The 144179-nt window shown below is 34.8% G+C and overlaps 7 protein-coding genes and 2 non-coding genes across 12 annotated transcripts; 4 read left to right on the forward strand and 5 right to left on the reverse strand.

Annotated features, from left to right (window-relative positions):
* Positions 1-3739: 3739 nt before the first annotated feature.
* LOC130934550 (probable protein phosphatase 2C 25) lies at positions 3740-4897 on the reverse strand. The gene is made up of 4 exons (XM_057864109.1): positions 4851-4897; positions 4503-4750; positions 4152-4417; positions 3740-3961 (listed from the first exon to the last, which is right to left on the reverse strand). The coding sequence occupies exons 1-4, from the start codon at positions 4895-4897 to the stop codon at positions 3740-3742; spliced, it is 783 nt and encodes a 260-aa protein (XP_057720092.1).
* Positions 4898-6339: 1442 nt separating this feature from the next.
* LOC130934551 (probable protein phosphatase 2C 43) lies at positions 6340-9516 on the reverse strand. Its single transcript, XM_057864110.1, has 4 exons — positions 9293-9516; positions 8815-9018; positions 6461-6654; positions 6340-6347 (listed from the first exon to the last, which is right to left on the reverse strand). Exons 1-4 carry the CDS (start codon positions 9514-9516, stop codon positions 6340-6342), a joined length of 630 nt encoding a protein of 209 aa, XP_057720093.1.
* Positions 9517-32926: 23410 nt separating this feature from the next.
* LOC130934553 (glutathione S-transferase T3-like) lies at positions 32927-34360 on the forward strand. Its single transcript, XM_057864111.1, has one exon. The coding sequence runs from the start codon at positions 32927-32929 to the stop codon at positions 34358-34360; it is 1434 nt and encodes a 477-aa protein (XP_057720094.1).
* Positions 34361-34740: 380 nt separating this feature from the next.
* On the forward strand, positions 34741-35349 carry LOC130934554 (uncharacterized). Its single transcript, XM_057864112.1, has one exon. It carries the CDS (start codon positions 34741-34743, stop codon positions 35347-35349), a length of 609 nt encoding a protein of 202 aa, XP_057720095.1.
* Positions 35350-35388: 39 nt separating this feature from the next.
* LOC130934555 (uncharacterized) lies at positions 35389-36060 on the forward strand. Its single transcript, XM_057864113.1, has one exon. It carries the CDS (start codon positions 35389-35391, stop codon positions 36058-36060), a length of 672 nt encoding a protein of 223 aa, XP_057720096.1.
* A 2514-nt stretch (positions 36061-38574) lies between these two features.
* On the reverse strand, positions 38575-48728 carry LOC130932683 (uncharacterized). 2 transcript variants are annotated; one of them, XM_057862076.1, is made up of 7 exons: positions 48367-48728; positions 46885-46945; positions 44287-46041; positions 43918-44169; positions 43291-43371; positions 41224-41817; positions 38575-38807 (listed from the first exon to the last, which is right to left on the reverse strand). In XM_057862076.1, the coding sequence occupies exons 3-7, from the start codon at positions 45559-45561 to the stop codon at positions 38754-38756; spliced, it is 2256 nt and encodes a 751-aa protein (XP_057718059.1). In that variant the 5' UTR covers positions 45562-46041; positions 46885-46945; positions 48367-48728; the 3' UTR covers positions 38575-38753. The 2 variants fall into 2 exon arrangements, with proteins under 2 accessions (XP_057718059.1, XP_057718057.1); XM_057862074.1 differs by having other exon boundaries at positions 46813-46945.
* A 28543-nt stretch (positions 48729-77271) lies between these two features.
* On the reverse strand, positions 77272-88662 carry LOC130934544 (uncharacterized protein At2g33490-like). Of its 3 annotated transcripts, XR_009067762.1 has the most exons (12): positions 88203-88662; positions 87478-87550; positions 86761-86835; positions 86587-86648; positions 86417-86485; positions 81959-81987; positions 81621-81828; positions 81277-81501; positions 81004-81060; positions 79505-80504; positions 78571-79422; positions 77272-77812 (listed from the first exon to the last, which is right to left on the reverse strand). XR_009067762.1 is itself a non-coding variant. In XM_057864104.1 (11 exons), exons 1-11 carry the CDS (start codon positions 88314-88316, stop codon positions 77793-77795), a joined length of 1923 nt encoding a protein of 640 aa, XP_057720087.1. In that variant the 5' UTR covers positions 88317-88661; the 3' UTR covers positions 77329-77792. The 3 variants fall into 3 exon arrangements, 2 of the variants coding, with proteins under 2 accessions (XP_057720087.1, XP_057720086.1); XM_057864104.1 differs by lacking the exon at positions 78571-79422 and having other exon boundaries at positions 77329-77803; positions 88203-88661; XM_057864103.1 differs by lacking the exon at positions 78571-79422 and having other exon boundaries at positions 77331-77812; positions 88203-88661.
* A 27751-nt stretch (positions 88663-116413) lies between these two features.
* On the forward strand, positions 116414-116521 carry LOC130937499 (small nucleolar RNA R71). The gene has a single exon (XR_009068718.1). It is a non-coding gene; the product is annotated as a small nucleolar RNA R71 (small nucleolar RNA).
* A 6007-nt stretch (positions 116522-122528) lies between these two features.
* LOC130937069 (small nucleolar RNA R71) lies at positions 122529-122636 on the reverse strand. The gene has a single exon (XR_009068304.1). It is a non-coding gene; the product is annotated as a small nucleolar RNA R71 (small nucleolar RNA).
* Between the last annotated feature and the right edge of the window lie 21543 nt (positions 122637-144179).

A 144179-nucleotide genomic window follows, 5' to 3' on the forward strand; every position in this document is an offset into this window, starting at 1 on the left:
ACAAACACCTTTATATATATATATATACTTTCCATTCTTATTTTATTTTTATTTTAATATAAAGTATATTTATTTTTCTGTAATTTTTTACAAAAGTATATTAGTATTTAATTTATTTAATTTCATTCTTGATGTTTTTATTTTTATCAAAATTACTCTAAAATTAACTCTATCTAAAACGTTAAAAAAATTAAAAATATTTAAGAATAATTTTAATATAAATAAAAATATTAGAAATAAAATTAAATAAATTAAAAATATTAAAAATAAATTGAACAAAATTAAACATAAAAAATATTTAAAAAAAATTACAAACAGTCTCTACCTTTTATTTTAACTTAATATATAATAACATTACTATATATTGCTACAGAACAAAAGTATCTAATTTCACATGTTTTTAATTTTCATACAATATTAATATTATAGTGATATGCAAGGACATTTGATCAGAAGAAGAGAGCGAATAAGGGAGGGAGGGAGGGAGAGAATATCAGAAGGACATGTGAATTGTGATGGCATCTAGCATATAGTACTCACAATCACACTCACACTCACACTCACACTAAGCTTCATTCTTCTTTAGATTTTCTTTTTTCTTCTTTTATCCTCTCCCACTTTCCCTACTACTAAGTTATATAATTAAATAATAAATTTTTTTCACTAACTAATAAAATATCTAAAAATTCAAATGCTAAGAAAAATAATCATTATAGAAGATAATGTAGAATTACAAGTGTTCATATTACGCAGCAGAAGTAATAAAGTAATTCTATTGATCTATTTTGTACTTAAAACTTTATTGAAATAAGATGGGATAGATGCCAATACTTGAATACTCTAGTAAATGAAAACTTTCTCCTTCGATAGTATGAAGGTATTATGTGTATTCACACCGAAACTGATCCTTGTTGTCAACTCCTTGACCAATGAATTTAACTAAGAAATTTATTGCAACTCCTTGCACCAATAATTTTTCATTAAGAATTGGAATATTTGTGTATGTGAAGGTAAAAGAGAAAAACGTGTGTTTTCTTTCTTTTATCATATATATGAGATTGGTGACTGATTTGTGAATCAAATTACAACTTAATTTGAAACAAAATCAGTTAGGATCTTATCCATATTTAAAACTCATCATAGAATAAATAATTAATTATTTAATATTCTCAATTATAATATTATTATATTCATGGTGCTAGCAAAGAATATAATAATACTCCATTTGAATTAATATAATTATTTATTTGATCTAATCAAAATAATAATTAAATGATTATTTACCAAGGATTAGAACACTCGTTAGTGTGTGACCCCGTAGGTTCAATACTAAGCGGATAATATATTAGTCATACTAAATTTACTAATCAAGGTTGGCGTCTAGCAACGCTCCTTGACGACCCGATAGTATGAAGTAATAATATTTTTTACTAAGAACCCAATATGAACAAAAATACAACTCCTTCCATCTTTTCAACTCTTTGCTAACTTTTAGAGTACGGTTTGATTGTCAAACTCCAACTTGTTACCATTATTATAATGAATTATGAATGACTTAAGAAACTCATTTCTTAATTCATTCAAAACCCTTGGCCAAGGCATTATTTATTTCATTCATTATAATCGTAGAGCTCAAACTCATTACCATATTTGATGGATTCTATTTTGACTAATCATTAATTCTACAAGTATTTAAATCATACCCAATGTCTATTCAACTAACACCGTAGGGTGTTAGGTGTACGGAATCAAAGTATAACAAATACATTGTTAATTACTATGATAGTCCCAGGTCAAAGAAAAATTCTAATATTATGTTCATCATAAGAATATCCTATTGACAAATAGACGATAATTATAACCATTAGAAATTCTTAGAGTGAGTCAGTTCAATGATTCTATACATACCATTTAAATATATAATTTAATAAATGAGATCTATTAATCTTCATCAAATAAAGACGATATATATATATATATATATATATATATATATATATATATATATATATATATATATATCGTAATTAAAAGTATTAAAAAAAACTATATCTCATTATTACGATCCCTATCGTAATTATTCGTTTCTAATTTTAATTAAGGATACTATTATAAATTAAAAAAAAATTATTCTTATAAATAATAATAATAATAATAATAATAATAATAATAATAATAATAATAATAATAATAATAATAATAATTCATGATAGTATTTTGTTGGACATACACACTTGTCAAATTCTTTTGATCCAAGTGTCTTAGTGAATGGGTCTGCTGCATTATCCTTCCCAGCAACCTTTTGAATTTCAACGTCTCTAGGTTCAACTATCTCTCTTATCAAATGATACCTTCTCAAGATATGCTTAGATTTTTGATGTGATCTTAGCTCTTTTGCTTGTGCAATGGCTCCATTATTGTCGCACAGTAATGGAAGTGGTTCTTTAATTGAAGGAACCACACTAAGCTCGTTTATGAACTTCTTCATCCACACAGCTTCTTTAGTACCCTTCTTGACTCTTGACATAGTATGCGTCTTTCCTTTCCTTGCAAAAATGCATGTCACGGGTCTCACTTCCTGGACTCCCTGCAATCATTATATTTAATTTTTTTCCTTTTAAGTTAAATATAAATATATAAATAATCATATTTGTGCGTTAATGTTAGCTATCTTAGTAAATAAATGATAATATTAACATTATGTATATGATTGTTAGCTTTACATGCATATATATGTTTATAACATTAGCTAGTTTACATAATAATAATAATAATAATAATAATAATAATAATAATAATAATAATAATTTGGTGGTGAATAATAATTAGTATTATATTTGTTATGACATAATTGGATTTATTTTATAGATTTACTAATTGTATTTATTAGTAGAATACGTAATTGGAATTTAGTTTGTTAGTTGAAATTCTTGATAACAACTGATTTTGGATTTCTTGGTAGTTTTTATTTAGTGTTAGTGTCATAATGAATTAATTAAACAATGTTAATAAATAAATTAATAGAGGTTAGTTTGTGGATGATTTGATTAATTGTTTTAAATTATATGCAAATATAAATTAGAAGGTTTAATGTATAAACTATACTTATAATAGAGTAGATAGCAATTTGAACAAATTATTGTCATAATCTAAATAATTAAATTATTAAAGATAATTATTAATTAGGGTATTTGTCAAAATATAATTAACCGTTATGTTAGATATCGAAATTCATATTTCGCAGCTAGTTATAATTAAAATCAAGCAATTCATGTATCAAGTATATATGTTGTGATAAAAGTGAAGTTCTTTCTCCTAATTAACTCACAATTTGAAGGCAAACATTAAAATAGTTTGATTTAAACTGGGGAAGAAATAACAATTCCATAAGCAAAGTTTAGACAGTAGAAATAAGAACCAACAAGATAAAAAATGAAAAGTGAAAACCCCTCTCCACCCTCCTAAGGCAGTAACTCATCTACAACTGCAAACTTTAAATTTTGATTGGCTTCACTAAATGCTCGTACAAATACTTTTGGTATTGCCTCGTTCCTCCAAACTAATTTTTTAGAATTTAGAAAAACTACTACGACTGTCATATCATCGTGGACCACATTTTGATTATATGTATTATTTCAAAGATTGATGTATGCGTAACGATTAATTCTCGTTGCCACCTTTTGTGCCTCCTGCATCTGTATACGTGCAATCCCTTCTTTCGGATGAGTTTGGACGATTTTCATCGCCTCTTCATTAGAAAAAAGTCCCAAAGGCCATTTGAAGCAATTATGACAAATTTTGCTGGCCTGCTAAGGAGTCTACCTGTCTGTGTTGGGCTTTGCACTTCAGCAGTAAGGTAAGGCCTACTCGTTGGTCCTGGAATATGAAAACGCACTAAATCGGGGGCTTGAACTGCACAATCATCATACTTGAGATAATTATCCTCTAAACATTTAGTGACCTGAAATGATATGAATAAGATACAAGAAAATAAAATTGCAACTAAAAAATAAAACAATGCTACACGACTATATGTTATTATTTCCTATTTATGATACCGTTATCTTAACTTTGCCTTTGACCAAAAAGACTCCAGAATCCGTAGTAAATGCATGCGCCTAAGGATGTTGGCGTTGAAAATGAAATCTTACAGGTTCATCTTGAAGATTATCAACATCGTTAACTTGGTCCGTAACAAATGTGCTACCATACTTACGTCCAAGAACGTATTTTTTGTCACCAAGATTTCTAACATAAAGTAGGTCCTTGTATATTAAAACAATCAAGTAACATGATCCAACAGTGGCAAACTTTTGGGTTATATCCTCCCTTGAAAGCGCTATAATTTGGTTCTCCATGGCATCTACTGCTTGAGTCATCTTCTCTTCGTCGACAATTCGCTCCCTTAAAATGTTATCTGCTCAGAAAATAAAATCACCCCAAAAAAAAGATAGAAAACACAAGAAAAGCTACCAAACGAAATTAAATAATCACTTATTTACCAGTTAAATGATAAAAAAGATTCTCATAAGCATGCGAAGCTACCTTGGAACCATTGTGGCCATCATAAATCCCTACGAAAGTTTCTTTGGAGCCAAGCTCTAGATGACTGAACTCAAGTTGGCGTCTAGGTCGAGCTCTCACACAAGCATAGGAGTACGACCCATCGAAATGTCGTTCCAACTTTCTACTCCATATAGGCAGGTCGTTCCGCTCCGTGAAAATGTTTTCGACTCTGTTGCATAACTTTCTGATGAATATTTCGAAGGGAGCAGGTATTTTCAGGAGAGTATGAGAATGAGAGTGTGGTTTGAAGCTGAGAGAGAATGAGAGTAAATATAGGAAAGCACCTTTTAGAGTCGGAGATTGGATATTGCCTTCTTGAATCTTGACGCATATTGCGTCTTTTCTTTCCTTGCAAAAATGCATGTCACGTGTCTCACTCCCTGGACTCCCTGCAATCATTATATTTAATTTTTTTCGTTTCAAGTTAAATATAAATATAAAAATAATAATATTTGAGCGTTAATGTTAGCTATCTTAGTAAATAAATGATAATATTAAAATTATGTAGATGATTGTTAGCTTTACATGCATATATATGTTTCTAACGTTAGCTAGTTTACATAATAATAATAATAATAATAATAATAATAATAATAATAATAATAATAATAATAATAATTTGGTGGTGAATAATAATTAGTATTATATTTGTTATGGCATAATTGGATTTATTTTAAAGATTTACTAATTGTATTTAGTAGTAAAATACGTAATTGGAATTTAGTTTGTTGGTTGAAATTCTTGATAACAATTGATTTTGGATTTCTTGGTAGTTTTTATTTAGTGTTAGTGTCATAATGCATTAATTAAACAATGTTAATAAATAAATTAGTAGAGGTTAGTTTGTGGATGATTTGATTAATTGTTTTAAATTATATGCAAATATAAATTAGAATTTTTGGTTTAATGTATAAACCATACTTATAATAGAATAGATAGCAATTTGAACAAATTATTGTCATAATCTATATAATTAAATTATCAGAGATAATTATTAATTAGGGACTTTGTTAAAATATAATTAACTGTTACATTAGATACCGAAATTCATATTTCGCTGTTAGTTATAATTAAAATCAAGCAATTCATGAATCAAGTATAGATGTTGTGATAAAAGTGAAGTTTTCTCTCCTAATTAACTCACAATTTGAAGGCAAACATTAAAATAGTTTGATTTAAACTGGGACAGAAATAGCAATTCCATAAGAAAAGTTTAGACAATAGAAATAAGAACCAACATAGATAAAAAATGAAAAGTGAAAACCCCTTTTCACTCTCTTAAGGCATTAACTCATCTACAACTGCGAACCTTGAATTTTGATTGACTTTGCTGAATGCTCGCACAGATACCTTTGGTATTGCCTCGTTCCTCCTGACTAATTTTTTAGAATTTTGAAAAACTACTACGACTGTCATTTCATCGTCAACCTCATTTCGATTATTTGTATTGTTTCGAAGATTGATGTATGTGTAACGATTAATTCTCGCTGCCACCTTTTGTGCCTCTCCTGGATTAGTATACGTGCAATCCCTTCTTTCGGATGAGTTTGGATGATTCTCGTCGTTTCTACATTGGACAAAAAGTCCCAAAGGCCATTTGATGCAATTATAAAAAATTTTGCTGGGCTGCTAAGGAGTCTTCCTGTTAGTGTTGGGCTTTGCATTTCAACAGTAAGGTAAGGCGTACTCGTTGGTCCTAGAATATGAAAACGCACTAAATCGGGATCTTGAACTGCACAATCATCATTCTTGAGATATGCATCCCCTAAAAATTTAGTAACCTGAAATGATATGAATAAGATACAAGAAAATAAAATTGCAACTAAAAAATAAAACAATGCTACACGAGTATATGTTATTATTTCAAATTTATGATACTGTTACCTTAACTTACCTTTGACCAAAATGACTCCGGAATCATCCGCAATAAATGCCTGCACCTCAGGATGTTGGTGTTGAAAATGAAATCTTGCAGGTTCATCTTGTAGATTATCAACATCATTAAGTTTGTCCGTAACAAATGTGCTACCATACTTACGTCCAAGAAGGCATTTTCCGTCACCAACATTTCTAACATAAAGTCGATCCCTGTATATTAAAACAATCAAACAACATGATCCAACAGTGGCAAACTTTTGGGTTATATCCTCCCTTGAAAGCGTTATAATTTGGTTCTCCATGGCATCAATTGCTTGAGAAATCTTCTCTTCATCGATTTTTTGCTTCCTTAAAATGTTATCTGTTCATAAAATTAAATCACCCTAAAAACAAGATAGAAAACACAAGAACAACAACGAAATGAAAATAAATAATCACTTATTTTCCAATTAAATGATCAAAAAGGTTCGCATAAGCATACAAAGCCACCTCGGGACCATTGAGGCAATCATAAATCCCTACGAAAGTTACTCTGGAGCCAAGCTCTACATGATTGAACTCAAGTTGGGGTCCAGGTCGAGTTCTCACGCAAGCATAGGAGTACGACCCACCGAAATGTCGTTCCAACTCTCTACTCCATATAAGCGGGTCGTTCCGCTCCGTGAAAATGTCTTCGACTCTGTTGCATAACTTTCTGATGAACATTTCGAAGGGAGCAGGTTTTTTAAGGAGAGTATGAGAATGAGAGTGTGGTTTGAAGCTGAGAGAGAATGAGAGTGAATATATGGAAGCACCTTTTAGGACCGGGGATTGGATATTGTCTTCTTGAATCTTGACACAGTATGCGTCTTTTTTTACTTGCAAAAATGCATGTCACGTGTCTCACTCCCTAGACTCCCTGCAATCATTATAATTAATTTTTTTTCCTTTCAAGTTAAATATAATAATAAAAATAATAATATTTGGGCGTTAATGTTAGCTATCTTAGTAAATAAATGATAATATTAACATTATGTAGATGATTGTTAGCTTTACATGCATATATATATATATATATATATATATATATATATATATATATATATATATATATGATAATATTTATAACGTTAGCTAGTTTACATAATAATAATAATAATAATAATAATAATAATAATATATAGATTTACTAATTGTATTTATTAGTAGAATACGTAATTGGAATTTAGTTTGTTAGTTGAAATTCTTGATAACAACTGATTTTGGATTTCTTGGTAGTTTTTATTTAGTGTTAGTGTCACAATGAATTAATTAAACAATGTTAATAAATAAATTAGTAGAGCTTAGTTTGTGGATGATTTGATTAATTGTTTTAAATTATATCAAATATAAATTAGAATTTTTGGTTTAATGTATAAACCTTACTTATAATAGAATAGATAGAAATTTAAACAAATTATTGTCATAATCTATATAATTAAATTAATAGAGATAATTATTAATTAGGGTCTTTGTTAAGATATAATTAACTGTTACATTAGATACCGAAATTCATATTTCGCTGCTAGTTATAATTAAAATCAAGCAATTCATGAATCAAGTATATATGTTGTGATAAAAGTGAAGTTTTTTCTCCTAATTAACTCACAATTTGAAGGCAAACATTAAAACAGCTTGATTTAAACTGAGAAGGAAATAGCAATTACATAAGCAAAGTTTAGACAGTAAAAATAAGAACCAACATAGATAACAAATGAAAAGTGAAAACCCCTTTCCACTCTCTTAAGGCATTAACTCATCTACAACTGGGAACCTTGAATTTTGATTGACTTCACTGAATGCTCACACAGATTCCTTTAGTATTGCCTCGTTCCTCCTGACTAATTTTTTAGAATTTAGAAAAACTACTACAACTGTCATATCACCGTCGACCTCATTTCGATTATTTATATTGTTTCGAAGATTGATGTATGCGTAACGATTAATTCTCGCTGCCACCTTTTGTGCCTCTCCTGGATCAGTATACGTGCAATCCCCTCATTCGGATGAGTTTGGATGATTATTGTCGCTTCTTCATTGGACAAAAAGTCCCAAAGGCCATCATTTGATGCGATTATGACAAATTTTGCTGGCCTGCTAAGGAGTCTACCTGTCTGTGTTAAGCTTTGCACTTAAGTAGTAAGCTAAGGCCTACTCGTTGGTCCTGGAATATGAAAACGCACTAAATTGGGATCTTGAACTGCACAATTATCATTCTTGAGATATGCATCTTCTAAAGATTTAGTGACCTGAAATGATATGAATAAGATACAAGAAAATAAAATTGCAAATAAAAAATAAAACAATGCTACGCGAATATATGTTATTATTTCTAATTTATGATACTTTTACCTTAACTTGCCTTTGACCAAAAAGACTCCGGAATCATCCGCAGTAAATGCATGCGCCTCAGGATGTTGGCGTTGAAAATGAAATCTTGCAGGTTCATCTTGAAGATTATCAACATTGTTAAGTTTGTCCGTAACAAATGCGCTACCATATTTACGTCTAAGAACGCATTTTCCGTCACCAACATTTCTAACATAATGTCGGTCCCTGTATATTAAAACAATCAAACAACATGATCCAACAGTGGCAAACTTTTGGGTTATATCCTCTCTTGAAAGCGTTATAATTTGGTTCTCCATGGCATCTACTGCTTGAGGAATCTTCTCTTCATCGTTTTTTTGCTTCCTTAAAATGTTATCTGCTCATAAAATTAAATCACCCTAAAAATAAGAGAGAAAACACAAGAACAACAATGAAATGAAAATAAATAATCACTTATTATTTTCCAATTAAATGATCAAAAAGGTTCGCATAAGCATACGAAGCCACCTCGGGACCATTGTGGCAATCATAAATCCCTATGAAAGTTACTCTGGAGCCAAGCTCTACATGATTGAACTCAAGTTGAGGTCCAGGTTGAGTTCTCACGCAAGCATAGCAGTACGACCCACCGAAATATTGTTCTAACTCTCTACTCCATATAAGCGGGTTGTTCCGCTCCGTGAAAATGTCTTCGACTCTATTGCATAACTTTCTGATGAACATTTCGAAGGGAGCAGGTTTTTTAAGGAGAGTATGAGAATGAGAGTGTGGTTTGAAGCTGAGAGAGAATGAGAGTAAATATAGGGAGGCACCTTTTAGGGCCAGAGATTGGATATTGCCTTCTTGAATCTTGACACAGTATGTGTCTTTTCTTTCCTTGCAAAAATGCATGTCACGTGTCTCACTCCCTGGACTCCCTGCAATCATTATATTTAATTTTTTTTCCTTTCAAGTTAAATATTAATATATAATTAATAATATTTGTGCGTTAATGTTAGCTATCTTAGTAAATAAATGATATTATTAATATTATGTAGATGATTGTTAGATTTACATGCATATATATGTTTATAACATTTGCTAGTTTACATTATAATAATAATAATAATAATAATAATAATAATAATAATAATAATAATAATAATAATAATAATAATAATAATTTGGTGGTGAATAATAATTAGTATTATATTTGTTATGACATAATTGGATTTATTTTATAGATTTACTAATTGTATTTATTAGTAGAATACGTAATTGGAATTTAGTTTGTTAGTTGAAATTCTTGATAACAACTGATTTAGAATTTCTTGGTAGTTTTTATTTAGTGTTAGTGTCATAATGAATTAATTAAACAACGTTAATAAATAAATTAATAGAGGTTAGTTTGTGGATGGATTGAATAATTGTTTTGAATTATATGCTAATATAAATTAGAATTTTTGGTTTAATGTATAAACTATACTTATAATAGAATAGATAGCAATTTGAACAAATTATTGTCATAATCTAAATAATTAAATTATTAGAGATAATTATTAATTAGGGTCTTTGTTAAAATATAATTAACTGTTACGTTAGATACCAAAATTCATATTTTGCTGCTAGTTATAATTAAAATCAAACAATTCATGAATAAAGTATATGTGTTGTGATAAAAGTGAAGTTCTTTCTCCTAATTAACTCACAATTTGAAGGCAAACATTAAAACAGTTTGATTTAAACTGAGAAGGAAATAGCAATTACATAAGCAAAGTTTAGACAGTAAAAATAAGGACCAATAAGATAAAAAATGAAAAGTGAAAATCTCTCTCCACCTTCTTAAGGCATTAACTCATCTACAGCTGCGAACTTTAAATTTTGATTGGCTTCACTGAATGCTTGCTCAGATATCTTTGGTATTGTCTCGTTCCTCCGGATTAATTTTTTATAATTTAAAAAACTACTACGACTGTCATATCATCGTGGACCTCATTTCGATTATTTGTATTGTTTCGAAGATTGATGTATGCGTAGCGATTAATTTTCGCTGCCACCTTTTGTTCCTCATGCATCAGTATACGTGCAATCCCCATTTTTGGATGAGTTTGGACGATTTTGGTCGCTTCTTCATTGGACAAAAATTCCCAAAGGCCATTTGAAGCAATTATGACAAATTTTGCTGGCCTGCTAAGGAGTTTACCTATCTGTGTTGGGATTTGCACTTTAGCAGTAAGGTAAGGCCTATTCGTTGGTCCTGGAATATGAAAACGCACTAAATCGGGAGCTTGAAATACACAATCATCATACTTGAGATACGCATCCCCTAAAGATTTAGTGATCTGAAATGATATGAATAAGATACAAGAAAATAAAATTGCAACTAAAAAATAAAACAATGCTACACGACTATATGTTATTATTTCCTATTTATGATACTGTTACCTTAACTTTGCCTTTGACCAAAAAGACTCCAAAATCATCCGCAGTAAATGCATGCGCCTTAGGATGTTAGCGTTGAAAATGAAATCTTGCAGGTTCATTTTGAAGATTATCAATATCGTTAACTTGGTCAGTAACAGATTTGCTACCATACTTACGTCCAAGAACACATTTTTCGTCACCAAGATTTCTAACATAAAGTAAGTCCTTGTATATTAAAACAATCAAGTAACACGATCCAACAGTGACAAACTTTTGGGTTATATCCTCCCTTGAAAGCGTTATAATTTGGTTCTCCATGGTATCTATTGCTTGAGTTATCTTTTTTTCATCGACTATTCACTCCATTCAAATGTTATCTATTCATAAAATAAAATCACCCCAAAAACAAGATAGAAAACACAAGAACAGTAACCAAACAAAATTAAATAATCACTTATTTACCAATTAAATGATAAAAAAGATTCTCATAAGCATGCAAAGCCACCTCGGGACCATTGTGGCCATCATAAATCCCTACGAAAGTTGCTCTGGAGCCAAGCTCTAGATGACTGAACTCAAGTTTGCGTCTAGGTCGAGCTCTCACGCAATCATATGAGTACGATCCACCGAAATGTCGTTCCAACTCTCTACTCCATATAGGCGGGTCGTTTCACTCCGTGAAAATGTCTTCGACTTTGTTGCATAACTTGCTGATGAACATTTCGAAAGGATAAGGTTTTCTTAGGAGAGTATGAGAATGAGAGTGTGGTTTGAAGCTGGGAGAGAATGAGAGTAAAAATAGGAAGATACCTTTTAGGGCCGGAGATTGGATATTGCCTTCTTGAATCTTGACACAGATTGTGTCTTTTCTTTTCTTGCAAAAATACATGTCACGTGTCTCACTCCCTGAACTCCCTGCAATCATTATATTTAATTTTTTTCCTTCCAAGTTAAATATAAATATAAAAATAATAATATTTGGACGTTAACGTTAGCTATCTTAGTAAATAAATGATAATATTAAAATTATTTAGATGATTGTTAGCTTTACATGCATATATATATATATATATATATATATATATATAACCTTAGCTAGTTTACATAATAATAATAATAATTTGGTGGTGAATAATAATTAGTATTGTATTTGTTATGACATAATTAGATTTATTTTATAGATTTACTAATTGTATTTATTAGTAGAATACGTAATTGGAATTTAGTTTGTTAGTTGAAATTTTTGATAACAACTGATTTTGGATTTCTTGGTAGTTTTTATTGTTAGTGTCATAATAAATTAATTAAACAATGTTAATAATTAAATTAGTAGAGGTTAGTTTGTGGATGATTTGATTAATTATTTTAAATTATTTGCAAATATAAATTAGAATTTTTGGTTTAATGTATAAACTATACTTATAATAGAATAAATAGCAATTTGAACAAATTATTGTCATAATCTATATAATTAAATTATTAGAGATAATTATTAATTAGGGTCTTTGTTAAAATATAATTAACTGTTACGTTAGATACCGAAATTCATATTTCGCTGCTAGTTATAATTAAAATCCAGCAATTCATGAATCAAGTATATATGTTGTTATAAAAGTGAAGTTTTTTCTCCTAATTAACTCACAATTTGAAGGCAAACATTAAAATAGTTTGATTTAAACTGGGAAAGAAATAGCAATACCATAAGCAAAGCTTAGACAGTAGAAATAAGAACCAACAAGATAAAAAATGAAAAGTGAAAACCCCTTTTAGAGGTGGTAACGGGTAGGGTAGGGTAGGGTTTGAAGCCAACCCTAACCTTACCCGCGGGTTGAGATTTTTATATAAACTCAACCCTACCCTACTCGCGGGTTGAGAAGATCCCAATCCTAACCCTACCTGCTCTCAACCCGCAGGTAATCGACACTACCCGCGGGTTATAAAAAAGATGCAAATTATTATATAATTTCATGATAATTTAAAATAGAATTGACTTTTATGTAAAAAAAAAAATATTAAATTATCAATTAATTATTTTTTTTTAGTGGCTAATGATCTTTTACATTTAGTGAGAGGTCTTTGGTTCAACATCCACTTGAAACATATTTTTATATAAATATATAACATATACATATATAGAGTGCGGGTTGGTCAGGTAGGGTTGAGGCTCAACCCGCACCCTACCCGACCCGCACGAGAATCCAACCCGCACCATACCCTACCCGCTACGGATCGGGTTGGGTACCCGCAGTAGGGTACATGTTGCCACCTCTAACCTCTTTCCACTCTCTTAAGGCATTAAGTCATCTACAGCTACGAACCTTGAATTTTGATTGACTTCACTGAATGCTCGCACAGATATCTTTGGTATTGCCTCGTTCCTCCTGACTAATTTTTTAGAATTTAGAAAAACTACTACGATTGTCATATCATTGTCGACCTCATTTCGATTATTTGTAGTGTTTCGAAGATTGATATATGCGTAACGATTAATTCTCGCTGCCACCTTTTTTGCCTCTCCTGGATTAGTATACGTGCAATCCCCTCTTTCGGATGAGTTTGGATGATTATTGTCGCTTCTTCATTGGACAAAAAGTCCCAAAGGCCATTTGATGCAATTATGACAAGTTTTGCTGGCCTGTTAAGGAGTCTACCTGTCTATGTTGGGCTTTGCACTTCAGCAATAAGGTAAGGCCTACGCGTTGGTCTTGGAATATGAAAACGCACTAAATCGGGAGTTTGAACTGTACAATAATCATTCTTGAGATATGCATCCCCAAAAGATTTAGTGACCTGAAATGATATGAATAAGATACAAGAAAATAAAATTGCAACTAAAAAATAAAATAATGCTACACGAATATATGTTATTATTTTCAATTTATGATATTGTTACCTTAACTTGCCTTTGACCAAAAAGACTCCAGAATCATCCGCAGTAAATGCATGCGCCTCAGGATGTTGGCATTGAAAATGAAATCTTGCAGGTTCATCTTGAAGATTATCAACATCGTTAACTTGGTCCGTAACAAATGTGCTACCATATTTACATCCAAGAATGCAATTCCGTCACCAACATTTCTAACATAAAGTAGGTCCCTGTATATTAAAACAATCAAGCAACATGATCCAACAGTGGCAAACTTTTGGGTTATATCCTCCCTTGAAAGCGCTATAATTTGGTTCTCCATGGCATCTACTGCTTGAGAAATCTTCTCTTCATCGATTATTCACTTCCTTAAAATGTTATCTGCTCATAAAATAAATCACACCAAAAACAAGATAGAAAACACAAGAACAGCAACCAAATGAAAATAAATAATCACTTATTTTCCAATTAAATGATCAAAAAGGTTCTTATAAGCATACGAAGCCACCTCGAGACCATTGTGGCCATCATAAATCCCTACTAAAGTTACTCTGGAGCCAAGCTCTACATGACTGAACTCAAGTTTGGGTCCAGGTCGAGTTCTCACGTAAGCATAGGAGTACGACCCACCAAAATGTCGTTCCAACTCTCTACTCCATATAAGCGGGTCGTTCCGCTCCGTGAAAATGTCTTCGACTCTGTTGCATAACTTTCTGATGAACATTTCGAAGGGAGCAGGTTTTTTAAGGAGAGTATGAGAATGAGAGTGTGGTTTGAAGCTGAGAGAGAATGAGAGTAAATATAGGGAATCACCTTTTTGGGCCGCAGATTGGATATTGCCTTCTTGAATCTTGACACAGTATGCATCTTTTCTTTCCTTGCAAAAGTGCATGTCACGTGTCTCACTCCCTGGACTACCTGCAATCATTATATTTAATTTTTTTCTTTTCAAGTTAAATATAAATATATAATTAATAATATTTGTGCGTTAATGTTAGCTATCTTAGTAAATAAATGATAATATTAACATTATGTAGATGATTGTTAGATTTACATGCATATATATGTTTATAACGTTAGCTAGTTTACATTATAATAATAATAATAATTTGGTGGTGAATAATAATTAGTATTATATTTGTTATGACATAATTAGATTTATTTTATAGATTTACTAATTGTATTTATTAGTAGAATACGTAATTGGAATTTAGTTTGTTAGTTGAAATTCTTGATAACAACTGATTTTGGATTTCTAGGTAGTTTTTATTTAGTGTTAGTGTCATAATGAATTAATTAAACAATGTTAATAAATAAATTAGTAGAGGTTAGTTTGTGGATGATTTGATTAATTGTTTTAAATTATAAGCAAATATAAATTACAATTTTTGGTTTAATGTATAAATTATACTTATAATAGAATAGATAGCAATTTGAACAAATTATTGTAATAATCTAAAAATTAAATTATTAGAGATAATTGTTAATTAGGGTCTTTGTTAAAATATAATTAACCGTTACGTTAGATACCGAAATTCATATTTCGCTTCTAGTTATAATTAAAATCAAGCAATTCATGAATTAAGTATATATGTTGTGATAAAAGTGAAGTTCTTTCTCCTAATTAACTCACAATTTAAAGGCAAACATTAAAATTGTTTGATTTAAACTGGGAAAGAAATAGCTATTCTATAAGCAAAGTTTAGACAGTAGAAATAAGAACCAACAAGATAAAAAATGAAAAGTGAAAACCCCATTCGACTCTCTTAAGGCATTAACTCATCTACAGCTGCGATCGTTGAATTTTGATTGACTTCACTGAATGCTCGTAGAGATACCTTTGGTATTGCCACGTTCCTCCTGACTAATTTTTTAGAATTTAGAAAAACTACTACGACTATCAAATCATCATGGACCTCATTTCGATTATTTGTATTGTTTCGAAGATTGATGTATGCGTAACGATTAATTCTCGCTTCCACCTTTTGTGCCTCTTGGATCAGTATACGTGCAATCCCCTCTTTCAGATGAGTTTAGACGATTATCGTCGCTTCTTCATTGGACAAAAAGTCCCAAAGGTCATTTGAACCTATTATGACAAATTTTGCCGGCCTGCTTAGGAGTCTACCTGTATGTATTGGGCTTTGTACTTCTGTAAGGCCTACTCGTTCGTCCTGAAATTTGAAAACGCATTAAATCGGGAGCTTGAACTGCACAATCATCATACTTGAGATATGCATCCCCTAAAGATTTAGTGATCTGAAACGATATGAATAAGATACAAGAAAATAAAATTGCAACTAAAAAATAAAATAATGCTACACAAATATATGTTATTATTTCCTATTTCTGATACTGTTACCTTAACTTGCCTTTGACTAAAAAGACTCCGAAATCATCCGCAGTAAATGCATGCGCCTCAGGATGTTGGCGTTGAAAATGAAATCATGCAGTTTCATCTTAATGATTACCAACATCGTTAACTTTGTCCGTAACAAATGTGCTACCATACTTACGTCCAAGAACTTATTTTCCATCACCAACATTTCTAACATAAAGTAGGTCCTTGTATATTAAAACAATCAAGCAACATGATCCAACAGTGGCAAACTTTTGGGTTATATCCTCCCTTGAAAGCGCTATAATTTGGTTCTCCATGGCATCTACTACTTGAGTCATCTTCTCTTCATCGATTATTCGCTCCCTTAAAATGTTATCTACTCATAAAATAAAATTATCCCAAAAACAAGATAGAAAACAAAAGAACAGCAACCAAATGAAAATAAATAATCACTTATTTTCCAATTAAATGATCAAAAAGGTTCTCATAAGCATACGAAGCCACCTCGGGACCATTGTGGCCAGCATAAATTCCTACGAAAGTTACTCTAGAGCCAAGCTCTACATGACTGAACTCAAGTTGGGGTCCAGGTCGAGCTTTCATGCAAGCATAGGAGTACGACCCACCGAAATGTCGTTCCAACTCTCTACTCTATATAAGCGGGTCGTTCCGCTCCGTGAAAATGTCTTCGACTCTGTTGCATAACTTTTTGATGAACATTTCAAAGGGAGCAGGTTTTTTAAAGAGAGTATGAGAATGAGAGTGTGGTTTGAAGCTAAGAGAGAATGAAAGTAAATATAGGAAAGCACATTTTTGGGCCGAGGATTGGATATTGCCTTCTTAAATCTAGACACAGTATGCGTCTTTTCTTTCCTCACAAAAATGCATGTCATGTGTCTCACTTCCTGAACTCCCTGCAATCATTATATTTAATTTTTTTCCTTTCAAGTTAAATATAAATATATAAATAATAATATTTGTGCGTTAATGTTAGCTATCTTAGTAAATAAATGATAATATTAACATTATGTATATGATTGTTAGCTTTACATACATATGTATGTTTATAATGTTAGCTAGTTAACATAATAATAATAATAATAATAATAATAATAATAATAATAATAATTTGGTGGTGAATAATAATTAGTGTTATATTTGTTACGAGATTATTGCATTTATTTTATAAATTTACTAATTGTATTTATTAGTAGAATATATAATTGGAATTTAGTTTGTTAGTTGAAATTCTTGATAACAACTGATTTTGGATTTCTTGGTAGTTTTTATTTAGTGTTAGTATCATAATGAATTAATTAAACAATGTTAATAAGTAAATTAGTAGAGGTTAGTTTGTGGATGATTTGATTAATTGTTTTAAATTATAAGCAAATATAAATTAGAATTTTTGGATTAATGTATAAATTATACTTATAATAGAATAGATAGCAATTTGAACAAATTATTATCATAATCTAAATAATTAAATTATTAGAGATAATTATTAATTAGTGTCTTTGTTAAAATATAATTAACCGTTATGTTAGATACCGAAATTCATATTTCACTGTTAGTTATAATTAAAATCAAGCAATTCATGAATCAAGCATATCTGTTGTGATAAAAGTGAAGTTCTTTCTCCTAATTAACTCACAATTTGAAGGAAAACATTAAAATAGTTTGATTTAAACTGGGAAGGAAATAACAATTCCATAAGCAAAGTTTAGACAGTAGAAATTAGAACCAACAAGAAAAATATTTGAAAAGTGAAAACACCTCTCCACCTTCTTAAGGCATTAACTCATCTACAACTGCGAACCTTGAATTTTGATTGGCTTCACTGAATGCTCGCACAGATACTTTTAGCATTGCCTCGTTCCTCCTGACTAATTTTTTAGAATTTAGAAAAACTATTACGACTGTCATATCATCGTGGACCTCATTTCGATTATTTGTATTGTCTCGAAGATTGATGTATACGTAACGATTAATTTTCGCTGTCACCTTTTGTGCCTCCTAGATCAGTATACGTGCAATCTCCTTTTTCGGATGAGTTTGGACGATTCTCATCGCTTCTTCATTGGACAAAAAGTCCCAAAAGCCATTTGAAGCAATTATGACAAATTTTGCTGGCCTGCTAAGGAGTCTACATGTTTGTGTTGGGCTTTGCACTTCAGCAGTAAGGTAAGGCCTACTCGTTGGTCCTGGAATATGAAAACGCACTAAATCGAGAGCTTGAACTGCACAATCATCATACTTGAGATATGCATCCCCTAAAGATTTAGTGACTTGAAATGATATGAATAAGATACAAGAAAATAAAATTACAACTAAAAAATAAAACAATGCTACACGACTATATGTTATTATTTCCTATTTATGATACTGTTACCTTAATTTTGCCTTTGACCAAAAAGACTCCTGAATCATCCGCAGTAAATGCATGCGCCTCAGGATGTTGGCGTTGAAAATGAAATCTTACAAGTTCATTAACTTGGTTTGTAACAAATGTGCTACCATACTTACGTCCAAGAACTCATTTTCCGTCACCAAGATTTCTAACATAAAGTAGGTCCCTGTATATTAAAACAATCAAGTAACATGATCCAAAAATGGCAAACTTTTGGGTTATATCCTCCCTTGAAAGCGCTATAATTTGGTTCTCCATGGCATCTACTGCTTGAGTCATCTTCTCTTCATCGATTATTCGCTCCCTTAAAATGTTATCTGCTCATAAAATAAAATCACCCCCAAAACAAGATAGAAAACAAAAGAACAGCAACCAAATGAAAATAAATAATCACTTATTTTTCAATTAAATGATCAAAAAGGTTTTCATAAGCATGTGAAGCCATCTCGGGTCCATTGTGGCCATCATAAATCCCTACGAAAGTTGCTCTAGAGCCAAGCTCTACATGACTGAACTCAAGTTGGAGTCCAGGTCGAGCTCTCATGCAAGCATAGGAGTACGACCCACCGAAATGTCGTTCCAACTCTCTACTCCATATAAGCGGGTCGTTCCGCTCCTTGAAAATGTCTTCGACTCTGTTGAATAACTTTCTGATGAACATTTCGAAAGGAGCAGGTTTTTTCAGGAGAGTATGAGAATGAGAGTGTGGTTTGAAGCTGAGAGAGAATGAGAGTAAATATAGGGAAGCACCTTTTAGAGTTGGGAATTGGATATTACCTTCTTGAATCCTGACACAGTATGCGTGCTTTCTTTTCTTGCAAAAATGCATGTCACGTGTCTCACTCCCTGGACTCCCTGCAATCATTATATTTAATTTTTTTCCTTTCAAGTTAAATATAAATATAAAAATAATAATATTTATGTGTTAATGTTAGCTATCTTAGTAAATAAATGATAATATTAACATTATGTAGATGATTGTTAGCTTTACATGCATATATATGTATATAACGTTAGCTAGTTTACATTATTATGATAATAATAATAATAATGAGGATAGTTTGTATGTGGTTAGGTGCTTTATTTACTGAGAGGATGATTGCATTTGATATTGGGGGACTATGCAATATGCAATGTGCATGCTAATCTTTGTGAATTGCTCCCATGAAAACACTTGTATTGGCTGTGTGCCTAAAAGGTGAGGTAATACGGCTTCAAGTATCTCTTTTCATTTTTTCTGTCTAACGTATTGCCTCGCTGTCAGAGTGTGAGCGACAAACAAATATTCACTACACACTACCAGTCCACCACTCCACCACTCCCACTCCCACTCTCTCTGCAATGCTAACGCCTAACTGCATTACTCTCTTTTCACACCTTACACAGAGATGCCTCAATGCAACTTCTTTGTCCTTATATGCTCATTACTAATTACATCGTCCCTCTTCTATTCCATTCTTCATCTAATTCCCATTCTGCCCCTCTTTATTCATGCACTGCGATTCATGATAAATCAAATTCGACTCTAGTTTCAACTTTCAACTTGACACACTTGAGAGTTTTTATATATATAGATCTGAATTAATACGTTATTTATTATAGCAGTTAAATTAAGTTCACCAATTAATATAAAGGGATAGCTAGCTATGTGTTACTCATAAGTTCAGTTTCATCTAATATATATAAAATTAAATTGATTATTGTTGTTGTTGTAGTTCAGTTTCAACTATGTATGTTAGTTCAATTAAGGACTTCATATTTGAGTAATTAGCTATATGTTTGAGTTTCCAAAATAATACTATATTAGTATAGCTTTTGAAAGAGTTTTGTTTTATTTGTAGTATAGGATATATATATGTAGGATCAATGCATAACGAAGTTGAAATAATATTACAAAAGAAAAGAAAAAGTGGCTTTTTATTCCTCTACTTGTTTAATTTTGATTTGTGAGTCTCAATTCAAAAGCTGTGGATATGTATCATATGTGGGAATGTGCTCTCCTTTCTCCCTTCCTCCACGTTTTTTTTGTATTGGTACGTAGCAAAACAAACACCTCTTTTTAGTGACATAATTCCCTTCAATTATATGTTATATATTATACATACTTTCCATTCTTACTTTATTTTTATTTTAAGATAAAGTATATTTATTTTTCTGTGATTTTTTACAAAAATATATTAGTATTTAATTTATTTTTATTCTTGATGTTTTTATTTTTATCAAAATTACTTTAAACATTAACTCCATCTAAAACGTTAAAAAAATTAAATGAATTAAAAACATTAAAAATAAATTAAACAAAACTAAACATAACAAATATTTTAAAAAAATTACAACCAGTCTCTACTTTTTATTTTAACTTAATATATAATAACATTACTATATATTACTATAATAACATTATTATATATTGGAGGTTTTTGGAGAATATTCTCATTGTTTTTGGTTTTTCTATCATCATTGTTAATTTGATTATGAATTGTGTCTGTGCATCATCTTTTTCTATTATGTGAAATGGAAATAGATCGGATAGTTTTGCTTTTAGAAGGGGGCTTAGACAGGGCGATCCAATGTCTCCTTACTTATTTGTGCTTTGTATGGAAAGACTTGCTTGCTATATATCTCATAAGATGGTGGAGAATGTGTAAAAACCAGTTTTTGTCACTAGGGGTGGTCCAAAATTTTCTCATTTGATGTTTGCAGATGATCTCTTACTTTTCTGTCAGGCTACAAAGAGTTAGGTCCAAATAGGTCATGCATTCTCTTAACATTTTTTGCAAGGCATCTGGCATGAAAGTGAATATTGAAAAGTCTAAAGCTTTTTGTTCTAAAAATGTGACTGCTCATAAAAGAGATATTTTTACTAGTATTTCTTCAATACGTTTTGCTTTGGACTTAGGAAGATATCTTGGAGTTAACCTTAATTATTCCCGTATCAGTAGGGCTTCTTCATTCGGTGATTGAAAAGGTGAGGAGAAGATTAGCTAACTAGAAAGGAAGGCTTCTAAATAAAGCAGGGAGACTTTACCTGATCAATTATGTTGCAGCATCCATTCCTGTCTATCATATGCAGGTATATTTTTTTCCAAATTGGGTTTGTGATAAATTGTCTTCTATGATGAGGCAGTTCCTTTGGAAGGGTCAAGTTGATAGTAGAGGTCTTTCTCTTGTTAATTGGAGGACCGTGATCACTCCAAAGAAATTTAGTGGCCTGGGTGTTAGAGATCCTGCATGTGTTAATATATCTTTACTTGGTAAATTGATTTGGCAACTTTTTCATTGTCAGGACAAGCCTTGGGTTGCTCTATTGAGGGCGAAGTATCTGAGAAATGAGGGAGTTTTAGATGGTCTTGTCCCTTGTAACGCTTCTCATGTTTGGAAGAGTATCTCAAAGGCTTTTGGTGCTCTTAAGGATGTCTTCTCTTGGTGCGTTGGATTACTTGATCAATCTTTTTTGTTTGACAGTTGGAGTATTGAGGGCCCAATTGCTCAAGATGTCCCTTTTGTACATATATCTGACTCTTATTTAACTATTAGAGACGTTTGGAAAGATGGTCAATGGAATATCCATGATATTTTCTCTATCATTCCAGAAGATGTCAAACAGCGTTTGAATACTTATAATCCGGATTTGAATGCTGGAGAAAGTTCGGGTTGGTCGTGGAGTGTGGCATCTTCTAGACTCTACTCAGCTAGGAGTGGGTACAGTTGGCTAGCCAAAAGAAAGTTTGACTGGAATGAGCATGATAATTGGTTGTGGGTATGGCGACTGCATATTCCTGAGAAGTACAAGTTCTTGATTTGGCTCAGCCTTCATAATGCTATTCCTACGGCAGAGTTTCGTTTGGGTCGTGGTTTAGCTTTTTCTAGCACATGTCATCAGTGTCAGAATGGTTCTGAATTCATTCTTCATTGTCTTCGGGAGTGCCCTAGTGTCAAGGAGGTCTGGAACCTTTTAGACCTATATTCAGATAACTCGGATTTATGTGATTGGCTCTACAGAGGTGCAAGGAGTGGAGATGTTTTTCTTTTCTTTTTGACCATCTGGTGGATTTGGAGAAGCAAGAATCATGACTTATTTAATATAGATGATTCTTGGAGTGCTAGTAAAGTGGTGAGTTTGATTCGTAGTTCAGTAAGGGAGTTTCACACTATTTTTGCTACGCATCAATCTTTGTCTCCTCCTTCGCTTTGTTTGCATTGGGTTCCACCTCCAGTTCATTCTATTAAATTGAATTGTGATGTTAGTTGTTTTGCTCCTTTTGGCTATGCTGATTTTGGTTGTATAATTCACAATTCTGATGGATGTTGGTTGAAAGGTTGCACTGGGAAAGTCGAAGTCTGCAGTATTCTTTTTGCTGAATTGTATGCAATTTGGAGAGGTTTACTTCTTGCTTAGGAGAGTGGATTTCGTGAGGTTATTTGTGAAACAGACTGTTTAGAAACTTTTTTCTTGGTAAACTAAAGAATGCTTGGTAAGGATATTCTGGAATGGGATTTGGCAAAGCATATACAGGAGGTTATGAATTGGAATTGGAGAGTCTATGTTCTTTTAATTGAGAAGAATGCAAATAGTGTTACAGATTGTATAGCTAAAGCAGCTATTTTTGGCGCAGACATTCACTCGGAGCCAACCATGGAGTGAGTTTCAACATCTAATAGATTTAGAAATGAATCTAACCAATTAATTTAGTTTTGTCTCTATTTTTTTCTTTCTTTTTTATTTAGTCACAAAAAAATATTGCTACAGAACAAAAGTATCTAATTTCACATGTTTTTAATTTTCATACAATATTAATATTATAGTGATATACAAGGACATTTGATCACAAGGAGAGAGAGAATAAGGGAGGGAGAGAGAGAAAGATGTGAATTGTGATGGCATCTAGCATATAGCACTCACACTCACACTCACACTACTACTTAGCTTCATTCTTCTTCAGGTTTTCTTTTCTCTTCTCTTATCCTCTCCCACTTTTCCTACTACTAAGTTATATATTTAAATAATAATTTTTTTTCACTAACTAATAAAATATCTAAAAATTCAAATGCTAACAAAAATAATAATTATAGAAGATAAAAATGACAAAAGCTCAAAAATGGCTCTTAATAACTGAAATGTCTATGGTTGAAATCCCAAGCCTCAAGTTGGTTTTGATGTAAGATAAAATGGGTGTTGTTTTGCAATTTTTATTTTTGATATTGGATTTATAAGGGTATTTTTTTAAATAATGGACGACAAAAATATTAATTTTAAATATGACACTGATTAATTAAAAATGCATAACCTATAGCCTCTAATTTTTGTTTTTAAAAAAATACAAAAATCAAACCTTTTAATTTTAATTCTTCCCACAATTTTAAAAACACAGAAAATTAAAATATTGAAATATATCACTAGTCTTACTTTCGTACACAAAGGAAATTGCTGTTATTTTGGCGTACGTGCTTCATTAATTTCATCATGTTCGATGGCTTTCCTTAGTGGGATTGTTCTATGTTGTTAATAAAAACGACGTCATGTTGCAGTGTTTACCACTTTAGTCATATGATGAAATATATATCTGGAATTATTTTTGGTGAAAAGACCAATAAGGCACACAACATAACAATTAATTCGTGTTAATTATTAATTAATGTTTGTTATATTGTCTCATAGACTCGTACTATAATTAATGTTAAAATTTCTTCAATAATGATGAATTACTTTGAATTCAAAAGTAATTAATTTGAAGTCATTACTATCAACTATGTAATGAAATTGAATTTCGTATATAACAATCTTTTATCTTAGCATCTCCTCTTCCTCTTCGTATATACTAAACATGAGATTTTATCCAAGTTATTTGAGGTGAGATGTCATATTCTCATCACTTTTTTTTCCTTCAAAATACTCATTCTTATCTCATTAATTCATATCCCTCATATTCCTTAATTACTTATTTTAATCCAACAACTTTAATTCTTATTTTTTTAGTTTAACAAATCTACAGTTATTACAAGAATTTACAATTGTGGGCACTAATTTATGGAATAAATTATTAGAAATAATAATAGAAGGCACATGCAAAGAAAAAAAATTAAACAAATATACTAAACATGACGTGTATGGGTTTTTGTAGACAGTACACAATTTAATTATTTCTGCTAAAAAAAATTCTTCGATATATGTACAAATTAACAATTTTGCAAAATTAAGTTTTTTTTTTTTTTGAAATTAAAATTAAGTTGTTATTGTGCAAACACTCAGACAGTACTTCACTTGGGCTTATCTGAACAAATTAAAAAAACTGCAACTATAAAACATTTTTTATTAATTAATAAATAAAATCTTAAACAAATTTTTTCTTATAAAATATCTGATTTTTTATTTTTGTTCCTGTAAAAAATTGATTTTAATTTTGATCGAATAAAATTCTAAAGTTGTATATTTTAATTTTCAGCATTAGTTTACTCTATTACATATTGATGTGGATTAAAAACTTATTTAAGTTAATTAAATTTTATTCCTTTCGTGAAACTGAAAAAAAATGAGATAAATATCAAATCGGTATTTGAAAGATTCTAACACTGATAATATGGTATTTGATTTTTGTTATTCATAATATAACTTCTAAAAGATTTTAAAATTTGACAAAATCACCCAACTATGAAAGGATGACGTCACAATAAACAAAAAATACTGATGTAGTCATCGACAGAGAATTCCGATGATAGTAGAGAGTTCCGATAATGGTTTTTGGTGTACTTTGCCATAGTGAAAAGAGACGTAGTAACAAGGTGCTGTCATAGTGGAACGGACGCTTCTTCTTACCATGGCATAAGGGACACAATGATAAAATACTACCATAGCAGAAGGTGACGAAGTGTTGTCATAGTAGAAGACAATGGCAGAACTTGAATGAAATTTTTGGAGGAGTAAAAAAAATTTAGCAAAAAAATTATACAATAAAATTTATATTAAAATAAAATATATAAATATAATTATTTTTAAAATTTGTTATTAATATATAAGATTGCATATAATTGAAGTTAACTAAAAAAACTAAATTTGATTCTGATTAACGAAAAATTTAGTTGAAGTTAGTAAACTAAACTAATTTTAAATAATAAAATTAACTATTAATCGATTATGAAATTAATAAATTGATTTTAAAAATAAAAATTAATTTTAAAAAATAACTGAGTTTTGTATAAAAAAATCGATTTTTTATATAGAAGTATTTTTTTACCTAAAAACTATTTTTTTCTTATTAAAAAGCAGGTTTTTTAAAATGATACAAAATCAATTATAATTTATAAGTTAATTTTTGACATTTTTAACAATTAATTTTATTTTGGATAGTATCTATCTCTCAAAAATCTTAATACTATTTATTTTTATTGTTATTTTTATTACAATCAAATATAATATATTAAAACAAAATAAAATTTTAACTTTCCAGCAAATAAAATATTCAAATTCATTAATGTAAACAATATTAATACTTCAATGACATTTAAGTAACAATGTTGATTTAAAATTAAAATAATATTTTTTATTAATAACTGATATTTTTACTAGCTATGTTTCTATTGGTCTAAAATTAAAATAATACATGAAATAAAAATGTATTAGAAAATCACAGAGAGTTTTTTTATTTCAATTTCAACATACAAAAATAAGTGAACGGTGAAGGATTTCAACACACAAAAATAAATAATAGTGAAGGTGAGTATTGAACACGAATAAATAAGACGGAAAAATATCAATTTAACTAAATGAATTAACTTTATTTTCTTTAGACAAAAACTACTAATTTTTTTACAAAATCTTTGGGGGCCATGGCCCCCATTATCTTCATAAAGCTCCGCCTCTAGCGGAGGGGACATTTCTTCTTCTTCTTCTTTTTTGTCATGGCGGAAGAGCACGCGGAAGGACGCATCGACATGTTGAAGAAGAAGAAGCGGCAAATCCCGAGAACGTGGCGAGGTACTGCCATGGCGGAAAAGGACGCAAAAGGAAACGCAGAGTGTTAAAGAAGAAAAAGCAGCAAACACGAAGAACATGGCGAGTTGCAGTAGCGTGCCATGACCGTCTTCTTCTTTAGTTGCCATGGCAGAATCGGATGCAACGACATGTTGAAGAGGAAAAAGCAATGAATACGAAGAAGAAAACGAAGAAGAAGAAGAAGGAGGAGGTTGCCGGAGATCTGTGTCATGATCAGAGCTCTCTTCCAATGACCACATTAGCATTTTTCGTTCACTGTGACATCGTCATTTCATAGTTGGGTGATTTTGTTAAATTTTAAAATCTTTCAAGAGTTATTTTGTTAATAACAAAAGGCAGATATTATTTTGTCAGCACCAGAATCTTTCAGATACCAATTTAGTATTTACCTTTAAAAAAAACATGAAGTAGGTTATACGATGTAAGAGTGTTCATGAGTCGGGCCAATTTAAGTAAACCCAGATCCAACTCTAAAAGGACAACAAGACAATTCTAATCCAATCCAAAAAAATTGGGTTAAATTGGATTGATCTGATGGAACATTAATACATATAAATTTATAAATTTTATATATTAAAATAATAAAATTTTATTTAAAAAAAATAAATTTAATAAATATTATATCATATTTATATCAAAATAAATTATTTTAAAATAAAAATAATACTTATAATATAAAAAATATTAATTGAATTATAAAAAATAATATAACATTATTAATTAACTCGAATATATATACTTTTAATTATACAAAGCAATTTTGGGTTGGGCCCGATAATCCAAAACAAAATTCAAATTCGACCCAAAAATAACATTAAATAAAAAAAAAGAAATTCAAGACTAATAAAATATGTCTCGAATTCGGATTGGGCCTCAAACCAGGACAGATCTTTAACACCCCTAATACGACGTACAAAACATAGTATTTATACGGGGTCGATTCTTTCTTGCTGTCACCAAATTAAAGTTCTAAATCGGAGTAGTCTCTACACCTTCCATATTTTTTCTATTCTTATTTATTATTTCCTTTTTTAAGTTTGTATAAAAGGGAAATGGGCCAAAAAATTTAAATATGGATACCAAAATCAAGAATCTACTCATAGCAGCCCATAGAGTCCATGCAGGTTGCGAAAATCTTTTTTATATTTTATAGGTTAAGAAGAATAATTTATGTTTTTTTATTTGTTTTACATTTCACAGTTTAGAAAAGCATTTTTTTTCAATATTTCACGGGTAATAAAAGTTTTTTTTAATAGTTTGCAGGATGTGAATTTTTTTAAGATTTTAAAAATAAAAAATTGAATATAAAAACAAATTAAACGCTGATGCTTCCCTCAAGTCCCTCTGTCGCTGTTAAAAAGGTAGTTTTGAAAAAAAGAGGTGGTGGGCTTATAAGGTGAAAGGAAGAAGAAATGGAAGTTAGTGTGAGTTTACAAATATATTATAATGCTGAGATTTGTATGTAAAAAGTTCAGTTTCTTTTATTATTTTCTACACTAGAAAATTTGTAAAACTACAAAGTGGTCTTCATTAAAATATACAAATTCAAATTTTAAAGAAGGTGAGCAGTGTTTTATGCATGCACCTGGATATAATATGTAGTGGATAATTGTTGCGGACTTGGGTCTTGGGATGGCGGCCCAATAAGGAGCCAGTCTTCAGGTCCACCTTGCCCTGCTCGGTCTAGGATGCTGAATCAATTTTGAGTCCACGAGAATCTCCCTCACACATTAAATTCTGGATACGCATCGTATCTTTTCGATTTAAGAAGATCCAATAAAAAACACATATATGGGGGAGTCTCCAACTCTTCTAAGATATGCGACAGATAACCCTAAACTTAACATCTTAGATCTATTCTGACTTGAACGTCAGAGTGTCTTTGTATGTCGTCTATAGGGATCTGCTGATGAAAGAAGCCAATGGCTTCCGGGCCGATGGACAACCAGAATCCATTGGAAATCTTCGACGAGTACAACCTCCCATAGAATCTTTCGCCGATCCGGGCCTAGGTAACAAGTGTGGTCTATACAGTAGTGACACCAAGTCACTAGCCACGAAATAGCCCGAATTCAAATTCGGAGACCGACTCATGCTCCTTCGAGGGGACGAGATCCGATAATTCTTGGATTATCTAGGAACCATAGTTATCATAACCGGACCAGACCGATCGGTTCGTTTGAAAAATCAATAAACTGGTGGTCTGACCTGTTCGATTGGTGATTTGGACCGGCCTTACAGTTGACTTGATTAACGATGGTCAAATTCATTAAAAACCGTCTGGTTCGTATTTGGAACCGCTGTTGACCCGCATGGGTCCACCATGCACCCGCGTGCCGTCGAACCACCGTAGGAGCTCCACCTGTCAGCTTCAAATTAAACCCAAAATCTTAGCTATAGCGTTCGAACAAGGGACATTGTAAATGTAGCACCCCGTCCCTTACCACCAGGGACGGATCCAGAAATGCTATCATGGGAGACGAAAAACATATATAATATTAAGAAAATATACAAATAAATTATAATGTAAGATGCATCGCAAAAATACACTGATAGAGAATATATATTTAAAGTACAAAAAATATGTGTACTTTTTACTAACGAAGTAGTACACGTCGATTCTTCTAATCATAAAATTCATCGATAATAGAATCTGTGTCAAAATTTTCAACAATCTTCTTCTCAATGTAAATCAAAAGAAAATTAGCAAGAAATTCATCTTCCATTTTGTTTCTGAATCTATTCACAATATTCATAGTTGAAAAAGATCTCTCAATTGTAGCAGTTAAAATAGGGAGAGTTAATACCAATCAAACGATCAATCAAAGGATACGTTAAATACTTTTCTGTCTTTGTTAATCCTTGACATTACTCCAAAATTGTGCATAAATTAGTTAATTCAACATGATTAGGAACATCAAGTTCATAATGTTGAGCTTGCATTCTAATGTAAAAACTTTCTTGGTCACTGAAATCATTTGGATAAAACCGTTCTACTAGTTTACATACTTTGTTGACACTAAAGAACTTATAATTATCTCTGGGATCTAAAGTTGAACTTAAAGTAAGCAATTCCACCATATTATCATTGAATCTTCCATTAAGCTCTTACAATTGTGTATCAATTACAGCTAGAAATAAATTAACACGATAATGATGCTCCACTGAAATTTAGTCAGCAAATTTTGCAAGTTCGGCCTCTTCTAGGAATATGCAATGCATTCATATCAGGAACTTCAACTTCATGTTTTTCACAAAATAATATAACTTCTTTTATGAAAGCCTCCCAACTTGATTCTCTCATTCTTTGGATTAAAGTATTGGTAGTAGAAACTAGGGTTAAAACATTCAATATGTCTTAATTTTTTCATTACAAAGCTTGACAAAGATCATGACTAACTTCCAAAATATTTCTCATCAAATACAAAACAAAAACAAATTCAAAGGATATGATAGCATCATAAACAGCACTAGCATCACCAAGAGTGAAGAAATTACCTTTTTCAGTGCTTTTTTCAAGAACTTCATAAGTAGCATCAAACATGCATAGCAAGCTATGTACAAAATTCAAATGAGACCCCTATCTAGTATTTTCAACTCTTTGTAAAGTACCAATTTGATTAAGTCCACTACCTGTCACAATTTGATCATTGAAAATTAAGTTTACAACATTATTTGCTTGAGCAACCCTTAACTGATTATGACGTTTAGGAGAAACAATCACAACATCACAATTAATGTAAGTTTTGAAAAGAATTGATGAACACAGTAAACTTCTTTTGCTGCAGAAACAAGTGCTAATTGTAATCGATGAGCAAGACAATGATTGTAATAAGCAAAAGGGCAATCTTTCAAAAATAGAGCTTGCAATCAATTCCATTCACCACGCATATTACTAGCTCTATCATACCCTTGTCCCATAAGATTTTGAACATCAAGATTATGACGAGAAAGAACCGATGAAATTTATATTTTCATGTTAAAGAATACATATTAGAAACATGTACAAGATCAAAAAAATCTTTTTTGAACACAACCGTGCTCGTCTACAAATCTCAAAACCACGGACATTTGTTCTCACTTTGACTCATCTCTTGCTTCATCAATAATTATACAAAATTTGAAATCAGCAATTTCTTCTCGAATTGTTGCTTGTACTTTTCTTGTAAAGATATGCAATAATATATCTTTTTGAACACCAGAAGATATATATTGAGCATTTTTAGGAGCATTTTTAAGAACAACATTATTAACATTCTAATTACAGGAAGCTAAAAGCTTAATTAACTCAATAAAATTTTTCCGATTCAAAGATTCAGGACTTTCACCATCGCCTCTAAATGCATATGCTTGAAATGCAAGCCATCGAATAGCATCAATAGATGTCTTCAACCTTAAGCGGTTATTTGCAATAATTTCATCACTATGCATATCAAGAATTTTGTCTATATGCTTAGATTGAGCCATTAAATCATCATAATATTTCACACATAAATTATGGGAAGAATTAGAAATAGAACCCTCGTGATATACAAATGCACAATTCACCCCATTGTTTACTGTCTTCCAATTACTAAATCTTAACTCTGAAAATACATTTTTTTCATCATTGCAAGCACCATAATGTTTACAAAAAAAGTAGCAAGACAAACAATAAACATCTTTTTCTGGTGAATATTCTAAACAACTTGAAAATTTCTTAAATCAAGAAGATTGAAAATATCGACGGTGATTGTTATTACCAGAAGCTGGATAGCTAATATTTGTTGGTTGGTATGGTCCAACTATTATGTATGCTCTACGAATCTTATCACGTTCATTGACATTATACTGCCAAATTGGACGCCCCTTTCTTGGATCCCTTTCTAGTAAAGAGATATCAACATCTCTTTCTAATCTTGGAACGTTGGCTTCATGTTGATGTTTATTTTGTGTAAGATTAGAGAGCTCACTTACTTGAATTTCTTGAAAAATAAGATTAGAGGATTGACTTGTTTGAATTCCTAATATTATCAATAATTTTTCTTTTGAAAGTTGCATCAATTTTATTTTACTTTCTCATCATAAAATGTTCTAGTTTCTTTTTACCTAAAAAAAAAAGAACTCAAATAATTATATACTCACATAAATAACAAAGTCTAAATATTTTTTATTAATTAAACATTAATAATAATATTATTTTTATTAAGTCACTATCAATTTTATTAAAAAAAGAAATTAAAAAATAAGAGAGAGTGAATCCTAAAGAAGAGTCATCTATTTGTCTATGTGAGCACAAAAACAAAAACAAAATTGTATTATTTTATAGTAAAAAAAATATGATTTGTTAATTAATAATTTTATACAATTATATAAAAGAAGTAAAAAGAAGGATAAGTAATGAGTATCTTTGCTTTAATTGATATGATTGAAGACTTGTGACAGTAACTCAGTAAGAGCAACTCCAACGGTTCAAAAATTTTGAACCTCATTTACTGTGTGTCAGTAAAAAGGGAGGATCTATCATTGGAGCAAATAAATAATGAGTTCCTTCACAAATTTCGGAGCAAGAGAAGCCCTGCTCAGAGGAACTCTGTCTCTCTAAAAAAAATAATATTTTATTAATAAAATTAATACTTTATATATATATGTATTGAACCGTTACATATAGTATATTTCATATACATCATACATATTAACATTATATATATATATATATATATATATATATATATATATATATATATATATATATATACTTTATATAATTAATTAGTTATTATAATTATTAATAAATTAAATATGATTTAATTATTTAATATAATTATAATTATATTAAATAATTAAATCATATTTAATTTATTAATAATTATAATAATTAATTAATTAAATGATTAAATTTTTATTTAATTAATAATTTATATTATTATATTAAATTAGCCGTTGCAAAATTAGTCGTTGTAAAATTAATTGTTGGAAACTAACCGTTACTATGTTACTGTTATTATTAATAAATTAATATTTTGTTACTCTATATATACCACTTAGATACACTTCTATTCTCACACTTTCTACTACTCTTCCTCATCTTCTTCCAAGTTTACAGAATCAAAGTTCTGCTACTATTATTTTTTGTTCGAAAAAATGGATCCAAACCAACTCAACTCTTTCTTCAATTACTTACAAAACTTTCCTCAAATTCCAAATACCCAACAATCTCAAACCTCAAACTCTCAAGTTCCAAATCAAAATTTCATACTACCAAATACATTTCAAAATCCAAATCCACAAAATCTCTCTAATTTCAATTTTCAAACTCCTTATAATAATCAATTTTCTATATTCCAACCACAAAATCAAAATTCACAAACACCCCATTTACCATTTTCATCCATATTTAACCCTTCTATCGGAAATGTTACTCTAACTTCCTTGCCGTTTCCAACTCAATTTAGTGCATCAAGACATAACTCATCTGGTGTTGGTGGCTCTTCTAACCCATCCTCTCAGACTCCTATACAATCTAGTCCAAATTCGCAATATTCAGATTTTGCCAACCCTCATGAATTAGATGCTATCGACTTCAATGATGATATTGAAGATCGGAGGCAAGATAGTATTCAACACTGGCATTGGAAAGAGGATGAGATGCTGATCAGTGCATGGTTAAATGTTTCAACTGACCCTATAGTTGGTACCGATCAAAAGGGGGAAACATTTTGGAGTCGAATTCATAGCTATTGTGTAGAATTTTGCTCCGACATGACAAGGGGAGTAGTTGCATGTAAGAAACGATGGTATAAAATCAACAAGGCTGTTGCACAATTTGCTGGTTGCTACGATCAAGCTAGTCGAAACATAAGGAGTGGTTCGAACGCTGATGATATAAAGGAGTTGGCTTATAAACTTTATTCCACAAATTATGGTCAAAAATTCACTTTTGAAAGGCATTGGAACATGCTTCGGTTGGAGCAAAAATGGAGAAGCCAACTACCTACACAGAGTGGCGGCTCAAAGAGAACCAAGGTTAGTGCAACTGGAGCATACTCATCCTCATCAAACCCAGAAACACCGTTGGCTGACAAACCCGGTGTGGACTCTCCCGTTCGCCCACAAGGATCAAAGAAGAGCAAGCGAAAAGGTAAGGGAAAAGCACAGATGTCTGAAGATTTTAGCGAAAGAAAATCATCAGTTGTCAAAAAATTATCTCTCATGGAAGATATTAAGAATGTTAGAGAAAAGGAACTAATGGATAGGGAAAAAGAAAGAGAAGAGGAGAAGGAACATAGAGCAAAGATTATGGCAATCAAAGAGAAGGAGTTACAAATTCAAACGGCAATGAAAGAACAAGAATTACAAGCTCAAGCAGCAATGAAAGAAAAAGAATTACAAACTCAGAGGTATATTAAAGAAATGGAGATAAAAGCAAAAGAAAGAGAAATGGAAAGGATGGCCAAGGAAAGGGAAAGGGAGATAGATATGCAAATACTTAATGCTGACACGTCTACAATGAGTGAAAAACGACGAGCTCTTCATGAGATTGCATGTGAGAAAATAATCGCCAAGTGGTTTACTTAATGGTTTCTTGTATTCATAGAGTTATGTAGTATGTTCTTATTTTTATTGTGTATTACTGGTTTATGATGTAGTTTGTTTTATTTATTTCTGATGTAAGTTTTTAAATTAGTCAATATTATTGTGCCCTTATTGTTCATGAAAGTGACCGTTGCAAAACTAGCCGTTAACTAGCCATTGCAAAACTAGCCGTTGCAAAACTAGCTGTTAACTAGCCGTTGCAAAATTAGCCGTTAACTAGCCGTTGCAAAACTAGCCGTTAACTAGCCGTTAGGGTACTTATTGCAGACACACTTATAAATATCAACTATCAATGACTCTGCAACTCCACTTCAACTCTTGTTTCTCACCTCGAAAGAGAACTAAAAATTACATTTCTAAATATGGCTAGAAATTTTGATAATATGTTTAATGAGGATTTGTATGGCAAAAGAAGGCGGCAAGATAACACAGTCATAGATAATTGGATCGATGAGTGTTTACTCCAAGATTCAGAAGAAGAAGATATCGATAGAAGCTTTATCCCAATTACTCGTAGATGGATCAACAGAGATCGAGAAGCAGGACATGATCGCCTTTATCAAGATTACTTTGCAGATGAACCGGTGTATAATGCTGACATTTTCCGACGGAGATTTCGAATGAGAAGACAGGTGTTCCTTTGGATAGTAGATGCTCTCTCAAATGTCTATCCGTATTTCCAACAGAGGGTTGATGCAACTGGAAGAAGAGGCTTGTCACCACTCCAGAAATGTACTGCTGCGATATGGATGTTAGCATATGGCGTAGGAGCTGATGCTGTTGATGATTATGTGCGCATAGGCGAGAGCACTACAATTGAATGCTTAAAAAAATTTGTTGAATGTGTCATTTCGGTGTTCGAGGATGAATACTTGCGAAAACCCAAACCAAATGACGTACAACACCTGCTACAAATGGCGGAGGGTCGTGGCTTCCCTGGCATGTTGGGTAGCATTGACTGCATGCATTGACAATGGAAAAATTGTCCAAAGGCGTGGAAAGGTATGTACATGAGTGGTTATCGTGGGGTTGCAACCATAGTACTTGAGGTTGTAGCATCTTCAGACCTTTGGATATGGCATGCATTCTTTGGAGTTTCTGGTTCAAATAACGATATCAACGTGTTAGATCGTTCTCCAGTATTCGATGATATTCTAAATGACCGTGCTCCGGAGGTAAATTTCACTATTAATGGTAATAATTATACTATGGGATACTATTTAGCAGATGGTATTTATCCTGAATGGGCCACATTTGTCAAATCAATCTCAAAGCCACAAGGGGAGAAACGCAAGTTATTTGCACAATACCAAGAAGGGCAAAGAAAAGATGTGGAGCGAGCATTCGGAGTGTTGCAAGCACGCTTTGCAATTATACGTGGTTCAACTCGTTTTTGGAAAAAGAAGAAGCTTGCCAACATAATGAGAGCTTGTATTATATTGTATAATATGATTCTTGAGGATGAAAGAGACACTTATGCAGAAAATTTTGCTCAGGACTTGGAGTATGATGATGTCGAAAATGGCTTATCACAACCTCAGCTGGGAGAAGAAGATTTCGCACTATACAATCAATTTCTCCAAAAAAATGCCCAACTTCGAAATAGGCAGCAGCATAGACAATTGAAAGAGGACTTGATTGAACACATATGGCAATTTCACAATGCTTGTCATCAACTATAAAGCTTAATTATGTTTTTCTTTGTATTAAGTAATTTTACAAATAGTGTAACCCCGAATTATATATTATGTATTATTATTATATATGAATTTATTTAATATTAATATCTTTTAATAGTTAATTATTTATAAATTTATAAATTTAAATTACATTATTCAAAAAAATTAATTAAATAAATTTTAAGTATTTTAATTAATTAATTAAGTGGGATTATAATAGGGACTAAAGTTAGTTCCTCCTAATGGAGAAGAGAGAGATATTGTGAGTTCTTATTTACTGTTTATGACACAAAAGCTGATGTGGAGTTACTTTTTATGACAGGTGAGCTATAAACAGAAATTGAGATGAATTCCCTAATGGAGATGGTCTAAGATGAGGGCATGAGGCTATGGTTCCAAAAGAATACGAAAGATCCAAAGAAACAAGAAACATGAAGAAAGAGAATGTAATCTTTAGGAATTTAAAAATTTTAAAGATCATTATATTTATTTGGGTTGGACACTTGGGTTTCTTACTACTATTATTAAATATGTGGTCATTTGCTTTTCTTTAACTGTAATTATTGTCAAGATAAAATAGTGTAAAAAATTGAAAAAAATATATTTACTAATTAAGGGATAATAATTTATTTTTCAATAGAATAAATTATTTATTGAATAACAAAAATTGTTATAATTTTTTTTCATACAAACTAATACTCAATGATGATATTCCGATAATGTTACCAAAGAATATTAATCAATCTAATAGTTTTTATAATGGCTTAAGTCTATAAATTTAAAAACATAGAAACCATGTCATAAAACGTAAAATTTTAATAGATAACATTAGTCACATTGTTTTGATTTCAAGAATGAGTATGATACCAATAAATAAATCTGTTTCAGATAAATTTTAACAAAGATAAGTTTCCATAAATATTACTATTAATGAGAAATTATTCTACTTTAAAGATAAATACTATTTTTTTATGGTATTTTCTAACTATGCAAGGCGAGAACTAATCCACCACAGATTGAAGTTCCATTTATTAAAGGTCTACTGCTAATCAATGAATTGCTACATATACAAAATGAGATTTAAATTCATAATATTTACTTAAACAAACGAATGAGATAACTACTCAATTAATTCAAATTAGTTAAAGACAAATACTAATTGTTTTTAATGTTTTTAACATTGAAAATGATTAAATTTTAATTTTAATTATAACTTTGTAAAATATTTTTTAAATAAAAAACTTCATATATTTTTATGTATTATCTCATACATGATATACACTAGTAATAATAAAAATGAGTGGAATTCGTTAGGAGAACAGAGAGAGACGTGGTGAACGAACAAAAATGTAGTAGCAGCCCATCAAGACTTGGAATTGTACGGTTTTTACAATACAGAACATCAACTTGAACAAGAGAAAAACTTCAACTAAAAAACTCACTAGCACTCCTCAGGGGTGGCTCAGTACAAGTTTCACTGAAATAATTACAAATTTGATGCTGAAAGCTCAGCATTGTTTTTCAAAATTCTGGCATTAAACATAGTGAAGCAGACGATTTCTGTTATCTTTCTACTCATGTTACAATTACTCATCAACTAAGTAAATACTCGTTGAACTTATTAATAAAGATTTAAAAATAAGAAAGCTTATCTTGGCAATACAAAATAGTTAAGCTTCCAATTTATTAGTTAAGCAATAATTTGAAAATGTATCCTTAATCAGCAGTATCATTAACAACTATGTCCAATGAAAACACTGCAACTCCCAAATCTTGATTCTTGAGGGAGTACTTCTGTTTTTTGGAAGTTCTATTTTCTAGTGAGGATTGGGCTTAGACTTCTGACCATAACCCCACAAGCTACGTGTAAACTCATTTAGCTAAAATATTTACTTGGATAGTTGGAATTCAAGATATCCAGTAAGTATTTGTGATAATAAAGCAACTCTACAGATTGCTTCAAACCTATTTGGTGATTGATGAAAGAATAAAACACAATTAGCTAACACTTCAGACAGTCAACTAATGTAATCCCAGCAGCTAAATTTACACACTAACAGGTCAATTGCCTTATAAAAAATAAACTGTAGCTTTACTTGATAATGGAATGAGTTGAGCCAAATTTCATACTATATTAACACTTTTTTTTGTTAACATATATAAACACGTTTAACCTCATCACAATCCATGGACAGTTTTCATGCACTTATATCGATTATTGGTGGGTAATGAGTCACTACAATTCCCATTTTAATGTTTGATTCCAGCCCATAAAATAATTCAGAGTTAGCAAAGTTCCATGAAGCATTTTTCAACATCCACCAACTTCTCATCACATCACAACTGCAAATTAGGCGCCGAGGCTTGGAACCATTGGCAGAATCTGCTGCCTCACAAGGAGCTGCACAAGGGTTCAAATCCTGAGTAAGCTCAGGAAGTTATAGAACCCATAGTAATAGTGGGGGGTGTGTGTGTTGTGTAAAAGACAAAAAAAACTGCCTTAAATTAGGCCAGCAATTGAAAATGGTTAACCCATTGAATTATTGAAATGGTCAATTATTTACAAGAGAAAAGAGGGTTAGTGCCATTTTCCCCCTTTTACAAAGGACATGATTCATGTAAAGACATGTAACTATGTACATACAAGTGGGTCAACAAGAAGCAACAAGCTTTTTGAGAGGGTAAACTATAATTTTTCAGTTGATGTCAAAATATCTTGGATCTTCAGGAAAATGGTATTCCACGTTTAACTGCCAAATGAACCGCAACAAACTGTTAGACTAAGGGCAAACCCAAAATAAATGCACCTATAGTGCATATTATTAGACTCATATATAGAACACAAATCAACCACATCAGACAAACATTAGCCAATAGATCAGCTACCTTACTCATTCTACCTGGGAGAAACCAGAGCTTACATGTAACAATTTGTTTAATATCTATTATATATTACTAATTTTACAACCAAAATGTATCACACGTTACTCTCTCATTACAATTGAAATCAAATCTTCTCCACAAAATTAGAGAGTTTTCCCCTCCTCTCTCTCTCTCTCCCTTTCTCTATTTCTCTCATTCCTTTACTAACTCTATCTCTCTTATATATCATTATCAATGACTAATTACGAATTTGACAATCAAAATGTACATGACATTCTCTACTTGCATTCAAATTAAATTAAAATTGAAATATAGCTATATTATATATTATATTTATATATTCCTAACTGATTTAATAACTAAAATGTGTCACATAACACTCTCTTGTTAAAATTTAGAGAAAATACCACCTTCTTACACTCTTATCTACCTCTCTTTTTTTCTATTTCTCTCTATACTTCTCACTCTATATATCATTTATAATGTATATTTTATATTAGTAATTTGACAAATCAAAATATGGCACCAAAATTTTTTTATTATAATTAAAATAAAATTTTTCCTTAACTTCCAAACTTAACAAACTCACTCTCTCATTCTTCTTCTTTATCTTTCTCTTTTCTCTCATTCTCTATTTTTCTCTACTTTTCTATTCTACAAAAATTAAAATTATCAATATAATATAATTGAAATAAAAAATATTATTATACACATTTTTTTATTTACTTTTAAATTTTTACAAATTATCTTTCTAATTTATATTTTCACTTCTTTTCTTTCAAATATTTATTACATATAATTTAGAGAAAATAATAATGTTGTGATTAAAAAGTTAGAATCAAGATTTAATTATTTTAAAAAATAAATAAATTTGAGTTAATTTTATAACTATCAATATAAATTTTTTTATGCTAATATATATATATATATATATATATATATATATATATATTATTTTTAAATAACATGCATAAAAATTAACTATTTCTATTTGTGCAAAAGACTTAACATCTAATCAAATATAAAAGAATACCCATTAAATTATATTCTTCCAAATTTTAGATAACGAATGTTAAAATTAATTATTAGTAAAAAATTAAACTCTTTCATATGAAAATAATAACTAAAATATTTATTATTTAATTTTTTTTATCTACAGAGACCCTAGTCTTCTTAGTCGACGGAGACTTGTGTCCTTTATGACCTTTTTGTAAAAGTAGTTTAATGCTATAAATTTTTTGTACTATAATCTATAATGTCAGAACTAACGTAGTTTTAAAATATTTATATTCCCGTAATAACTAGTTTTACATAAAAAGCAAACACATTGAAAAGGAATATATTGTCAAGACAAAATTGGATTATTGCTACAGAAAATCCTTGTACATAACTAGCGGGACACTATTATTGAGGTAGTTATATGCCTCAGAGAATGAGTGGGTTATAAATAGAAATGAGAGGGAAAGGGAAAAGGAATGAAGGAGAATAGGCAGTTTAGAGTTATGGCGAGAAGAGGGAAACGTGAAGAAATAAAACTTTATCTCGTTGGTACTCCATCTGATTTGATGGATGCGGCAGCCCAATTAATTGAAAAAAAAATCAGAAGGATTTTGAAGTGGGAAATTGAGGAAGAACATCTGATGAAAACAAATGGATATAGAGATAATCTACATGAAGAAACTATAGTATGAAACAGGAGAATAAGCACTGTTAGGAACCCAAGCAATCATAGTGCAGTGAGTAGCAAATGGAAAAATGGACGAGACCAATAAAGAATAGAGGGGTGATGAATATTTGTAACTGACTTTGCCTAGTTGGAACTGAAGCGAGGTAGTTAAAACAATATAAGGGACTTTCTATCTTGAAGGCTCAGCAAGATTGTATATAGATTTGATCAAATATTATCACACTCAAGGGAGTTGATCAATACCGGTTCCCACAAATACTCACAATTTGACACATACATCCATCGTTCAAAGCTTGAGTAGTCACATGATTAGCAACGGAATGACTCGTGACTCCTAAGCCAACTATTTGTGTAATTCGAAGTTTCAGTTTCAGTTTATGTCATATGTGCATTGAACTCCTACATACCACTACCTCGTCATAGAATAAATACCCCTAAAAGAGAAAGACAAACCAAAAGCAAGAATAACTACAAACCTAAAAATGTAATCTAATAATTTTCCATGCAATATGAAGCCGCCATATTGCTTTTGACAGATTTAGTATGATGTGCCACAGAAAGGTATGCAGTGTGTGAAAGCCAAAGTTAGAACATACCTTGCCCTCATCAGCATCCGAATGACGTTGAGGGAACACAACTCTGACATCATTATATAAGTAGAATCTCCGCTCCCCCTCCATATCCAATCCAGCTTTTTCTGGAATAGAATTACATCTGCCTTTTGGAACTGTTTTACTAGTCCTTTTAGAAAATGGGCATATAAAACGGAGGTGAAGAGCATAACGTAATGGACGGGCACTATTAGAATTCTCATTGACCTTTGCACAGGAATTCAGTGATTTCCCTGATTCGTCACATGTTTTGTCCCACCATTCCTTACTTTCAGTTTTTTTCCCACATTTGCCTATCATTTCCGACATGATCTGGTTTGGTGTTTGCTTTTGCTTGGAAGAATACTCATTCTTTATTAAATCTTTCAAGCTAGAGCTCTTTCTGTTGCTTTGGTTTGTAGATTTTAGTTTATTTACAAGATCAACTGCATCATCGTGCTTTACTTCTCCATTGCATGAGATGTCACAATGCTTTTGTTCTTGTGGCACCGTTCTATTATCCAAACCTGCTAAACCTTGTTTCAACTGGGGGGAAGTGGAGCTTGATGACTCAAGGGTAACCTTCTGGCGCAAGAATGTCTACTCATAGAAATCACAAACATCAGAAATTGATGAACGGGAAAACTTAACATAATAATATGCACAAGAGCAAGCATCCTTTGGAAATATTCATCAATATGAGCAGGGGAAAAAGAAATCAGTTCATCACACGCTCTTATAAATTAGACTGCAGTTTAATTGTTCTATGCTAAGTTCATATTTATAGGAAATACAAATTGAGAACACCATTAATGCACATGGAATATGGTAGCAAGGATAATTGCATGAAACACTAACATGTGTAAGACATTCGTCACATGTTTAATCAAACTATATTTTTTCATCTTGGATACATTTTAGATACGGCATGGGCACAATCTGAACATGAAACTCTAAAATGATCTTGGATAGAGTCAATTAGTAGTTGAAGATTAATAGTATTTCTGTCAATGATCTCGATAGAAAATAAATCTAGTCAAATACCCATCCAATTTGCAAAGTCCTATCTCATACTCAGATAATTAAGACCATTGTCTCTGTTTCCAAACTGAATCCTAGGCAGATTTAGTTATCAGTCATTTCCTTTACTTCTCCATGTATTTCTACATGCCTAGTTCTACCGAGATCAACTGATAGGCGTTCTCAGAAAAATAGCTAAATATTGTAAATTTGACACCCATTAATATTTGAACAATTTGGTACGTTTCTCTATTGATACAATGTACCAATATATTTAGATGTGGCAAAAGGACAAATTGACATCTCTCCGCATCTTACGAACATTGCTTAACACTTATAAGAAACACACCCTGGTAAACAAACATGGATCTTAGAACCAAGCACGTATTATCCCATCAGTAATGTCTAATAAGTGAATAAATATTGTGCTCATAAAACTTTGCGTGGCTTCAGACCTGAGAAGGTCTGATCTATAATAGGGATGCCATGTAAAACTTCCTACTTCAAATGGATTTAATACTCTCTGTACATCAAACAACACCTATTGTTTCTTTTAAAGGAAATTATACCCATTGCCCAAACCGCCAAAGTAATAGGAAACCAACACACCTTGCCATTTTCAATCTCTACATTTTCCTATCAAGGAGATTAATTCCAATTATGTTGGTACAATAATTATGGCTTAGTAGTATTTTCTACTTTGCCTTTTCAAGACTTAATTTCCATTTGGCTACGCGGTCTTGTTTTAATGCTTGTTTGATATTTCAGTGATGCTAAGACCATTTAATGAGTCTAGTGAATGATTCGCAATTAAATCTTATTAGTGGTTTTCGTTCTCTCCGTCCCAAAAAGAATATCTTTAAAATATGACCAGACTGAGGCAATCAACCCATAGCATATCAAGGTGATGTAGTTTTGCAGGTTACTCCTCTACCCACCTCGCAGTGCTCAAGCAGGTATGATGGAGTTCAGAGCAAAAATTTAGCAAAATTAGAACAATTAGGCACTAGGAGCAAAATATCAACATTAAATTGAGATTGTGGTAAATCTTACTTTGGTACCAGCTGGCATGTCACTCAAATCATAGTTGCAAAAGAAAGTGTGAAGGGGAGTCTTTTCTGGATTGCTTAGCACCTGAATAGAACAATTGAATATTCAAATATAAGGCTAAGCCTATTACAGTGGGGAAAAAGGCCAAGTCGACACATAAGTCAACTTTATACTGGACATATAAACAATATTACACTATGAGACGAGAAGCACAGCTGCAGCACTACTTATATGTTTAATAGAAAGAGGATTTGGGGAGTAAACTCCAAAATCCAAATACATCTATCGTTTAAAATTTCTTTCACACCAACATAGCATTAAAGAAGATATGCTTATATAAACTAAACAAGTCACATTTTAGAGAATACAATAAAAGAAAGCTGTAAATTTTCATCAACTCAGATGATCATAGGTGTATTTTCTTGACACCTACTTCTTGCACCACCAAAATCACACGAAGATATCAGCCACACAATTGTGGCACATAATCTTTTATTTCATTTTCCACTAAAGGTGTCGTAATATCAGTGCATTATAAGATGATGACTCAAACAGGTGAATTGAATCCACTCAGATCCAAGAGTTAAAAGTTAAATATGCTAAACAAATAAGTGCATCAATAATCAATACCAGTTGTATCCGTCCTTTCATTGGAATACGTAAACGGCTTTTGACAAGTTGTGAATCATCATTGCTAAGTCCTCGTTTCAACAGTTGGCCTCTAAACATGTTTGATGAAGAATTTTGTGCAAGATCTATTGATGCATAATACAATAGATAGCAATCACCATCAACACTAGTAACAGAAAATGGAAGCTTCTGTGATTTAGGAGAAAAGTTTCCACCGGTAATACTTAGCACAGCAAGAAAACCATCGATTCTCTACAAATATATAAAGAGAAACAAGCAATCAAAAGTCAGTGGCTTTACACTTTTCAATATAAAGTTCAGCATCACGGATAAGTTCACTTCAGTATAGTAATTAGCATATATACAAACCTTACTAAGATTTCCAGATAAGAAGCGGCCAGATAAAAGAGACTCCTCAAATGAACCGACCAAAGACCTCCTGACTGAGAGACCACTCAAACTTCTAGTGAACCTCATGGAGTGTGACCGAGGGGCTGATTCACGAGATAATTTCCAACCCATGTCAGCAACATCATCCAGAGAAGAAGGACAGAAATCTTTGCACAAGAAGCCGACATCTTCAAAAGATTTGGATGCAATTCCGAAATCATCGTCTTTCTGATTTAACGTAACACACGAGATAGAATTGTCATTTGAGCGCTCTAAACTCTTTAAATTTGAGTCACAATTCTTGACCTGCTCTATCAAACTCCTAGATTCACCAGTAACTTTTATTCTTTCAAATAATTTAGGACCCAGAGGAGACAAAGAAAGAGGAGAACTCAAGTTTTTAGGAGATACGGAAATTAAGCCACTTTGTGGCCTGACCTGGCTTAATTCGCTAAAGTGATCAATTCCAACAGTAGGGGAACTACCCTGGGATAGAAGCCCTTGACATTCATGCAACGGATCGTCAATTATCAAATTGGATTGTGCACTCCGTTGCATTGGTTTTTGCTCCAAACAAGTTGTGAAGGACCAAGAAAGCCTTGTATGATTGATACTACTTCCAATATTCGCCTTCTTATAGTCTTGTGCAACAGAATTTCTGACACTTTCATTCTTGACAAAAGAGCCAGTCGTGTCATTTCTGGAGCCAATGTCAAGAAGGTCACCTTTGAAATGACTTGGGGAGAGCATACTGCTAAGTGGGGATAAAAGTCGCTTCCGCACCAACGAATTTGCAGTTTCACTGTCATTGGGTTCAACATCAGCAAAAGTAGAATTAAGATTCGTAGCTGGAACTTCAGCCAACCCATCTGTTAGAGAACTTGTTCGACCTGATTCAAAACCAACCACCCTAGAAGCAGGAATATGAACACTTCGTCCACTTTTGGATGAGAATTGAGTTCTATCCGACGAACCAATCTTCAAACTATGCACATTAGAAGTGACTTCCATGGCTCCCCTATAAAATGTGTTATCAGGGACATTTGAACTCTCTACAGAGGAATTCTTCGGGAAATGATCAAATGAAGATCCAAGAGTGTATGCAGCCAATCCACTAGTGTTTATACTGTTCATGCTGCTCATAGTCGTACCAGAAGGGCTTGCTTCAGAAAACTGTGGCATGCTACTTAAACTTGCACCTGAAGGTGCAACGTTTTCAGCAGTTCCACACAGAGGTATTTGTGGCAAGCCCATCTGAACTACCTAACTCGGCAATGTGGATGCTGATCTGCTCAGATGAATAGCTCGATTGAAACAACCAATGTGATCCCTCTTGTTTTAAACGATCATCATTTCACCATTTGCCCATTTTACCACACAGTCACGGTAACACCAACTATCTTCAACTACCAAGGGCAATCCTAGCTTTCCAAACCTACCAGTTTGTCTAATCAACCATTTTATGCTACCCTATTAGTAACTACAATGCAACTCCTATCATTCTAATCAAGTACTTCTAAACCTATAGGAAGTTCCTAAACATTATGTATCCATCCGAGGCATCCACATGGGAGACAACAAAGCTGACATTTCCTTCACAGGGCAGACACAAAAAATCAAGGACGTGAGTCTATGCATCCAAGATCTATAACAGGAACAAATCTCTCGACCGCCATACTGATAACAAATGAAACCCAAACAATTCATGGCGGGCAACAAATTTAGTGCAGATGCCTGAAACAACAGTATACACCAATCAGTTCCCAGTGTTCTCAAAGCCACAAGAAGCACATAAAAACAATGCACATGAATATTACATATCTATCGAATCTCACATCATTATAATTGGAACACAAATTATCAAACTTGGGAAAAGAATGAACCAAACTCTCATTGATCAACAATCTGATGTAAAAGAAAGTGAGCAATCAAAGTGGTAAAACATAGAGCAAGTACCCTCAAAAACCATTGGTCTCAGACAAAATCCCTCTTCTTAGCTTTTGAGTTTGTCATCTACCACAAGCAACGGCGTAATTTTTTATTTTAATTTTTATTATTTGTCCACTTATCTATTTATTGTTTGTTCAACGGAACAAGAAAAAGAAGTTCAGAAATAAAAATAAGATTGACAACCTCATAAACCAAAAATAAGAAATAAAAAATTTCAAACCAAGTCCAACAAGATGCAAGATTGATGATGATCAGAATCAGAATCATCAACACAATAATAAAAAAAATATAAAAGAACTCATAAAACACTCCAAAGAAGGCTGGTAACATAAGAAGAATCTGGAAGATAAATCACATCAATAACCCGCATTTCTAAGACTATAGACCAATCAAGAATAAAAATATTAAAAAAGAAAAAAGCAAATTGGAAGAATAAAAGAGGGGATTAAATAAAAAAAGGGTTCTAGAAATTAAAATTTTGGTTGATTTTATTATATATATTTGAGGGATTTGGGTTCTTGGCATTGCATGTGAGAAGTCCTATTATCCTATTACCCTAGCACGTCTTAGGTCCAACACATAGGGAAACAGTTGAACACTTGGACTGCTTTGTTGAGTGGCACGTACCCCTCTGCCAGCTTCTAAATGGCATTATATCTTGAAACTATCCTCTTTCATGAGTGATAACCTGCACCAAACCAGTTTGGTAATTAGAGTTTGTCAACTATCAATATCCAAATTTGGAATTTAAATACCAAACAATTCAACTGAGTGTTCTTAATGCTACAAGACTACAACACTTGGCTAGAATTTCATAGTTTGGCAAGGAGGAGCCTAAAGAGTTAAAAATCAGCAATGACATTGATGGAAGGATATTGTTGTAGCTTTGGAGGACTCTGAGTAAGTTTTTTATCAAGATTTTTATCCAACTAATCATATTCAATTTGAGTTTTATAAGTGACTAGTATTTGTTTACTTATAAGGCAGACAATAGACTAATTGATCCATATTTGGAGATTTTGCTGATCAAATATTGCCTCACTTTGACAAAGCTGGTAGTGATCGTCTTATTGTAGTGCTGCAATTGTTCAAAGCCAGATAATACAATAATGAGGTGCTAAAATGGCACTTCTATTTGATTATATGTTCTTATGCCTCAACAAATATTATAGAATTGAAAAAAGTTCTTTGTTCAGGCAAGGTCAGCATATATAGTAGTTATTATGCCTCAAAGCTCTTTTCAATCAGGATATATATCTGAGGTGAATGAACTCAAGAATAGGCTACTTATGAGTGAAAGTGAAACTCCTTCTCAAAGTTGGGTTAAGTTTGGGAGTACTTTTTGGGAATTCTCAAAATAGTGCACAATGTTATTCTACGCATACACCCTGACTGCTGCAAGACTGCAAGTTACTCCAATTGTTTGCTTTTTATCTTTTTTGGATTTCAAGGGGAAAAGGTGAAAAGCATATAACTAAGTCAAAAATTAATAAGAGTTCATACGTCAAGATAAGAACCATTGAGGTACCTCCCGACAACCAGACCGATTCCTAGAACTCAACATTCCGAGCTTCACCTCTCTGGTATACTTAGTACCAATCCCAAACTTACAAACCACCAGGGCATCAATCACTTTTTTTTTTTTACTCTACTTCACCTCTTCATGGAAGAATTACACCTTGAGTAATATGAATGACAACATGATAAAGAAATAACATTCTTTTCAATTTTCATCTTTGCTTATAAATCTCACTCATTAAGTTGATAAAAATTTCATCAGTTCTGTTTATCTATTTAATTGTCCCAGCATATGAAGACAATTACACAACAGCTATGATCGATATGCCATAACTTGCAGGAATAAGACATACAGTAAATAAACATAATTCCCTGGATGTAAAATTGGGGGTTGCATCCAAATGGCTAACTTAAACCCCAAATCTTCAACCTATCGCTATGCACCCAGTCCTTATGTTAGAATAGATTAATTAAAAAAAACAAAGCTAAGTTGATGCTTCAACTCTTCAGATTATGATCGATCTGCTGCATTTGTTAAGTAGCAAAATTGTTAATCAAAGGGGAAAAAAAGGCAGAAGCATTGTGCAATACCTTGCAGCAAGAATACCACAGGCTAGGGCAGAATCAGAACAGAAGATCGTCGGCAATAGGCGAAGAAGAGTAGCAGAGCGGCGGCGATAGAAGCAGAAGAAGAGTAGAACGGCGGAAGAAGTGAGCAGCAGAGAGAGAGGCGGCGGTGGAGGTGAAAAGAGAAGAGAGAAAAGAAATAAGAATTTGGAGATGAATTAGAATTGGCGTGTGTTGTGCATAGGGTTTGGTTTCTGTATTGATTTTTTGGGCTTGCAAGGAAAGTGTGGCGTGTTAGGTGGTGTTAGTGTGTGAGGGAAGAAGACCCATGTGTAATGTGTATGTGTATGTGTGTGCCCACAGTAGCCTCATTCTCTGCCCCATGTTTCTGTTTATAATACCCAAATACAATGCACCATCATCTCCACCACCACCGCAAGACTTTTTGCTTTGCCTTAATTAAATCAGATTTGTTTAATATTACTATCATAACTAAATCCAAGATTCTTAAATCGGAATGGGTCCTTGAACCGATAGAGTTAAATGTTTAAAATTTTAAAATTTCAACTCAAATTCAATTAGATATAATAAATAGAACAAATTACTTAAATAAATTATTTGAAAACTAAATTTATCATATTATAACTTTTTAATAAAGTAGATGAAATTACAATTTTTTTATTAGTTTAATTGCACAACCAAACATTTTTGTATTCAAGTCCAACCAAACAGGTTTAATAAAAAAATATTCTCATTAATGAGTTACACGCGCCGAAAATTTCCAAACGTTACCAATTCAATTCGCGCTAAAATATAAAAAACGTTCCTTCTTCCAACTCGAAACTGCAATAAAGAAATTTCAAATTTCTATCAAAATTTCTCAAAAATCGTTTAAATTCTCTGCAAAAACTACTGCAGAATCGGGTGGAGCATTTGAATTCATTAACAAAAAACACACAAAAATAATAACAAAGATTCCGCAAGGTACTAAAAAAACTATTGTTATTATGTTCAGTTAATTTCTCGCAAATCTCGTGTTTCTTCTAGTTTGATTTAAGGTTTAGTTGATCGAGTTCGTTCATTTAGTAGAATGAATTTTTCTGATTCCATTTTTTCTTATTTTTTTCCGTAACTAGGGCATCGAATGAAACTATGTTGTTAATTTATTGGTTCTGATAAATAATTCAATTCATCTCTTAGTTTAATTGAGTTCATTTGTATGCAGAAATGAATTAAAATGTATTTTTTTACTGATTGAATGTTTATGAAATATTATTCAAATTCGGTTTATTTGTAAATTGAGTTAGGTTCACTTAAGCATTGACCAAATATGTTATTCCTTAAGAAATTTAAGTTCATTTCTTAGTTTAATTTACGTTCATTTGGTTTGATTTCGCTTGAATTTGGTGAACTTGTTCATGTGGTGTTGTTTGGTTAGTTTTTTGTTCAAATCTAAACCAAATTCGATTTATTTGTGAATTAACTGAGGTTCACTTGATGCTGCAGTTAAATTAATGAATTTAATGTATTTTTCTTGCTGAATGACTCTTTATGACTTTTTGTTCAAATATGAACCAAATTCAGTTCATTTATGCATTGAGTGAGGTTTACTTGATGCTATTGTTAAGTATTGACCTAATTTGTTATTCCTTAAGAAATTTAGGTTTATTTCTTAGTTTAATTTACGTTCATTTGGTTTGATTTCGCTTGAATTTGCTGAACTTGTTCATTTAAGGTTGTTTCGTTAATTTTTGTTCAAATTTGAACCAAATTCGGTTCATTTGTGAATTGAGTAAAGTTCACCTATTAAGTATTGACCAAATTTTTTGTTCCTTACAACAAAAATGAAAAAGATGACCATCTAATAAAAGAAAAAATCGCATTATAATGTAAGCATATACACATTAAATCAACTCTATTTTTGTATTATAAATATATCATAACATAATATTTCAAATTCTTGCAGAAAATTCATAATTTGAGATGCTCAACAAGATCAATAGCTAGGATGTTCACCGAATTGAGTGTAGAAAAAAAACTATTGTTGAAGAAATGGGATTCGGTACACTAGGACATATCCCAGAATTGAATGTCTCTCACAAGCTCTTGAAGGAATTAATTCATTGCTTTGATCTCCATCATGGATGCTTGGACACTCGCTATGGCAAAATTTACATAACCCCTGTCAAGATAAGAGATGCGTTGGGCATAAATTTTGGCGGTATTATACTTTGCATCTTTTACATTTGTATTTTTTCTTTTTGATCTTTTTTATATTTTTATATTAATTTGTTTATATTAAAATATTTCGGTTCATTCATTCGGTATTGACAAAAAATTTCATTCCTTAAGTAATTTCGATTCATTCCTTAGTTTATTTCAGGTTCATTTGGATACAGAAAATGAATTGAGCCTTTTTGACTGATTTGTTTATAATAAAATATTGTAGGAGATTATTTTCCTGAAAAAGTTGAATACAGCAATTTGAATGAGCAGTAGAAGGAGATTGTTGACAGCTTCAAAGGTGCGACTTTGACATCTTTGACAAAATATGTAATTGATATGAGTATTGAAGGAGGGGAGAACTTGCTGAAATTCAAGACGTCTATCGTCGTCTTCGTCCAGAAATGCTTCTTGTTGCCGACAACAGTAAGCATAGTCTCTCCGATCCATAAGCCTCCTGCCCTTCATGTGGATATAGTCCGACAATGGAATTAGGCGTCTCATGTGCTGAGGTTCCTAATCAAGGGGATCAAAGCATAGAGAGCAGAAACCAAACTTTCAGTTAATGGCTACGTCTTTGTGTTAATGTTAATCTATTTCCATGAAACAAAGTTTCCTGATCCAGAAGCAGATGACACTCCCGGGCCACCATGGGTGGCGTACTGAACGCGGAGGAGACTAGTGGACCAGATTGCCTTTGAAACAAATAATAAAATGGTAAATAAAAAAAAATCATTTCCCTTCAAATTTCGGTTTAGATGCTTCTAATTTATTGTGCTAACTAAATAAGTTTCTATTTTAGGGAATGGTGAAAAGAGCGAAATTGAGGGAGGGAGAGATAGAAGAAAAGAAAGGGGAATGAAGGAAAAGAAGAAGAAAGAAAAAAAACTTGTCATCTTGCATTTGTCTTCGGAAGAAGAAACTTTTTCTGAATCTGAGTATACTTCTCACCATCACTTATCGAAAATTATCTATTTATTTAAAAGTTTTATATTGTTATTTTAACAAAAAATTTTTATATGTGTTGCAAAGAAAAAGAAGAAATCGAGAAAACACCACCAAAGAAGAGAAAACAACCACAAATAGTAGCGAAAAAACAAAGCAAAAAAAGGAAGATTATTCAGATGGATTCGGAAAGCAAAACTGAATCTGAAGACGAGTAAGATTCAGAAGTGAATATTTTTTTGTTATAAATATATATTTTGTTTTTATTGATTGAGTCTTTTTTACTGCTTGTTCAAATCTGAAATAATTTTGGTTTATTTGTGAATTAATTAAGGTTCACCTAATGATGTGCATAAGTATTGACAATTTCGGTTCATATATAGGTTTATTTGAGGTTTATTTGGTTTAGTTTCACTTGGATTTGTTGAAAATATTCATGTGTGCTTGTTAGGTTAGTTATATACCTATGCTTCAATTGACCGCTTAATTCTCTCCTTGTTTTCGAACATGGATTGTATGTTCAAATCATATAATAATTTCGGTTCATTTATTTTTTAATTAAGGTTCATCCTGATTTTAAAATCAAAATTTTTTGTATGATTTGTCAGAAGTGAAGAAGTGGAGGAGAAACAAAAAGAAAAAAGAATGAAGAGAAAAAATGACGATGCTGAAAAAACAAATATTGCTCCAGATGACCATGATTCGACGGACGCGCAATATGATTTATCGTAGACGTAAAATTCAGTTTCTTATATAAAGTTCTTATTCTTTATCTACTAACTTTTCCTAAAACCTCATGTAATTTCTTTAGTTTTACTGAATAATATTTATTTTTCTGCCTAAACTGCCGACAGTAAATTTGGGAAGTGAAAGTAAACCTTTGTTACAAACACATACGAGCTTGTCACGGTCTGTAAATGCATCAAACAATACCAAGTAATTCCTCTTAACATTTATTTACTTTTTCTGCTTTTATTTAGAATATCTTGGTTGATGATTTTAATTTCATATCTTTTTTATTAGAAAAAATATCCCTGATTCCCTGGTTACAATTTTTAGAAGGAAAAATGACATCAAAAAAGGAAAAACTGTGTTTACAAAATCTAACTATGTAAGTTGAAATACTTATGTTAGTATTTTAAATTTAGGTAATAATTTTTGTTTAATTATTGACACGAAATTTTTCTTTAATTATCAGTAGCCCAACTCCTGATCCTCAAGAACAAATCCTTGTGGTTCGAGAAGAAATTTAGTCTCAATCTCTGGATATGTAAGATTTCTTAGTTTATTTGTATGTGTTTTTTTTATGATTGAGTCTTTATGATTGTTTGTTGAAATGTGAAATAATTTCGGTTCATTACTTAATTTAATTGAGATTCATTTGAATCTAGAGAAAATGAATTTGATGTGTTTTAGTTGATGATTGAGTCTTCATCACTGCTTGTTCAAATGTGAAGTAATTTCGGTTCATTACTTAATTTAATTGAGATTCATTATCCAGAAAATGATTGATGTTTGCTTGTTCAAATCTCAACTAATTTCGCTTCATTTCTTAAATTAATTGATGTTCATTTGAGTCCAATTTACTATCCTATTCTAATCAATATATTTCACTTAGTGCAGATTTCCAATTTATTTTTCTATTCTAAACATTCAACATTTACTCATTTCTTGTTTACCTTCATCAGAGTTCCTATTGAAATTGCTCTTCCAAGTTCCCTTATGGAAGAGATAAAACAACAAAAAACATCTGCTCTCACAAATGCTCTAGCCGCTTCAGCTTCTCCGTCAGGTCCGAGCTGTAGGCAACGATGTCTCCCACGCGTGCAAGAAGCTCATTGTACCTCTTCTCAGACTGCTGAGCTTGTTGGTGAAGCTCCTATGTGAGCTTCTGCATCTCCTCCCTCAAGTCGACAACTTCCTCGAGATCAGCAGGGCTGGTGGTAGAAGTAGAGGCAGATGAAGCCGCCAATGCTGAGTTGTGGAGGCCACTGGCAAAGAACGATCCCAACCTGAAGATGTGATTCTTGTAGAGCTCAGAGGTGGTCTCGTGCCAAACCCTATCAAGATCTACCACCAAGGCTTTGGAGTCGGAGTCGGAGTCGTCCCACTAGGCGACTGATATTGCTGGGTCGCAGCCTCCAATCTCTGCTTGTAGTCCTCCTGTGTAACAACGTTATGATTAGGATGATAGTTAATTAACTTTAAACTAAATAAATTTCAAAATTAGAATTAATTGAAACTCACATAATGAGTCGCAGATCGCTCAATAGCAAATCTCTCCTTATTGGTATACTTGAAGATCTCCGCCAATGTCACCTTACGATCCAACGACTTAGACTACACATATTAAAACCAACTAATATAATAAATCAAGTAAAAATTAATTCAAGTAGTAATTAACAAAGATTAGCAAATAAATTACATACCAGCCTGCTCTTCGTCTTCATGGAAATCTCCGACCCACCAATACACTTCAACGATCTCAGCGAAGCCCTGTTAGCTCTGTTCGTCAAACGACAGTGCTTGAACCTCTCATCAGTACTAAAATAGACATCTAGTTCCTTCTTAAGATCTGGACGGAGCCAAATTATTAGGTGGTCGTGCTCTCGGCAGTTGTCCTGCATCATTGCTGAAGTTGCTTAGCTACCCGGTGGTCGTAGATCTTTCTGATCAAGATATCATGTTTCTTATCCCAGATAAATTTCACTTGCATAAAGTAATTCAACAACATTATTTAGTCAAAATAAAATACAGTTAAAATACAGTTAATTCAACAACATTGGGTTCTTACTGCCCACTTCTGAAACCATCGCTCTCTGGTCTTAGCAAGAATCTTCGTGTAGCTAGGCCATGGATTGTCGTACATGGACTTAATCATATTGGAAATCTCTTGTGTACATGCATTATTGTTTAGTTCAAACCTATCAATGAAAATCTTAAGATTAGCAATCATATAAAAATACATAAAACTTAACAAATTCAAAATAGATTACAGATAAAAGACATTAAAATAGTATGTACTCACGCTTGCATGCCATCGGGCCAAATTCTTATTCATATGACGAGCGGTGGTGGAAGGGCATCTGGTTAGGACGCATTAGAGGAATCACTCACCGCAGACTCTTTCGCTGGAGCTGTAGGGTGCGTAGCAGAAGGAACCACGTAATTTGGATTCGAGACCATGATGAACTGTTGGTCTGATGAACCTGCCTGTGATGTCATAGGGATCGACGGGGTAGTTGGGGTAGAAGATAATGATTGAGCAGTCCCTGGGGATTTGGTAGAAACCCTCCCTCTATCACGACTACAAGACCCACTCGTTCTACTTCTGCTACCTATTGTCATGTCTGCAAAAGAATATATTATTAACACTAATCAATATATATATACAACACAAATCCTTCAATATTTTTATATTATTTAAAAAAATTGACATAACCTCCTCTAAAATTAGACATATATCCACCTTTACGGTTTTCACAAATCCAACTTATCTCAATGCACAACATAAGTCAAAACTCAATTAAATTTATAACATTTTCAGCAGAATATATTGACTTGTTTATATATTAAAAAGGCAACATTTTTGTTTGAGTTATGCTCAGAAATTTCAACAAATAATTGTTATACATGTTCATCCAATCATCATGAGATTTATTTTGTAATAATGACTTCATAATATATTGCTTCATATTTATTTATAATAGTTTCATAATTCCTATGCATTCATATAGATTAATATAATGAATATTCAATTAGAATTAATCTCTTACATTCTCATTCATTCATAGAAGTTATTACATTACATAAATTGCAAGACACAAGTACTAGCACACAGACAACATATGATGATTTAGGTACAATGTATAATTAATACAATTTGTATAATATTAATTTTATATCTTCAAATATCATAAGCAAGTAAATTAAACTTAATAGCTGAAATAATGTTTGATATAGTCACATAGAAAATGCTAATTATTAATTATTTAGGCTTTAACAAGGGAATTTATTTTTAATGGCCTAAACCTACCCAATGCTAAACTTGAAGTCTCCACTCTAATTAACATTCCATTCTTCTAAGGCATGCAATTAGCATATGATAAGAAAATTCTAAATCCTAAATCCTAGATTAACTTAATCCTAAATCCTAAATTAGCATATGATAACCAAATCCTAAATCCTAAATTAAAAATTAACTTAATCCTAAATTCTAACTTAGCATATGATTACCAAATCTTAAATCCTAAATTAACATATAACTAAATCCTAAATCAACTTAAACAAAGAAAAAGAGTGACCATGGAACCTGAGCTTTGAATAGAGGAAGAACTCAGGGGAGGGAGATGCAATGACAGCGACAGCTGTTGTTGGTGGAGCGTCACGACAGTGCTGGACAGCGACGGTGAGACACGAACAGAGAGAGAAAGGAGTCGTGGCTAATGGAGGAGAGAAGAGGAACAAGCTGGTTTCGATGAGAACGAGTGAAAGCAGCGACAGAAGAGGGTTAGAGAGAGAGAGAGTGGGAAAAGAGAGGTTAAAGAGAGAGGAGATTTCAAAATGAAGGGGAGAGGGTTCGCGCTTTGAATTTTAGGGCTCGTTACCATCGGATTTACCGGCGGATAAATCCAACGATAATGCATTGCTGCTCATCAAAATGCAGCATTCCACTAATTGGCGGTAAACCTCACGCTATATTTTGCACCTATTTTCTCAATTTTCCCGTGAGTGGTTACTGACGACATTACCGTCGGAAACGAAAATTCATTGGTAGTAATTTGACCTGACGATTCCACACCAAAACCGTCAATAAATCTGTCGTTAAAGCCAATGCTAATTCTGACGGTATTCAACGAATTACTTGTAGTAAAAATATAAAATTGAAAAAAAAAGAATGTTCTTATTTATATACTCTAAGATTCTAGTGATGAAGAGATAAAAAAAGACAGTATGATTATGCGAGTCAACAAGAGTCCTCGGATTTGATGGTTAGGATTTGGGATTCATAAAGAAGACTTGGGATACTATAGGAGAAGAGTTCACACAGATGGTCAAAAATTTTTTCATAGAGAGGAGGATATCGAAAGAGGTAAATACCACATGGGTGGCATTAACAGTAAAATCGGGAGGTTAGAGAGAAATAAAAGATCTGAGGTCGATTAACATGATGAGTAATGTATATAAGGTAATAACAAAAGTGTTGGTGGTTAGGATGAGACCATTTATGGGGGGATTAGTGGGAGAAGTGCAGATAGCTTTTGTTCAGCAGCGATAATTTTGGATAGTGCTCTAATAGCTTATTGTTGCATGGCTAAAAAAGACAAAGGAAGCAGAGGGTGGTTGTAAAGCTTAATTTTCAAAAAGGTGTATGACTCAGTAAGGTGGAAGTTCTTTAATCATGTACTGGATATAATGGATTTTGGGGTAGTATGGAGGAGGTGGATACAAGGCTTGTTTGTAATGGCGACAATGTCAGTTTTGATAAATGGATTCCCTACCAAACCATTTAATATGAAGAGGGGTGAAGAGGGGCCTATTCGATATATCCATTCCTATTTATGTTAGTTGCGGAAGTATTAAATAAGCTTATTAACTGTGCGTATGAGGCACAAATGGTAAAAGGACTTGAGGAGAGAAAAAAAAGTGTCGTTAACTCATCTATAATCTACAGACAACATGATTCTGTTTTATCCACCAAATCTGAAGTTGCTGCAAAGTTATAAGAGGATTTTAAAATATTTTGGCATGATGTCTGGATTGGAGATATATTTCAACAAATCATTTTATCATCCCAGTGAACTGTGAGGAACAAGCAATTTTGAGAATGAAAGAAGCAATGAGGTGCAAGGTAGGAAATCTACCTATTTCCTACCTTGGTATTCCGCTTTGGGCAAGCCCAAGGAGGGTAAGCACATGGGAGCCGCTACTAGATAAGATTGAAAGAAAGTTGAGTAATTGAAAAGTAAGTCTCCTATCTTTGATAGGGAGGATATTTGTAATTAAGTCTGTAATTAATAGCCTACCTATGTACTTCTTGGATTTGTTTAAGATGCCGAAGGAAGTGGAGAAGAAGATAATATCAATGCAATCTAAATGCTTTTGGGGGATTAAGGGTGATAAGAAACTAGTGTTGACAATCAAATAGAGCATGATATAAAAGCCAAGAGAGCATGATGGCTAGGGCGTTGGAGATATAGCAATGACAAATGCAGCATTGTTGTTTAAATGGTGGTGGAGATTCGATGACGAGAATGAGCTCTTGTGAAAAAAGGTGGTGGATTCATGTTATGATGTTGAGATGAATTCACATGTGGTTGAGCTTGAATATAAAAGTAGGGCTGCACACGGATCAGATCGGATATAGCCTAAAATTCTCTCCGATCCGCACTACACTCATCAGATCGGATACGATATCTGCAATTTTTCATGCCGGATTCGATCCGATCCACAAGTATGCAGATCGGATCGGATATCGGGTATATCCGCATAATTAAAAAAAATATTTTCAAATTTCATTTGGTTGTTTTTACAAAAAAAAAAATCATTTTTCACTTGTTTAGGCATATTTAATTCTAAAATATTATCAACAAAATTTCTCTTGAATAACAAAAAAATAATGACACAATATTTAAGTTTAATTATTCTAAGTCGAAGTACAACATAAAAAATAAAAAACAAGATATCATAAAATTCATAAAACAACACCACTAAAATTCATATCACATTAGGGTTTATTTTCTTAAACTATGCTATTTATATGTGATGTGCGGATATGCGAATTTGCTGATCAGATCTACGGATATCACTGCCAAATCCACAATCTGATCCTACCATAGTGCGGAACGGATCCGATCCAATCCGATGGCTCTGCGGATCGGATAATATCTGTAAAATTCGAATCGGATGCAGATAATTACCGCGGATATGCAGATATTATCCGATCTATGTGCAGCCCTATGTAAAAGTGCGACATGATCATAGAAGGATATTGTTAACATTGCAAATAAAAGTGATTTTTTTTTTGAAATAAATGGAGAAGGATGGAATATGTGTGTGGGTGATGGTAAGAGGGCCAAATTCTGGAAGGATGTACGGGTAGGAGATAAAGTATTATAAGCAAGATATCCTAGACTGTCTAGTCTATCAAATCTAAAAAATCATTGAATCTATGATTGTGGTGTGTGGATGGAACATCTTGGGTTTAGAACCTCTAATGACAAAAGAAATTTTTTGAGAGAGAAAAAATACAATTAATAGAGTTATAATATTTGTTGGAAAGTGTGTCTCTATAATATTTGTTGGAAAGTTATAGATATTGCTTGGCACGAACATTTGGAGAGGATGGAAAATATACAACAAAAAATTTTATGACCATTTTTATGAAAAAGACATATGGAGAGCCAACAATGAAAATGATTTTGATAATGTTTGGTAAGGTATTGTTCCACCAAAAGTAGAAATGCTAGCATGGTTTATGATCTTGGGATCGCTAAACACCAAAGATGTGCTCATGAGAAGGAGAATCATAAATCAAGGTGAAGAGATTTGTGTACAATGTGGTGACAAATCAAAAACGGTGAATCACCTCTTCTTACATTATAAGTATGTATCTAAACTGTAATGATGACTCTATGTTAGAGAAAAGTGTGTTGGGTGGGATCTAAGGATATTAGAACTTTGTTTAAGGGTTGGATGAATCAATGTGTGTCTGAAATGAAAAAAACATGACCGGATAATTTACTTCTTTGGTATTATATAGATTGTTTGGATATGTGAAAATTGGGTGATTTTTGAAAATAAGTTAATTCCTTGGAATTTCTCTTAGAAACAGGTTCGGAATCTAATTTTACAATGGAGTGTGAGAAAGGAAAAGGATAATTACATAGAGTTGTTAATACTGATGTTGGAGAGAAAAAAAGTAGGTGTGATGGCAATGTGTGATGTATAAAATAGAGATAAATATGTATATCGTGGAAAGATATGTAACAAATTCTACAAGTGAACTTGAATGCTTCATAGGCAATATTGCAATTGAAAAAAACAAGAGGGAAAGCTTTACTTAAAGGCAACAATAAGCGGTTCAATTCTTGATTGGGGAGTTTGATACGAAGAGAGGAAGATATAAAACTGATTGTGGACTATAAAAGAATAGTGGACTGAATTAATGGTAAAGGATGAAACAAGTTGGGAGCAAAGGTTCCTAAAGAACAAGACAAAATACATGGAATATTTATTTCATAATATTGAAGTTATTTACAGGGTGAACAAAAATTTCAAATACAAAAACAAATAAGAACAATTGGCATCAAATAGGAATGATTATTGGGATTTATAGAATTTTGAATAATTATATTTGTAGTTAAATTGTAAGGAGTTATTTGTGTTTATGTAGAATAGGTGTCTTATATACGTTGTTAGATGTAGCTGAATTTGTTAGCCTTCTTATATAGTCACAGGTTTTGTTTGAGGTTGTCTTTAAGATGATCGATATCCTTGAAGACAATGTCGAAGAAAATTATCAATTGTGCATAAGCTTCTTCAAGAACTTTTTTCCCTATTTGGGTCGAGCTTGTAACACAACTGATAAAAAATGATTTCATTACTCAAAACGGATGTCAACTACCCATTGGATTAGAGGTACTACATATTTCACCATTTATACCAACATCTTTATCCTCAATTTCATCACCATTAGATTCAACAATTGCATAATTATTTTAAATTTCTCTTCTTCACTTTCTCTACAACTTTCTTCTGAATTTGTATTTGTCTTAAGTCCTACCTCAACTAAACATATAACTCATTGACTAATATAGTTCTTACAATTCGTCAATAAATCTAAAATATTTCTGGTATACTATTATTATCATTTATTAGTTAAAATCCGTAAAAAAAAATACACGAGAATAGAGAGTCAGATTATGCTTAGATATTTTTTTGAAATTTATAAAGTATAAATACTTATCAAGTCTTTGGATTTATATGTAGCGAAATATATTAGCAAATAGTTTAAGAGATTCGTTATTTGTCGATTAAAACAACTTCTAATATTATTGAGTAAAACAAAATTTTCTGAGGTATAAGAGTTGTTTTAATGAACAACTAATGATATCTTTAAAAAAAATTTTTGAGATATCCAAATTTACGTGAAAGAATTCTGAGGTCTTAATAGGCTTCAGATTAACTTGAAAGTATTTTTGAGATATCTAACAATTTTGAATGGAAATCTCTTAATAAAAAATAAACATAATGCTCAAAATAAAGAGATAAGGGAGATCAAATGCCCACGTCCATTTCTCAAGTAAAATTCGTCAGATCAGTTAAGTATATTACTGTTGGATTTTTCACAATCAAACAAAGAATTATAACCCTAAGTTTATTTTTTCGCTTCCTATTCATCATTCCAAGTCCCAGCAGTCATATTGTCATTCTTTTATCGCTCTTTTTCAATATCTAATCCCTCCCTCTCTACCTCTGCCCTCAATCCTTACTTCAATCTCTCTCTCTCCCCCTCGCTTAACCCTCAAAGCTTCAGTCTAATACTCTCGCAGGCTCTCTCCAACTGTCTTCACTAAAGTGAGCAATAGCCTCCACTATCAACCATAGTTCTCATGCCTTAATATTTAAAGTAGTATAAATTTTTTGCAGGTTCATAGTTGTCGCAACTCGTTTAGCCATCAACCTCAATCGTCGTTGTAATGGCCCATTTTTTGACAAAACAAAACTTTTCCAAAAATTCAGGAAAGCAAGCACCTCACCATGTCATTAGTTCCTAAACTAGAGGAGATTATGCTTTTGAGCCACTTTGACTAGGAATTTTGAAATTCTGATTTTCGCGGTTAGAGTCGTTTCAACGAGCTGGACCCGAATCTTGAGAGAACAAAAATAGTAATATTATTATACCTGTTTTAGTTAAACTGGAGATGAGTTTAATAATATAATAACTGGGCTCAAAACCTACCCGACATGGATTAATGCCAACACTCTTCGATGAACTTAGCTATGCTAATATATCATCATAGATCTCTTATTTTAAAGTTAATCATGTTACTAGTATCATTTATGCTAATAGCTCATATATTTACTTTAGGAGTATAATTACTAGTGATTTAATACATCTAGCTTTAGTCATTATCTCCTTAGTGATATTTTATTAATTAAGTCGGGTGACTAACCACCCTCGGGATTTGACCATTATTGATTTCAGCCACCTCCTATTTGTTTTCCTTTCTTCTTATATGATCTTGAGAGCCACCTCCTGCTTCATTTCTTTTTCTTCGTACATGACATCGAGAAGAAGAATGAGAGAGAAAAATTGAAAATGCCATAACCTTTAAGTTTGTAAGGTTCGGTTCTTTGGTTCTAGAACTCCAACAAAGATTCTAAACCCATTAAAATATTTGTCTTTTTTTTCTCTTCACAACCATAGAAATTGTGATAAAGATTCGGTTACCATGCATATTTTGGGTTGAAAGTTGTCTCTGATTTGAAACTAGGAAGGAGGCAAACTAGAAATTACCGAGAGAAAATCGATTTTTGTAAGCTAAAACAAAGAGGTAAGATTTGGTGAATTAATTATGAATTGAGTGTGTTTTGATGCTTGGTTGATGGTTGATTGTCTAAGGTTTGAAACTGAATGTTTACGTGACATTTTTGACGTATTTTGGTGGTTAAAGTGTGGATGGCGCCCTCTCTTTGGAAATCTTTGGGTGCTGGGCGCCCTTCTTGTGAAACTTCATGGGCGTTGTGCCCTCCCTTTGAGACTCCTTGGGTGCTGGGCGCCCAACCATGCAAATTTCATGGGCGTTTGGTGCCCTGTTATTTAAAAACCTGGTCGCTAGGTGCCAAGTGTTGGGCACCAGGCACCTGTATTTTGCTACAAAATTCATGCTTCAGAGGCACTGATTGTGGGTTGATTCGCTTTGTAGACATACTTAGCCAGAGTGTTGTTCCTGTAAGGAAAAGTCGCTTATAGAGGTATGACGTGCATACTCAGCTAGAGTGTTGTTCTTGTAAGGCAAAGTCGCTTATAGAAGTATTGCTATAATGTGTGTAATTCTACTTAGTTCTGAAAATGCCATATCTGGCCAGGTGCGCTAGGTTATGTTGAGAGCGGATAGAATCTAACACATGAGCTCATGACTTGTACTAGGACTAGACATGCATCATACTTGTTTGCACATATTTTTTTGTTATGTATTCTATCTGAATGTATGTGTGTTTTTCTGTGTTTGTCTTATGTGTGATGTTTTTTGTACTTTCTGTTTGTCTATTGTTTTTTGTACTTTATTGTTTTCCATATTCTCTGCTTATATATTGTTTGTATGATAAACAACAAAGCAATAATGAACTTAACTACCAACTCCGACCTTACTAAGAACTCCCAAGTTCTTACCCCCTTATTCCTCCGTTTAGATGGAGACGAAAGTCTCTTTTATGAGTTGGAGTATCCGTACGTTTTTTAGGACCCGACTTTTGGAAGTTACTATCTTTTTGGCGGGAACCTCGTGTTCGATTATACGTACTATGTGACAGACCCTTCTCACACCCACTGGATAGTCCGAACTTTGACTAGGACATGCCTTATGATTTTTCTCTTTCTTGGCTACATCCTAACGGCCACGATCATCTTTTTCCCGGTCCACTAATCCATGCTCAGCTTCTACATCAGGCGGTTTTTGAGCCTGATGCAGGCAAGGGTTACATCCCAAATCCACCTCCAGACGTCATCATACCTCCGGTTCGTCAGGCACCTCCTTCTCCAACCGAGCAATTGTAGACACAGTTCAGCCCACTAAGTGAAGCGTTAGCTCCGGTGTACGCCAATGGTCCTATATTGGGTGGGAGTAGAAGTTCATCCGATGGAGCATCTATACTAGAGGAGTCAGAAGAGGAGGATCTTGAGGAAGAGAAATTACCATCTTCTGGGAGTGGTTCATCCGTAGACGGGCCACACGAGGATCTACTGAATGACGATGTTTGAGTTCAGTTAGGGAGACAACAGATAATATTTTGGTGACATTTTAGTTTAGTACTTTTCAGTTTACTCTCTCCCTTTTGTTAGTGTACAGAGAGAATAAGAGAGTCTAGAAATGCTTGGCTAGCCCAGCTTAATGGCTTTTTGTATGGGTTAGGGCTTGGAGATGTCATATGTTCATATATGTATATAGTTACCTTATAGAATATATACTGATAGGTCTGTAAATATTGTACTAATATATGATGATATGTGAATGTTCTGTTAATATTTCATGCTTATGATGTTAACTACTCCTGTATACTTGCAATAATAAATTGGTAAATGTTTTCAAAAATTTTACCCCATAAAAACGACAACATTTTTACCCCCATAAAATCGTTGGGTTGCTAATCTCCCTAAAAATAGGGTGAAATAGAATTTTCATATCATTTATTTTGGTAAGGTAAGCCAACCCTTATTGACATGGTTTGAAACCGTATAAAATCATTCCTATTATAACTCCTATAAATTATCTCCGTTTTCCCTTTCTTTTAATTAGAACTATTAGTGTATTATTTTATTATTTTCACTCAAAAACTTAGATATGGTACGAAAAGTATTAATATATATTTAAAATCCGTTGACACAGATTTAATAAGTTGGAATTCAAGATTTTTAGCCTAAAGAATGGTTAATAATAATGTTCATGCCTAGATCCATAAAGCCAAGTCTAACATTAAGAGCCCAATGATAAAATAGGTCTTCCCTAACCTAGGAAGCAAAATCTGAATTAGAGTTTGCAAACTAGATTTTATATAAAATTCATTTTACGAATTTCATTTTGATAAAAAGTGAGTTAATTTTAACGTGATTTATGTTTGATAATTTTATATTAAAATGGATTATAATAAAATGAATATTGTTTGGATTATATTATTCAAAATTACGTTTAGAGAAAAATTATTAAAAAAAACATGAATTTATATCATTCAAATTTTTATTATTTTAACACTTTTTAACTATAATTACTTTTGAAAAGAATTTAAATTTATGTATTGAAAATTAGTACTCTTTTATTATAATTTGTTAGTACTCTTCTTTAGTATTTTTTTTGTATTTAATTATATCTTTTTAATAAAATTTATATTATAAAAATTAATAATAATAAATAAAATATATACTAATTTAAGAATACATAGTAAAAAATATACAAAGTCAAATAAAAAAATAAAGTTATATAAAAAAATATGTATTAATAAAAATAATTAAAAAAAGACATAAACAATGAATACTAAAAATTCTATTAAAAAAATACAATGATATACATAAGTGAACATAAAAAAATTCTAAAATAAAATATTCATACTATTAATAAAATAAATAAATAAATAATTGATAAAAATTAAAACTTAACAAAGAGTACTAATAATAATATTAAAAAAAATATTTGTTTATAAAGCATAGTTATAAAAAAAATATTCAAGAACTTTGATGATTGTTTTGATATATTTTATTGTAGTTGAGATTGAATGGCAAAATTGATAGAATGTCAATTAATTTTTTAATTTATGAAGTGAATGTAAAAGCTAAACGTAAAAGTTATATAATTTTTTAGCAGTAATTTCTTACATAATAAAAGATAATTTTTTATTTTGATTAGATAAAGATCACATTACTGATGACCTAATTTATTATTGTGTTCTATAAATATCTCCCAACACTTTAGATATGAATCATCCAATTTATATTAAATCTGTTTAAATTCTTGCTGAAAAAATATTAAAATTCCTAATAAGTACTTTCAACTGTCATTCTAACGGTAAAAGGTTGTTTGGATTTATAAAAAATGAAGAGAAAGAAAATGGAAAAAAAAAATAAAAAAAAGTGAGTTTTTTGTTGTTTGAATAAAAAGAAAAAATTGGATGAAAAAAAAATATAAGGTAAGTTCCATAAAAAAATTTTCTCTCCATGGATGAGATAAAAATAGAAAGAAAATGGATAAAAGTTAGTCAAATTATAAATTTATTCTTTAATTAATAAAGAAAACAAAATATTTAAAGGTATTAATGTAATTTTATATTATTATAATTTTTTTTCTTCTCACTTTTCTTTTTATCCAAACAAAAGAAATTTTTTTTTATTTTCTTTCTATTTATTTTCTCTTCATCCAAATAATACACAAATAACTTCATTTTTCTTTCTATTTTCTTTCTTCTCATTTTCTTTCCTCTTATTTTCTTTCCTTCCATTTTCTTTTTTATATCCAAACAAAACCTAAAAGAACTTTAAACTCATTTACTATCACCTCTAACCTCATTTCACCACTCTATTTACACACAATTCATTTCAGGTACACCTAAATACAAACGATTTTAATTTTATATATTCTATTTTTTCCTCTTAAAAACGCTTTTTTGTCTCTAAAAATTTGTAACAAACTAACAATTTTACCCGGCTCTATATTTTCAAAAATCAGTCAACGGAAAAATTTACAACTTTGAGGCCACATTCAAATTCTTAAGGCTGCATCCTGCATATACACACGAAAGAATTAAAACAAAATATTCAGTTCTTTAACAATTAAACAATTATCTTAGAACTCTCTTTTTCTTTGTGAGACATTTTTCAGCCTTCATCATGAATATTTATCTTTCTGCCATTAACTCGTGCTGTCCTTTCTAGCTAGAATTTGAAATTAAAAAATAGCAATTCTCTAATTCTCTTGCTGATTTTTCAATTTATATCTCTTTTTAATATAACCTTTATTCTTCAATCTTCATTAAATATTGAGCGACTCTTTTGTTGTGCGCGAATATTTCAGGCACTTAGGCACCGATATCAAGAGACTAAAAATAAAAGAATGAAGTGTTCCAATCCCATATGGCCAAACATTTAGTAATAATAAATATAGCTATGGGACAGTATATCTTAATGTTGAAAAAGACATGGAAGTTGGGACACTAACATCTCAGCTTTGTTAATTTGAATTGGACTTTCATTCATCAACTTGTTTTAATTGGATTTTTCTTCTGCCTGCTTTTCTCAATTTACCTTTTAACCAGATAGAATTTTATATTTGAATAGCCTTTTAAAAAAAATATCATACTCTTGGATTGATTTTTAAAAAAAAATATTTATTTTTTATTTAAAAAAATAACCGACAAAATTCTTTTATAGTTAGATTTTTTTAAAAAAATTTTAAAAATTAAAAATGTCTTTTATTTTTATTTTTTTAAATTAAATATTATTAAATTTTAAAAAAATAAATAATTTATTTTCTTAATAAAAATATTTTTTAAAATTAAAATATCTAAATAAATTTAAAATTAAATAAAAATAATTTAATTTAATTTTTTTTTTATTAAAAAGACAATCCAAACTCACTCTAAATATTCCCTTATTCAATAATTGATATACCATTATGTTGTTTTTAGGAAAGTTTTTCATTTGAGGGAATATTTGCGAGATTATCTGGAAAACAGTAATACTCTTGTCATCAATTTTAAGTTAACAAGAATAAAATCATTGGTAAATTTTGTTTTATCATTTACTCACATTCATATGAATATACCACGAACCATGGATTAAGAATTTTATTAGTCTCCGAGCTATTATTAGGTAGAAAGTTATATTCATGCGAATAGAATTTTATTTAAAAGAGACGTACAGAACATGGTAGACGGTTTTATTTAATAAATAAATAAAATGAAAGAAGAAAGAAAGATAAAAGAAGAACCTGGTAGAGTGTGAGAAGTGTTGTGACCAAGATAGGATAAGAATTTATTTATGGATAATTTAATTTTTATGTTGAAAAGAACTAGTTTTTAGGATGAAGTAAAATAAATCAATGTTCTAAAAACCGGTTCGAACTGCTCCGTCGAACCGGTTGAACCGCGAACCGATGAGGATTATGGTTCGATTTTATGTCAAAATCGGAAAAAATAAAAATCGTTATTGAACCACTGAACCGACCGATAATCGGTCAGTCGAACCGAACCAGAACCCGACCGGTTTTTTACTTTGCACAAAAACACTCAAAACGCATCGTTCAGCATTCAGTAACCCCCTCCCCAACTCTTATGTTACCAACCCTAACCCACTCCAAATCTCCAATGGCGCAGCAGCACACCCTCCCTCGTCCCTCCCATCACCCTAGAGCTAGTCGTTCTTCTCAACGCCGGCGAGCTTAGTCCCTCCTTTTCGCGCAGCTACAGTCCCGCCGGCGCTAGCTCTGTTCCACCGCAGTCTCTGTCCCGTTCGAAGGTGTTCCTTGTCTCGGTGTCTCCCTCTTTCGTGCTCTGTTCAAGGCTTCTAGCTTCGAAGGTGCTCTCTTGCGCCGCTGTCGCGCTCACATAGAGGAAGAATCATTGCAAGCGCCGCCGTTTCCTCCTCCTCTCGGTCAAGCCGTCATCCACTTTTCAGCTGCGCCGCTGTCTATTTCTCAGTCGTCCTACTCGCCGCGGTCCTTGTCGTCCGCGACACTCAGTCACGCCACGTCTTCCATCTTAGGGTTTGTAGCTTTCTTCTTTTATTTTCTGTGTTTTGGTAATTTCTGATGTGTGAAATTTATTTCTCTGTTTGGTTTTGCTATGCTGCTGTTTTGTGTGTGTTGTGATTTTATTATTTTAATTTACTGATTATTGATTATTGAATGTGTTGTGATTATTGATTAGCTTTGGTTCTTCTAAGCTGCTGTTTTGTGTGTGGTGTTGCTGATAATGATACCTCGGTCAGTAAAGATGAATTATCGCATGATGCTGATCAATATGGATTATCTTGGTTTAATGTTGCAGAATCGAAATTATGTGTTGTTTTACTAAGATTTTGAGGACCACGCTCTAATAATTGACCTTGCATATTAGTACCTGAGCTTAAATTTAGAGTTGCTGAAATTTGGGTTGGCATGGTTAGAAATTAGAATTACCTGTAACTTAGTTTTGTGTTTTCAGCTTTGTTCAATGGCAAAGTAGACAAGTGTAGGGTCAAGTTTTGTGATTTACATGTGCTTTGATTGTGGCTGTTTTGATGATTTATTTAGTAACACGATGAAGGGGCATTAAAATGTCAAGTTTAGCTTTTGGTTATTATGAAATCCTTTTGCTTTTCTGATTTGTTTTGAGTTTCTTCAAGTGAATATAATTTTACTGTGAGTCTGCAAGTTTGAGTCTCCTCTTGATTAGAAATTTGTGATATGTTAGGTGGCAGGTTAGATTTAGGTGGCGATAGCTTTGAGCCAGTAGCTATGGAAGAACGAGATTTCTAAACTTCTAGTTTGTGTTAAATGATGTGGATTGTACAGCTGCTATTTCGAGGAACCTTCATCCTTTTTTTTTATGACGAAACCTTCATTCTTTTTCTTTGTTGCTTGGATAAATTTAAACCAGAGTTGGAAATGGTTTGATGTTTTTTGGATATAATTGCTTTATTGATTAATATCATCAAAGCAAACATTTATAGGATGAAAAAAAAATTTTGGTTTCTCTTATAGTAGTAAACTACTAAACTTTGAAAGCAAAATATTTAAGTTTGTACTGTCTAAAGATCTTAAGATTGTGGTTGATAACATTTCATGTAGTTTTTTAATTTAGAAGATATTTTAAAGTTTATATTAGACTATAATTATGTTTTGAAGTGTATTTATAATTTATTTATTATTTTAATATAAAACGATTTTTTCAGTTGGACCACGGTTGGACCGGTTGAACCACTAAACCAGTGAACCAGTAACTAAAACGGTTCGATGACCGGTTCGGTTTTCAGAACCTTGAAATAAATATAGTTTGAAAAGTAAATTTTTTGTAAGCCTATAAAAATATGATCTCAAATAAAGAAATATACACAATAAAAAATATAAAATAATTTTTGGGTAAAAAACACAAATAAACCATTGAAGGAAACTTGTAACATGAATAAGTCAAATGGAAAAGTGACTCACGAATGAGCCAAAGCCTATTTCTATATAATTTGAACCTAATTGGTTCGAACTTCACCTATATAATTCGAACCTAATTGGTTCGAATTACTATACATGTCGTTGCTCAAATAATTCGAACCTAATTGGTTCGAATTACATGCAATTGTGGTATAAAAGGAGTTCGAATCAAGCAAATTTGAACCACTTCTCATTTCTCATACCCCACCAAATCCCAGAGAAAACGACCCAGATTCGATCCAAGAAATAGTTGAACCGAGGACTCAGCTTATGGGGGACGATCCTGAAAGGCTGTACCGGTTGGACGGGGTTGCTCATATAGCTGGGGTGATCAAGGACGAGGTTAGTACATAGAATAGTTTGTGCACACGGTTTATTTGAGTTAGTGGTTTTGCCTGTGGTTTTAGTGGTGGTGTTAATTGCAAATGGTTAATATTAGAGGTTTTGCATGCGGTTTATGTTAGGTAGTATTGTTAGTGGTTTATGTTAGGTGGTATTGTTATTAGTTTATGTTAGCGGTTTATGTTAGGTAGTATTGTTAGTAGTTTATGTTAGGTGGTATTGTTAGTGGTTTATTGTAGTGGTATTGCAAATGGTTTATTTTAGTGGTTTTGCATGCGGATGTTAGTGTTGTTCCTGTCATACTTTTATTTGAATAATTAGACATCCAATGTTTCTGTATTATAAGAGTTGGCGTGACAACATAGTTATTTTTCTGTGCAGTTTATTTGGATGCCGTATAGCTCCCCCGATGTACTTCAGGTTGTGCATCCGGAGGCATTGGAGCCTCGCCACACGGCGCTTTGGCAGTCTGTCACGTCGCTTATATACTTTGCCGTTGTAGAGTGGCATCAGGTAGCTAGGGTTCTACCTCAGTTCGGTGGTGTGCAGCCTCTACCGCGTCCCGCCCTTAACATCGACTTTCTGATGTCGAAGGACGGGAGAGGCGGTGATCGTTGGTTCCCGTCTATATTACGACATTGGCATACTCATTGGGAGACCTGTGCGGACCACGTCCTCCGGTTCGATGTTGTTGCTGACCCTGGACCTTCGCACACCTTCCTAGACTGGTGGACTCGGCATGAAAAGAGGTTCTTATCACCCGAGTTTGATTTGGGGGATCCGAGGGGCGTTCCTATTCCTGTCGAGGCATCACAGAGGGGTCCTGGGCGAGTTTCCGACATGGATCGAGTCGACGACGTCCCTGATAGGCGACGAGTTGAGAGGAGAGCTCGTGTCAGGACACGACGGAGCCAGCGTGAGTGGAGGTGGCTAGAGCAGGCTATCGACGAGGCTGATGAGGCAGGTAGGGGTGGTCGTCGAGGACGAGGGTGTGGAGGCAGACGGAGGCCACCCGTTGCGGGCCAGGACCATGCTAAGGCTGGTGGACAGGGGCAAGCCACCGGAGATCCCGCTGCCCATGCTGAGGCTGGACTTGGGGAGGTGCCGCTGGGAGATTACTTCGTTGGAGTTTCCCCTTACGACCACACACCTCAGGAGACTAGGCCATGGGTGAGTCCAGGCAGCACGTTTTCGGACTTACTTGCCGGTGTTGGGTTTGATGGGGATCTTGGATCCCCCTTCTTTGATGACATCAGTGCCATGATGCATGATGATGAGGCTGTCCCTGGGTGGAGTCAGACGACGGGGACACAGGCAGCGTTAGATGTCGATCTGAATGAGCCGCCCTCCGTGCCTCCTCCTCAGTATTTCGCTTTGGGTGGTACCCCAGCGTCGGCACATACTGCTAGGTCACATTCAGTTGCCGGGCCGTCCTCATCCCGACCGGTACATGTCCAGCCTAGGACGCCTGCACAGCCAGCCCCGCAGGACGAGGACGAGGATGAGGAGCCGCTTATCCGAAGAGGTCAGAGGACACGGGTTCCACGTCGTTGCTTCACGGGGTCACACCTTTTTAGATGATTTATGTGCCGAGTTGTATGTTACCCATGTTGGTCTATGTATTTTGTTATCAGTGTTACTTCGTATCCACCTTTTTTACATGTATCTCTGTGTTACTCTAAAAACATCTGTACTTAGTACTTTCATGTTAGTTTATTTGATGTTACTTAATTGCTGCATCATGTCTTGATTAATGTAACTCGTACACTAATTTATTCCCATGCACGTAACATATTCAGCTCTGTTCCTTACTAATTCGAACCATCTTGGTTCAATTTGTATTGCATGTAATTCGAACCAATTAGGTTCGAATTATTTGAGCAACGACATGTATAGTAATTCGAACCAATTAGATTCGAATTATATAGGTGAAGTTCGAACCAATTAGGTTCGATTTATGCTGAAATAGAGTTCGAACCTATTAGGTTCAAATTGTATAGAAATAGGCTTTGGCTCATTCGTGAGTCACTTTTCCATTTGGCTTATTCATGTTACAAGTTTCCTTCAATGGTTTATTTGTGTTTCTCTCTTGATGTACAAATTTTTTTTATTTTTTCATTTATATACTATAATATATAATATTAGTAGATATATTAATCATCTTTATTATATTCAGATAGTAATTATGATGAATATTATTATTAGAGCTATCTAATTATATTTTATTATTTTATATTATTACATCCTTTTTATTTATTTATTTTACAACACGTTATCAGCACAAGACTTTGATCAAATTTTAGGAAGACTCAGGTAACAAATTTTCATTATGTCAAAGCTCTCTCATCTTGAATTTAATGCTCTTGATATATCTGGAAACAACTATTTATCATGGATACTAGATGCTGAAATCCATCTTGATTAAATGGATCTTGGAGATACCATTAATGTTGAAACTAATGTATCCCAGAAGGATAAAGCCAAGGCCATGATTTTTTTTTGTCGTCATCTTGACGAAGGATTGAAAAATGAATATCTCACATTAAAAGATCCTGCAGATCTGTGGAAAGACCTTAAAGAAATGTATAATCATCAAAAGACAATGATACTTCCTCAAACCCGATATGAATGGACGAACTTGCGTCTACAGGATTTTAAATCCATAAATGAATATAATTCAGCAATGTTTCGAATCAATTCACGAATGAAATTATGTGGAAAAAAAATATCTGATAATGATATGCTAGAGAAAACTTTCTCGACCTTCCGTGCCTCGAATGTGCTCCTGCAGCAGCAATATCGAGAAAAAGGATTTAAAAAATATTTTGAGTTAATTTCTTGTCTTCTTGTTGCTGAACGCAACAGTGAATTGCTTTTAAGAAATCATGAAGCGTGCCCAGCTGGCGCCGCCCTATTTTCTGAAGCAAATGCAGCAAATTATTACCCTAGAAGAGGTAAGTAGCAAGGTTTTGGTAGCAAGAAAAATTATAGAAGGAATAATAATTATGTTCACAAAAAAGGATCTTACCAGAAGTGGGATAAAAAAAGAAACACTGGGCAAAATAAATCATTGGTCGCGTACCTGTCGTATCCCAAGGCAGCTAGTCGATCTTTATCAAGCATCTTTAAAAAAGGATGACAAAGAAAAGGAACAGTGGATATGAGATTGTTTTATCCATATGGATCCAAGTCACAATTAGTTGGCTATGCAGATGCTAGATACTTGTCTGATCCACACAAAGGAAGATCTCAAACAGGAAACCTGTTCACATATGGTGGTACAGCTATATCATGGAGGTTCACGAAACAGACGATAGCAGCAACTTTCTCTAATCATGCTGAAATACTAGCGATATATAAAGCAAGTCGCGAGTATTTTTGGCTCAAAAGTTTGAATCAATATATCCTGTCATCATGTGGACTGATTGATCATAAGATAGCTCCAACGTCCTGTTTGAGGATAATACAGCATGCATTGCTCAACTTAAAGGTGGATACATTAAAGGTGATAAAACAAAGCATATTTCTCCTAAATTCTCTTTTACTCACTATCTTCAAAATCAAGGGACAATTGATATCCAACATATCCGCTCAAGTGACAATCTGGCATATTTATTCACAAAGTCACTTCCAAAATCCTCTTTTGAAAAATTGGTACATCAGATTGGGATGCGCCGATTTCAAGATATTAAATGATGTTGACAAGACGGGGAGATTGTACTCTTTTTTTCCTTGGTCAGGTTTTTTTGAGAAAAGGACAAATAGGTCCCTGACCTTTTGTCCTGCGGACATTTTCGTCCCTGACCATTGAAAAATACTTTTAAGTCCCTGACCTTCACAAAATTTGGACAGATCAGTCCCTCCCTCCAAATGTCTCCGTCCGGGACAAATCCGTCCAAATGCCTCCATTAGGGACTGATCCGTCCAAGTTTTGTGAAGGTCAGGGACTTAAAAGTATTTTTTAATGGTCAGGGATGAAAATGTCTGCGGGACAAAAGGTCAGGGACCTATTTGTCATTTTCTCGGTTTTTTTCATTGGGTTTTTTCTTGACAAGGTTTTTAATGAGGCCGTCTCCATTACAAAGGATATTGTACTCTTTTTCCTTCACTAAAATTTTTTTCCATTAAATTTTGCTTTAGTAAAGTTTTAACGAGGCATAATCCTAAATGGACATCCAAAGAGAAGTGTTGTGATGAGAATAGGATAATAATAAATGTTCATTTATTGACAACCTATTTTCTATATTAAAAAGAACATGTCCTTAGGATGAAACAAAATAAATGTGATTTGAAAAGCAAATTTTTCTATACCTATAAAAGCATGATATGAGATCAAGAAATATACACAATAAAAAATACAAAATATTTCTTCTTTCTCTACATACAAAATTTTTCTTTATTTTTTCTCTTCATATACTACAACATATAATATTAATAAATATATTAATCATCTTTATTATATTAAAAAAATAATCATAATAAATATTATTATTAAAGCTATCTAATTATATTTCATTATTTTATATTATTACATCTTATTTATTTATTTATTTTACAACAAAAAACTTATTTTAACTTGTTTGTCCTAGTGAGAGAAGAAGAAACGTGATATGCTTAGAATGATGCGTGTACAACTTGAATTTCTGGTCACATAAGGCTGTGTCCATAAAGAGATTAGGAGGAGTCACTTGTTTCCGTGGTTTATTAAAATGAACAAATTACTTAAAGAAGTCATAATGTTAATCATCTCCCCCTCCCCTTCCTCCACCACCCCACACACAACAAAAGGTTATAATATCCAAATTTTAGAGAGATTTAAATAGTTTGCATCCATACCACATCGTTTTTTTATATTTAAATAAAAAATTTTATTATTCACTATTCAATTATACTATATATACATAAAAAAAATCAAGAATCAAATTAACCACTTATATCGAATATATTCCAACCACTTATTTATAGATATTGTCCACTTTGATATTTTGAATTTCACACTTTTATTCTTTATGATAGAGATAAATGAAAAATGAAAAAATTCTCTATGCTTACCCATCAAAATATATCTAAAAAAAAAAATGGACATCAGAGGCTCGATTATAGGAAGGAGATAATGCCCCTTTAACTAGATATTTTTTATATGGAAAATTCATTATTTTACAATTTAGTCTTTCTAATTTTATTTGTTTTCTCATTTTGGTTATATTTTTTATGTTGCCCTTCCAATTTAAAACTTTAGCTTTGCTCCTGGTATATCTTTATAAAATATATTTTGTTTCTCGTCTGATTTTACACAAATTTATTCTCCAATTTAATCTCTTGTTTCTAACAGAAAATTTTCGTGATATATACTATAATTATGCATAGTTTTACATTAGCTCGAAAGTCTCTACTGTAAGTTAGAAGTATTCCTAAATTTTACAACTACTTTTTTTCATTAGTTATTAAAACTTAATCAGTAATTGAATCAATTAAACTGTTTGAGCATTGAGACATTGAGTTACTAATTCAATCACTAGGTCACAGGTTAAACGCACTCACCCAGCCATTAAATCTTAATCAATAAGAATATTCTTAAATAATTATATAAAATTTTTTATTATATTCATAATAAATGTCTTTTTTTAATTTTATTTTTATACTAAAATAATTATTATTTTTATATTTTAAGAATTTATTAATTAATTTATATTTATTATATTATTTTATATTACAAATATATATTGAAAAGATATATTGTGATTAGAAAAGTACTATTTTGTTTTCTTTTAATTTATAAATGTTTAATAAAAATTTATATTAATATTAATTTTGTGCAAAATTAAAAATATTTAATTTAAGAATGAGCGATAAAATTAAATTAAATTAAATTGGTACAACCCACTTTTTTTTTGTTGAATAGAAATGACAGAGTGAACCGAAAAAAGAAAAAAACAAGCTTCATAAAAAGGCAGCCACATCATGACAAAGAGTGATAGTTTAGTCGCAAAAATAACTATACGTATAAAATATATTTTTTATCTTTAAAATTTATTAAATTTTTTAAAATTATTTTTAATATTTAATTTAATTTAATTTAATTGTTAATATTTAAAATAGTTTTAATTTTATTCTTATTATCAAATTTTTACCAATCAATTGTTAGTTAATATTTTTTTGAGTAAATTACCATTTCTACCCACGAAAGTTGAAAACGCTGATATATCTATCCATAGAAAAAGAAAATTACCATTTGTATTTATGAAACATGGGTTCCATACAACAGAATTATCCAAATACTAAAAAATTACTTAAAACTCTAAATTATGCTTATCATCATCGTTTTTAATTTTTCATTGAACTCAGAAGAAGAGTGCTCCTACAACAAATCAATTATCAAATTCAAATAGGCCATGTGGAAAATTGAACTAATTGAATAATCGTCACCTGAGCCAAACTCTTTCAACTCTGTTTCGACGAAAGAGACATTAGCTATGGTAGTTGCTAGATTCGGCGACTGAGAAGCTGATGATGATGGTGACGTCGTCGGCAGTTCGTTGGGGGTAGAAGAGAGAGTGAGAATAGGGGCGGAGTTAAGGTTCGGTGGAGGAGGTGCGAGACTGGTGAGTGGCTCGCTGACAGTGGTCTGGACCGAAAGAAAGAACGATTGGGATGGTGAGGGTGGCTCGGGTTTGTCGCAGACGGTGGAGACGACGGTGGTTCGCGGCAGTTCTGGCGGCTGGAAGTGCGGACGGCGATGATGGCAAGGCTATGATGGTGGTTCGAAGGTCTCTGGTTCTTGAAGAGAAAAGAAGAAAAGAAAGAAGAGGAGAGAAGGAGAAGTGAATTAGGATTCGGTTGTTTAAAATAGATGGCAAAAGAGAGAGAGAGCTCGCCGATGGGGACCGCAGTGGTGGCGGCTTGCGCGGTGGCCTGTTGGTGACACTGGTTCAGTAACGAGGAGAATGTAGCCATGTTAGGTGAAAAGAGGAGAGGGAGGGCACTGCGCTCTAGGGTTGCTGGCGGCAACAAAGCAAGGGCTGGTGTGAAGGTCCCCTTGTCGGCGAGGACAAGCCAGGAAAGGAGAGAAGAAAGGGTGGCCACAGCGGTAGAAGGACAGCAGCAGATGGGATTAGTGGTGGTGATAAGGTGATAAACATATGAAGATGATGGAGTGGTTAATAAGAAGGGAAAAGATGATGCGAATGATGATAAGGGTAATTTGAAATTTTTATGTGATTTTTTAATGTAAGAATAATTTTGTTGTATAGAACTCATATTTTATAAGTACAAATAGTAATTTTCTTTTTCTATAGATAGATATATCAACATTTTCAATTTTCGTGGACAAAAATGATAATTTACTCTATTTTTTTTCTCCAATTTTAATGTTCTCTCCTCTAACCCTAACCAATTTTAACTCCTCCAACTCTTCACCTCACCACCACCACCGTCATCCCACCCACCGATTAAAAATTTGTTCGTAAATTTAACAGCTAGGAAACCGAAACTGAAGATGAGTCTGGATATTTTGAAATGAAAGAACTCAGTGATAAAATAAGGCGAGTAATCACCTTTGAATAATTTTGTGAAAGCAAACTTATAGTGAAAGTTATTGGCCAAATGATATCTAGTCCTACAATTCATCACTTTACAAATTTTTCCACTTTAAGATATCTAAATTCATATATGGGAGGTGAGCATCTGAATCTGTTTCTAGACAACTTTAATCGTCCACAAGTTGAAGAGGTCCAAGTTGAATTTTACTCCGAGAAGTGAACAAAATTTTTCGTCTGAATCTATACACGACATAATGTAATGACACAATGATGTAGAGTTTAGTTCCCATCATCGTTGGTTATATAAAAATAAAAATATAGATACAAATTGAGATGAGAAGCTAAACAATACATAAAACGGCATATTTACATATTCTTGCCTGAAATTTCTGCCGGGAAAAACCCTAGAACTCTGCAATGCTAGTGATACGGATTCCACAAGCAATATAAGAATTAAAACACTTTTGTCCCTAAGAACTCGGAAAGCCCGGGCGAATGTGCATGAAATTCAGCTCCCACCTGCATCAACTGAAAAAACTCACACTCACATTCTTTCCCTCAAGAATAAGATAACAAGGCAAACTACATCAAAAGCAAGGAAAGTTGGTGCAAAATGCAAATTCTGCTTGATCATCATGATTGACAACACAAACCATGCAGTTATGAAGTGAAGGAATGATGACGAAGAACATCATCTATTTGAAAACGGGCAATGGTTTCAGCTTAATTCATAAAAGTTAATAATCGGTGCTTTGAATGAGGGCACAGTCAAAGATGTAGCATCATCACCGTGACAATGCAAGGGTTTACAAGGAAGAAAAAGAATAAAATAAATAAAATTAAATTAAACACACGTGCATGCACACACACAATCATAAGAGGATACACATGGATATTTGCTCCTATGCATGATTTTTTTTTTTATTGTTAAAAATAGAATATATTCCTGAACCTTGTCTATGCTATCCGTTTGTAATTACAATTTTACATAGCTGACCCCATTCCTCCTTAATAAGCAACTTCCATGACATGAATAAGAGATGGCAGTGTTAATGGCCTGGTTATTAGAATTGAGTGGGCCTAACCCACTCCAAAAGCAAACTCAGGAAATAAAGAATGTCTCAAACTTTCTAGAGATCAATTCCTTGAAGTGGGCCTAACCCACTCCAAGAATGCACATCTGGAGTATGAAGTTTGATTGCAAGAATGAATATTTGCAGGTAATCCAACTAGATTAAATCGGATAGGCTCTAATACCATATTAAAATTGAGTAGGCCTAACTCACCTCAAAAGCTAGCTCAAGAGGTGAGAGATGCCTCATACTTATAAACTCTCTTAGAGACTTCGAGACCATATCCTAAAGAGATATGGTACTTGTAATACTAGTCAATCCAAGAGTAAGGCTTGGCTGTTACATAATGGATTCCACTACTTCTTAGGCGCTCTATTAACAGATTCATCTAACTGCAAGTAGAGGGATGACAGTGAAATATATTAGCCGTTAAAGACCAGTTTTTGTGCATCTCTTGGTAACAACTCTGTAAGGTTATAAAAGATATTATATTGGGTAGGTATGACACTGTCGACAATCCACTTCCTAAAATGTTTACTTCATATTCACGTATTAGAATTATCAGATGAGTTAGTGATTCACAAGATTCATAAATGAGTAAGAACAAAATAATAAATGGAATATAAGATATAAAATAAAAGAAACAAAAGACATAATTTCCCCCCATTAGCATGGTGGAATCAGGATTGAATATTGATTCTTAAGCAAAAATGGTCATTGCAGTGAAACATTACAGCTTGCAGATACAATTGCAACCCAAATAATGAGGTTAATCAAATTGCTGGGCTGATTTGTTTAACTAGTTCTGCTAATATTTTCTCAAGTACTCATTATGGAGTATATATTAAATGGTTTAGCAATTTTCGATCAAACACATGAAAAGGAATAAATCCTGCTATAACTGGTAGTAAGAACTAAGCATGAGCTGACCACACATTCTACAATTTGCCCAACCAAAATTTTAAAAATGGAATTTATTATCACAGAAATATATTTTGAACTGTTGCCAGAAGAAGTTTCATGTTTGAGCTGCAGCAGGATATCCTATCCGTCCAAAGTTTGAGCCTAACATGTACTGACCATATTACTCATTGATGATAACAAACCATTTTAGCCCTATGAATAATAACAATAAAAAGAATCTTACCTTGGATTTCACTAGAGTGAGAAGCCAGGTCAGATATTCTTGCTCTCTGGCTTGCAGGTGTTAGCGGGGATGCAGATTCTGCAGCCTGCTCTGAAACTTGGGGATTATCCAAAAACTTGCTAACATTTAATGCCATAGCCCTTTGACTACTAGAAGGAATAGAAAAGCTTCGGGAGACAATTATTGGGGGTGTTGGAAGTGGAGAAGCTGCACTTGATACAGCTGTAGGAAGTCTATTGATCACAGGATGCTCTGGATTTCTGAATACTAATGGTGCAGAGTGACCTGTTCTAGAAGATTTCACTTGCTTAGTGGATGGATTACCAGGGGGTCTAGGGAGCTCGTGAAGCTCACTTATCCTAGGGGAAGAAACAAGAGGAGGTGAAGCACTAGGAGATACTTTTGGGGAAGAAGGCTGAGGCACTGGTAAACGAGTTAAAACCACAGAAATAGGAGGTGGTTCAGTTGACCCTGTAGAAATGGCAGATAAAACAGGTTTCCCTGATGATGGTTTATTTGTCAATGGACCTGAAAACGCTAGTCTTTTGGTTTTCTTACCTGCATCAGAAGCACTGAAAATATCAACTTGTGGGGGAGATAGTCCATCTGATAAAGGGCGGGGTAATTGGGTTGATGTAGTATCACTGTTGCTTTCTTTAAGAACAGTGTGTGGTCTAGGGATAGTTGGTTCTGACAATTTGCCATCAACAAAATCTTTCTCATTTTTCTTTTCATCCAATGGGGAAGAATGCCACAAATTATGAGGAAGCCCACTTGCACTTGGGCGAGGGACAGAGCTACCTTTTGATTCTTTAATGTTGAGAGGGGTAGGAAGTACATAAGCACTGGACTTAGTGGTAGGTGATGCTAGCATTTGTCTTACTTTTTCAGCCGGGTCAAATTTAACTTTCTTTTCTGCAAGTATTGGAGCTGAATAGCTGCTGACCCTTGGATCTCTGCTAGGGACTTTAAAGTCTCCTTGGGTCTTCTCTAAACATATCTGAAGAAGATAAACTAATGTATTAGAGGGTGACCAGGTCATATAAAAGAATCTTAGTAAACTGATGACCAACTTTATCAACAAGGCAGATATCATTGTTACCATGCTAGACCCTACCAATAAAGTTAGACTCAACTGATAGTTATCAGAAGATTTTTTGTTTCTCTTAAAAAACAATAATGCAATTTTAAACAGATATTTAGAAATACAAAAATACTATGTGCATACTAAAAATCAGCACTAAATCAGCCACCATGTATTCGTGTATGATTGTAACTCTTGTTCAACTCATTTTCAATATGTATTCTATACGGGTGGCTGATTGGGTGGCTGACTTTTTGTGTACATATAGCATAATTGTTAGAAATATCATTAACTCTGGCGTGCTTTTCACCCATAGAAGAAATTCAGGGCTTATCAGGTTAGATTTTTCCTGTGCAACTAATATAAGACTAAATAGGAGTTTCACATTACAGAAATTAAAAGGGGAAACAAATACCATCTCTGCATTTTCTGTGGTTGAACCTCGAACAAACGAGAGATCTGATTCCTCCAACTGGCAATACAAATATTATTAGTTACTATAATTGAAGAATCATGATTCATACCCTGAAAAATAATAGGGTTTCCACAGATGCAAAGTTGCAAATAAGTAGAATGACATGCTTCTGCAAACATTTAGAGAGAGAGAGATAACACAAAATATGAACATAACCTATAGCCATGAACACACTTCATTGCACATAAGGCTCAAACCATGTGAAGTTTCTACCTCTGAGTTTGATGTGGAATCAATATCAGGACCCTGCCTGTTTGTTCTGTAGTCAAAACTTAATTCTCCTCCTTCAATGGCTTCCGTGTATTCATCATCAGAAACACCTTCAACGACATCTTCAAGGCCACTGAATTCATAATCAATATGTTGTTGCTCAGCGATCATCCTAACATGTGGTTCAATGGCCTCTAGAGATTTAAGTCCTCTCCGGAAGAAATTTAACTATATTGCAAAAAAGGTACATCAAGATTAGTCAGGGAAAAAAATTTAATAAAAAAAAAAAAGAGAAAAGAAAAGAGTGTAAAAGATTTGGATATGAAGGATACAAGTCTAATGACAACCTGGGCAGCATGGTGACGGGCTGCTTGTGTTAGCAGACTGCGTAACTGCCCTTGTTTCAAGGATTTTAACCGAAAAGCACAAAGCGTTGCTTCTTCTTCAAACTCGTCATGAGCTTCTTGCAGCTGCTGTGGAGTAATACTTTCGCCTTTACTGCTTTTTGACCTTCCTTTTTCTTTCTGTTGGGTGATCATGTATTCATAAACTTCTCTGAAAAAAGAGGAAAGAGAGAAGAGGAAAGAAAAGAAATTAAAAAAAAAAAGAAAAAGAAATACCAGATTCAGAAAACATTACCCAATATTAAGAGAAACAGCAATAAATAGAGAGTAAAAGTACAAACCTTTTTTCATCACATTGCCGCTTCATGTCCTGCATCAGGAATGAAAAAACATTGAGATGGAGTGCCTAGACAATTTTAGACTAAAAATACCCAAGCAAACTAAACACATTTTGAAGGAAATAGTTTCTGCAATGTATTTCCTGATTTTCAAAGTAATAGCTACTGCAATGGAACACTGGACAATTATACACCCTTACATTGACATCTAGATGAAGTATTATAAATTTCAGAGAATTTAGAAGGCAGTTCGATTGATGCATTTTAAACTATCATTTATTAAAATATCATGTCTGGCAAACATTTGTGATTGTGGATTAAATTGCTCATTCCAGGTGGTGTTCTCCTCGCTCCATCAACACGAATTTCCATCCAAAAGGAGAGAGAATTGGTTTCTTGCAGTAGACCACGAGTCGTGGAGTGGATTATTTTGGATCTAGGCTCAGGCATGGTGGTGGTGAAGGTAACAATGGTCGTGGAGTCAGGGGAGAGGGAAAGAGGTAGTTGTGGTGGTGGTGGCGATGGGCAACAGTAACAGCGTGTGGAGGCGATAGCAATGGTGGGTGTTTTAGTGGCGGTAGAGTGGTAGGAGGAGAGGAAAAGAAGTGGTCGTGGCAACTGGCAGCAGTGTGTGGCATTGGCCATGGTGGGGTTGGTAGTGCCGTTGTGGTGGCAGCATGGTGATGATAAGGAAGGGCTGGGGAGTGGTGGATGGGGTTGAAGAGATAAGGGTCCCATAGATTATGATGCCATTAACAATGATGATGTGGTTTAGAGTAAATTTGGAAGAAAAAAATTTGACTAATTGTTACTAATAAAAAAATTATGGTAAAATATATCTTTTGTCCCTAATGTTTTTGAAACATTTCAAAAATATCCCTAATGTTTAATTTGTATCCATTTTACCCTTAATGTTTCCAATAAGTTTCAATTCTAATTTCTACTCTTGCCATCCAAAAATCTGTTAAAAGTCTATTTTCTCGTCAATTTTGTCCCTCCCTTCCTTTATCTTCTTCCTCTCCCCCCCCCCCCCCAAAAAAAACCGAAAAACCCTTAATAAAAACATCACCAATAATAAAGCTGCCACCACCATTGCCATTACTGACACTGCCGTTGTCTTTGCCATCCTCCATAACCGCCACTGCAACCATCAACATCCACTCTTTATAAATATCACCACCATCAACATAATCAACCAAAAATAAAATAAAATACCACCACTGCCATTATCTTCACACCACCACTACCATTATCACCACCTATTCTCCCTTTCTTATTGAATCTCATGAGAACTCACGATGGCATTAGCATATCAGAAGCAGATCTAAACTCGTGTCCTAAAATACCAGGGCCTAGTAGAGCAGAAAGGACGGCGAGAAAAAAGAACAAGAGGCAGACAAAAATGTCGTGGAGAATACATGTTGTGGTGGAAGCTTGCTAGCAATGACGAAGATGTCAACACTTGTAATTAGATTTGATTTTCACTCCTAAACCTAAGTTTACTGCTGCTGTGGTTGGTGTAGGTTTCATTTCAGGAGGAGGGGGATGTTGTTGTGGTTGGCAATTTTTTGGTTTCGTTTTTCCAGGAGGGGCTGCTCCTGCTTCTTGTTGTGGTTGCTTTTTCCTTCTTTTTCTTTTTTTTTTTTTTTCGTTCTTGGTTATGATGATTGTGTTGATACGTTGATGCTGGTGATAGTTGAAAAGGGGGGATATTGCTGGTGGCAGTAGTGATTATGGAGCTGGGAACAATGGTGCAGTGCTGGCAGAGGCACTGGTGGCTGCAGCTGTGCAGGCAGAGGCAATGGTGGTGGCAGCAACCTTATTATTGGTGGGGCTGGTGGTGTTGCTTTTACTGAGGGAGGAGTGGAAGATTAAGAGAAGGATAAATTTGGAAAGAAAATATTGATCTATTAGATTTTTAGCGGATTTGAATGACAGGAGTAGAATTAAAACTTATAAAAGCATTAGGGATAAAATTGGTCCAAATCAAACCGGCGTAATTTTAAAACTTTTTGAAAACATCAAGGACAAAAAGTATTAACAATAGGGGTAGAATCGAAATTTATTTCATACATCAAGGTCAAAACTGAATAAAAAATTAAACAATAAGGATAGTTTCGAAACTTTTAACAAATGTTAGGGACAAAAAATATTTTTTATACTAAGTTTTGTTAGAATAGAAGGAAATATACCAAGAAGAGGACAATCCATGTTGCATAATAAAAGGTACGGATAGCACATTGAAAACATGGCAATACATTTGAATGCTGGGTTAAAGAAACTCCACTAAACAAACCATATAATAAGCACAAAAGGGAGGACAAAAGAAATAATCCTATCCCAAATGAAATCAATAAATAAGGAATCATTTTTTTTTGGGGGGGGGGGGGGGGGATCATAGAATTCCTTCCTAACCAAATTCATAGGGGAAACCCACAATTGCTCAAAAGATACCAAAAGGCCAACTCTACAAAGATCTTGTAGGGAAAGTTAAAAAAATAAGAGCCCTTGATCCTGCATCCAACCCACATATCAGGCACGAGTTATCAGAGAATTGGGTGGCCTATGCATTTGAAACACTAGTAATCGAGGTAGTCAAAGGCAAAATAAACAAAACACTTTATAGGAGCAATTATACACTAAAATCCTTGATAAAGCATAATAATAGGTTCATAACCAAAGAGTACTCATGAAAAGCTTAAAAAAAGTTCAAGCGGTTGTGGATTCTGACTTTTTTACTTCAAGCGCAAGGGTTGGTCAAGAGTGTTGAGTGCTTATAGAATATTGACATGACTTTGGACTTCTACATTCCTAGATGCTACACCTAATATTTATTGGACTGACTAGTATATTTTGGTGTATTGGTATTTTTTAAATAGAGAAAAAAAGCAAAACCAGTAATATCAAAATAGCTTGCCTTGGTGCTTTTATGATTATCAGAGAAGCCATTCAAGCGCAAAACAAGCATTTGAGTGAACTCCGTGCACCTCAACTTGTGAAAGGCAGACAAAGGCTTTTCTTGCCGCATATTGTTTACTTAAGCACGCCTTTTGTTTCTTTGACTACACTGCTAGAAGTAGTACATCACTTCACTTCATGCACCCAACTTCAATCGCATGGTTCCATTACAAACTTTTAAGCTATGATCCAATCTCATAACGTCTAATAGCAATGATATCATCCTTCCACAACTTATCCATAATAGTGCTAACTCATTTCCAGATTAAGAGCTAACATAGTACCAAAGCTTAAACCCTAAACCCTAAACCCTAAACCAAAACTTAAACCCCACAAGCTTAAACTCCGCATCTTTTGAGCACATATAACTACTCGTAATCATGGCGTTAACCTATTAACTACACTCCATTTACCAAAATATCTTCCTCTTGTGACCCAAAACTACATTCCATGTGCCAAAAAGTATCTTACACTTGTGACCTAACTATTTTACCGACATTCTTCATACTTAATTAATGCAACAAAGCATATAGCACACTGGAATCAGACAATGATCTAGCATTAACACTATTGACATAGTTCTGCATTGACACTCCCACAACACTTTCTACTGTTTTCAAATGTATTCGTGTTTAACAAGTTAATGAAGTCTCAACTACAATACAATTTACAATAAAGAAATTGCAAATTATTCTAACTAATAAGACATACAGATACATGCTTCTAAATTGATTGGCATTTCAAGGTATTTATAACCAAACTCTCGGTAGAATAGTTGAAAGACTAACTAATTCAAGGTTTGACCATCCAATTGTAGTTGAATTGTGATTGAACAACATTGAAAATAAATATATATGTTACTGGTTGTATTTAAATGTGATTGTGAATATAAATATAAATATATAATTATATGTATAAATACTTTATTTTTTTATACTACTTGAAAAGTTGTCAAAGAACCATCACAGTTTTGCACCCCACTAATCATAGACTGTCATTTTCCTTTAACATGTTACGTTGGCAGACTCTCACTTTTCTATATCTTCGTCTTAATAGATCCACAGCTAACTTAACTCTAGAACAGGCTCAACAGATTGTACATTCGACCATACTGTAGACCATGGATGAGGCATTGCCTTTGTTAGTTGTGCTGTTATGCCTCCTTCCCATCATATCATATTCTTGTATAAAAACAATGGACAACAGCAACAGTGCGAACCACCAGTTAGAATGGTTGGTTTTTTATCTATTTGCACGAATGTGATTGGTTTGAGACTTTGAGTGATGACTATTTTAGTATAAGCACTCGCGCATTATCTTTAAATATTTGCATGTATTAAGTTATGTACAGATAGCCACATTTTCTATTAATATTTTCTAACTAATGTCAATAATAACTAAAACAGAAGGGCAATGAATTAAAAGGCAAGTGAAAACATGAACGCAATTTTATGCATTAATCAAGTACTGTTAGCACAAAAAAAAAAATACATGTGAACATACCTCAACAGTTCTTAGTTCATTAAGAAGAGACTCTGATGGGTTTGTTATTGTCAGTACTATGTGAGCTCGCTGGGGAACAAAAACGGATAGAATCACAATAATCATTTTGCATACATTATGGTTAAAGAAGACCAAAGAAATCAGAAGATTGCACCCATAGAAAGGCTCACATAGCTATCAAGAAGTTTTTGAAGTTCCAGCTGTGCACTTCCAAGCATCTCCAAAACTTTACCTGCATACATATTATAACAGATGTAGCAAAAACTATATATGATTTAAATCAACTAGCAATGCCTTATGCATTTTTTCAGAATAGGACGGCCATGACATGTTTACTCACTCACCGCTTTCTTCAGAATCATCTAATGAAGTTTTCTCCAAAAGACAATTGCCCATTTCCCGTAGTGACTCTGCAAATTCTGAAACAAGATCCACAAAACGAACCCGGAAAAAAAAAAATTCAATACTTACATATAATCAAGGCAATGAAACTGTTCCGAAGAGAGGAGAGGGAAACTAAACAGATTTAAAATGTTTTTCCAATGTTAAGCAAAGATTTTATAGCGTAACAAGAAAAAGGGAAAGGATCCTTAAAAGTGAGGACAGTTGTTTTTCAGTAAGAAATGAAGGGCGGCTAATCAACTTTGGATCATTTTGGTGGAACCCATACACAATGAAAGTTATTGATCGAAAGGTGATCGGTCCATCAATTTCGTGCTTTAAAACTACCCTCACTTTAGATAGTGATCCAAACCTAAGATCCTGTTACACTAATGCACATTATCAACAGTGAAGAAGGCCAATCAGGCCAATACTATGGAGTATGACAAATAAAAAATGCCTGAAAAGCACACTGGTTAGTATCTTCAATTTTCTATATATATATATATATATATATATATAGAGAGAGAGAGAGAGAGAGAGAGAGAGAGAGAGAGAATCAATACGAGCAACAAAGAAAAAATAAATGCAGATCTAGCTGCATGAATTCTAAGACATTACGTGTGAAGAATGAAGAAAACAAGCAGATCAATCAACCATATCCAAAGATTAACATTTACCGTAAGCACTGTTTTCTGTCGCAGCCGCAGCCGCGAGTAGGCTGTCATAGCAATCTCTCATCTCTTGCATTTCCTGTGAAACAGGGAAAACAAACACTTAACTTCACTAGTGGAAGAGAAACGCAAGGGAGCAATCACGGCATCCTTTTCAGTTTTCACCATGAAGATGAAATAATTTCACTTATACTATAGCACCCTTTTCAGTTTTGACCATCCCCCTCCCCAAAAAAAAAAAAAAAAAAAAAAAAAAACACATCAAGATGCAAAATTTCACATTGTAGTCCATAAATACAATCAAGTTCATTAGAAGGGCACGGGAGTATGGACTAATTCTCCCCCTCCTCTCTAAAACTAAATCCATAAACATCACTGCCAAGAAGGTCCACAACTAAACCTAATTTACTTTCTTCAAAGGAATTTATAGAAAGCATAATAAATTAATAATAATATTCAGGAAACACAGAACAGAACAGAGTCCACGAGGATGTGTACTTTTATTTTACCACTCATGATTTAAGGAGCACAAGAGCAACACGCATAAGTGCATTAAAAATAATAATAAAAGTAAAAAGACAACTTCGAACCCGCAAAATTCTTAAATCGAAAATAAAAAATAAACTGAATCAAACATAGCAGTATGAATCAAACACAGTATATTATGAATGGTGCAGAGAAAAAGAAAAAACCATGAAGAAGAGAGAAAGAGAAAGAAGTAGGCGAAGTACCTTGGAAGCGAGAGCAAGCTCATCGAACTTAACGGAAGGTGGAAAGTCCCTCTTGTCCTTCCCAACGCTCTTGTTAAGTGCCAATTTCCTCAGCTTGTTGAGTGAGGACTTCATCTTTCCACCACCCACCCAAAACGACGCTCACCACCGCGCAAAACGGCAACGCCAGCAGCGCCAAAAAATAAATTGTAGAAACGACAAGACAAAAGAAGAAGAAGAATCGACGGAGGCGTTTAGGTTTTTCTCTTCAGTTGCGAATCACGAGTGTGGGGAGAATCTGAGATTGCGAATCGGAATCAGGGAAGATGGAAGTGCGGAAATGAATTCCGGGGCGTCTACGACGTTGAAGAAGGTTGCGGGTCAAAACGACCTCGACGCAGATCACACGAGACTGAGAGAGAAGAGAGAGAAAGAGAGATGGGAAATTGCGAAATATGGAAACGGGAAAATGACGGAATTATACGGAGTTTGGGGAATCAACCCCCCAACGTCATACCCTCCCAAAATGCCCAGAACATCCCACACGCTTTTGCCCCCTTAACACGTGTGGGTGGGGGTGATTTCGTAATTTTCCACTGTTGTGAGATTCTATCATCTTACTAGTATTCAACTATTGCTCCGGCACGGGCGCATGGCGGCACTAAGCCACTAACCCTCACTGCAGTCAGGAATTGACATGCTTAACACTATTTTCATTTTATAATGTTTTTTAAAGAACAAATTCAAACATTTTGAGTTTGTTGTCATTTACAAAACAACAATTCTCTAGGAAACTAACATTATTCAGCCAATAATTCAGGCCCCAAGTATTGAGATGGTAAAAAAAGTTTAATAAAACAAAAATAAAATCACGTTTTTTTAAATTATTGAATGAGTAGAAAATTAAAATGAAATTGATATAAAAATCTTTTAATTTAATCTGTTATAAAATAAATAAGTTATTTACCAACTATTACTAAAATAGTAAGAAGTGTCTTATTCTAGTGGGCTATGCCACTGCTCTCTACTCTCTAGCCTCACGACTTGTGTTCAGCTCCTATTGCATTCATCAGCTCAAATGAGGTGTACATGCACCATACTACAAGTTTTTGCTAACAAATATGAATCAGCTACATCTAAAATAAGAAAAAATTGCAACAATTAAGATAAAAATACGAAAAATTAGCTGTAAGTATATATATATATATATATATATATATATATATATATATATAAAATAGTAAAAAATTTTAAAATATACATCTTCACCAATATTTTAAGAACAACTAAGTCTCAAATTTTAAAGACAACTAATACAAATATAAATATAAAATTAGTTAGTATTACTACAATAGTAGTTAGTATTACTACAATAGTATTTTAATTTGACACAATAAGAATACCAAAACAGATAATTTTAATCACAATACTAACATTAAAATAGATAAAGATTAATAAACTTTTAGTAAAGTTTATATTTCTATTAATAATGATACATAATTAAAAATATCATTAATTCAAAAAATAGAGAATACAAAATTAAAATTAAATTAGATATTTATATAATTATTTAATTCAAAGATTTACTATATAATTAATGTTTGTCACATATAACAATGAGAAGTATGTTGACAGAGTGGCATTGAAGGTGGATTGCACTCAAGAGGTTCTTTGTTCAAACTCTGCCTCTGGCACGCTGGAGGACCATAGGATGCACTAGATCACTAGTGGAGATGCGGTGTTACGGAGCACTATAGAGTCCACTGTTACCGAACCAATTTTTATCAAATTTAATCGGTTTTCTCCAGTTCATGTTAGTTTCCATCCTTAAATGGTCCAAAGAACGAACTAAACCAATTCATGGTCCAGTTCACCGATTTTTCGGTCGAATTGGCCGATCCGATTCGGTTTTTATAACTATATGTGTGTATATATATTGTGTTTTTATGCATTTTTCTAACAATAATCAATCATCTAAATAATCTAACTGTTCTTGCAGAAGTTAGCCGCTGTATAGCTTGCTTCTCGTTGGGATAAGTTATACGTCGACAATGAGAGAACAAGGAAGTGGGTACCTACAAAAGACACTCCGACGCTCAAGTCAATAAATGAATAATAGGCTTTGCAAATTGCAATAATTTGAACATTCTTACCCTTTCTTTTATATCTGAAATGGAAGATAATGGTTGAGTCTCCGAATAATTTTGCAATTAAACGGAGAGTAACAGTGCATTTGAGCGTTTTGATATCTGCCTTGATATCTGTTATTGGTGACCGATCTATAATGTATATAGACGAGTTATAACATGTAACCGAGTTATAATGGCCACATCATAGCCCCCAAGTTTGGCCTGGTGATATTTTGATAAAGTAGGTTGAGCTTTTTGAGTTATAACTCGTCGGTGTGAGTTATAGATATGGAGCCCCCAGATCAACTGACTTTATTAAAAGGGTTAAGTACAATTTTAGTCCCTAAGGTATAGGCCAAAAAATTTTTCATCCCCAACCTTTTTTTGCATACAAAATCATTCCTAAAAGGGGAAGAAAAGAAGAAAAAGAAGTTGTCCATGATCCACCTTTGTCTCTGTTTTTGCCACTACCTCTGTACGATTTTGGTCCGTAAGGTAAGGACAATTTTAAAACAAAGTTAAACTTTAGGGACGATTTTGTATGCAAAAAAAGTTAAAGATGAAAAAATTTTTTGGCCTATACCTTAGAGACCAAAATCGTACTTAACTCTTATTAAAATAAAATAAAACAATCTGAAAAATAAGGATGATTGATGTGTACTGTATGAAAAAGTGTAGTTGTCTTTTCATTAATTATTCTGTTGCTTTTATCAATGCAATTTGAACTGTTAATTGGCAATAGAAGTAATGATTGGGAGTTTTATGGAACTGAAGGAGTTACATTAAATATAGTGTTTGTTTTTTAAATCCTGAAGAAATTCTAAAGGCAACGTGGTTTTATTTGAAAGGTATGGGAAGTGATAAAAACCATGAGTAAAAGAGGTTAATTTTCTATTTGCCATTTCTTGTTCTTGTCTATTTTGCTTTTCTAAAAAGTCCATGGGTGATAAGAAAAAGAAGGAAAAATATAAAGATGAAGATGATGGTTCTTACAAGTGGGTGACCGAGGATGTGAGGATTCGAGGTTCATTGTTTGTGGATGAGCATAGTGTGGGTGAGATTGATGCATCGAAGATATTTAGGAAAGGTTCTGGAGTGAGGGTTGAGTTGTTGCCATGCACCAGTGTTGATCGTGTCTTTCATAGAAAAATAGATTTTGAATTTGTTTACATGAATAGCTGTATTCTTGAAGAACTTCGTGTGAAACTGCTTTTTACTATTTTCGAGTGTGGTGTTTTGAAACAACTAAATTGTGTCCCGTCTCAACTGCATCTGAATGGTTGGATTTTTCTAAGATGTCTTGAAATTTTGATGGAGTTTCTGGAAATAAAAACTTCTCTTAAGTTGTTTTTCTCTTTATTTCAAGCTAAAGGGGTTTTGGAAGGGAGTTTGGGTGAATATAAATAGTGCTCCTGGTTTTTAAGTATTTAAATTCTATAAGTCATCTTTCAAAGATTTCAAGGAGATGTTTCTGAAAGTGAAGTCGGTGGATGAGAATTTTCTATTCTATTTGGACGAGCATTTAGGTGAGAAGTTTCTTCTATTTTGGTGTTCTCAACCACAACATATTTTAAGTCCAGAGGATATAAGTCTGAAAAATGAGTGCATAATAGGGTACTTGGTTGAGGTTGTTGATAGAGAGAAATTGATAGTTGTTGTGAATTTGCTTCCATGGGAAGAAGATAAAACCTCGGTGGCGAATTACCTTAGTGAGGGTTGATAAACTGTTTGTTAATAAGCAGGATGGATGCTACAATGGGCTGTGGAGCTGTTTGAGTTTGACCTAAAATATGAAGTCCAGACAGCAATCAAGTCCCAATATCTCGTCGATTTTTTTGCTGAATGTACTGAAAGTCAGTAAGCCCAACTACATAGAGCCTGTATGTAGACGGGTCATCCAATAAAGTCGAAAGTGGGGTAGGAGTTATCCTGGAAAGTGAACAAGAAACTCTGATAGAACTTTCGTTAAGGTTCAAGTTTCCTGCTTCTAATAACCAAGCAGAATATGAAGCATTACTTGCTGGCTTGAAGCTGGCTAAAGAAGTAGGGGCAGAGAAGCTGGTAGTATTCAGTGACTCACAAGTGATAACTTCACAGATTAATAGTACCTTCCAAGCCAAAGACCCACCATGAAGAAGTACTTATACGAATTACAAGAACAGTTAGCACAATTATCAGAAAGAGAGGTTTGGTATATAACTCGAGAATCAAACACCGAGCTGATGCCCTCTCTAAATTAGCCAGCACCAAGCCAGGAGGCAATAACAAAAGCCTAATCCAGGAAACTATACGTACACCATCAATATTAAAAGGAGACGACAATTTGGAAGTAATGGCAATATCCAACCAAAGCTTAGGATGGATGACCCCTATAGTCAACTATCGTAAATTTGATGTCCTCTCCGAGAATGGAAAGGATGCCCAAAGGCTCATAAGGGAGGCACGGGATTACATGTTGGTCCATAATGTCCTATATAAAAGAGGGATGTCTACACCTCTCTTGAAGTGTGTTCCGACCTCCAACACAAAGGAGGTCCTAGAAGAAGTACACAACGACATATGTGAAAATTATCTAGGAGCCCGATCACTAGCTAAGAAAGTCATACGGGCCGACTTCTTTTGGTCGACCTTACAAAAGGAAGCGGCCGAGTTTGTTAAGAAGTGTCTGCCTTTCCAGAAGCATGTCAACTTCTATCTTGCGCCTCCTAAAGAGCTTATTATTGTTACCTCACCATGATCATTTGCAAAATGGGGTCTCGACTTCCTGGTGTAACATCCTATCACACAGAGTCTTATGCTTAAGTCATAAAACTAAGGTGGCGAGGTATTACAACCTCTAAAAATAAATTTATATATATAATATAGTTGAAAGAAAATTTTATTTAAGAGCCTTTGAAGGAAAGTTTAAAACAAAGGGCGCAACGCTCACATAAACGGAAAACTTGTGTATGAAGAAACAAAAGATATATATATATATATATATATAGAAAAAGGAAGTGCCAAAAGATACAAAATATTCAAGCTCCAGGCTCAACCTGCAAAGCCAAGGTTGGCCGGAGAATAATTACATAAATATTCATAACCCAAAATAGCCCAAAACAGATAAAACAACCTGTTTCTCCACATCGATCTCTAAGAGGGACAAAATAAAGTTAAATATACAGAGAAGAATCTGAATATAGAATAATAAACATATAAGCTCAAAATACGGAGTCTAAAGATATAACACTTTGCTTGCAGAATGAACTCCAGACGCTTATCGAGATGCCTCTCGACCTGCATTTGAAAAACAACAATATCGTATGGGATGAGAACCAGGGGTTCTCAATATGGTTAAGGTGCCCACATATATACTAAATAAGGTCTCGAAAAAGTCAGAGGCAATCCTAGAATGCCAACACTCAGATTATAAAACCTAAAGGAATAAACTGAACCATAAATTTGGTAAAACTCTCTAAGGTATCCAAGTCACAATATAACTCTAACCCTACAGTTTACTTTCTGTCTCATTTAACTCTAACCCTTTCTTTCACTTACACCTAACCTAACATTCTGTACATTTTACCGCTTACTAATAAATCATTGTTAACCAACCCTCACCACTGGTCCATCCAGTCACATCCTATGGCCCAAATCAAACCAACTCGGCCTCTGGCCCAAAGAAATTCACCCGGCTTCCGGCCCATTTCAAAACAAATAATCATTATTATCAGTCCACCACCAAAGTACTCAAAATGAAAGACAATCATAAACACAAGTAAATATAAGGCAAACATATTTAAAGAACAATTACAGCAAGTACCACAGTTGCCAGTTAAACAGAATTTATCAGATAGGCAAACCAAAACAATTATGCACACCCAAACAAAGTAGACAAATGCAACATGATGTATGCCTGTCCTACTGGCCGTGAACTCACGTGTCGGTTAAATCGCCAGAACCCGATACATCTGGTAGCTAACCCAGACATTTGTCTCTAGGTTGCGCATCTCCAGGAGGATCATAAATGAAGGAGAGTGCCTTTTCACAAAGAAGGAGCGTGCCTTTCCATCTTCTCCTGAAAGATATACGAAGGAGAGTGCCTTTTTACATCGAAGAAGTGTGCCTTTCCACCTTGCAACCAGAGAAGAATGTCGGGGAAATAATACAAAGGAGAGTGCCTTTCTACCTTCCCCACATCCCCATCACGACAAGAGAGGGAATCCTCCGTTATCAACTTGCCATCCGAACATATTTTCAAGTTAACACGCAAGCGGGTTCGCACCTGGACCTTGCCATCTCTACTATTTCGGCCATACTCAATCATATCATAAGTCAAACCTTACCATTCTCAATTCATTAGTCATACATCATCACCCATTCTACACTTTTCCAACCCTAATGTATCCTTCCAAACCTTTCTTCACTTCCAAGTAACCTCCTTTTCATAACTTAATCTCATCACTACACTTAAAACTAATCCTTAGGGGCTGAAAGAGTAAAAATAGAGGTTTCGAGGTTCAAATTTATGTTTTAAAACACAAAACTCAGTTTGCTTATTTCAGGGGTTACATGTACGCGTGGACTACGCGTATGCGTGGTTGTGCAATTTGTCCATCACGCGTACGCATCACCTCGTTCGCGTACGCATGCATGCCAAATAGAAACGCCTGTCCGCATATGGAGGGGTTTGCGTATGCATGCATTGCATAATAGTCAAAAATGGTTAAGTCTGCAGAATTTCAATCTTACATACCGAACTTTCGACGCGCATAACTTTCTTATTTTAAAACATTTTTTATCTGTTCTTCGAATGGCGTAAACTTCACAGACCCAATTTCTATATGAAATAAGTTTGAAATAATTTGGAGATTCGAAATCCAAGTTACGGCTCGCCGAAGTTATGCCAAAAATCAATTTTTTACAAAGATCCTCAAACCTCTATTTTACCAAAAATCATAACTCATTCCAAACTTATAAACAACATCAAGACACACCAAATCATACCTCATCACTCCACATTCATAATCAACACCACCTCATATTCAAACATTAATTATCTTACCATTATTCATTCATATCATTAACCAACACAACAACATTTCACATTCAACCAACACAACATAACTCATAATCAATCTTCAACATTTACACACATATATCAATCCCCAAATTCGTTGTACACATCTACATATTAGTTCCCTAATCACCTCAACAACTAAACATTCAATCCAAACTTATCATATGGTCATCTAGCCAAAGTTTTCACGATACCGTACATGTTATATACGAGAAACCAAAATCATACCTTGGCCAATTTTTCGTTAATCTCGGAACACCTCAGGCAACCCAGCCTCCAATGTTTAATCTCTAGCTTCCAACTCCTCAAATTGTCTCCAATCCATAACCAATTTCAATCTAACATCATAATATTCACTATAATCAACATAGAGTTCACTAATTCAATATTTCACAAAGGAATTAAGGGTGCTTACCTGACCTATAGCTCTAATGAGCTAAACCGGACAATATCCGTGAGTTAATTCGAACCTAAACACCGAATTCAAGTAAAATCCAACATGATTACACATTGAATTCAAAATTTGGGGAGGAAAGAACTGGAACACAAAAGTGGTTTCCTTACCTAATCAATGACTGGACTTTTTAGAGCTCGTCGCTGCAATCGCGTGGCCGCAAATAGTACGACGATTGGAGCTCGGAGCGAAAAGTTATGTTTGATTAAAAATCAACCAAGGGTTTGCTAATGGGGTTTCTTCCCCTTTTTGAAGTTTCCAACATTAAACATAATAAAGGAAGGAAGAAGGGTTGTTGCCCTTTAAGTGAGGGTGAAATTGGATTGGACCTTTGGGCCCAGTTTGTCTGGTTCGGCCCGTTCGGTCCAATCTTGGGCTAAATTCTTTAAAATTAGTGTCTAAATTCATATTTTAATTTACTCTACCTCATTAAACTATAAAATTATATTCTTTAATTTTCTTGATTAATAACTAATTTATTTGCTAATTATTTACTAATCTCTCGAGTTTTACACCTGGGACCATTTTCCCAAGCTTCAGGACAAGTTAAATACCTTATAATAAGGATTGACTACTTTACTAAATGGATTGAGGCCAAACCACTAGCAACTATCACTGCCCAAAGAAGTCAAAAGTTTCTCTATAAGAATATTATCACGAGGTTTGGAGTTTTTCACTCCATCACCATGGATAATGGAACTCATTTGACCGACTCAACCTTCAGAAATTTGGTGACCGACTTAAAAAATAAAGTACCAATTCACATCAATGGAACATTCCTAGGCCAATAGACAAGCTGAGGTAGCCACTAAATCATACTGGGTGGGTTGAAGTGCCAATTGCAAGAAGCAAAAGGGGCATGGGCAGACGAGTTCTCTCAAGTCCTGTGGACATATCAGACAACCCCTTATTCTATAGCAGGAAAGTCACCTTTCTGACTTGCCTATGGAATGGAAGCCATGATCCCTATAGAAATTGCTAAAGAATCACCTAGGGTTATATTCTACTATGAAGGAGCCAATACCCGCACACAAAGGAAAGAACTCGACCTCCTCCCTGAAGTCAAAGAACGAGTTCGGATTAGAGAGGAAGCACTAAAACAAAGGATGACCCTAAGGTATAATTAGAAGATGATCAAAAGAAGTTTCACCACAAACGACCTCATAATAATTTGAAATGACATCATAGTTCAAAAGCCGGGCAAAGGGAAGCTAGCAGCAACTTGAAAAGGTCCCTACAAGGTTGTTGAAGTCTTAGGAAAATGTTACTACAAAGTGTGTGACCTGCAAGGACGAGAGCTCTTGAGGTCTTGTCACACTTCTAACCTAAAGAAGTACTACAGTTAAGAAGTAAGCCTCATTCCCTGGTGTACTCTTTTTTCCAACCTTAAGATTTTTTCCTAAAAAAGGGTTTTTTCTAAAGGAGGTTTTAACAAGGCACCAAAGCAATGGCTAAAGGTACTCGCCCTTAGTAAGTAGGCTTATGTAAAGGAATTTATCATTTATCAATAAAATTCCTATTTTTCAAAAGTTTCCTATTAAAAACGCATTAATTTAAGCTCGACAAACCGCAAAAATCGTTGTTCGACCTAAAAATGGTCGGCTAGATGAAGTGACGAGGTACAAATTAATATAAGAAGTTATATAAACAACTCGTGAAAATCGACTTCAATTGTAGAGCGGAATAAAAATGAAGTGTAGAAGTAACTTAGCAAAGTCTGACTATATAAAGTCAGAACTTGGAAAAGGAAACCCATATAAAATGAACTCACTACTAAGGAACAACATCAAAAAGCTACTAAGGTATAACACCAAACTAAGCAACCATATAAAAGTTAAATTCCACTTCTAAAAAGACCTAGCTTCATTATCTAAGGAGCAAAAAGGTTCTTTAAAAATTCTAAAATTATTGAAGATAAAAAGTTGCTAAAACTACAACGGATATAGAGTAAAGTGTTCGAAAACTACCAGCCATTACAAAAAATAAATTGTCCAAAGACCCATAAGTCGGGCCATTATAAACATCACAAAAGTAAAAGTACAAAGAAAATATGAAGTGGCGCCAATAAGTGGATTGAGGTATTTTCCAGTCTCGGCATCTTTACCTCGAACGAGAGGGGTCGGAGGATGGACCGAGACCGGGACAACAGGGATAGGATTGACGATGCCCCAAATTGCATAGGTTAGGAATTTGATTATCAAAATGGAATTGGCGTTGTAAGTATAGTCCTAACCCAACAAATTGACCATCAATCAAATGTTATCACAATTCAAACCTAATATAAACCGAGAGTGTTTAATTCCCAGGTCGTTCTCCCTAGGAATCACTCAACGGCAATGAGTGTGCAAATTTTGGTTGTAGTGATCAAGGGGTTTTCAATGAAGAGATGAACATATAAAGCAATAAAATAACATGCAAAATTGTAACGATTGAACTAATAAAGCAATTAAAGAACCGAGTGTGTAATATAAACAAGAAAAGTATGAAAGAGATTAACATAACAAAATATGAAAGATTGAAAGCATAAAAAGGGGTCTTGGCTTGGAGTGAGCTAGGGATCCTTTCCTTGTTGGAACCACAACTATGACAATTATAATGGATTAGTCTCATTTGATCAACCCTCACATCGGAAGATAAGTTAAATGAGCACAAGTGTCCTTAACCCACAAATCCTAAATTGCTTGCTAATTGCCTTAGCAACAACTTAGCGTTAGTGGGAACAAGAGGAATTAACGATCCACGAATTGACACTAAATGTTGGACATCCCAACTCTAGGAACCCAATTGCTCACTTTACCCAAGTCAAGAGGTAAAAACTTAGCCTAAAACCATGTTTGACATTTTGTCAAACACTTAGTGGGCAAAAAGCTTAAACATGATGAAAATGAGAAAAGACTTGAAATTAAAAGCAACAATTGATCTCAATCAACAAGAATGACATAAGAAAGCATGAAATGAACATCAAACATCAAATTAATCAACAAGAAATTTAAATTGCAAGAGAGAAGTAAAATTGAACTATAACTTGCATTAGAAGAAAATGTAAGAACAAAGTAACTAGAACGAGTAATAACAAGATAATACTTACAATGAGACTTAGCAAAATCCAAGATCAAAAATGGAAAATGGCACTTGAATGTAAAACCCTAATGAAAACCCTAGTAGAGGTTGAAGAAAACTTAGAGAAAAACTAAACTAAAACTTCCTACCACTACTCCTAAAACTACCCTAATGATATCCTATGCTATTCCCTTCATTCTTAATCCAATATGAGCTAAAAGACTTCAGAAATGGGCCTCCAAAACCCTTAAATCGCGAGTCACATGCCTTTTTAATGAAGTCATGTGCGAACACCTGTGCGGACGCACAGGCATGTGCGTCCGCACACTTTGCGAATCTTCCTTCCTGTGCGCACGCACGAGAGGCTGTGCGCACGCACACTAGGCGATGCTTGGCTGGACGCACGACGCGTTCTGATTGGGTTCTTGTGCGGACGCACAGGAGGTTGTGTGCACGCACACGTCTCAGAACTCATCTCCTTTGATTCTTCATGTTTCCTCCACTTTGCATGCTCTCTTTTCATTTTCTCCAATACATTCCTACCTTATACACCTGAAATCACTCACAAACAACATCAAGACATCAAATGGAAGGCAAATGGAATAAAAATAGATCAAATAAAGCATAAAAGAGCATTTTTCACAATCAAGCACAATTTCGGAGGAAAGATCAAAAGCATGCTATTCAAGGGAATAAGTGCAAGTTTATGTGATGAAATCCATTCAATTCTAGCCAAAAATCATCATCAGTTATGGATTTATCAATTTCCCCACACTTAAACACTAGCATGTCCTCATTCTAAACACATTCAAAGGAGATAGATGAAAGGAAAAAATGACTTGCATTGGGGCCAAATCTGGTTATGAGGAAGTGAAAGGGTTTTCAATGATTGAAGGCAAACAATAAAGAGATAAAAGAACTAAACAAAATTGCAATTAACAAAGCAAAAAAGGAATAAAAGAACTATGTATCCAATATGAACAAGTAATGCTATAAAGTGATGGAAAAGTGGTTCAAAACATAAATGAAACCTTGACTTGGGATGAGTTATGGAGTCCCTTCCTTGCCATAACCACAACTATGATAATTATCATGAGTTAATCTCGCTTAGTTAACCCCTAACATCGAGGAGTAAGTCAAGCAAGCATAATTGACCTTAATCCATAAGTTCTAACTAACTTACCAAACTAGTTGATAAAAGACTAGCTTTAATGGAAACAAAAATCAACTAACTCCCTAAGAATTATCACTAAATATTGGACATTATGGCTATAGTAATCCATGAACTCATTTTCCCCAAGCCAAAGGGTGGAAATTACTCCAAAACTAAGATTGGCATTTCATCAAACACCTAATGGGCATAATCATAAAATATGGCAAAATTGGTAAATTAACGAAAGCTATGAACCATAAATGATCAAAAGCAATAAAAGCAACTCAACAAACATATAAAAGCCATCAAACATCAAATTAAACAACTAGAAATCCAAAATTGCAAAGCAAAGTAAATATTGACAAGAGAAATGGAAATATAAGAAAGTGTAGAACAAGTAATGTAATTGAAAGAGACAATTAAAGAAATACTTACAATGTAAATTGCAAAATGTAAAAGCAAGACTTGAAGTATAAAATGCTACAAACCCTAACTAAACCCTAAGAGAGAATTCCTAAAACTACACTACTCCTACTCCTACTATGTTTTTTCTATTCTAAGATGGTTCTCCCCAAGCTAATGTGTTGTTGCTCCCTTAATATAGCCTCTTGAACCAGCCTCAAGCCTGCAGAAATGGGCCAAAAGGAGCCCCAAATTGCGAGTGCACGTGCATTTTAATGAAGGCACGCACTGGGACCTGTGCGGACGCACAGACGTGTGTGTCCGCACACTTTGCCAAATTTACACTTGTGCGTACGCACAGATGGTTGTGCGCACGCACACTTCGTGATGCTTTGGATTCGCTCTGCTTGGGTTCTTGTGCGTACGCACGGGTTATTGTGCACACGCACACATGCTGATTCCTCCTGTGCATACGCACGCATCCTTGTGCGCACGCACGCATGGCTGAGCTCTCCTTCTTTGTTTTCTTCATGCTTTCTCCCTTGCACATGCTTTCTTCCACTTTTGGCTATCCATTCTTGCCTTCAAGGCCTGAAATCACTCACAAACCATATCACGGCATCGAATGACATAGAAGTGGAATTAAATTGGTCATTTCAAGCACAAACTTGCATATTTTCACATTTAGGTCCAATTTAGGAATCAAACACAAAAGTATGCTATTATGGTGCTTAAGTGTGAGTTTATGTGATGAAATCCATCCAAATCAAGCTAAAATATATCGTCAAATATGGACTCATCAATAAACAATTAAAAATAGGATTTTAGATGAAAAACAGAACTTGTGCGTACGCACGCACCAGAAGAGTTTTCTCAACTTGTGCGTATGCATAGAGGTGTGCGTATGCAAACAAGGTAAAATTTTCCATCTTGTGTGTACACATGAATACGTGTGGACGCACTCAACAAAAGGCTCTTCCCAGCTTGTGTGTACGCATGATGTTGTGTGTACGCACAACTTGCAACTTTTACAGGGTGAGCGTACGCACACCCCTTGTGCGTACACACGAGTCCTAACACTCATTTTGCTCAGTGTATAGGCACAGGTCTGTGCGTGGGCACACAAACGAGAACCTGCAATTTTCTGCAACATCATAGAATTCAGATTTTGACACCAACTTTCAACGATCATATCTTTTTCTACAAAATTCTGATTTTCATGAAATCTATACCGTTTTAAAGCTCTTTGAATTATCTTTAATTTGATACAAAATCCAATTAATTTCAAAAATTGAGACTCAAGATATAATTTTCCAAAGATGGTCAAAAATTCATTTTTACCAAAAACCTTTAAACCTCAAATTTACCGAATTCCTCAATTCAAAACCAAACTATTCACAACCCAACCATACCAAAATCACTCAAGAATCCAAACCAAGCATTCCTCGACCATATCAATCATTCAATCATCTAAACCACTTAATACTCACCTCATCCTACTCTAATTTCAACCTAAATTCACATCCAAAATCCTCAATACCACCATTCAATATTTCCAACAATCATCAATGCTACATATATCAAATCTTTCATCCAATTAGTCATATTATCATCAATCAATCCATTCAATGCAAACCTCCTCACTCATTTATTTTCAACATGAATCACAATAACCAACAATAAAAAATCATCATCAACATCCATCTCCAAACCTCAACACCCACCATCATAACTCATCAAAGTTATCATACACATCAATAATCATCATCTACCAACACATATGTCATCACATTCAAACTCATTATACTTCCATCCAAACCATTATCAAGCATAACATTTATATACAATTAATCATACAATCACATTATTCAAACCTATCTTAAGGGCCACTAGCCTAATTTTCACAGAATATTACACATTACATAAAGAAAACTGAAACCATACCTTGGCCGATTATCCTCCACACACACAACTACTTCACCACAAGCTTTCAAGCCTTCACTCAATACCAAACAACCCCAAGAACACTCTATATCATGAAAAATAACAAGAATCAAAGCTGACATACAACTAAACACAAGGGTTTAGTGATATCTTACCTTGTCCCACGAGTTTTGGGATAAAACCCACTACTCACCCAAGCTAGATTACACCTAAACAACAAGAACACAAAGAAACTCAACAACCCAAAAGCTATTTTTAAAAATGACATAGGGTAGAGAAAATGAGAACAGAAAAGTGAGTTTCTTACCACTTTGTTTGACTAAAAACGACGGATTTGACAAGAGCTTCGCGTGGCCGTAAACTGCTTGTCAATCGGAGCACTGTAGCTCAAGTTATGGCTCAAAGAAGTAGAGAGTGAATAGTATTCTTCTTCTTCTTCTTCTCTTCTCTCATAACTAGCGCCCCTTTTTGTGTGTGTGAGTATTAGAGATGAAAAAGGCTCATTAAATCGTGTCTATCGTCAGATCACTAAAACGCAGGATTTTCATTAAACACGTCTACCGTCCGATTCTTCCGACACTACAGTTGGCACCCATTTGATGTGGTTTCCCACCAAAAGTTACCAGCAGTTTTACCATCGGAGGCTGCTATCTGCTAGTAATTATTTGATATGAAGAATTTCTCATCAAACCTGTCACTAAATCAGATGGTAATTATCGCTGCTAAATCCAACGGTAACCCCAACGGTTCTCAGCATTTTTCTTGTAGTGGTCTTTAGCCCCGCAAAGAAGTTGCCCCTGATATACGCATTAGACCTTATGTGCTTTCGTTCGTACAAATCCTTGACCCAAGGGTTATGCTCCAACCAAAACTCTTCAACCATCTCACTCCATATCTTTTCAAATTAATCAACCTCAAGATCTCCAATTAGATACAATCAAAACTTGCTAAGAAACCGAGGTCGTCCAACACGGGAAGTCACATTTCAGAGCAAGTGTCAATTGCAAAGCCTATGATGAGCACTTGGAAAAATAACACTGATTGCATTCTTCATTGCTAGATTTTTGTCTATCATGACGGTTTCGGTTCCTTTCCTTTCATTGCCTCAAGAAATGCCCGCAACAACCAGATGTAACTCTTCTCACCTTTGTTGCCGAGAATTATGCAGCCAAATACCAATGTCCTCAAATAATGATCCACTCCTGAGAATATTACTAGTGGACACTTGTATTGATTCCTTCCATAGGTTGCATTAAACCTCCAACACATCCACATAAATACTGTAATCATAACGGCTATTTCTGTCACACCAAAATATGTTGTGTAGCTGCTTCTAATCATCTAAATAATACTTCCAAAACAAGCTGGAGTCATTATTCTTCAAGCTAAACAAATACTTGAGGGCAGACTCTACGTCACTCGCACCCACTCTTCTTTGCTTCTCTATTGCATTATATATGTCTTTCATTTCAAAGCCAACCATTTCAAACCCCCAAATGGGTTCGCAAAAGCACAAAATATAGTTGGCACTTGTATCCTGACTTTCTTCATCAAGTTAATCTAATGAAGGTCTCCTTTCTTAATGCTCTATGAGAACGTAGTAGCCCACTGAACCTTGCATCTACCTTCTCATGGTTGTGTTCGTCAAAAAAGAATTCTACAAACCATCGCCCAGTCCTTTGGTCAACGTGAACCTTTATGCGAGCACCACAGCCACATCGTGTAATCGGTCTAGGATCTATTTTCCTATCAATTTGATGTATGTGTTTGCCCTCTCGCTCACCTTGTCTCGAGCACAAAAAAATTTGCTACAAAATTTCTCCCTCTAACCCCATACTCATTGTAGAAGTCAGTAGTGGTCTGCAAGTCTACAAACTCGAATCTTCATATCTCATAAGGTGTCACTCAAGTAAAATAAATTGCATCAAGCCACAATCATGACTGACTCTTCTTGCTCGTAGGCATCTTCAGCATCATTCATATCTTCATCGTCAATACCAATGGTCTTACTGCTCATTACCCATGGAATCACGTTATAAGAAGCCACACCCAAGTCACTTGTAATGTAACTAGAAACTACGCAAATACTGAAACCCCTAGTGTATTAAAAAAGAAAAAATAGAAATACCATAATATCACTTGAACTCGATGTGCTTTCCGAATGTTAGAAGACACAACTTAGCTGCCATCCATGCCTCCATGAACCTGCTACAACCACCATATTTGAAACTAGCAAGACAGTAATAAAATAAGTAGCTAAGAACAACAACAACATCACATGTGTACCAAACAGATCCTCCAAATTGAAACCATTAATTCACTCTACTACAACTACATTCCATACACAACCATCTACCAACCGCCCTAAATCTTAATAACCTGACCAAACATGTGCAAATCAACAAGGCTACAATCGGCCGAACATGATGTAAATCAAAAGTAATTGTGGACTTCAAAATAAATTGCATCAAGTACAACACGAAATAACAACGACCATATAGCAATGAACCACACATCACCTTCAACAACGGATCTCATCTGAATACCCTAAACACCAATCGAAAACAACATTGTGCAAAACATACCTCGTTGACGAGTTCGCCATTGTGTCACTTGCTGGGTTGCACAATTAAACTTGGTGAAATCATCGCAATGTTGGTGCAAAATGTATGTCATTGACGCTCCTTCCGCCTTGCGAGATGCCCTAAACATGAACAAATAGTTCTACTCTCTCTCTCTCTCTCTCTCTCTCTCTCTCTCTCTCTCTCTCCCCACATAGAAGCAGACCACCAAACTTCATTAATGTCGATCAATTTTTTGACGTTAAAACTAATTTGGCTTAATGTTGCAATCTACTCACCACGCCAATAAAAAAGGAAAGGTTAATGTACAATTGCTATATCTCAAAATGATCCCAAACTTTTCTAAATTTCATAAGTGATCTTTGTCCTTTAAGAACCTTAAAATACTTTTTCTACCATAGAAGCTTCCACAATTCAAAATGGTGTGTTCTGTGGTGGCCAAGAATATAGTGGCCAAGAGTGACCAAGTTTTAACTGGCATGTGTAAGGAGGACAAGCGGCAATGATGAGCGGATAATTTATACGCTTTTTGGCATTATTTTTAGGTAGTTTTTAGTAAATTCAAGCTACTTTTAGGGATGTTTTCATTAGTTTTTATGCAAAATTCACATTTTTGGACTTTACTATGAGCTTGTGTGTTTTTCTGTAATTTCAGGTAATTTCTGGCTGAAATTGAGGGACTTGAGCAAAACTCTGATAGGGGGCTGACAAAGGACTGTTGATGCTGTTGGAATCTGAAATAAAAAGGAATAAAAAGAATTGGATGAATGTAATAAGAAAGTAGAGATTCAAGAGGGGCGCAGCATCTCCATACGCCTATCTGAAATTCCCACTATTGATTTACATAAGTATTTTTATCCTATTTTATTTTATGTTTATTATTTATTTTCGAACTCATCATAAACCATTTAATCTGCCTAACTGAGATTTATAAGGTGACCATAGCTTGCTTCATATCAACAATCTCTGTGGGATCGACCCTTACTCACGTAAGGTTTATTACTTGGACGACCCAGTACACTTGCTGGTTAGTTGAACGGAGTTGTGTCCACACATAGCAAAGAGCCATTAAATAAATCTCATGCAAATACAAAGAGAATGAATCACAATTTCGTCCACCAGGCAACAATGTTGAAATTGCTTTGACTAATAATAATCATGAATGATTTGATTAGGTGGGTGAGTGCGGTAAGTTTCGGAAGTTCACCGCATGTACATCCGTAGTTACATTCCCAAAAAAGTCCTCCATGTGTATGGGCTTTATATGTAATTGGACAAAGACAAACATCAAACAATTGCTACTCTTTTTTTAAAAAAAAATTGATCTAATATAAGGTGTTATCTAATTCTTCTTAGTATTCGAAAAAAATTAATTCTTCTTAACAAAATATTTTGTCAAATTATTAAAGTTATCTTTTTTCAGAAAAGTTTATTATTTAATTAGGGAGAATGTATTCCAAAAATGGAAATTCCATTAAGTGATGAGAGTGGTTTTAATGGTTGCGTACGTAATTACTATTTACTATTAATTGGAAAATATTAGCAAGATATTTGTATTATATATTTTAAATGATGAAAAAGATAAATATAAAATATGCGTAAACAATTTTTTATTAAACATACCACATGTTGTTATGAAATTGTTCTACAATTATTCAGGTTATTTTATTAAACCATGCTATTATTTTTGTTAGAAAAATACTAAGGGGTCATCAAAATTTATTATTTTTAGCTATTAGTTAACCATAAATTCAATTCGTTTAGTCTAGTTTCCTTAGTCTAGTAATTGAACAACATATTTTATCCCATATTTTTAAATATTGATGGCTAATTGATGGCCAAAAATAATAAATTTTTATAGTTCTCTAATATTCCTCTTTTCATTATTTTATTCTAGAAATTGAAAAAACCAAAAGAACAATTAAAATTATAAACAAAATAAAGGAAAGAGTTAAGTACGGTTTTGGTCCCTAAGGTAAGGGCTAAAAATTTTTTTCGTCCCCGGCCTTTTTTCGCTACAAAATGGTCTCAAAGGTTTCAATTTTTTTAAAAATCATCCTTTGGACAAAAATGCCCTTCCTCCTTCTTCCCCAAAATGCAGAAACAAAAGCAAGCAGAAGCAAAAAGCAGAAACAGTAAAACAACAACAACAATTAAACAACAGCAACTAGAAGAATAATACCAACAACAACAATGATAATGAAATTAGAGCAACAACAAAAGTAAAACTAGAAGCAGAATCAGAAGCAGAAGTAATCTAGAATCAAACCAAAAAAAGAATCAAACCAACAACAATAACCATTTCCTAAAATCCACTAACAGAAAATCAACATTCAACTAAGCTAATCCAGAATCAAACCAAAAATAGAAATTGAAAGCAAAATAATAACCTAAATTATGAAAATAGAAAATAGAAAACATTATTCTTCTTCTTCTTCTTCTTCTTCAATGAAATCAGAAACAAAATCAGAAGAAATAGAAGTCAAACAACATCGTCTTCTTCTTCAATGGAATCAAAAGCGTGGAACAGGTTCTCTGTGGGCTCAAGTTGTCCGCCGTGCCCAGCCCAAGTTCACTGCCGAGACTCCACAATAGCCGCCGCTGCCATCGTCTGCCTCTTCCTCCTCCATTGCCGGTAGCATCGCATCAGTCTCGGACCAGCTGCCTTCTTCACATTCCTTGTCACCAAAAGTCGTAGATGCCTCACCGCTGGTGGAGAACAGGAGTGTTGTGACAGCTCCTTGCCAGGGGTGAGCTCTGGTTAGAGGAGGTCTGAGACAGGGAAGTAGAGAAGGAGGGGAGAGGGTCGCGGTGGCTCTGGGGTTAGCGCGAAGGAGAGAGGAGCAACGGCGGTGTCCCTTGCCCTTCCCTTCCCCTCTTCTGTCCCTTCTTCCCTTCCCTGAACTGAACCAGCGTGAATTGAATCCCTTCCCCCTTATTCAACATTTTGTGTTTTTAGGTTTTTTTAAGTTAGGGGTACTTTTGGAATAAAAATTTAAAATTTGGTAAAAATAACGATTTTAAAACAAACTAAAACCTTTGTGACTATTTTGTAGCGAAAAAAAGGTCAGGGATGAAAAAAATTTTCAGCCCCTACGTTAGGAATCAAAATCGTACTTTACCCTAAAGGAAATTAAACCTTTTTATTTTTTTGAGAAGATAAAATAGTAGAGGTAGATGAAGCAATAAAATTTATTAGTTTAATCTATAACTTATTTTTTTCTTTTTTTTCCTTTTCTTTTTTGGACTTGGTTCAACATCCACAAAAACAAACCTGACCTAAAGAATTCTACCCATTCCCAACAGACCCATTGTCCACACCCCTAACCTGGTTCCCGCTCACCCCAACGTAGACCCTCTTCCTCCATTAGCAACATATGAGACCTCCATGAATGTTGAAGAAGATGATGTTCTTCGTGGACTCATCGTACACTACTGTGAAAGTTTCTTCCGGTCATGTCTCGTTGCTGCCTTTGTGCCAAGTAAAGTATCTTCATGAATGTTTGCTTTCCTTGCTCTCCTGAGCATTGAAGAAGATGATCATTTTGCTGGGTTCACTGCACCCTATCATGGCCATTACTATCACTCCATTCCAATTTTTACTGTCGATCTCCCTTTCCAAAAAAAAAATGGAACCACACATCAATAGAATTTTTGACAAAACCACCCCCACTGCCCCCTACCCTCGTGGTAGTACTTGGTGTTAATCAATGTTCCCTACCCATAGGAGCCCTTCTTCGATTTATTTCATGTTTGGAAACATTAATAGAGTAGATTAAGAATAAACAAATTTTAGCACGAGAGGTACAACTCTTAACTGATTTCATGAAGTACAACTCCTTCTGCAATTTGTTTTTTTCTATTTTATATTCAATTTCTTAAATTATCTTTAGTTTCATTAGTCTTTTAAAAATTATTATATTATATTTTATTATATTCTCTTACTGTGATATATAATATTTTTTATGATTATTATTATTATTATTCTGTATATACAGACGCGCTCTAAAAAAAGAGTACTATTAAATTTTGTATTCTTATGTATGAAAAAATATTACGGTTTATTATATTATAAATTAACATTATACAACATAATAGAAAATAGAATTATGTATTTATTTGTTGTAACTTTTTTCTAAATAGATGACTAGTAAGGGTAAAGCAGTCTATCTAGTGCTAAAATCTACTTCTGGAGCCCACTTGGTGAGTGTTTGGCCTCAGCTTTGATGAGATCCACGTGCTATGAGGCTCCTAGGGCGTTGAACACTGGCTAAGAGATTCTCTCTAGGTGTTTGGATGCTGGGCTCTGCTCTTTGGGCGCTAGACGCCAAGAAGGGGGCAGGAAGCTGGCATTGGACGCCAGTTTTGGGCCTTCTAATCTGATACAAAATATAGACTATTATATATTGCTAGAAAGCTCTGAAAGTCAGATTTCCATAGCCATTAATAACGCTCCATTTGGACTTCTGTAGCTCCAGAAAAACTCTTTCGAGTGCAAGAAGATCAGATTTGGACAGCATCTGTAGTACTTTCTCTTTCTCTAAATCAGACTTTTGCTCCAGCTCCTCAATTTCAGCTAGAAATTACCTGAAATTTTACAAAAACACAAACTCATAGTAGAATCTAAAAATATAAATTTAACACTAAAATCTATAAAAACTAAACAAAACACACTAAAAACTATATGAAAATGATGCCAAAAGGCGTATAAAATATCTGCTCATCAGCAAGCACGATAGAAGCGTGAACCTGGAGTCGAAGAATTGGCGCACCATGGTCAAAGGAAACATCATATATTTCAGCCTAGAGAGTGTGAGAGTCACACTAAAGTTTCCAGAGCCACGAGAGAACCCTCATTTATACACTCGCAGAGTCAACACAGACCAGTCAATTGGATGAAGTCCTTGCTGACATCTGCATACCTGGAGCTCAGTGGAGGAGGGATACTCAAGGTCAGCCTTACTAGCTCGGTACGCATGACCTTAGGCCAGTGGTACACGAAATCATGATCTCACGTACTTTCTTCACAGCTCTACGTAGCTGACCAGCAAGTGCACTGGGTCGTCCAAGTAATACCTTACGTGAGTAAGGGTCGATCCTACGGAGATTATCGGCTTGAAGCAAGCTATGGTCATCTTGTAAATCTTAGTCAGGCAGATTTAGATGGTTATGGGGTTTTGATAATCAAAAGATAAATAAAACATAAAATAGGATAGAGATACTTATGTAATTCATTGGTAGGAATTTCAGATAAGCGTATGGAGATGTTTTGTTCCTTTTGAATCGCTGCTTTTCTACTGCTTTCATCCAGTCATGCGTACTCCTTTCCATGGAAAGCTGTATGTTGGGGGATCACCGTTGTCAATGGCTACCATCCGCACTCTCAGTGAAAATGGTCCGGCTACGGGGTACGTAGGGCTAATCATCTGTCGGTTCTCACTTGTATTGGAATAAAATCCAATGATCCTTTTGTGCACTGTCACTGCGCCTAGCACTCGCGAGTTTGAAGCTCATCACTGTCATCCCATCTCAGATCCTACTCGAAATACCACAGACAAGGTTTAGACTTTTCGAATCTTAAGAATGCTGCCAATTGATTCTAGCTTATACCATGAAGACTCTGATCTCACAGAATGGAAGGCTCTGTTGCCAGGAGAGAAAACCATGCATCGTGGACCAGGAGGCCAAGAGATATACATTCAAGCTTATTTTCAGGTAGAACGGAAGTGGTTGTCAGACACGCGTTCATAAGTGAGAATGGTGATGAGTGTCACTTGATCATCACATTCATCATGTTGAAGTGCGAATGAATATCTTAGAACAACAATAAGCTTGAATTGAATAGAAAACAGTAGTAATTACATTAATTTATGAGGAACAACAGAGCTCTACACCTTAATCTATGAGGTGTAGAAACTCCACCGTTGAAAATACATAAGTGATGAAGGTCCAGGCATGGCCGAATGGCCAGCCCCCTAAACATGATCAAGAGATCAACAGTGATACAAAGATAGTCTCCAAAATGATCTAAAGATCTCCCTCTATATCCAAATACAATAGTAAAAGGTCCTATTTATAATGAACTAGTGACCTAGGGTTTACAAAAATAAGTAAATGATGCAAAAATCCACTTCCGGGGCCCACTTGGTGTGTGCTTAGGCTGAGAATTGAAGCTTTCACGTGCATAGGCTTTTCTTGGAGTTAAACACCAGCTCTGGTGCCAGTTTGGGCGTTTAACTCCAGCTTTTATGCCAATTCTGGCGTTTAACGCCAGAAAAGGGTCTCTGACTGGCGTTTTGACGCAAATTTGGGCCATCAAATCTCGGACAAAATATGGACTATTATACATAGATGAAAAGCTCAAGATGTCTACTTTCCAACGCAATTAAGAGCACGCTAATTGGGGTATCTGTATCTCCAGAAAATCTATTTCGAGTGCAGGGAGGTCAAAATCCAACAGCATCTTTAGTCCTTTCTCAGCCTCTGAATCAGATTTTTGCTCAGGTCCCTCAATTTCAGCCAGAAAATACCTGAAATCACAGAAAAATACACTAAATCATAGTACAGTCCAGAAATGTGATTTTTGCATAAAAACTAATAAAAATATACAAAAAACTAACTAAATCATACTAAAAACTACCTAAAAATAATGCCAAAAAGCGTATAAATTATCTGCTCATCACAACACCAAACATAAATTGTTGCTTGTCCCCAAGCAACTGAAAACAAAATAGAATAAAAAGTAGAGAATATACAATGAATTCCAAAATATCATTGAAGTTTAGCTCTAATTAGATGAGCAGGACTAGTAGCTTTTTGCTTCTGAGCAGTTTTGGCATCTCACTTTATCCTTTGAAGTTCAGAATGGTTGGCATCTCTAGGAATTCAGAATTAAGATAGTGTTATTGATTCTCCTAGTTCAGTATGTTGATTCTTGAACACAACTACTTTATGAGTCTTGGCCGTGACCCTAAGCACTTTGTTTTCCAGTATTACCACCGGATACATAAATGCCACAGACACATAACTGGGAGAACCTTTTCAGATTGTGCCTCAGCTTTGCTAAAGTCCCCAGTTAGAGGTGTCCAGAGTTCTTAAGCACATTCTTTCTGCTTTGGATCACGACTTTAACCACTCAGTCTCAAGCTTTTCACTTGGACCTTCATGACACAAGCACATGGTTAGGGACAGTTTGATTTAGCCGCTTAGGCCAAGATTTTATTCCTTTGGGCCCTCCTATCCATTAATGCTCAAAGCCTTGGATCCCTTTACCCTTGCCTTTTGGTTTAAAGGGCTATTGGCTTTTTCTGCTTGCTTTTTCTTTTTCTTTCTTTTTTCTTTTTCGCCATTTTTTTATTCACTACTTTTTCTTGCTTCAAGAATCACTTTTATGATTTTTCAAATTATCAGTAACATTTCTCTTTTTTCATCATTCTTTCAAGAGCCAACAATTTTAATATTCATAAACTTCACTATCAAAATTATGCACTGTTCAAGCATTCATTCAGAAAACAAAAAGTATTGCCACCACATCAAAATAATCAAACTAATTTCAAGATAAATTTCGAAATTCAAGTACTTCTTGTTCTTTTGTAATTAGGCACATTTTTCATTTAAGAAAGGTGAAGGGTTAATAGGACATTCATAGCCTTAAGACATAGATACTAGATACTAATGATCATGTAATGAAGACACAAACATAGATAACACATAAAGCATAAAAATTGAACAACAGAAAGATAAGAACAAGGAACTCAAATAATGGGTCCACCTTAGTGATGGCGGCTAGTTCTTCCTCTTGAAGATCCAATGGAACACTTGAGCTCCTCTATGTCTCTTCCTTGCCTTTGTTGCTCTTCCCTCACGACTATTTGATCCTCTCTAATTTCATGGAGAATAATGGAGTGCTCTTGGTGCTCCATCCTTAATTGCTCCATATTGGAACTTAAATATCCCAAAGAGGTGTTGAGTTGCTCCCAATAGTTGTGTGGAGGAAAATGCATCCCTCGAGGCATCTCAGGAATTTCTTGATGAGGGACTTCCTCATGCTCTTGTTGAGGTCCATGAGTGGGCTCTCTTATTTGCTCCATCCTCTTTTTAGTGATGGGCTTGTCCTCTTCAATGAGGATGTCTTCTCCTATGACAACTCCAGCTAAATTGCATAGGTGACAGATGAGATGAGGAAAGGCTAACCTTGCCAAGGTGGAGGTTTTGTCAGCCACTTTGTAGAATTCTAGAGATATGACCTCATGAACTTTTACTTCCTCTCCAATTATGATGCTATGGATCATGATAGCCCGATCTGCAGTCACTTCGGATCGGTTGCTAGTAGGAATGATGGAGCATTGGATGAATTCCAACGATCCTCTAACCACGGGTTTAAGGTCATGCCTTCTTAATTGAACCGGCTTGTCTTTGGAGTCTCTTTTCCACTGAGCTCCTTCCACACATATGTCCATGAGAACTTGGGCCAACCTTTGATCAAAGTTGACCCTTCTAGTGTAGGGGCGTGCATCTCCTTGCATCATTGGCAAGTTGAATGCCAACCTTACATTTTCTGGACTGAAATCTAAGTATTTCCCCCGAACCATTGTACGTCAATTCTTTGGGTTCAGGTTCACACTTTGATCATGGTTTTTGGTGATCCATGCATTAGCATAAAACTCTTGAATCATTAAGATTCCGACTTGTTGAATGGGGTTGGTGAGAAGTTTCCAACCTCTTTTTCGAATCTCATGTCGGATCTCTGGATACTCATTCCTTTTGAGCATGAAAAGAACATCAGGGATCACATTCTTCTTGGCCACAACTTCATAGAAGTGGTCTTGATGGACCTTTGAGATGAATCTCTCCATCTCTTATGACTCGGAGGTGGAAGCTTTTTCCTTTCCTTTCCTCTTTCTAGAGGTTTCTCCGTCCTTAGGTGCCATAAATGGTTATGAAAACATAAAAAGCAATGCTTTTTCCACACCAAACTTAAAAGGTTTGCTCGTCCTCGAGCAAAAGAAGAAAGAAGGACGAAAAAGAAGAAGAAATGGAGGAGATGGAGAGTTGTGAGTGGTTCAGCCAAGGGGGAGAAGAAGTGTTTGTGATGTGTGAATTTGAAGGATGGATGAGGGGTTTATATAGGAGTGGAAATAGAGGGTAGGGTTCGTGTATTAGGGGTTGGGTTTGGGAGGGAAAGGATTTGAATTTGAATGGTGAGGTGGGTGGGGTTGTTGGGGAAGAGTGGGTGGAGGTGATTGGTGAAGAGGTGATGGGGAAGAGAAATGGAGGTGATTAGTGAGGGGTATTTGGGGAAGGGTGTTATGCAAAGGTGTGAAGAAGAGAGAAAGTGAGTTAAGGTAGGTGGGGATCCTATGGGGTCCACAGATCCTGAAGTGTCAAGGATTTCTCATCCCTGCACCGTTTTGGCGTGTGAACGCCCCTTTGAGTGCCAATCCTGGTGTTAAACGCCAGGTTGCTGCCCATTTCTAGCGTTTAACGCCAGCTTTTCTTCCCTTTCTAGCGTTTAATGCTAGCTTGGTGCCTTTTTCTAGCGTTAAACGCCAGTCTGGTGCCCTTTTCTAGTGTTAAACGCCCAGAATGGTGCCAGACTGGGCGTTTAACGCCCATTCTCATCCTTCAGAGTGTGCTGTTTTCAATGCTATTTTTTATTTTTGCTTTTGTTTTTGTGACTCCACATGATCATCATCCTAAAGAAAACATAAAATAACAATGGAAAATAGAAATTCAACATAGATAAGTAAAAATTGGGTTGCCTCCCAACAAACGCTTCTTTAATTTCAATAGCTTGACAGTGAGCTCTCATGGAGCCTCACAGATACTCAGAGCATGATGATGGCCTCTCAACACCAAACTTAGAGTTTGAATGTGGGGGCTCTGTTTGACTCTGTATTAAGAGAATCTTTTCATACTTTTTCTCCATGTGTACAGAAGGAGATCCTTGAGACTTAAACACAAGGTAGTCCTCATTCACTTGAAGGACCAACTCTTCTCTATCAACATCGATCACAGCTTTTACTGTGGCTAGGAAGGACCTGCCAAGGATGATGGATTCATCCTTATTCTTCCCAGTGTCCAGGATTATGAAGTTAGCATGGATGTAAAAGCCCTCAACCTTCACTAAAACATCCTCTACAAGTCCATAAGCCTGTTTCATATATTTGTCTGCCATCTCTAGTGAGATTCTTGCAGCTTGTACCTCAAATATTTCCAGTTTCTCCATTACAGAGAGTGGCATGAGGTTTATGCCTGACCCCAGGTCACACAGAGCCTTCTCAAAGGTCATGGTTCCTATGGTACATGGTATTAAGAATTTTCTGGAATCCGGTTTCTTCTGAGGTAATGTCTGCGTAATCAAGTCATTCAGTTCATTGGTGAGCAAGGGGGGGTTCATCCTCCCAAGTCTCATTACCAAATAACTTGGCATTCATCTTCATGATTGTTCCAAGGTACTTAGCAACTTACTCTTCAGTAATATCTTCATCATTTTCAGAGGAAGAATACTCATCAGAGCTCATGAATGGCAGAAGTAGGTTCAATGGAATCTCTATAGTCTCTGTATGAGCCTCAGATTCCATTGGTTCCTCAAAGGGGAACTTCTTTTCATTCAGAGGACATCACATGAGGTTTTTCTCACTGGGAATCACGTCCTCCTCACTCTCTCCAGGTTCCGCCATGTTGGTCATGGTTATGGCCTTGCACTCTCTCTTGAGATTTTCTTCTATATTACTTGGGAGAGTGCTAGGAGGAGTTTCAGTAACCTTTTTACTCAGCTGACCCACTTCTGCCTCCAAATTTCTAATGGAGGATCTTGTTTCATTCATGAAACTTAGTGTGGTCTTAGATAGATCAGAGAGTATGGTTGCTAAGTCAGAACGACTCTGCTCAAAGTTCTCTGTCTGTTGCTAAGAAGATGATGGAAAAGGCTTGCTATTGCTAAGCCTATTTCTTCCACCATTATTATTGTTGAAGCCTTGTTGAGGCTTCTGTTGGTCCTTCCATGAGAGATTTGGATGATTTCTCCATGACGGATTATAGGTGTTTTCATAGGGTTCTTCCATGTAATTCACCTCTTCCATTGCAGGTTCTCAGGATCATAAGCTTCTTCTTCAGAAGATGCTTCTTTATTACTGCTGGATGCAGCTTGCAATCCAGTCAGATTCTAAGAAATCATATTGACTTACTGAGTCAATAATTTGTTCTGAGCCAATATGGCATTCAGAGTATCAATCTCAAGAACTCCTTTCTTCTGAGTTATCCTATTGTTCACAGGATTTCTCTCAAAAGTGTATATAAATTGGTTATTTACAACCATTTCAATGAGTTCTTGAGCTTCTACAGGCGTTTTCTTCAGATGAATAGATCCGCCTGCAGAATGGTCCAATAACATCTTGGATAACTCAGACAGACCATCATAGAAGATACCTATGATGCTCCATTCTGAAAGCATGTCAGAAGGACACCTTCTGATCAATTGCTTGTATCTTTCCCAAGCTTCATAGAGGGATTCACCTTCCTTCTGTTTGAAGGTTTGAACTTCCACTCTAAGCTTACTCATCTTTTGAGGTGGAAAAAATTTAGCTAAGAAGGCAGTGACCAGCTTTTTCCAAGAGTTCAGGCTGTCTCTAGGTTGTGAGTTCAACCATATACTAGCTCTATCTCTTACAGCAAAAGGGAAAAGCATAAGTCTGTAGACCTCAGGATCAACTCCATTGGTCTTAACAGTGTCACAGATTTGCAAAAAATTAGCCAAGAACTGATGAGGATCTTCCAATGGAAGTCCATAAAACTTGCAATTCTGTTGCATCAGAGAAAATAATTGAGGCTTAAGCTCAAAGTTGTTTGCTCCAATGGCAGGAATTGAGATGCTTCTCTCATAGAAGTCAGGAGTACGTACAGTAAAGTCACCAAGCACCTTCCTTGCATTGTTGTTGTTGGGTTCGGCCATGGCTGTTTTGTTTGCTTCCTTTTCAAAATTTTATGTCAGGTCCTCTTCAGAGTGTTGTGCTTTAGCTACTCTGATCTTAGCTTCCTCTTCAAGGTCCTTTCAGGTTCAGGATCAGCTTCAACAAGAATGCATTTATCTTTGTTCCTCCTTGGTACTATCCTGGCGTTAAACGCCCAGAATGGTATTCATTCTGGCGTTTAATGCCCACTTGGCTACCTCCTTGGGCGTTAAACGCCCAGCCAGGTACCCTGGCCTGGCTGGCGTTTAAATGCCAGAAATCCTTCTTTACTGGGCATTTTAAATGCCCAGCTTTTTCTCTGTAATTCCTCTACTGTATGTTCTGAATCTTTAATTCTCTGTATTATTGACTTGAAAAGACATACTTTTGAATTTTTTTTGAATTTTTAATGATGAGAGAGAAAAACAACAGAATGAATCTAGACATGAAAAACTAAGATCAAAACAAGGAATGCATGCAAGGACACTTTGAATGTCAAGATGAACATCAAGAACACTATGAAGGTCATGATGAACATCAAGAACACATTTTTGAAAATTTTTAAGAAAAGAAAGACATGCAAGACACCAAACGTAGAAGTTTTCATACTAGAGATACTAACAATTTGAGAATACACATGAGAAACAACAAAAGACACAAAACAAGAGAATTTAAAGATCAGACAAAGAAAATCATCAAGAACAACTTGAAGATCAATGAAGAACACAATGCATATATTTTTGAAATATGCAAGAAAAATAAAAACATGCAATTGACACCAAACTTGAAATTTGACACTGGACTCAAACAAGAAACACAAATTATTTTTTATTTTATGATTTTATAAATTTTTTGTATTTTTTTATTTTTCAAAAATTATTTTGAAAAAGAAAATAAGAAACTCAAAATTTTTAATAAGAATTCCAAGAATCATGTAATGTTAGTCTAAATTTTAGCAGGACATTACATACAACAGCCAAATTGATGGGAATCAACTAGCTCGTGTGATGATAAAAGCATCATCTGAAACTCTAGAATTCGTTCTTAAAAATTCTGAAGAACAAAATAAAAAGAAAAGTACCTAATCTAAGCAACAAGATGAACCGTCAGTTGTCCAAACTCGAACAATCCCCGGCAACGGCGTCAAAAACTTAGTACACGAAATCATGATCTCACACACTTTCTTCACAACTCCGCGTAGCTGACTAGCAAGTGCACCGGGTCGTCCAAGTAATACCTTACGTAAGTAAGGGTCGATCCCACGGAGATTGTCGGCTTGAAGCAAGCTATGGTCATCTTGTAAATCTTAGTCAGGCAGATTCAGATGTTTATGGGGTTTCGATAATCAAAAGATAAATAAAACATAAAATATGATAGAGATACTTATGTAATTCATTGGTAGGAATTTCAGATAAGCGTATGGAGATGCTTTCTTCCTTTTGAATCCCTGCTTTCCTACTGCTTTCATCCAGTCATGCATACTCATTTCCATGGCAAGCTGTATGTTGGGGATCACTGTTGTCAATGGCTACTGTCCGTCCTCTCAGTGAAAACGGTCCGGCTACAGGGTACATAGGGCTAATCATCTATCGGTTCTCACTTGGTTGGAATAAGATCCAATGATCCTTTTGCACACTGTCACTATGCCCAGTACTCGCGAGTTTGAAGCTCGTCACAATTATCCCATCCCAGATCCTACTCGGAATACCATAGGCAAGGTTTAGATTTTTTGAATCTCAAGAATGCTGCCAATTGATTCTATCCTATTGATGAGCGGATAATTTATACGCTTTTTGGCATTGTTTTTATATAGTTTTTAGTATGATTTAGATACTTTTTAGCATATTTTTATTAGTTTTTAAGCAAAATTCACATTTCTGGACTTTACTATGAGTTTGTGTGTTTTTCTGTGATTTCAGGTATTTTCTAGCTGAAATTGAGGAACCTGAGCAAAAATCTTATTCAAAGGCTGAAGAAGGACTACTAATGCTGTTAGATTCTGACCTCCCTGCACTCGAAATAGAATTTTTGGAGCTGCAAGAGTCCAAATGGTGCACTCTCAACTGTGTTAAGGGCTTTCCAGTAATATATAATAGTCTATACTTTGCCCGAATTTAGACGACGCAAACTGGCGTTCAATGGCAGCTTTCTACCCTATTCTGGCGTTAAACGCCAGAAACAAGTTGCAAGCTAGAATCAAACGCCAGAAACAAGTTACAAACTAGCGTTTAACTCCAACGAAGACCTCTACATGTGAAAGCTTCAATGCTCAGCCCAAGCACACACCAAGTGGGCCCGAAAGTGGATTTTTGCATCATTTACTTAATTCTGTAACCCTAGTAACTAGTTTAGTATAAATAGAACTTTTTACTATTGTACTGGGGGTCTTTTTTCCTAATTTCGAATTCATATGCCATTTGGGGAGGCTGGCCATTCGGCCATGCCTAGACCTTGTTCTTATGTATTTTCAACGGTGGAGTTTCTACACACCATAGATTAAGGTATGGAGCTCTGCTGTTCCTCGAGTATTAATGCAAAGTACTATTGCTCTTCTATTCAATTCATGCTTATTCTTATTCTAAGATATTCATTTGCACACAAGAACATGATGAATGTGATGATTATGTGACACTCATCACCATTCTCACTTATGAACGCGTGATTGACAACCACTTCCGTTCTACATGAAAACAAGCTTGAATGTATATCGCTTGGATTTCTAATCAACGATTCACATCGACTCCCCTCTGACAATGGGGCATATGAATCTGAGATTGGAACCTCCGTGGTATAGGCTAGAATCCATTGGCAGCATTCTTGAGATCCGAAAAGTCTAAACCTTGTCTGTGGTATTCCGAGTAGGATCTGGGAAGGCATGACTGTGACGAGCTTCAAACTTGTAACTGTAGAGCGTGGTGACAGACGCAAAAGGATAGTAAATCCTATTCCTACACGATCAAGAACCAACAGCTGATTAGCCATACGATATCTGTGCATGGTATTTTTCATCCGAGACGAGCAATCCGATAGTTGATTAGCCGTACAGAAATCGTAGAGGACCATTTTCACTGAGAGAACGGGAAGTAGCCATTGACAACAGTGACGCCCAATATACAGCTTGCCATGGAAAGGAGTATGAAGGATTGGATGAAGGCAGTAGGAAAGCAGATATTCACAAGGAACAACGCATCTCTATACGCTTATCTGAAATTCCCACCAATGAATTACATAAGTATCTCTATCTTTATTTTATGTTTATTTATCTTTTAAAATTATTAAAACTCTATAACCATTTGAATCCGCCTGACTGAGATTTTCAAGATGACCATAGCTTGCTTCAAGCTGACAATCTCCGTGGGATCGACCCTTACTCACATAAGGTTTATTACTTGGACGACCCAGTGCACTTGCTGGTTAGTTGTGTGAAGTTGTGAAAAAGAGTTGAGATTACAATTGTGCGTACCAAGTTGTTGGCGCCATTGAGATCACAATTTCATGCATCAAGTTTTTGGCGCCGTTGCCGGGGATTGTTCGAGTTTGGACAACTGACGGTTCATCTTGTTGCTTAGATTAGGTAATTTTCTTCTTATTCTATTTTCAAAAAGTTTTCAAAAATCTTTCAAAAAATTTTCTTCTTTTTTTTTTCTAAAAATAATTTTCGAAAAATCCAAAAAAAAATTTATAAAATAATAAAAAACCAAAAATATTTTGTGTTTCTTGTTTGAGTTAGTGTCAATTTTTAAGTTTGGTGTCAATTGCATCTTTTTAATTTTCTAAAAATTTTTGAAAAATTCATACATGTGTTGTTCATGATCTTCAAGTTGTTCTTGAGGATTTTCTTTGTTTGATCTTTGATTTTTTCTTGTTTTGTGTCTTTTGTTGTTTTTCATATGCATTTTTGAATTCTTAGAGTCTAAACATTAAAAATTTTTAAGTTTGGTGCCTTGCATGTTTTTCTTTTCTTAAAAATTTTCAAAAATAAGTTCTTGATGTTCATCATGATTTTCAAAGTGTTCTTGGTGTTCATCTTGACATTCATAGTGTTCTTGCATGCATCATTTGTTTTAATCCAAAATTTTTATGTGTTGAGTCATTTTGCGTTTTTTCTCTTTCCTCATTAAATTCAAAAAATAAAAAATAGCTTTTTCTTATTTTACTCATAAATTTCGAAATCTTTGGGTTGACTTAGTAAAAAAATTTTTAATAAGTTGTTTCTTGTTAATCAAGTCAAGATTTCAATTTTAAAAATCTTATTTTTTCATTTTTCTTTTATATTTCAAAAATTGTTTTTCAAAATCTTTTTCTTAATTTTATCTCATAATTTTCGAAAACTTTACTAACAATTAATATGATTGATTCAAAAATTTGAAGTTTTTTACTTTCTTGTTAAGAAAGGTTCAATCTTTAAATTCTAGAATCATATCTTTTAGTTTCTTCTTAGTCAAGTAATCAATTTTAATTTTAAAAATCAAATCTTTTTAATTTCTTTTTTTAAATCTTTTTCAAAATAAATTCCAATCATATCTTTTCAATCATATCTTTTTCAATCATATCTTTTTCAAATCATATCTTTTTCAAAAATTTGATTTCAAAAATCTTTTCTAACTGCCTATCTTTTCAAAATTGATTTTCAAATCTTTTTCAACTAATTAATTGATTTTTTATTTGTTTTACTATTTCTTATCTTTTTCAAAACCACCTAACTACTTTTCTCTCTCTAATTTTCGAAAATCACCTTCTTCTTTTTCAAAATTTTTTTTAACTATTTATTTTAAAATTTAATTTTATTTTACCTCTTCTCTTAATTTTTGAATTTTAACTAATAATTAAAATAAAAACAAAAATATTTTTCTTTTCTCTTAATTAAAATTTAAATTTTCTTCTCTCTCTCATCTCTTTCTATTTATTTTATTTATTTACTAACACTTCTCTTCTCAAAATTCGAACCCCTCCCTTCTCTGTGTTCGAATTTTTCTTCTTCTTCCTTCATTCTTATTCTTCTACTTACATAAAGGAATCTCTATACTATGACATAGAGGATTCCTCTTCTTTTCTGTTCTTTTTTTTTTCATATGAGCAGGAGCAAGGACAAGGACATTCTTATTGAAGCAAATCTGGAACCTGAAAGGACTCTGAACAGGAAGCTAAGAGAAGCTAAAATACAACACTTTGAAGAGGACTTTACTAAAATTTTCAAAAAAGAAATAGAGATGACCGAAACCAATAACAATGGTGGAGGTGCAAGGAAGATGCTTGGTGACTTTTACTGCACCAAATTCCAACTTCCATGGAAGAAGCATCTCAATCCTTGCCACTGGAGCAAACAATTTTGAGCTTAAGCCTCAATTAGTTTCTCTGATGCAACAGAATTGCAAGTTTCATGGACTTCCATCAGAAGATTCTTTTCAGTTCTTAACTGAATTCTTGCAGATCTGTGATACTGTTAATACCAATGGAGTTGATCCCGAGATCTATAAGCTTATGCTTTTTTCTTTTGCTATAAGAGACAGAGCTAGAACATGGTTGGACTCTCAACCTAAAGATAGCATGAACTCTTGGGATAAGCTGGTCACGGCTTTCTTAGCCAAGTTCTTTCCTCCTCAAAAGCTAAGCAAGCTTAGAGTGGATGTTCAAATCTTCAGACAGAAAGAAGGTGAATCCCTCTATGAAGCTTGGGAGAGATACAAGAAACTGACCAAAAAGTGTCCTTCTAACATGCTTTCAGAATGGACCATCCTGGATATATTCTATGATGGTCTGTCTGAATTGTCTAAAATGTCATTGGACCATTCTACAGGTGGATCTATTCACCTGAAGAAAATGCCTACAGAAGCTCAGGAACTTATGACATGGTTGCAAATACCAATTCATGTACACCTCTGAAAGGAATCCTGTGAGTAATAGGACACCCCAGAGGAAGGGAGTTCTTGAAATTGATATTCTGAATGCCATATTGGCTCAGAACAAAATGTTGACTCAGCAAGTCAATATGATTTCTCAGAGTCTGAATGGATTGCAAAATGCATCCAACAGTACTAAAGAAGCATCTTCTAAAGAAGAAGCTTATGATCCTGAGAACCCTGCAATGGCAGAGGTGAATTACATGGGTGAAGTCTATGGAAACAACTATAATCCCTCATGGAAAAATCATCTAAATCTCTCATGGAAGGATCAACAAAAGCCTCAACAAGGCTTTAATAATGGTGGAAGAAACAGGTTTAGCAATAGCAAGCCTTTTCCATCATTCTCTCAGCAACAGATAGAGAATTCTGAGCAGAGCCCCTCTAGCTTAGCAAACATAGTCTCTGATCTATCTAAAGCCACTTTAAGTTTAATGAATGAAACAAGGTCCTCCATTAGAAATTTGGAGGCGCGAGTGGGCCAGCTGAGTAAAAGAGTCACTAAAACTCCTCTTAGTACTCTCCCAAGCAATACAGAAGAGAATCCAAAAAGAGAGTGCAAGGCCATAACCTTACTTGGTGTGGCCGAACCTAGAGAGGAGAAGGAGGACGTGAATCCCAGTGAGGAAGACCTCATGGGACGTCCTCTGGACAAAAAGGAGTTCCCATTTGAGGAACCTAAGAAATATGAGGCTCATCCAGAGACCATAAAGATTCTATTGAACCTACTTCTGCCATTCATGAGCTCAAATGAGTATTCCTCCTCTGAAGAGGGTGAAGATATTACTGAAGAGCAAGTTGCTAAGTACCTTGGAGCAATCATGAAGCTGAATGCCAAGTTATTTGGTAATGAGACTTGGGTGGATGAATCTCCCTTGCTCACCAATGAACTGAATGACTTGGTTAGGCAGACATTACCTCAAAAGAAATAGGATCCTGGTAAATTCTTAATTCCCTGTACCATAGGCACCATGACCTTTGAGAAGGCTCTGTGTGACATGGGGTCAGGTATAAACCTCATGCCACTCTCTGTCATGGAAAAACTGGAAATCTTTGAGGTACAGGCTGCCAAATTCTCATTAGAGATGGCAGACAAATTCATGAAAAAGGCTTATGGACAGGTAGAGGACGTGCTAGTAAAGGTCAAAGGTCTTTACATCCCTGCTGATTTCATAATCCTAGACACTGGGAAGGATGAGGACGAATCCATCATCCTTGGAAGACAATTCCTAGCCACAATAAAAGCTGTGATTGATGTGGACAGAGGAGAGTTGATCCTTCAATTGAATGAGGACTACCTTGTATTTAAAACTCAAGGATCTCTCTCTGTAACCATGGAGAGGAAGCAAGAAAAACTTCTCTCAATACAGAGTCAAACAAAGCCCCCACAGTCAAACTCTAAGTTTGGTGTTGGGAGGCCACAACCAAATTCTAAGTTTGGTGTTGAACCCCTACATCCAAACTCTAAGTTTGGTGTTGGGAGGTCCCAATAATGCTCTGAATATCTGTGAGGCTCCATGAGAGCTCACTGTCAAGCTATTGACATTAAAGAAGCACTTATTAGGAGGCAACCCAATTTTATTTATCTATGTTATTTTCTTTTTTTAGGTTGATGATCATGTGGAGTCACAAAAATAATTACAAAATTCAAGAAAAATAAAAAACAGCATTAAAAATAGCACACCCTGGAGGAGAAACTTACTGGCGTTTAATACCCAGTCTGGCACCATTCTGGGCGTTAAACGCCAGAAAGAAGCACTAGACTGGCGTTAAACGCCAGAAAGAAGCAACAAACTGGCGTTAAACGCCAAAAATAGGTTGCAGCCTGGCATTTAACGCCAGGAAAGGAATAAAAGCTGGCGTTTAACGCCAGAAACAAGCAGCAGTCTGGCGTTAAACGCCAGGATTGCACATTAAGGGCGTTTTGTACGCCTAAAAGGAGCAGGAATGAGAAATTCTTGACCCCTCAGGATCTGTGGACCCCACAGGATCCCCACCTACCTCACCCGTCTTTCTATCTCCTTCCATCTCTTCTATTTTCTTCTTCTTCCCCTTCTTTCTTTCTTCTTTTGCTCGAGGACGAGCAAACCTTTTAAGTTTAGTGTGGTAAAAGCATTGCTTTTTGTTTTTCCATAACTATTTATGGCACCTAAGGCCGAAAAAACCTCTAGAAAGAGGAAAGGGAAGGCAAAAGCTTCCACCTCCGAGTCATGGGAGATGGAAAAATTCATCTCAAAGGTCCATCAAGACCACTTCTATGAAGTTGTGGCCAAGAAAAAGGTGATCCCTATGTAATTCAGCTGGAATTGTCATAGAGGAAGACATCCTCATTGAAGAGGACAAGCCCATCACTAAGAAAAGGATGGAGCAAACAAGAGAGCCCACTCATGGACCTCAACAAGAGCATGAGGAATTCCCTCATCAAGAAATCCCTGAGATGCCTCAAGGGATACATTTTCCTCTACACAACTATTGGGAGTAACTAAGGATAGGAGCACCAAAAGCACTAGGGATGGAGCAACAAAGGCAAGGAAGAGACATTGAGGAGCTCAAGCACTCCATGGGATCTTCAAGAAGGAGAACTAGCCGCCATCACTAAGGTGGACCCATTCTTTGATTTTCTTGTTCTTATTTTTTTTGTTTTCGGTTTTGAGCTTTATGTTTGGCTATGTTTTATGTCTTTATTACATGATCATTAGTGTCAAGTGTCTATGTCTTAAAGCTATGAATAATTCCATGAATCCTTCACCTCTCTTAAATGAAAAATGTGTTTAATTACAAAAGAACAAGAAGTACTTGGATTTCAAATTTTATCTTGAAATTAGTTTAATTATTTTGATATGGTGGAAATACTTTTTGTTTTCTGAATGAATGCTTGAACAGTGCATATTTTTTATAGTGAAGTTTATGAATGTTAAAATTGTTGGTTCTTGAAAGAATGATGAACAAAGAGAAATGTTATTGATGATCTGAAAAATCATAAAATTGATTCTTGAAGCAAGAAAAAGCAGTGAAAAAGAAGCAAAGCTTGCAGAAAAAAAAGTGGCAAAAATTAAAAGAAAAAGAAAGAAAAAGAAAAAGCAAGCAGAAAAAGCCAACAGCCCTTAAAACCAAAAGGCAAGGGTAAAAAGGATCCAAGGCTTTGAGCATTAATAGATAGGAGGGCCCAAGGAAATAAAATCCAGGCCTAAGCGGCTAAATTAAGCTGTCCCTAACCATGTGCTTGTGTCATGAAGGTCCAAGTGAAAAGCTTGAGACTGAGTGGTTAAAGTCGTGATCCAAAGCAAAAAGAGTGTGTTTAAGAACTCTGGACACCTCTAACTGGGGACTTTAGCAAAGCTGAGTCACAATCTGAAAAGGTTCACCCAGTTATATGTCTGTGGCATTTATGTATCCGATGGTTATATTGGAAAACAAAGTGCTTAGGGCCACGGCTAAGACTCATAAAATAGCTGTGTTAAAGAATCAACATACTGAACTAGGAGAATCAATAACACTATCTAAAATTCTGAGTTCCTATAGATGCCAATCATTCTGAATTTCAAAGGATAAAGTGAGATGCCAAAAATGTTCGGAAGCAAAAAGCTACTAGCTCCGCTCATCTAATTGAGACTAAGTTTCATTGATATTGTGAGATTCATTGTATATTCTCTTCTTTTTATCCTATTTTGTTTTCAGTTGATTGGGAACAAGCAACAATTTAAATTTGGTGTTGTGATGAGCGGATAATTTATACGCTTTTTGGCATTATTTTTATATAGTTTTTAGTATAATTTAGATACTTTTTAGTATATTTTTATTAGTTTTTAAGCAAAATTCATATTTTTGGAATTTACTATGATTTTGTATGTTTTTCTATGATTTCAGGTATTTTCTGGCTAAAATTGAGGGACCTGAGCAAAAATTTGATTCAGAGGCTGAAGAAGGACTGCTGATGCTGTTGGATTCTGACCTCCCTGCACTTGAAATAGAATTTTTGGAGCTACAGAAATCCAAATGGTACGATCTCAATTGCGCTGGAAATTAGACATCCAGGACTTTCCAGCAATATATAATAGTCCATACTTTGCCGGAGTTTAGACAATGCAAACTGGCGTTCAATGCCAGCTTTCTGCCCTATTCTAGCGTTAAATGCCAGAAACAAGTTGCAAGCTAGAATCAAACGCCAGAAACAAGTTACAAACTGGCGTTTAACTCTAAGGAAGACATCTACACGTGAAAGCTTCAATGCTCAGCTCAAGCTTCAATGCTCAGCCCAAGCACACACCAAGTGGGTCCGGAAGTGGATTTTTGCATTATTTACTTAATTCTGTAACCCTAGTAACTAGTTTAGTATAAATAGAACTTTTTACTATTATACTGGGGGTCTTTTTCCCTAATTTCAAATTCATATGACATTTGGGAAGGCTGGCCATTTGGCCATGCCTAGACCTTGTTCTTATGTATTTTCAACGGTGGAGTTTCTACACACCATAGATTAAGGTGTGGAGCTCTGCTGTTCCTCGAGTATTAATGAAAAGTACTATTATTCTTCTATTCAATTCATGCTTATTCTTATTCTAAGATATTCATTCACACACAAGAACATGATGAATGTAATGATTATGTGACACTCATCACCATTCTCACTTATGAACGCGTGATTGACAACCACTTCCGTTCTACATGAAAACAAGCTTGAATGTATATCTCTTGGGTTTCTAATCAATGATTCACATCGGCTCTCCTCTGACAATGGGGCATCTGAATCTGAGATTGGAACCTCCGTGCAGTATAGGCTAGAATCCATTGGCAGCATTCTTGAGATCCGAAAAGTCTAAACCTTGTCTGTGGTATTCCGAATAGGATCTGGGAAGGGATGACTGTGACGAGCTTCAAACTTGCGACTGTAGGGCGTGGTGACAGATGCAAAAAGATAGTAAATCCTATTCCTACACGATCGAGAACCAATAGCTGATTAGGCATACGATATCTGTGCATGGTATTTTTCATCCGAGACTAGCAATCCGACAGTTGATTAGCCGTACAGAAACCGTAGAGGTCCATTTTCACTGAGAGAACGGGAAGTAGCCATTGACAACGGTGACATCCAACATACAGCTTGCCATGGAAAGGAGTATGAAGGATTGGATGAAGGCAGTAGGAAAGCAGAGATTCAGAAGGAACAACGCATCCCCTACGCTTATCTGAAATTCCCACCAATGAATTACATAAGTATCTCTATCTTTATTTTATGTTTATTTATCTTTTAAAATTATTAAAACTCTATAACCATTTGAATCTGCCTGACTGAGATTTACAAGATGACCACAGCTTGCTTCAAGCTGACAATCTCTGTGGGATTAACCCTTACTCACGTAAGGTTTATTACTTGGACGACCCAGTGCACTTGCTGGTTAGTTGTGTGAAGTTGTGAAAAAGAATTGAGATTACAATTGTGCGTACCAAGTTGTTGGCGCCATTGAGATCACAATTTCATGCACCACTTATACCATGAAGACTCTGATCTCACAGAATGGAAGGCTCTGTTGTCAGGAGAGGAAACCATGCGTCGTGGAGCAGGAGGCCAAGAGATATACATTCAAGCTTGTTTTCAGGTAGAATGGAAGTGGTTATCAGGAATGCATTCATAAGTGAGAATGGTGATGAGTGTCACTTGATCATCACATTCATCTTGTTGAAGTGCGAATGAATATCTTAGAACAAGAATAAGCTTGAATTGAATAAAAAATAGTAGTAATTGCATTAATTCATCAAGAACAGCAGAGTTCCACACCTTAATCTATGAGGTATAGAAACTCCACCATTGAAAATACATAAGTGATGAAGGTCCAGGCATGGCCGAATGGCCAGCCCCCTAAACGTGATCAAAAGATCAACAGTGATACAAAGATAGTCTCCAAAATGATCTAAAGATCTCCCTCTATATCCAAATACAATAGTAAAAGGTCCTATTTATAATGAACTAGTGACCTAGGGTTTACAGAAATAAGTAAATGATGCAAAAATCCACTTCTGGGGCCCACTTGGTGTGTGCTTGGGCTGAGCATTAAAGCTTTCACGTGCATAGGCTTTTCTTGGAGTTAAACGCCAGCTCTGGTGCCAGTTTGGGCGTTTAACTCCAGCTTTTATGCCAGTTCTGGCATTTAACGGCAGAAAAGGGTCTCTGACCGGCGTTTTGACGCCAATTTGAGCCATCAAATCTCGGGCAAAGTATGGACTATTATACATTTCTGGAAAGCCCAAGATGTCTACTTTCCACCGCAATTGAGATCGCACCAATTGGGCATTTGTAGCTCCAGAAAATCCATTTCGAGTGCAGAGAAATCAGAATCCAACAGCATCTTTAGTCCTTTCTCAGCCTCTGAATCAGATTTTTGCTCAGGTCCCTCAATTTCAGCCAGAAAATACCTAAAATCACCGAAAAACACACAAACTTATAGTAAAGTCTAGAAATGTAATTTTTGCATAAAAACTAATAAAAATATACTAAAAACTACCTAAAAATAATGCCAAAAAGCGTATAAATTATCCGCTCATCAGCCAGTAGCCAGGGGATGGTTAAAATTCATCCAATGCTCTATCATCTCTACGAGTAACTGCTCTGAGGTTATAGTCGAGCGAGCAGTAATGATTCACTATATTATGCTCGGCAACGAGGTGGATGTGCATGAGGTGATCCTTTAGGAGTTTTACAAAGTAGCTGACAAGTCCTCCACCATTGCGAAGGCTGGCATTTCCTTACCTCATCTACCGCTTATGTGCAGTAGCTGGAGCTCATATTGAGGAAGATACCCCGATTGACGATGAGAGACCGATCACAAAGAGGGGTATGGAGCACGCTAGGGAGCCCATACATGGACCGCAGCAGGAGCTAGTTCCACCATCTCCACAGGATCTTTTAGAGATGCCTCAGGGGATGTACTTCCCTCCCCACGACTATTGGGACCAGTTGACTACATCTTTAGGGGAGCTGACATCATTGATTAATCAGATGAGGCTGGAGCATTAGGATCAACCTGCTTTCCTCCATCAGATGATGATGGAGCAGAGGAGGCAGGGGCTTGACATTGAGGAGCTTAAACACTCTAGAGGATTTTTGGAGGGAGCAGCAGCCACCATCATTGAGGTGATTGAGTTTCATTCTCCCTTTCCTTTATCTTATGTCTGTTTTGAGTATTTTATTCTATTTTCTGTTTTCTTGTTTGAGTTTGCATGATCACTCTTAGGATTTCTTTGCTTTCTAGTTTATTAGTTTATTTTTGAAAAATTTTCAAGATGTCTTATATATTATGCATCAAGCTTAAAAAGAAAAATCTATTGAAAAAGAAGTAGTAAAATGCATGAGATTTTGAGTTATATATTGTTCTTGTTATCTTAATATGGTGGCCTTATCTCTATTTCTTAGTGTATGAATTAATTGTGCATATTTGATATTGGAGTTGAGTATATTAGTTCTTAAGGAACAATAACTTAGAGAAATATTATTGATTCTTTGAAATAAGAAAAAAAATTATTCTTAAGGCAAAATAAACAGCAAAAAGAATTGAAAAGAAAAGAAAAATCAAAAGAAAAGGTCCAAGACTTTGAGCATCAATGGTTAGGAGGGTTAAAACTGATCTAAAGCACAAAAGAGTGGTTTTCCCTAACCATATGTTTGTGGTCTGATAATATCAAGTAACCCTTGAGACTAAACACTTAAAGCCGAGACTAATTGCTGTTACAGAGTATGCCTAAGGCTCTAAGCACCACTGTGTGGGAAAAAAAAAGAAAGAAAAATTTGAACCTAAGGAAGCTTCCCCAGTTAAGTGCTTGTGGTGCTCTTGTTTCAAGTTAAGCTTGAGAACAAAACACTTAGAGTCACGGCTAGGCTCAAGGTGTAAAGCACCAAAGAAAAGAAAAGTTGTGTTCAAAAATCAATTAGAGCCTAAAGAAGTGAATCTATAATATCATTTGAGTTCTAGTTCTGAAAGATATTAGTATTTCTGAGCTTCAAAGAATTGTGAGATGCTGAAGCTATTTAGAATTAGAGTATTATTAGCCCATTCAGTAACTAGACCTGAGCTTAAATGACAATCCTAGTCTTGTGTATTTTCTCTTCTTGATCTTACATTGTTTTTGGTTGCTTGAGGACAAACAACAGTTTAAGTTTGGTGTTGTGATGCATGAGGATCTTATACCCTTCTTCTAGTTATTTTTATATTGTTTTTAGTTAGATTTTATTTATTTTTACTTGATTTTAGTGCAGAAATTACCTTTGGATGCTACTTTGAGTTTTTCTTGTGTTTTTATGATTTTAGGAGAAATTTGGAGCAGTTTGAAGAAGCTTGAAGCAAGAAAGGAAAATGCTATCAGCATCCCCCTTGGGCGCTGAATGCCCACCAGCGTTTCACGCCAGCAGGGGGCACAAACCAGAAACATGCGCTTCCTCCCCTGGCATTTAACGTCCATCTCTGGAGTTAAACGCCAGCAGCAGCCCGTTTCACACCTCTTTGGGCTCCAAGTGGATTTAGTACTAATAGTACTTATTAGTTTTATTTTATTTTCTCTTTGTAATTTTTATGTAAAAATAATATCTTTTAGATCTAGCATTTATTATTAGGTTAGTATTTAAAGGAAAATATCACTTAGGTTTGGTATCTTCTTCCTTCCGCACTTTTTTAGAACCCTATTTTTTTTGTAAGTTATGAGCAACTAAACCTCCTCATTAAGGTTAGGAGCTTTGTTTATTTTTATGAATTAAGATTATTATTCTTCTATTTTAATATATGTTTGATTCAATTCTAAGGATTGTTTTTGTTCTTAATCTTATGAACTGGGTAGAACGAGAGTATGACCTTTTCAACATGAGTTCTTGTGATTCTCAAGAGAGTTATCTCACTTGAACTACAGCTTGAAAACATTCCTCTTAGATGGCTAATTACATAAACCGATGGGGATAAGCAACATCCATTCAGCCAGTTTGGGGTGATTAGGGCCTTCGTGGTATAAACTAGTTTTCCAAACTTCACCCTCTAACCTGAATTGAGTGACCACGAGAGTGGCGGTTGATGAAGGTTAGAAGAGGATAAATCGCTAGAAATTAGTGTTTAGACACTTACAGTTTGCCATAGAATGAATCATTCACTGTTAAAATAGTTGCTAAGACGTTTTAATCCGGAAAGATAAACATCTCCGAGACCTGAACTGTTTTCTTATATTGATTTTACACCAACCATTTAATTGCTTTCTTTATTTTCTTGTTATTTGTTTTATGTGTTACAACAACAGCTTTCTTTTACTGTTTGCCTAACTAAGTCCAACAGGATAACCAATGCTTGCTCAGTCCGATAATTCTCGTGAGATCGATCCTCACTCACCTGAGGTATTACTTGGATGACCCGGTGCACTTGCCAATTAAGTTGTGAAAAATTTGATTTTCCGCACCAAAGATTTCTTGAGCTCGGAACCTTCAACAGAAGTTCATGCCATACTGGAACGTGGCAGTTTCATGGCAAAAGACGTTGGTAAAACAATACCCAAGGTTTGTTCCTTAAACTTGGATGTGGTAGTGGCATTCGTTCTATTTGATGTCAACTATATCTGTTTCTCAATGAATTGAAATCCTTATGTCATTGATTAGGGTATACCGGTCTCGTTTCAACCTACACTTGACATGGAGATAGAAGGATTACACCTAGCTACTGTAGCCTACATCTTTAACACCACACTGGATCAAGAGTGAGTTTACTGTATCCACACTTGTATTCATGATGGATCTAGTCGCTGTAATTATATAAACAGGGACAGATCTCATGGGAGCTAATGTGTGGACTTGGCTACCGAAGAAAAAATTGAATCCGTCATGTGTTATTAGAAAGACGATATATCCAATTTGATCCCCTTCCAATTTTTATCCATAAAAAATGGTTTATCTTGGAAAACAAAACATTTTATAAGTAGATTAATTGTTAACTTTGCTATGATTAACGAATTCAGGGAGATGCTTGTTCCGAATCCGCATTGTGCCATGACATGTAAGGCACTGAGGACTTTAGAGCCGGGAAAGCAATTAGTGGATGACATATGTCATGCATCCTTAACTATCTAAAGTTTGTACCGATTATCTTCTTGTGTTAGCGCGCTTTCTTTTTAATGTCCTTGTTTTTTTTGACACAGATACTGATTCTGCTGGCAAGGATGCTTGCGTTTGACTCGACAAGGCTGCAATGGTATCTTCCAACGACATTTGTGGTTAGTTATCTAACCTTATAATTTGTTTTGCATTGGTGCATTTCCACGGAGTTAAACCGAAACTGTCGAATGCCTGTGATAAATGAGGTTTCTAACTAACAGAAACTCTGACCGGCCATGTAACATTTTCAATTTGTAGCAAATAGCAACTGGGCGAGGACCTATACCACAAGCAACCTTTTCTGCTATTAGAAAGGACTTCATGGGTTATGCCGACCAAGTGCTGAAGGTACGTAAACATGATTACAGTTTTGCATGTTGCCTACATGACCTTTATTGATAACTGAATGCACATTTTGTTTCCTCTGAGCCGAGGCAGATTTACTGTCCCATGTGGTGCGATAACCATTGGTTTCTTATTGTCATCAACCTCTCACGAAAGCAACTAGTTTATCTTAACTCACTGCGGTCCCCAACAGCTAGGTTACAGAGACATCGACAGATCAGGAAATTGGTAATGTTGTTATTCCATAACGTCCAATTAGCCTAACTGCATAGTAATCACGACGAACGTGTTTCTGAAAAGATATGTCTATCTTGCTACCTCCATGAACTTATTATTTAATTGTAGATAAAGGTCTGTTAATGTCAACATAACTGCTAGCCATGCGGTGTTGACTTGTAGGCCTGCACCTCTCGAATGCTGGTGTCCTCATTTAATATCTCCATCAAATCTACTGCCATGAATAGAAAAGACTGGGTGACGTTTATTGTTGAATATTGTCCATTCAAATTCATTAAAAAAACCAACTATCATAATTAAAACAACTTTACAGTGTTAGTTAAAAAACACTTGAGAGAGATTTACATCTTTATTCTGATGCTGTTTTTGAGTTTTCTATATTGATTTGGACTTTTTGTTGATGCAACTCATTCTTGTTTTTATTAATATTGTCTTTCGACAAAATGTTATTTGTTTTCCGAATCCAACACTATCTACATTTCTCCCATTTTTACCTTTCCACTGTCACACAATTAAATGATTTTTATTAATTTTCAATTAACTAATACTTCAATCAAAACCAGTTTGGTTAAACATAAGGGAATAAGTTCCTGTCAAAGGTAGATTCCTGTTGAAATGTTCGTTAAAAGATTTTAAATTTGAATGTGTAAAAGAAACTTTTGATCAGCCTTGTGAAACAATCTTATTGTGCTTTACGGTTGGATTAACTGGATGTTATTCTACCTATGTAATAAAATCATATGCAGAAATAGTTAACAGGTTAAAAATTAAAATTAAGGTTGCTGTGTTTGTGATAAGTGTTTATTTGAATAGTTTAATTCGGGACAATTCAAGTATAATTATGTAAATGTTGATTCCCAACCAAATTATAGCGTTATAAAAGACATGATTAAAACTAATAAACTATTATTGTTATACAAGCAATCTTTCTGGATGACCTTTTGGACGACCATGCTTGGTATGCTAATGCAGATACGAATAGAGTAGAATACAGTGAGTTTGAGATAAAGGAGCCTGAGGTTGTCCAGCGACTTCCATAAAGGTGAATTATTTAGACCTATCTCAAATTAAAAATTATATTCGCTGGTTGCAACTATTACTATACTTCAATTGTTTGAGTAAACTTGAAATCTAATTGGGTACTTGTTATGTCTTCTTTTCAAACACGGGGCCAATAACTTGTATAGCAATTATTGTGGTGTATTTGTAGTACAATGGATGATCATGTACCACTTGTTCTATGACTACGATGTTGAAGTATAATCTGGACTTACCTTACATAAAACTATAAAGAATTAGCTCACTTCCCATTGATTTTGTATGAACTATCATTTGAACTAAAGTTGTACTACTTGTTATCCTAGCCTACAAGTGTGCTGAGAATATTACAGGCATTTTAGTTGGTCACCGATTACAGCAGAATATACAGCAGAATGCGCCTTGTGATCGACATGGTCTTAAAGTATCACAACGATAATAGAATGGAAACCGTTAAAGCAGTTCTAAAATACTAGAGGAGTTTCACAACTGCTCCATGATAGCAACCTCGGAGGCATACTTAGTCAAAGAAACTTTTTCTTTGGTTTCAGGCAGACAAACTTTTATTCTAAAAGTATTATTTTGTAAAGTCATTAGTGTTTCCAATTTGGAGGTTAACACTGTTATGTTTGGGCTGCAGCTCATACGATGCTTAACATGTAATGTAGATTTAATGCTACTAGACAAATTTATTTTTAATGGCTTTTAATCTTTAATTTAGAAGACTGTTGTCATAGCCTTTAGTTATGGTTAGAGAATATTCTTGAATTGAAGACTATATGCTTGTGTGTTCCTTTAAGCATTCTTTATGAGTTATTACGAAAATTCTAATTTTTCAACCTTCGTCATCAATTGGAAAATCTAATTCTTAAATCGGAGGAAAAACCCGTTCATGACATGTTCTCGAAATTGTGCCTTCAAGATGGGTTCTGTAGCAGCTATAATGTTTTTACTTATAAACTGTTGCTTCATATTTGAGACAAAAAGTATTGCTTTAAAAAAGTCTCATTCATAGGAAAAACACCACATAAGAACCATTTTCACATCACGTTAACCTACCATAAAAATGGCTAACATGACAACTGGTGCACGAAATTGCAATCACACTTTTGCAACTCCGCACAACTAACCAGCAAGTGCACTGGGTCGTCCAAGTAATACCTTGCGTGAGCAAGGGTCGATCCCACGGAGATTGTCGGCTTGAAGCAAGCTATGGTTATCTTGTAAATTTTAGTCAGGATATCAGAAATTATCAGGATTGATGGTGAAAAGCAACAGAACATGAAATAAGTACTTGTTATGCAGTAATGGAGAATAGGTTGGGGTTTTGGAGATGCTCCATCTTCTGAATCTCTGCTTTCCTACTATCTTCTTCATCAAACACGCAAGGCTCCTTCCATGGCAAGCTGTATGTAGGGTTTCACCGTTGTCAGTGGCTACCTCCCATCCTCTCAGTGAAAACATTCCTATGCTCTGTCACAGCATAGGCTAATCAGCTGTCGGTTCTCGGTCAGGCCGGAATAGAATCCAGTGATTCTTTTGCGTCTGTCACTAACGCCCCGCCTGCTAGGAGTTTGAAGCACGTCACAGTCATTCAATCATTGAATCCTACTCAGAATACCACAGACAAGGTTTAGACCTTCCGGATTCTCTTGAATGCCGCCATCAGTTCTAGCTTATACCACGAAGATTCTGATTAAGGAATCCAAGAGATATCTACTCAATCTAAGGTAGAACGAAGGTGGTTGTCAGGCACACGTTCATGGTTGAGAATATGATGAGTGTCACGGATCATCACATTCATCCGAGTTAAGAACAAGTGATATCTTAGAACGGAAGCAAGCATGATTGAATAAGAAACAGTAGTAATTGCATTAATCCATTAAGACACAGCAGAGCTCCTCACCCCCAACCATGGGGTTTAGAGACTCATACCGTGGAAAGTACACAAAGAAACGTGTAAAGTGTCATGAGGTACAGATACAATGTCAAAAGATCCTATTAATAGTGAACTAGTAATCCTAAGGTTTACAGAAATGAGTAAATGACAGAAAAATCCACTTCCGGGCCCACTTGGTGTGTGCTTGGGCTGAGCATTGAAGCTTTCATGTGTAGAGACCTTTTCTGGAGTTAAACGCCAGCTTTTATGCCAGTTTGGGCATTTAACTCCAAGTTTTATGCCAGTTCCAGCGTTAAACGCTGGAATTTCTGAGGCTGATTTGCTACGCCGGTTTGGGCCATCAAATCTTGGGCAAAGTATGGACTATCATATATTGCTAGAAAGCCCAGGATGTCTACTTTCCAACGCCGTTGAGAGCGCGCTAATTGGGCTTCTGTAACTTCAGAAAATCTACTTCGAGTGCAGGGAGGTCAGAATCCAATAGCATCTGCAGTCCTTTTCAGCCTCTGAATCAGATTTTTGCTCAGGACCCTCAATTTCAGCCAGAAAATACCTGAAATCACAGAAAAACACACAAACTCATAGTAAAGTCCAGAAAAGTGAATTTTATCTAAAAACTAATAAAAATATACTAAGAACTCAACTAAAACTACTAAAAACATACTAAAAACAATGCCAAAAAGGGTACAAATTATCCGCTCATCACAACACCAAACTTAAATTGTTGCTTGTCCCCAAGCAACTGAAAATCAAAATAGGATAAATAGAAGAGAATATACTATAGACTCCAAAATATCAAAGAAACATAGTTCCAATTAGATGAGCGGGACTAGTAGCTTTTTGCCTCCGAACAGTTTTGGCATCTCACTCTATCCTTTGAAGTTCAGAATGATTGGCATCTATAAGAACTCAGAACTCAGATAGTGTTATTGATTCTCCTAGTTAAGTATAATGATTCTTGAACATAGCTAGTGTATGAGTCTTGGCTGTGGCCCAAAGCACTCTGTCTTCCAGTATTACCACCGGATACATACATGCCACAGACACATAATTGGGTGAACCTTTTTAGATTGTGACTCAGCTTTGCTAGAGTCCCCAATTAGAGGTATCCAGGGTTCTTAAGCACACTCTTTTTGCCTTGGTTCACAACTTTATTTTTTTCTTTCCCCTTTTTTTTTTCGAAAATATTTTTTTTTCACTGCTTTTTCTTGCTTCAAGAATCACTTTGATGATTTTTCAGATCCTCAATAACAGTTCTCCTTTTCCATCATTCTTTCAAGAGCCAACAATTTTAACATTCTTAAAACAACAAATTCAAAAGATATATGCATTGTTCAAGCATTCATTCAGAAAACAAAAAAGTATTGTCACCACATCAAACTAATTCAACTAGTTTCAAGGATAATTTTCGAAATCCTGTACTTCTTGTTCTTTTGTGATTAAAGCATTTTTCATTTAAGAGAGGTGATGGATTCATAGGACATTCATAACTTTAAGGCATAAATTTTATTAATTATGAATTAAGAACAAAACTCAAATATAGATATAAGATGAGACTAAAAAAAATAAAAATAGGAATAGAAAACAAAAGAAAAACGCAAAAATAGGCTCCTAATGATAGAGGTTTTCACAGAGTTAGGACTCAACAACCTTGATTTTGAGAAGTGGATGCTCCCTCAGCTTGAGAGGAGAGCTTTTGGCGTTTCATCTCTTGGAGTTCACGCCTCTGCTTCTCTTGTTCCTTCAGCAATTTGCAGAGCATGCAGTTCTGATTCTGCTGTTCTTCCTTCAGTTGCTCCATAGTTTCTTGCAACTTGGTGATAGATGCTTTTAGGCTGGCCCAGTAGCCAATTTCAGGGAATTCAGGGAGGAACTCCTGCGCCCTCCTTTTGATAGAGTTGTCTTGCATTTGTCCTTCCATTGACTTCTTGGTGATTGGATGTTCAATGGGCATGAATTCATCTACTCCCATCTTCACCCCAGCCTCTTTACAGAGCAAGGAGATCAAGCTTGGGTAAGCCAATTTGGCTTCAGTGGAATTCTTATTTGCAATTGTGTAGATCTCACAAGCAATCACATGATGAACCTCCACTTCTCTTCCAAGCATAATGCAATGAATCATCACTGCTCTCTTGATGGTGACCTCAGAACGGTTGCTAGTGGGTAGTATGGAGTGCCCAATAAAGTCTAGCCAACCTCTTGCAATTGGTTTGAGGTCTCCCCTCTTGAGTTGGTTTGGGACACCCTTAGAATTGGTTATCCATTTAGTTCTAGGGAGGCATATGTCCTCTAGAACTTGATCCAACCCTTTATCTGCTCTCACCATCCTCCTATTAAAGGATTCAGGATCATCTTGCAGTTGAGGCAGTTTGAAGATTTCTCTTATTTTGTCCAGATGGAAGTACATAACTTTCCCTCTGACCATAGTTCTGTAGGTATGGTAAGCAGTTCCAGTCATTCTCTGCTTATCTGTTAACCACAGATTTGAGTAGAATTCCTGAACCATGTTCCTTCCAACCTTTATCTCAGGATTGGTTAGAACTTCCCATCCTCTGTTTCGAATTTGCTCTTGGATCTCCGGATATTCATCTTCTTTCAGATCAAATTTCACTTCCGGGATCACTGACCTCAGACCCATTATCTTGTGATAATGGTCTTCATGTTCTTTGGTTAAGAACTTCTCTTGGTTCCAAAGATTCTTTGGATTATTCTCTTTCTTTCCTCTTAAATTGGTTTGTTTTCCCTTAGGAGCCATGATCTTGATGAATCTTGGCTTAGTGATCACGGAAAAGCACACCAAACTTAGAGGTTTGCTTGTCCTCAAGCAAAAGAAAGGAGAGAAGAGAGAGAGAGAAGAAGAGGAAATTCGAATGGTGTGGTGGAATGAGGGGGGACAAACGTGTATTTATAAGGTGGGGAGGGGAGATTTCGAAAAGAAAAGCAAAATTTGAAAGGAGATTTGAGAAGATATGGAAAGAATTTGAGAGAAAGGTGAGTTTTTGAACAATATTTGGAATTGATTTGAAATAGATTTGAAGAATGGTTTTGATTTTTGAAGATTTGAAAGTGAATGATGAATGGTTGAAGTGTGATTTTGTAGAAAAGTATGGGTAAGAAAAGGAAAGTTTGAAAAAATTTGATTTGAAAATAAAATTGTGGTCCCCCCACCTTTCTGGCGTTAAACGCCCAGAATGGCACCCATTCTGGCGTTTAACGCCCATTTGATGCCCCTTTTGGGCGTTTAACGCCCAGCCAGGTGCCCTGACTGGCGTTAAACGCCAGAATTCCTTTATCACTGGGCGTTTTTCCAAAACGCCCAGGATGCTGCACACCTGGCGTTAAACGCCCAGAATGGTGCCCATTCTGGCGTTTAACGCCCAAAATGGCACCATTCCTGGCGTTAAACGCCCAGAATGGTACCCATTCTGGCGTTTAACGCCCAAAATGCCCCTTACTGGCATTTTTTCGCCAGTAAGCTCATTTTCTCTGCTTTTTGAGCTGAATCCTTCTGTAACTCTGTGAATTCCTTCATTTTCGATACTTGCCTCTGTAAGAACAAATCATATAACCTCCTAATGACTGGGTTGCCTCCCAGCAAGCGCTTCTTTACTGTCTTTAGCTGGACCTTCACTGAGAGTCACTCAAGTCTCAGTTTTGAGCATTCCTGCTCAAAATTGCCTTCAAGATAATGCTTGATTCTCTGTCCATTAACAATGAACTTTTTGTCAGAATCAATATCCTGAAGCTCAACATATCCATATGGTGAAACTCCTGTAATCACATACGGACCCCTCCACCGGGATTTGAGTTTTCCTGGGAACAGTCTGAGCCTAGAGTTGAAGAGTAGGACTTTTTGTCCTGGCTCAAAGACTCTGGTTGACAACTTCTTGTCATGCCATTTCTTTGTCTTTTCCTTATAAATTTTTGCATTTTCAAAGGCATTGAGTCTGAACTCCTCTAGCTCATTTAGCTGGAGCAATCTCTTTTCACCAGCTAACTGTGCATCCATGTTTAGGAATCTGGTTGCCCAGTAGGCTTTATGTTCCAGTTCCACGGGCAGATGACAGGCCTTCCCATACACCAGTTGGTATGGAGAGGTTCCTATAGGAGTCTTGAATGCTGTTCTGTATGCCCACAGAGCATCATCCAAGCTCTTTGCCCAATCCTTTCTTCGGGCTATCACAGTCCGTTCCAGGATTCTCTTTAGCTCTCTGTTAGAGACTTCAGCTTGCCCATTTGTCTGTGGATGATACGGAGTTGCCACTTTATGGCTGATTCCATATCTAACCATAGCAGAGTATAGCTGTCTATTGCAGAAATGAGTGCCCCCATCACTGATTAGTACTCTGGGAACACCAAACCTGCTGAAGATGTGTTTCTGGAGGAATTTTAGCACGGTTTTGGTATCATTAGTGGGTGTAGCAATTGCTTCTACCCACTTAGATACGTAGTCCACTGCCACCAGAATGTAAGTGTTTGAGTATGATGGTGGGAATGGACCCATGAAGTCAATTCCCCATACATCAAACAATTCTATCTCTAATATCCCTTGTTGAGGCATGGCATATCCATGAGGCAGGTTACCAGCTCTTTGGCAACTGTCACAGTTACGCACAAACTCTCGGGAATCTTTATAGAGAGTAGGCCAGTAGAAGCCACATTGGAGGACTTTAGCGGCTGTTCGCTCACTTCCAAAATGCCCTCCATACTGTGATCCATGGCAATGCCATAGGATCTTTTGTGCTTCTTCTCTGGGTACACATCTGCGGATTACTCCATCTACACATCTCTTAAAGAGATATGGTTCATCCCAGAGGTAGTACTTGGCATCTGAAATTAATTTCTTTCTTTGCACTTTGCTGTACTCCTGGGGTATGAACCTCACAGCTTTATAATTTACAATATCTGCAAACCAAGGAGCTTCCTGGATGGCAAAGAGTTGCTCATCTGGGAAAGTCTCAGAGATCTCAGTAGAAGGGAGGGACGCCCCAGCTACTGGTTCTATTCGGGACAGATGATCAGCTACTTGGTTCTCTGTCCCTTTTCTGTCTCTTATTTCTATATCAAACTCTTGCAGAAGCAACACCCATCTTATTAGCCTGGGTTTTGAATCCTGCTTTGTGAGTAAGTATTTAAGAGCAGCATGGTCAGTGTACACAATCACTTTGGATCCTACTAGATAAGATCTAAACTTGTCAATGGCATAGACCACTGCAAGTAATTCTTTTTCTGTGGTTGTGTAATTCTTCTGTGCATCATTTAGAACACGGCTAGCATAATAAATGACATGCAGAAGTTTGTTATGCCTCTGTCCCAACACTGCACCAATGGCATGATCACTGGCATCACACATTAATTCAAATGGCAATGTCCAATCTGGTGCAGAGATAACTGGTGCTGTGACCAGCTTAGCTTTCAGGGTCTCAAATGCCTGCAGACATTGTGTGTCAAACACAAATGGTGTGTCAGCAGCTAGCAGGTTACTTAAAGGTTTTGCAATTTTTGAAAAATCCTTTATAAACCTTCTGTAGAATCCTGCATGCCCCAGAAAGCTTCTGATTGCCTTAACATTGGCAGGTGGTGGTAATTTTTCAATTACCTCTACCTTTGCCTTATCCACCTCTATTCCCCTGCTTGAAATTTTATGCCCAAGGACAATTCTTTCAGTCACCATAAAGTGACATTTCTCCCAGTTTAAAACCAGGTTAGTCTCTTGGCACCTTTTCAGGACAAGTGCTAGGTGATTAAGACAGGAGCTGAATGAGTCTCCATATACTGAGAAGTCATCCATGAAGACTTCCAGGAATTTCTCCACCATATCAGAGAAGATGGATAGCATGCATCTCTGAAAGGTTGCAGGAGCATTACACAGACCAAAAGGCATCCTTCTGTAGGCAAACACGCCAGAAGGGCAAGTAAATGCTGTTTTCTCTTGGTCCTGAGGATCTACTGCAATTTGGTTGTAACCTGAATAGCCATCCAAAAAGCAGTAATAATCATGACCAGCTAGTCTTTCTAGCATTTGGTCTATGAATGGTAAAGGAAAATGATCCTTTCTGGTGGCTGTATTGAGCCTTCTGTAGTCAATACACATACGCCACCCTGTGACTGTTCTTGTAGGAACCAGTTCATTTTTTTCATTATGAACCACTGTCATGCCTCCCTTTTTGGGGACAACTTGGACAGGGCTCACCCAGGGGCTATCAGAAATAGGATAAATAATCCCAGCCTCTAGTAATTTAGTGACCTCTTTCTGCACCACCTCCTTCATGGCTGGATTTAGCCTCCTCTGTGGTTGGACCACTGGTTTGGCATTATCCTCCAACAGGATCTTGTGCATGCATCTAGCTAGGCTAATGCCCTTAAGATCACTTATGGACCACCCAAGAGCTGTCTTGTGTGTCCTCAGCACTTGAATCAGTGCTTCCTCTTCCTGTGGATTTAAAGCAGAGCTTATAATCACTGGAAAAGCTTCACCCCCTCCCAGAAATGCATATTTCAGGGATGGTGGTAGTGGTTTGAGTTCAGGTTTGGGAGGTTTATCCTCCTCCTGAGGAATTTTCGAAAATTCCTTTGCTTCCTCTAGTTCTTCTTGATCAGGTTGAGCATCTTTGAAGATGTCCTCAAGCTCTGATTCTAGGCTTTCAGCCATATTGATCTCTTCTACCAGAGAGTCAATAATGTCAGCGCCCATGCAGTCATTTGGTGTGTCTGGATGCTGCATAGCTTTTACAGCATTTAACTTGAACTCATCCTCATTGACTCTCAAGGTTACTTCCCCTTTTTGTACATCAATGAGAGTTCGTCCAGTTGCTAGGAAAGGTCTTCCTAGAATGAGAGTTGCACTCTTGTGCTCCTCCATTTCTAGCACCACAAAGTCAGTTGGAAAGGTGAATGGCCCAACCTTGACAATCATATCCTCTATTATGCCTGATGGATGTTTAATGGAGCCATCAGCAAGTTGGAGGCATATCCTGGTTGGTTTGACTTCTCCAGTCAACCCAAGCTTTCTGATAGTGGATGCAGGTATTAGATTGATGCTTGCTCCAAGATCACATAGGGCTGTCTTGGTGCAAGCGCCTTCTAATGTGCATGGTATCAGAAAGCTTCCAGGATCTTGAAGCTTTTCTGGTAAGCTTTTCAGAATGACTGCACTGCATTCTTCAGTGAGAAACACTTTTTCAGTTTCTCTCCAATCCCTCTTATGACTTAAGATTTCCTTCATGAACTTAGCATAAGAAGGTATTTGCTCAAGTGCCTCTGCAAACGGAATCTTTATTTCAAGAGTCCTTAGATAGTCTGCAAAGCGGGCAAATTGCTTATCCTGTTCCGCTTTGCGGAGTTTCTGAGGATAAGGCATCTTGGCTTGATATTCTTCAACCTTAGATGCTGCAGGTTTATTCCTTACAGAAGTGGTTGAAGAAGCCTTTTTAGAGGGATTACTGTCAGCACTCTCAGGTGTCTGATCTTCCCTTGGCGTTTGAACGCCAGGAATGGGTGAAGATTGGGCGTTAAACGCCAACTTCTCTCCCTTTTCTGGCGTTTGAACGCCATAACTGGGCAAGGAATGGGCGTTTAACGCCAACTTTCCTTCCCTTTCTGGCGTTTGAACGCCAATAACATTCCTCTCTGGGCTCTTACTGTCCTCAGAGGGATTTTGAACAGTGGTTTGGTTATCCTCTGTCAATTGTTCCCTGTTTGGCTTTTTGCTCTTTTGAGCAGTGGTATTC

This window comes from Arachis stenosperma, chromosome 6, assembly GCF_014773155.1.
Source record: "Arachis stenosperma cultivar V10309 chromosome 6, arast.V10309.gnm1.PFL2, whole genome shotgun sequence".
NCBI lineage: Eukaryota > Viridiplantae > Streptophyta > Magnoliopsida > Fabales > Fabaceae > Arachis > Arachis stenosperma.

What these genes read in the sequence shown, in the direction of transcription:
- LOC130934550 (XM_057864109.1), bottom strand. Translation starts at nt 4,897, where the DNA reads ATGCGTCAAGATTCAAGAAGGCAATATCCAATCTCCGACTCTAAAAG. An exon ending in CCAATCTCCGACTCTAAAAG is followed by an intron (nt 4,751 to 4,850) that starts GTGCTTTCCTAT and finishes AATATTCATCAG; the next exon opens with AAAGTTATGCAACAGAGTCG. An exon ending in TCTTTTTTATCATTTAACTG is followed by an intron (nt 4,418 to 4,502) that starts GTAAATAAGTGA and finishes TTTTCTGAGCAG; the next exon opens with ATAACATTTTAAGGGAGCGA.
- LOC130934551 (XM_057864110.1), bottom strand. Translation starts at nt 9,516, where the DNA reads ATGTTCATCAGAAAGTTATGCAATAGAGTCGAAGACATTTTCACGGAG. An exon ending in AATGGTCCCGAGGTGGCTTC is followed by an intron (nt 9,019 to 9,292) that starts GTATGCTTATGC and finishes TTTAATATACAG; the next exon opens with GGACCGACATTATGTTAGAA. An exon ending in TTGGTCAAAGGCAAGTTAAG is followed by an intron (nt 6,655 to 8,814) that starts GTAAAAGTATCA and finishes TTTAATATACAG; the next exon opens with GGATCGACTTTATGTTAGAA.
- LOC130934553 (XM_057864111.1), top strand. Translation starts at nt 32,927, where the DNA reads ATGGATCCAAACCAACTCAACTCTTTCTTCAATTACTTACAAAACTTT.
- LOC130934554 (XM_057864112.1), top strand. Translation starts at nt 34,741, where the DNA reads ATGGCTAGAAATTTTGATAATATGTTTAATGAGGATTTGTATGGCAAA.
- LOC130934555 (XM_057864113.1), top strand. Translation starts at nt 35,389, where the DNA reads ATGAGTGGTTATCGTGGGGTTGCAACCATAGTACTTGAGGTTGTAGCA.
- LOC130932683 (XM_057862076.1), bottom strand. Translation starts at nt 45,561, where the DNA reads ATGGGCTTGCCACAAATACCTCTGTGTGGAACTGCTGAAAACGTTGCA. An exon ending in TATCTGGAAATCTTAGTAAG is followed by an intron (nt 44,170 to 44,286) that starts GTTTGTATATAT and finishes ATATATTTGTAG; the next exon opens with AGAATCGATGGTTTTCTTGC. An exon ending in TGAAAGGACGGATACAACTG is followed by an intron (nt 43,372 to 43,917) that starts GTATTGATTATT and finishes TGTTCTATTCAG; the next exon opens with GTGCTAAGCAATCCAGAAAA.
- LOC130934544 (XM_057864103.1), bottom strand. Translation starts at nt 88,316, where the DNA reads ATGAAGTCCTCACTCAACAAGCTGAGGAAATTGGCACTTAACAAGAGC. An exon ending in GACAGAAAACAGTGCTTACG is followed by an intron (nt 86,836 to 87,477) that starts GTAAATGTTAAT and finishes ATCTTGTTTCAG; the next exon opens with AATTTGCAGAGTCACTACGG. An exon ending in ATTCCACATCAAACTCAGAG is followed by an intron (nt 81,061 to 81,276) that starts GTAGAAACTTCA and finishes TTGTATTGCCAG; the next exon opens with TTGGAGGAATCAGATCTCTC.